We start from the raw sequence: 121,896 nt of genomic DNA, 5'->3' as shown, positions 1-121,896 counted from the left end.
ATACCTAAAGGGAAGGGGATGAATGTGCGCTTTGGACCCCACATATGACAGCTTCTGTTGAAATATCTCGTTTTTTTTAATGTTCCCGGAGAATTTAAAACAATAAAACTGTCACATCTTCAAGAAAATGGGGATAAATTGTAAACTGCCTCAGATGAAGTCACACAGAGTCTCTGATTACAAGATGAAACTGAGCATATGTGATTTTTCTTTCCCTAGATTGAAAAGGTGGGGGGACATCTGGGAGAGAGAGAGGGAGAGAGAGACACAGAGAGAGAGAGAGAGAGAGAGAGAGAGAGAGGAAGAGAGAGAGACTGAAATCTCCAGCTCCAGTACCTGTTACAGAGCTGGATGGCCGGGTGATCAGATTAGAGGCGTCAGGGTTCGTTAATCTGCGGGGGAGCGACAGACTGCCACTCACGCTTCTCCCGCACACCGCTCCCATTCATCGGCGGCGAAGGGGAAGCAGGAGCACATTTGGTGTTGACGCGCGTCGGGGAGTTTCCCCCCTTGTGTGTGTGTTTTTTTTCTTTCTTTTTTTTTTTTTTTTTTTTACAATGGATACCTGCAGGGTACGAGCCTGGGTGTTTCTGCTCCTGGCGTGGCAGGACTGGTCTTTGGCATCGCAGTTCCCGACACAGCTCATGTAAGTATAATAACCCCCTCTAATCCAATCTCGGCCACTAAATGTCCACGCGCCCCCCTTCGTTCAGAAACAATTAAGGTGTACAGTAGTAGTGTACGTGCGCGTCAAGGGGTGTGAGAGAGCGGGGCGGGCAGGTTGGTTCATTCATGCACCAGTGGTCATCTAGAGGAAGACGCGCTCGGGGGGGTAGACTGTATAGTTGAGCCTTTCCTCCGGCTGCTCGCCTCCGGGCGGTGATTAATGTTGCTTCCCATAATCATCAGTTTGTCGCCGGTGGATGTCTGCGTCCGCGGAGCGCCGTGACAGCTCCTTTATGAAGTTGTGGAGGAGTTACAGTGGCTTCGCCCCGGTCCTCTTCCTTTATGTGAGATGACAAAAAGTTGCACCTCGTCTGTGGCTCGTACGAGTTTGGGAGTTTAGTCACCCCCCTGTAATAACAGATAATGTGGCGAAGCAGCCCTGTTATTCTGCACGATGACAGCGATTACCATTTGCTGTGTGAGCATTTGCATTGCATGCACTCAAGAGCCACCCTGCAGCATTAAATGCCCAGCCAGTCATGTTGTGACTACATAAATGTGAAGTCGCAGATGTGAAACAGCATGTGTTCACAACAATAAACAAAACATGAACAGCATTAGAGGAGACTTATCTACTCATCCATCATCCCTCTGTGATCAATGACAGGTTATTAATAGGTTTAGACTATTTGTGGTTTGCACCTTATAAACATTGTGATCAGAGATTAATGCATTTATAATTTAGAAAAGGACGTCTCTCAAACAAGAGAGACCTGCCTGGAAGTTAGGTCACCTCACCAGAACATTAGTACCTGTCAGACATTTCAAGTTTTTTGTCGTTTATACTCAGAAAATATACAGCAGAAATATTACAAACGCCTCTCAGTGTAGTGTAAAACAATTCTTCAGTACAGTTACAGAGACGCTCTTGCTGGTTTTCATATTCAAAAGGTAAAGACACCAGTTTTTCTGTTTCTGCTACACTGGACCGCTGTAGCAGACAATCTACATTTTTTCCGGCTACCCTTCAGCGTACACACAATTAGTGACAGAGCAAATACCTGTACCTTTGCAGCCTTGAGGTGAAAGCAAAGAAAAACCACTCATCAGCTAACATCCCTTTGTGCTGAATCTATCGCAGCGGTTTTCAAACTTTTTTTGCCCAAGGCACACCAAAGGGCAAGGCAAAATCTCAAGTCACACCTGTCTCTATACCATGTATTATGTAATCACTCTGAAGCCTGAACGTTCATTTTTATCTGTTAAAGCCGAATAAGATTTGACAAACGCCGATATAACTCGTGAAATATGATTCAATAATTCATTTGGAGCTTTGTAAAATAACACAAAAGCAGCATCACACGCATTGAAAGCAGACAGGAGACAAAATTAAAAACGAGGTGAACTGCTCCGCGCAAGAGAGCGATCCATTTTTCCCCTTGTTATCCTCCTTCACACCGGCTGTCAATCACGGCCTTTGATGTGTCACACTCTAATAATTCCCACCATCTGACAGTTGTGTGAACGGTGAAATACTGGGGTTCCCTGGAAGGTTTTCAAAGGTGTTTTTATTGGATATAGAATTTGCCTCCGTGTTAGGAAATGACTGCGTACAAAGTAGTAAACTGAAATCTCACTCACTCTTATTGTATAGCTGTGTATCGCAATAATAACGTATGGCTGTAACAAAATCCCAGGGCACGCCCGTGCGCCTCTGCACACGATTTGGGAAGCACAGATCTGTTGGATTCTCAGTGTGAATCTGTGAATGAGTGAGAGATTAAGTGTACGAATAGTCATTCTCTTTATTTACAAAATCATCGTGCAGGAGAATACTTGACAAATATGCCTTTTACCCACATTGCTGGTTTGCAGTGTAGGTAATGAGGAATTCAGATCCCGATAGATCTTTAGGGCGTCCACCGTCTACTTCCCGGGTATACTTGCAGAGATCGCAGTCCTTAATGTCCTCTTACTTCTGTTTCCAAACTTCACATGACCTCATTGACTTGCAGATCCGTGCTACATGAACATACCTATAGAGCGAAGTATCCAACTACATGGCTATGACTGTTTGAACAAACGACTTTCCATGGCTCTTCCAGAAACATGGCGGACGAGCAGCTTGTGCAAAAAAAGAACCGTCTTTAATGCAATGTTGTGTTTCAATGGTGCAAATGGAAAAATTCATAGGTTATTCCAAGTCTTTTGACCAGATCGCCCATCTCTAGGACAGTGTCATATTTTCTTTAGGCTGTAGCATGAAGACCTCAAATGCTTCTTTTGGATTTGATTGCTAAAAAAGAAAAACGCTTGCAGGCCCCGGCGTTCAATCTAATTTCAGATTGCACCTGAAGCTGACTGACAGTCAGCCTTAGGTTTGCTATATTAATGGTCACCATTCAGTATCACCGTCTTCATATTTGCATGGCCTCTCTTCTTTTTAGGATGGTTTCTGAATTCAGTTTCCATTAGAAGTACAAGGGGTGGCGGAGGGCTCTGCTTTTGAATTCTCTCCCGGAAAAAAATGTGCAGCCTGGATCGCCAGAGAGTCCACTGTGTACATCTCTGTTGCAGCTCGAGCAGACAAATATACCTGATCTTACTAATGTGAAATAGCAAGCACTAAATATAAATGTTGTCTAGATTCATTGCCACATGTCTATCTGCATGAGTTGGACCCGCTATAGGGATATGAGAGTAATACATCTCATCATGGCTCTAATACGTCTGCAAAGAAAAGGTGTTTTTTAAGAGTGTGCAGGATGATGAGATGCAATTGATTGTTTGAACACAGACATAAACCAAATAAAATTCAATTAACTCCATTCATCAAGTGCTTTCTCCTGGGTAACACTAATCAAATGGGTAGAGAGAAAAATACTGATTATCTAAAGGCACTGTTGCAAACTGTAATCAGCTGCTTTCATGAGGGTTTTTTCTTCCTAAATAGCTCCGTTGTTCACGTAAATATCCTGTAGATGAAACATTTTGTACCACGTTGAAGAACAATTTTAAATAACAAGGAACTCGTGTGCCAATTCCCAGAGTGACGTCTTCGAATTGTCTTTTTTTTCCCTACAATAGTCCAAAACCCAAAGACTCTTGCTTAAAGCTTGAACCAGCAACTGTTTGCCACTTTTGCTTTAAAAATGACTCATCCGATGAGTCATCTATCCAAATAATTGGCAATTCCTTTTTATCGGTTCAATTAAATGATTGATCAACTAATCATTGCAGCTCTAGCTGGTAGCTGTTTTGATCAAGACTGAGGGTGCTGGGATGGTCAGTGCTTGATCCAAAAAAACCCTCAGCTTTATATAAAAGGACTTTTTGGTATCTGGGCCAGGCTGAAGAAGGCAGAATTGGCCACTTGGGTGTTAGTGTATAGGCTACAGAGCATGAGCGCAGCACCGCGGGTTGTTTTGGTCCACTACAGTTGGTGTTCCCATGCCTCATTCGGCTTTTGCTGTCTGGACTGGACCGCTTCTGTCTTTGCCTCTGTAATGATGTGTAATTAGACTGTAGTTTAACACAGTCGCCAACTGAGATACACACTACGGGCCAGCTCATTACTCTCTCTAGTTCCAAAGTGATGGTACCACAACATCTGTCTCTCTCTTTCTTGTATTGTCTCTCCGCCTCTCTTTCTGTTTTGCTCTCATTTGCTCTTCCTGTGTCTGAAAAAACAATGTAGGGCAGTGTCTGACCCAGTTGCCATTTGTATGTGCGTTTGTGTGTGTGTGTTTAATTATCCAGCGTTGTACCAGAGGCTGCAGTAATCAAAGCCTAGCAACCAGAGCAGAAACATTTTGCTACCTCAGCTCCACAACAATGACTCTATTACTGTTTAACCATCTCTGAATTGGCATGTTACTTCAGCCACTGGAAAGAGCTTACATTAAACTCTACTTGTGATGACAGTGTGATGGTGATAAGATTATAAGCATCGCTGGCATTACCTACTTTGTATCCGTATGGACAGAGCTAACTCCAGATACATTACTTACAATTGCAGGAGGAAACCCGACATCACATATCAACCATGATGGGTTGAGTGCAGGCTTCACCTAATGGCATTCAAGAAGCGCTGCCATTAAACTAGGTTGGGACCTCAAGGGATGGTTGGAAATGCATGATTTAAGGTTGAGGAATTAATGTGCGGAGATTTTCCAGGCCTATGGATAATACAACTGGCCGTTAAAAGCCAATTTAACAGAAGGATTTGACTGCAAATATTCATATAAAGCAACAGGCATACGACTTTAGGGACTGGTAGCATAACTTTGTGTTTTATGGCCCTTTACTGTGTATAATGAGCCGAGTGAGCACTTTGCAGTCACGACTTCTTTGTGTGCACATTGCAGTGTTTATACACACACACACACACACACACACACACACACACAAAGCAAATACGAAATCAAGGGGTTCAGTTTTGTGATAATTAGGCTGAGTTATTCTGCAGATGAGACGATTTTATGAAGCCTTCCAGAACGACAAAATATTCTAAATAGACTGAAAAAAAAAAAAAAAGTCCAAGTCATCCATATTGGACTCGCAGACGAACAAATACCCACATACTGCACCACAGCCTGGGTTGTGTCATCCATTTGTCAGCACCTGGGAGTTTTTCTTATATAGATTTACACTGGTAGCAGTAGATTGCACAGAAGTTAAACGCAGCAGAGACGGCCCTCTGCTTCTCTGAATGTCAAGGCGCTAGATGTACAAACACACACGCACACACACACACACACACGCAGACACACACTCACACATATAAACTCTAACTCACAATTGACTTGTCAGTGCTTCAGGCTTTGAGAGCTTAGGGGTCCAAGGTCCACTAAAATACCTCACAATCAGTTTGCCGTTAGTAGATTTGGGGACAAAGGAAGGGTGGAGGGTGGAAGGAGAGACGAGGATCAAGAGAAGAGAATTTAAGTGGAGGGAAGAGAGTGAAAATGAGGCGAGGAGAGGAGAGGAGAGGATCATAGAGAATTTGAGGCTTGTATGCTCACATAAAAGGTATCTGACTGGCTGTGTTGCATCAGATGCAAACATACAGTATCGGTATTTCCAGCAGAATAAGAGAAAGCAGTAAGGTAACACACAAAGCATTAGTGTAATATATCGTATACAATGACGAGATAAGAAAAGTATCGCAAAATAAATGCATGTGTAAGTACGGGCAGTATTAGAGCGTACAAAGAAGAAATGACACGAGGCCCAATTAGTCACAAGCCGAACATAACTGCAATTAAAATTTCACCACAAGGCCTTTTTAATAGCTATTCTGAAGCTTTTGATCATATCACATAATCTTTAAGTCAACATACATGAGAAGTCCTCAGAGGAAGTGGGGACTTGAACATCAGAAGTCCATGGCAACTGAGCACGATCCACCTGCTGACGAAGGTAGTGTGATATGTTCAAGAGCTCCAGAACTGCTACTGAATGGAGCTCGGCGGTGATGCTGTTTGATCAAAGGCTGTTTCAAGCTTTCAATCAATTGTGTAAACCTGTGTATCAGTCTTTTCTGTTTTCATTTAATAGTAATTGATTTGTATGCTGGTTTTATAGCAGCTATATAGTAAACAGTCGCCTCCATCAGGATTTCTGCCAATGTATGGGAAGACAAGTTGATTACCTGCTGGGACTCAGCATCAGGACATTATTTTAAATGGCATTTCGGATTTTTTTAGCTAAATTGTTTCATGCAAGTTGTGAACTCCTCATCATGAATGCCACAGCCTGCTGATTAAAGTGAAGGGGGTCAGCTCTGGAGTTAGCGACAACTTCAACGCAACCTCTCTTAGAGCAGATGGACCTTTAAAGTGGACTAGCTATGCTCATTTGAGTGACAAACTCTCTCCAACTCCCCCAAAAAAGGCCCTTAGCTGCCAGGCCTGAGAACTTTCACGGTTGAATCCCAGTGCCACCATATTAAAAGTGCATGCCAGTGATTTCGTATTACATTTCCATAAAGTGGGGGAGTTGTCCTGACTTTTAGTTGCTAGTTTGGGTCAGGCTCCAGAAACACTCAATCCAACACTTCTCATTATCCAACTCATTAGTCCCTCCCCATTTGGTTAACACCCACATCTTCCAAACTCCGTGCTTCAGTTTGAAACACATGGTGTCTATGTCCGAGCCATCACAGCTAGTCTAGGCTGATATTAAGTTTATCACTGGTCTGTCATTATTGCCGTATATGCTGCCAACAAGTAAATAACCGAAATACAGAAACATCAAAGATACATTTGAGTTAATTAATTTGTTTGCCAGAGATATATGACACGTTTGTTTTTAAAATTACAGTCAGTCCCTCTCAAAAAATGTATGTTATGTATTAATGTGAAGGTATGTTACATTTTTTTAAATAGTCATATAATAAATATTAGTGTCAGCCTCAGAAATATAGTATTGTCAGACAATTCTGCACTCTTGCTGGATTAACAGAATGAAAAACAGCCATCATGCTGCTTTTATGGCTGTGGATCACCTGTTTGCCAGCACCTGGTCATCCAGCAGCTCCACTGGTTCTTTTGCATCTGCCGCCAGCTGAAAGATGAGTAGCGAAACAACACCATTTGGTGGGTCCAAATCACTGTAACATACAGCAGTAGACATCTATGTTAGCTTTCATCCTCATAGTCATGAAGCTCTGCCAAGCCTCCGTCTGCAGTGTTGTCCACAACCCCTAAACCATCTGGCTTTGGGAATTAAGAGGTAGCAGTTGAATCATGGCTGACCCTGCTCTAATATCTCCACCTACCCTCTCTTTTCCTAAAAAAAGTCACACTGTGCTAGCCCCTCTGGTATTCCTGCTCTTGCAAAGCATATCATCTTCCTCCACAGCAGTACTTTCTCAGAATTTTCCTCGTCACTTTTGAGTTTTTGCTTCTCTGACGCATCTTTCCCACTTCTTTTTTGGCTTCTTGATCGTCTGTACCTTTCTTTCTTCCTCCCTCAGTTCTAGATGTTTTGCACATATACTGTAGCTTGCATCACACTGCTGTAATGACAGTCTTTTAGGAATATTTTCTGGGTGTTGCATATCGGTTTGCCTTTGTTTATTCCAGTTTAGTAGATGTGAGTATAATACGTCTCTTTGCCATTGGGGAGGATCGCAGCCGAGTCTGTGTGAGTGTGAATGCATGTCAATGAGAGCGTCTGTATCCCATGCCAATCTGTTATCATTCTCATGCAGTATTAATGGCTCTGTCTCAGTGTGCGTGTGTATGCGTGTGCACGTATGGCGGCATATATGGGGAATTAATGCACATGCACGCACCAGGTACCAGGTACGCCTCAAGACAAAGTCGGATATTTCAAGTCACCGTGTAACTTAATGCATAATGTCCTGGCTCTTTGTCATGCGTCTCTCGTCTGTCTCTATCCGTGGTGTTCAGGAGGCACACAGTGAAATACTACGTCAGTATATTATAATGCATGTAGGCTTATTGTGGCCTGACAAGATGATTGGAGGAGGATGAGAGGAAGGTATAATCCAGTGTGTGGCACCAGCAGGCTGGACCTGATGTCCCCGGAGACCCTTTGATACCCAGAGAATCACGTCGGTCCTGGACACCTCCCACCTCTCGCCTGTCCACTCACATCACCGTCACCGGTATTCACAACACCGGCTGACACTTATCTGATTGGTTGACTTGATGTTTGAACCCGCAGAAACTAATCGCATTGGTTGGCACCCGATGACACGTGTTTGATTGGACGACATTGTGTTGGTCCGCAGTGATTCCGCCGATGATTGGTTGACATTTTGCCTGAACCGTCGGAGTGATTCTCTTTCTGCTTTCTTTGTGTTTACGCTGTGTGTCAGGACGGTCTTGTTAGATGATAGGTGAAAGATAACTTCATTGACAGTTTAATTGCACTGTGAAATGCCTGTGATGTGTCTTCTAAAATGGCTGCGTCTGAGTTACAAGATTGGTTGTGTGCATTGCTTTTTTGTCCTGTAGGATTAAAGACTGGGTTGATCAAATGCAGAAAGAGCTCGTCACCCTGGCAGACACGGCCACAGCTGGAAAGGGGCTCACTCAGGTACAAGCAACCAAGCACCACACACACATAAACAAAGGAAGAAAAAGAAAGTCTAACTCTGCTACAGACCACCCATGTATAATTGTGTTAAAGAAATGGTTGTATGGATCTGAAACTATGTAGTTTTCATTTTTGGCAAAACTTCTTTAAAATTGAATAAAACAAATGCATTTCTGACATAATGTATGTGATCACTACTCTCTCTTTTCTAGATTTTTGAGAGAAACCGACACCTTTACACTGTGGAGCAAAACGACGCAGAGGAGCTGGTGGACAGAGCAGCCACAAAAATTGAACAGCTGCTGCTGAAGAGGTCTGCTGCCTTAGAGGTAAGACTCAGCCCACTTAGAGGAACGTAATGTTTGAAAGCTGTACAAGATGGTTATTAACCACAGAAAAGAACATTTCCATCCCTGTCTTGTTAAGACAATGCAGACTTGAATTTATATTTATATATATATATATATTCAATAACCAAAGTGTCTGTGGTGAACCATGTGTTAAATCCACTTTTTGGTTCAACTGTTGGCGATTGTATTTATCAGCATGTCTCAGTGTGTATTGAAGAGCATGAGTTTAAAGGGAAAAGACATATCAGTTATGATGTGGTGTCGTTTTTAATGTTTGTGACATTTAATGAGACATGTTTTAGAAATAAAACAAGTTAAGTAAGAGTTTTCCATGGAAAACTTTTTGAACCGAACAAGCCAAGAACATTGAGCTTGCATGTTAATTTTAATGGACCGGCTTTACGACTGCTAGACTCCTGGAGAGAGAAAGGACAGGGCGAACTAAGAAGAGAAGAGTTTTAAATGTTGAAACTTTCGACTGAAAAATGTGCCTATTGTTCTTCACAGTGTGACTTCAACAGAGTTGGATTGAACCCACAACACTGAGCCCGAGGGCTTTAGCTGCTAGAGTAGAGTAGTAGTGTCGGTGTGCCTGAAACCCAGTCAAAGCATTGAGTTTGAATGCATCTTTTAAATCTTATACCTCTATTTTTTATTTTGTCTTTTCATATTTTGCACTGAGTTCCTTTGGACTAATCATTGCTATATTTACATAAAAAATTAAGTGGAGTCAAGTACCTGTTAGACCTCTAATGATCTTTGAAGCACCTGTATTGACAAATTTGATAAAAATTAGCTAAATTATAATAAAGCTAAAACATATAATATATGTCAACAATCAGTTTTGATTATATATCAGCTGACTCACAAGTTATTGCCCAAAACATAAAGCATGACGTTGCCGGCACACCAACCATCTGTCTGTTTTTTAATGATTCATCTGACCGAGGTTTCACACCAACTCTCCAAGTGTGATTGCTGTGAGATTGGTTGAAATGAGCCTTCAAATGCAGAAAGTCACATTAAAAACATTTTAATGATCTTTTGGCAGCAAGACGCATGGACCTCCACCAAAACCAAAAGGCTTCCTCTGAGGAAACAAATGTTCGAAAATTAGTTGAAATCAGTCAACAACCTCCACAATCCTGGAGGCTTTCACACTGTCGAAATGCTCACTGATGATTCAGTGGCGAGGCTATAGGGATCTAACGGATCACTTAATTGTGTGACAGTAACAACAGGCTCCCAAACGAGTTGAAAGCGAGGACAGAGATCTTTCTTCTGCAGGATCCGATGTGATAATAAGTGCTTTGACCCTGGGGATGTTCTCTCTTTCTTCCCCTCTCTTCTTCTATTCCTTTTTTTTTTTTTTTAACCAGAAGTGGGTCAGAGAAGCTCATCTATATCAGGAGTTTGAACTGTTTTTATACATTCAGAGGGAGTTCACAGAACCCCCTTACTCTGCCTTTATAAGGCATCGCCATTGTTTTCTTATTAGTAATGGAGAGGGAGTATTTATGAACGTTCATAAACACATACCCTGCCAAGTGTCTGTCTTGTGTATGTTAAGTAAACATCCTGGTGTTTATCGTTTTTTTTCCGACCACTGGTGCCATAAGAAGCGTAAGCAGCAAGGAGAACATTGGCTTCAGTGTATTATCCAAATGATAAAAGAGAGAGATGGTTGCGGGGGTCGGGCGTGTTCGTCTGTATGTGTGTTCATGTCTTATGTGGGAGGGGGGGTCCAGCTACCTTGATGCTGACAGTCCATCCAACCTCCGGACATCGATCACTTCTCACTCTTTATTGCATCTTTTTGTCTCATCCTCTTCTACGAGTAACCTCAAGGCACACCGATATTGAGTTCCCTGTCCAGAGATGCATGGTTGGGGAGATAAATGGATGAATAGATGACGTGAAAGAGGGGCAAATGCATGAGCATGATTGAGTGATAGAAAAATGAGCAAGGAGGATAGGTGCAATGAAAAGTCAGAGAGCATTAACGATAGAGAGAGAGAGAGTACGACGGTGAGCTCAGCTTTTCGTTATTCGGGAGTCTTTCTTCTAAACTTCTAAAGAACACCACACAGCGGTGCCAATAAACACCAGCAAACTTAAATCAGAGCTTATACATACAGCGTCCCAGTAGAGTCTAAAGTTGTGCTTTGAGTGGATTTTTTGCTGACCAATCTCCTCAGGTAAATTCGGCTATAAAGTTTATCAGACAGTGTACAGGAGGAGAATCTTCATTGCAGCTGGGAGATCCTCTCTTGTTCGGTGCCTTTGATATAAGGACGGGAGTGACGCTCAATGTCAACATAATTGGAGATAGCCCAAGGCACTTGAGCCACTTCCACTTAGTTGTCAACTACTTTCGAACTTTCATCCTTCCCTTTCCTCTCCGTCTTTCGCTCTCTCTCTTTCGTCCTGGCTGTCTTTCCGTCTCTGATCTCTAACTCTGCATGATGGATGACCTTTGAAAGGCCACCGTTTACCCAGCCACAGGTGTGCGGAGCAAGCGTGTGTCTATGCGTGCTTCCATAAATAAGTGTGTGGCAGAGTGTAACATGCATTATTAATGAGTACTTGGCTGCGCACTGTTGGGAGAGATCACTTTATCAAAGGTTTTACAATGTATTCTGGGGTTTGATCTCAACAGGAAAGACACAATTAACACACATTGGTGCAGGAATGGGGGGTCCTGTGGGGGCTGCAGCCGCGCCTTCTGGCCAGAATGAAACACATTGGAAGTATTGCTTGAGCGTTTTAAGTAACCTTTGATAAAAATAGATGAAACAATTTCTATTTTTGATAAACAGGTCCAGTGTCTGGTTTTCTTAATTAAGTATCCTGACGTGACCTCCTAGCATATGTTTTTACTTTTAATTTTCTAAGTAGTGACAGTGGAGCAACATGTTATCTTTACAGACACATTCATGCAGAATTTATGCTGCTTTTATCCTGTAAATTATGTTTTTATTTTGTTTAGTGTTGGTGTCCTCTTGTATGTACAGAGCGGAACGTAGCCCACTGTCAACCTGTGGAGGTGAGGACATTTATATGAGCAATGCGTGCAGAGAAAGTGCTGACAGCTGTTGTTGGACGTTTACAATATTTTAATCATGATGCATTATTGATGTTGAATAATACGGCACACGGTCAACATTAAACAGCCCGCACCAGTTAAGCCATTAAGTTTAGGTTTAACAGTGGCAGCTGACTTTGTTGCAGGTTTAGATATTCTTAATCATACGCAGTAGGCGATTCGAGGCAGGATGAGGAGGGTGGGGGGGTCATGCCCCTTGTTAACCTGCTATCCCCCGTCCAAACGTTATACTGTAAATACTCATACTGTATTGTAGCCTGTAGAGTAGCGGCGTCATCTTCATGAATTGAAGTGACAAGTAGCAGTGTGTAGTCGCAGGACAGAGAGGATCGTAGAGACACACTGCTGCCTATAATATTTGCACCTGTGCTGCTGGAAATGCACGCCCTGACCAAACTAGAGGACATACTACTGATATAGTTTTTATGGCCATCCCCTGCTGTTAAAAACAAACAAATCAGGTACAACTTAGCTGTACCCCCCCCCTACTGAAAAGACTTGCATGCTTACACATTGGGCTCTATCTTATGCCTGGCAAATGTTCTTGCGCACCCTTGGGCGTGTTGGTCCTAAAATGAGGTTTGGTCAGGTGCATTGATGGCACATTGCTATCTTAAGGCAGCAGAAAGCCACTGCGCCGCAGACCAAGATAAAGCTGGTCTAAAGTCAATGTCATATTTTTCCTGCAAATTATTCAGATAGTAAAAAACTAAAAGCCGTAGCTATAGTTCTCCATAGAGAACAGAATTAAAATGTTATCTTCATGAAATAAATATTTTTAGACAAGATCTGAGGATTTGTCAGGTGGACGACTGTTTCACTCAAAACTATGATACCATATGAATCTGGACTCTGTGACCTTTTGTTATGTAGAAGAATACAGAACATAAGTTTACATGAAATACGAAACAATCCTGTCAGCAAGTCAGGAGTTTTAAATAATAAATTAAGTTTATCTGACGGGTGCTCTTAAAGAGAATGTGAGATGAATCCGGGATTGGTTTAATTTATGCACAAACCAAGCCAGTGACTAATGGATAGTCTAAATATCGCCCCTGTGTACCCTGCGCCTTACTTTGCGCTTTCGACCAAGCGCCACAGATCACTTAGATATGGCCCATAGTGGCAAGTGAGCTTGCTGACTAATTGATAAAGTTCTCAGGCTTAGAGCAGTTTTACATTCATAAAACATTTAATTTGATACATTACAAACATTTTCTCCTGAGCAAGGCTCAAACTGTTCAGGCTCACAGTTTTAACTTGCTTTAGTCCTTGTGCTGTATAATCACTTAACTGTTGCCTGTGGTAAGCTAAGGTTAAATAAGGCTTTAATGCGTAGGAGATGTTATTAATAAATAAAGTGGCCCAAAAATGGTATAATGGTTAGCTCTATTGCTCCACCCATCAGCTTGATTTACATATTCATACTACTTTACATTCCTGTTATGGAGTCCATTGACCCGAATGTCCTCTTTGGTTACATTTATATCCGTCAACTCAGAGCACTTACTGTGACTTTCCTGATGCCCTCATATTTCTTATTAGACAAATTAAGTTGCCATCGTTATTGACAGTGTTGTTTTTGAGTCGAAGCTCACTTCTACTGCTCAGAGAGAGAGAGAGAGAGAGAGAGAGAGAGAAAGAGACTGAAAACGCTTGTCAAATGTAGTTGACCACATAATGAAAGTGTGTGATGTGCTCGAGGCTAGATCCAATTACTTCAGTCCACCTCTCCTTCCCCCATCCACAGCCTGTTCTCTCTTTGTGTTGCTGTCTGTGTGCGCTGTAATTAAAAACGTATTTATTGATGGTGCAGAACTGGTAAGGCAAAAGGCTAACTGATAAAACACTGAAGAGAGACATCCTCGTACACTCGCACATAAAGGCCTTGTTCACAGTCCACCTCTCTCTCTCTCTCTCTCTCTAACAACCAGCAGCCATGTGTCTGCGGCGGTTGTTTGCTTTTGTTTGAGCAATCTGCATGAGGCGAGTGTGTGTGTATGTGCGTGCATGTGCGTGCGCAATTACTCTCTCTTTTCCTGGGGTGAAGGGCTCTATTCAGTGACTAATGAGCGAGCCTGCAACATTACTTAGTGTCGTACCTCGACCGGCACTTCTAAAAAACTCTCCACTGTCTGTGGGTACCTACAGTGTACGCATGTGTGTAGGTTAAAGTGTGTGTTTTCAAAAAGACACATCTCCCTTTACCGATGCTGGCATCTTGTCTGCATGCAAATTATGTTCATTATTGAAATGGAATGAAGGGCTTATGAACTAGGAACGTCTTACTAGATGCAATAATCTGTTATAAAAAATGGATGTGAGGTAATTACTATTATTTAATAATGCCAGACTTTACCAGTAGGTACTTGGGCAATTGTTTCTGTTTGATTTGTACACTATCAGCTTGCATTGTGGTTAGCTTGAATTCAGTCTGTTAAAGTCGCCTCGAATTACGATCCGTTTTCACAGTAGGATAGATAAACATCAGAATGTCCACTGAAACTCTCAAACCTGACCTGCAGCAGGATCCGCCCCCCTGCTTGTGATGAAATCGGTATATTCGAAACACTCCTAGTCACCAGAGAGAGATGTCATACTTCTGACCCCTTTCTAAAATTAATTTGAACTATTACTTTGAAATCCTGACAAGCATATCTACCCTCATTGTCCTCTCATGTATTTAAATGAAGCAGGGAGCATATTTTAACTGCGCACTGGTACATTTTTAAGGCCAAGCATGGCCCCATGCCTCGCTGGTCCAGTCTCAAGTCACCAAAAGCTTTCGCTGCAGTGTCGAGTTCAGTCACATCTTTAATATTATATACATTTAGATTCTACATTTACTGTATAAAAGGCTTTAGTCGCCACTGTAGGATAATTCACAAAAATGTCAAGGAAACAATATAGTTCCATTGTATGATGTACAATCTTTACAATTTATATCTCTATACTCACTATACATCTCTTGGGATTCTTGTATTAGATAGATAGATTAGACATATACAGTAATAAGTCTATTATTATGTACAGGCACCATTTTATTGGATAAGCTAAGATCATGAGCTAATATCATGATCGCTTTAAAATAGCTTGAATGTCTTGCAAAAACACTTGTCTGCAATATCTACATTGAAATCTCCCATTGCCAGATAGTCAATGTTGCTTTGTGCCGTGCTGTCTAGCCTCTGAACCCTGCTACCTGTATCTTGTCTCCTGCTTGCTGGGACTTGAAACCTGGACCCTGTACCTGCTCCATTCCTATTAACCCTAAACTGCCAGTTCCTTCTGTTCAGACTTTTTACCCATGCCAGTTAGCATGTACCTTGATTTTATCAATGAATCAGAAGCAATCCAATCTGCCAGATTTCCTCCATTTGGGTCTTATTCCTTGCTGCCTTGTGCTCACATGCCTGACTGAACAATCTGGCCAAAAATGGAAGCACAAGATTTAGTGGATGAACTAAATAAAGTGAGTCATGCCATTGAGTGCTTTCTAATATACTGCCAAAATGCCAGTATAGAACAGAAGGACGCTTCTTTGTCACTGGCAATATGGCTCTTTTCTTTCAAACCTTGGCTTGTTAAGTCGCTACCTGGGTCGGAAGAGTGTTTAACCATCAATCCAGTTTCCCCTGCATCCCTGCCAGCTAGTACCAAATATGATTCCCCGCCTGCAAGCCCCCAGGCCTGTTTCCCAGCTGGCTAGCCTTGAGATCATTAGCCTCCAGCCTGGATGCCCTGACCTGGCATTTGTGGATAAAGCCTCTGTCATTCTTTACATCCCGCAGCCACCCTTGTATCTCTCTTCATGATCCCACCGTTCATTCTCATAAACTAAGTTTTAATGAGAACTATGAACACTGTGATCAGAGTTTTGGCTTTCTCTCTTTGCACTGTCCTTTCCTTTCATGCATCCGCTCAAAAATGTATGTTTTTTCCTCTTCCCAGACTCCACTCTTTTCAGCCTTTCATATTGACCCTTCACATCACCCATATTTTTACTTTGAGCCATCCCTTTGAGTTTGGACTCATTAAGGTGAATTAACCAGCATATGAATGTGGACACATTGTTAGAAACAAGTAAGGGAAAGATACAACTGGATTTGGGTGTTAGAAATCTAACAGTTACAACTCCTGAGAGTATTGCTTTGTTGTTTGCCTGCATATCGTGAACACTATGACCCTTCGATTGACCGGTTTAGGAGCCACCCTGATGTCCGGAGGCAATCCTTCATTGTGGACTCCCCCTGAAAAATGCATGGTCCCCATGGCTCTCCTTTGATGTTTCTTTGCTGCCCAGCTTCTTGCCCTCTCAGCTCCTGGGCCTCACAAGAGCCAAGCGCTCCACGGCAAACCACCATCCAGATCTCCCTTAACTCAAGACGGCTGTCTCCACCGACGCACGGCCAGATCTCCTTGATCGCCAGTCTTCTAACTCCACTGATGCCAAGCCAGATCTCCTTGATAGCCAATCTGCTTCCTCTGCCGATGCCCAGCCAAATCTCCGGTCGGCTGTTACCACAGGCGCCTGAAAACTTACATAATGGCATATGGAAACTCTTCCATCTCAATAGAGTGGAATAATTATCAGACACATAAATAGCCATTCAGTGTTGCCTCTCAGAACCTCTCTCTATATTGTAACAAGACACAGCAATACTTTCTTCTCAAATCTTATTTATGTTTACATCTATATATTTGATGTTGCATTTATAAGGTTATAATCTTCAAGATTCAGCTCAATTAACCAGTTCCCCTCATTCAGAAGTGTGTGCTGTTTGGTGTGATAGTTGTGCATGTGTTAATTAGAGTCTCCGTGCCCCAGGTGCTGGTCCATATTTTTATTCATCTGTTGCCTGCTGTCACAATGTTATAATAATGAGCACACGATTTGACATTATGATTTTTTTCGGCATGTGTGTGTTTATGCGTGTGTGTGTGTGTGCCAACGTAACGCAGTAATGAACAGAGGCTATGATATGATCAGAGACATGCCAGTCTCTGGAGCAGATGTTACTCAACCTCCCATCTCTGCTCTGCACTGATCATATTAAGCAGACAAGAGGTGTCTGCATGTGTCTCTGTCTGTGTGCTTGCAATCGTGTGTGTGTGTGTGTGTGTGTGTGTGTGTGTGTGTTAGTCTATGTAAGGGTATGAGCTAGACAGAAAGAGAGATGGGAGCAGTGCAGATGGGGATTTCTAACTAGACTTATGGTAGGCCGGGGACAAGTGTCTAACACATTCATCGAGGAGAAATCCACACTGGTGGATCAAAACATGGCTGTGGTTATATTTTGATTCTTCATTTGGAGACAGACGAACTGTGAGAGTCAGCAGAGGCAGTTTTTCAGATCTTTTAATAATAAGTGTTGATTAAATGTGACAGGTAGTATTTTTCTCGAATCAATATCGTGAAACTTTGGTATAATTACAGTAATCGAGTTGTGACAAGATAATTAGCAGCCTCTCTTTTACAACAGTGGTCGTGTTTCTCACCCACAATTCACATAAACCTTGCTGCGTTCTGACACTGTTGCTTTTATGTTTCCATCAGGCCTTTCCACGTGTGTTTGATTTGAACTCATGGCACTTGTGTGGGGAATGATTTCTCCACTTCCATTTTATTTGTTTCACTTTTGTCTTGATGCCACGGTCTGAAAGGGAAGGAGTTATTCATTGCAACTAAGGGCTTGAATACAATTTATTAATAATTTACTAATTCTTTACAGGTCAGTTGAATACATTAGCTACCACAACTTTGGGAAGGCCAGGTTCAGACACTCAGGATATGGATACAACTGCATTTGTTAAAGGATAAGTACCGTTTTTTACAACCTGGACCTTATTTCTGGCAAAAGATATGGTCATTTACTCACCCAGATAACTTTGGTGTCATTCGGCGTCGTTCGGACGAAATTAGATCCAGTGTAGCGGCGATATATCCATATAATGGGAGAGACAGGGCAGCGACACACAGCCTCTATATAACACATTATCTGCCACGAAACTAGTTAATTTCATCAATATTTTGTTACGATATGCTAGCGCTATTAGCCTCTGAGTCCGGGCTCGTCCGTTATCAACATCCGGGGTCAAACTAGCAGCAGCAGCTACAGGTAAACAAGGCGCGCTGTCGCGGGTGCGCGCGCAGCTCAGAGACGACATCTTCCAGGTCAGAGGTAGTAGATCAGCCTACAGACCCCGGATGTTGACAATAGACGAGCCCGGACTCAGAGGCTAATAGCGCTAGCATATCGTAACAAAATATTGATGAAATTAACTAGTTTCGTGGCAGATAATGTGTTATATAGAGGCTGTGTGTCGATGCCCCGTTACTCCCATTATATGGATATATCGCCGCTACACTGGATCTAATTTCGTCCGAACGACGCCGAATGACACCAAAGTTATCTGGGTGAGTAAATGACCATATCTTTTGCCAGAAATAAGGTCCAGGTTGTAAAAAACGGTACTTATCCTTTAAGATTTTAACATTTGCTAAGAATTAACTAACGCTTATGGCTGCAGACAAGATAATTAAAACCATTCATTAAATAGGCTACAATCTATATTTAATCTACCAAGACAAATGTAAAAACAATATGAAATGGGTTGCCCATAGCAATGAACCTACAGAGAATGATCTCATGAATCAGCAGCTCCACTCAGCTTTATAGTAAGTTTCAGGTCATCGTTAAGCCAACCGGTCTTCAACTTTACTATTTGTGTTCACTCTGACAGCTTTCATAGTCTTTTCAGACACAGCAGCAGGGCACTGGGTACTGAACTTCCATACTTTCATGGCACAGACTAAACTGCCTCGATCTAGTATTGAAAATGTCTTGTCATTAGATACCAAACTGCAATACCGAAGGAGTTAATCTCTTCAGAGTCAGTGAGCCAATAAGCATGTGGCTTGCTTGTTGTGCCAAGATCTAATAGTGTTGGTGACTGGCTGTCTTTAGGCATGCAGGAAAAAGACTAGTTAATGCCCAGAGATGGGGCTCACCATGTGTGTGGTTACTGTGATCTTATGTTAAAACAGATTTCATAAAATTGGTGTTGAAAAAAAAGTATCATTTAAGGTACCAGTATCAAAGTCAAAACACTACCTGTACACTACCTGCTCAGCACCAAATGGTGGACAGATAAAGTTAGCAGGTGATTATAGTGAAGCATTCAGCAACCAAAGAGCCAGATGCTTCCCCGTAGAAGGTAGAGACCAAAAACAGAGCTAAAAGGGTGAGTAACAATCGCCATGTGACCAGAAACGTGTCTCCAAATGAATGATATTGTTGTCCTGTAACTGCTGGATAAGTACATACATCATGTTATTGACGTATCAACTCAAAAGTTGATGATATGTCAAAGTTGTATTCACATCTTGTTACACTGAAAAGTGGCCAAAAAAGATCTGTTATTGCAGGTTTAAAGATTCATTAACATTATAAATGCATTATTACCAATTAGCAAGGATGATACATGCAAGCCAACAGGATTTTTCACAACCTGGCAACGTCTTTTAATTGATCGACAAAGGATTAGTCAGTTACTTACTAAGAATTTGTAAATCCATCAGTTACAACTTATAAACCCTTTATATCGAATGCCTTTTAGTAACTTGTCCCTTTACCATTTAACCTTTCGAAGTAGAAGATCGTGACTGTTGCCTGTGTTGTGTTGCAATCCAGCAGATTCCCTGTGAAATCTGATCAGGTGACAAACATTATAAATTCTCTGCGGTCGACAGTGGAGATACACATCTTTGAGCTGCACGCATGAGAGCAAAAGATCCAAAGAGAGCGAATGAGACAAGGAGCAGCTGTAGATTTACTGTTCCCATCGGAGGGTTTGGCCTCTGAGAGGAGCCATGTGGAGCAGCACGGCTCTCCCCTGGGCTCTCACAGCTGCACACACCTCTGCTCTTTCCCTCTGTCTCATGCTCTCTTTTCTGCCTTTGCTCCGCTCCATCTCCATCTCCTTCGATCGTTGCGTTCCTCGCTATTCGGTCGCCTTCCTTCGCCACGCTACAGTCCGTATCTCTCCTCTCTCTCCTCTGTGTCCAGCTCCTGACCTTTTGCCACAGTTTTCTGTCCAACTGGAATTTGAAATAAACCCAATATCGTCTGACCTCTCGACTTGTCTCACTCTTATCATGCTCCCTCCTCTCTCCTGCTGCAAATCTGTTCCCACCACCTCCAAATCTTCTCTTTGCTTTTTTGTATTACCTCTCTCTTGCACTCCCTTCTGTCACCTCTTGCTCCGTTTTACCCTGTCTGTCCATCTCCCCTATTCATCTCTTCCTTTCACTCAAGCCTCTTCTTGTTTCTCGCTCATCTTTTTTTTTCAATCTCCCTCTCATTACACCTTACACACTCACACACATACACATTAACGCAATGTATTCATTAGACATTTACACAAGAGGTTGCATTTGTTTGTCCTTTTCCCAGGATCTAATGCATTTCTGGAAAAAGCCTCCATCATTCTTTATTGAAAAACCCCCACCCACCCTTGTATCCGTCTCTTTATCATGCCGCTGTTCATTCTCATGAGCTAAGTTTTAATGAGTACTGTGAACACTGTGATCATGCTGAGTCAGAGTGTTGTTACTTGTCTTTGCACTGTCCTTTCCGTTAATGCATCTGCTCATAATTATTGTCTTTCCCCATTACCCTTTCAGACTCCTCTCTTTTCTGCTTCTCACACTGACCCTTCACCCCCCCCCCCATTTTAACTTTCTCTCCATCCCTTTGAGCTGGGACTCATTATGGTGAGGAGGTAGCCGGCGTTCATGAATGTAGACACGTTGTCAAAAACGAATACGGGAAAGATAAGACTGGATGTGGGTGTTAATGATCTTTTAGACCGTTACTACTCTTGTGTGTATTGCTTTGTTGTCTGGGGGAGAAGGCAATGTGCTCTGAATGGCCCATTGATTTTGGGCGTGTGGAGCCTTTAGAAACGCACGCGCGCACTTGCACGCACACACACATAGACAGACGCACACACGCGCGCGCCCAGGGAGTCTGGGAGGCTCTGTGAGGTTTAGCAGAGCCTGTCTCATCTTCCCTGTCTATCCTTTAAGCTGTGCTCTGCTTTCTCACTAAATGCATGGTGGGCTGCTAGGCTGCCCTGGCAGAATGACAACTAAGACTGGTGAGAGCAGGGCAGAAATATCTCTCAGTGGGGCTAGCAGGTGAGATTCCACTGCCATCCAACACTCGGGCCAAACACTCCTGTGCTCTCTATGGCTGCAGTGTAATGATCTCATACATCAGCGTGCATGAACAGTGGAGAGTGCACGAAACGAGAAATAATATAGTATTTGCCCTATTTGGCTGCCGCATTATTGATAGGCACAACAGTTGTTGTGGTCATCATTAGGCCGTTTTTCTGCTCATAGGGGATTAAGATATAGCTAGCCTACATGCATCAGCAATGCTGCCTGCAGACAGTATCGGTCATTTTTTTCCCCCTCGTATTAGATTTTATGAATTGCTTCTCCTCTTCTCTCCCTTCTCTCACTGAAGCACTTCATTCCTTAAAACACTCCACTTCGCTACATTCATAGATCCAATTCCCAGCCTCCTCTCACCACGCATTCCTCTTCCCCCATTAGGGCTGCAGGGGAACGGTGGCTCTCCTCGGGTCTCCAGTGGTCACCTAGTGACAGAGTGAACTCATTATGGCGTGGAGGTGGGGTATCCATACTGCAATAAGTGAGAGGGAGACTAATGAGCAGTTTGGTCTACGGGGAGTGTGTTATGCACTCCCATGTAGCGCTAAATTTGTGTGTTTCAACAGAGTAACGCCGGCTTCTAATCAATTGTCAGAAACAGCAACTTGCAGCAGCCCCGTAATGAACTGTTATGCCAGTTTAGAGAGGTTAGCTGTCACTCAGAGAGCGGTCTCATCAAACCGGGGCTCTGTAGTGTTTGATTGTGGCATTGCTTTATTTGGGTAGCCTGATAACCCCAGTGCGTGTACGTGTTTGACAAAGAGAGATACGGCGGAAAAGGAGAGAAAAAAAGGGGAAGGGTAATTAGGTATCTTTCCTCACACCAACCCTCCGCACCCTCCCCCCACACCTCCCAGAGGGGAGAGGAGCCTCGTCAAAGCGCTGTCATGAATTTTTAACAACCCTGTCGTCTGCTCTCTTTGGAGGTGTGCGTGTGTTTGCATGTGCGTGTTCATATACAGGAAGTGTGTGAGGCAAAAGGGGTATATTGACGCTAAATACTGCAGCAGAATATTCTCCATTAATGTCACCCAAATTGCCAGAGTATGATGCATGATGCGACAAGTATTGAACAGCTGTTGCTTATTTGAATGTACCATAACACATACAACATCATACCACAGGAGAAATCCTGGACCAAAGGGGAGTTCTGCAATCCATATCCATATGTTCATGCACCGCCGTACTATCATACTATACATATGCATTTAAGCAAATTGAACATGTTTTTAGAGACGGTCTGGAATTATGCATAAGTGATAAACTCAGTTAGCTCAGCGGTGCGACATTAACATGATGTGATGTTCCAGTGACATTAGCTGACATTAACCTAATGATGAGACCTTCTGCACTTGGCCTTTTCAGCACTGATATGAACTGCGGCTCCCGCTTTCCCTCAGGTGGCACATTATTGCATGTCTTATATCTTTTCTTTTTTCCCCCCAGTGAAACACTTAAGGAACGAAATATGAAGTATCATGATTTTTTGTTTAGAACGCAGCAAACTTTTTTCTAAAAACCCTTCAATGCAAATCGATAATTTTTGTGCTGATACTTGTTTTTGCAGGGTTAGATTGGTGGTGCAAAAGGTACCAGTGGCACAGGGTTAGGGTTAGAGCTATGGACTGCATGCATCAGCGTTGAGCTTTTGATGGAAATGATTTATAAATTGGACCACATGATTCAGTTCTTGACGTAGTGACTGAGCTTGTTATTTTTATACATGGTGCACAATATGATCATGATCACTGTTTTGTGTTGGTGTGTGTGTATGTTCAGTTTATGGCTCAGATGGCGTGTATATTTAGCTGCTGACAGCCAGTGCAGAGGAGGTGGGGACAGGTCTGGAACAGAGCCCAGGACTGGAGGCCAAAGGGATGGGGCTGCTGATCAAGAATGGAACCATTGCCGACAGCAGACACATGGTCACCCGAATACACATTCAGACCCATACCAATAAAAGCACGGGATGACATATATTATCAACATCTCATCCAGCTATTGCTCATGCACAGATCCGACATGTCTGATGCTATATTTTTCAACAGATGGATATCAGAGAGCGATTCGGCTATAAATACACTCGACCATCAATTCTAATTGCATCAATTAATTTCAAATACCTCCTTGAGTAGAGTTTCTCTGAGGCTATGGTAACCTTCGCTGTTGTGAAGGAAGTTGGTGTGCCAGACAGGCAAGTTTATTTAAGGGCAGTCCTTTCCTCCATGGGGTTGTCATTAGCCAGTACAGTCAAAGAAAGGAAGGCCAGGGCCAGGCTGAGGTTTGATCTCCTGGGTGAACATACACACAGTCTTGTGGAATAATGTCAGTATCTGTTTGTTTATTCTACCTCCTGTCTGCCTTGGGATCGTACTGTTCTTTTTATTCTAACCTCCTACCTTTTCTACACAGCAGAAAACAATTTCAAATAAGCGAGATAATCATAATAGTTAAGTGATAATTAAGTGTCCGTTGTTAATGAAATAGTGTACAGCCATACAAGTGGACTGATGAGGCTGTAAGTGCAGTCTCATTAGTCAGTCAGTATGTAACAAATGTCAGCATGCTTAACTGGTAATAAGCACTAAACACAAATTACAAACAAACACTGGTGGGAATTTCTTTAATTGCAGGTATTTGGTCGTGAAGTATTGGACAAATTGAACATTTGACTTGATGATAGTGAGGATCACCAAAGTCTTTGGAATTCATCTTTTGAGAACTAAGGATTGCTTTGCTTTGATCTGTGGGCATCACTAGGGGAAAAGTCAGGGGATAACTAGTCATGGGATACAGTAAGTCTTTGGGATTCATCCTCTGGGGAAAATGAATGTCTGTACCATACTGTGTACCAATCCATATAGTTGATGTTGAGATATATTTCAATGGATAAGTTAAACCTTTGACCTGATGGTGACACTAGAAGAAAAATCAGGGTCCCCGAAGTCATTGAGTTTCATCCTCTGGGGACCGTGAATTTCTGTACTAAATTTGTCTCAGTCCATCTCGAGTGATTTCACTAGATTAGTGACAGCTGGTAACACTAGAGGAAAAGTGAGGGGATCACTAAAATCTTTGTGGTTCATCCACATGGGACCACGAATGTCTGTACCAGGTTGTGTCCCAATCCATACAGTAGATGTTGAGAGAAATCTCAATGGATATGTGAAACCTTTGACCGAATGATGGGGCTAGAACAAAAGCCAGAGGGTCAACAAAGTCACTCCGATTCATCCTCTTGGGACCATCAATTTTGTTGCCAAATTTCATTGCAATCCATCCAATAGTCTGTAAAACATTTCAGTCAAAAACCAAGATGGTCATCCTCATGGCGGTGCTAGTGGAATCACTTATGTCAATGCCAGAGACATCATCTGGGGAATATGAATGTCCATACAAAAGGGCAGATCAGCCCCACTGATCTGCCAGTGGTCAGTTGACATGATGGCTCAATCACACACATTTAAAGGTTGTAGAATCAAAACCCTGTTATCAAGTGATGAAAACCACTTGCAGCTGCACTGGCAGGTAGTTATGCCAGTTTCCAGCAAAAGAAAGCTCATATAAAGCAAAAATGCCTAACTGAAAAAAATGAGAGAAGTCTTTATAAATGCATGAATCAGTTTAATAAGTTCACATGTGAAATGTAGAATTCAGATCTCTGCCTGTGTCCCTGTTCTTTATGTGTCACAGGGACCTTGTTAGTGTTCTCAGCATGACCTCATTTCACTAAAAAAAGAAAGAATAAAGATGAAATCAAAGTGAAGGATTATCAAGAAGGCCTGTCAAGGCATTGAAAGCATTGGTTGCCATAGTGATAAATATGTGCTGTTTAGTTTGTGCTTGCACTTTTTGTTGCTCATAAGAAATGTTCTAGTCCAAAAAAATGAACTGCTGTTACAAATATCCTCGTTTCCTCTGTGGCTTAGCAGTGTGAGTGTGCATGTTAGTGCGATGTGTAGAGCAAAGGCAAGGTTAATTACATTTATATCCCCCCTCTAATTTAGTAGTATCCGACTTGATTGGCAGCCTCTCAGTTTGTAATCCATTTGCACTTGACTTTATTCAGTGATCTGCTATTTCTTACACCGACGACCCCCTTTTTTTCTCTTTTCTCTCACTCTCTCTCTCTCTCTCTCTCTCACACACACACACACACACAGACACACTACTCTCCAACCAATAGTACAACCTTTTCATTCTGGCAGTATGACACTCTGTCGTGTGGCCTTTAGTGGACACTGCTGTAAGACAGCGATAACCCTGTGGTTTGAGCTCTGCGAGTGAGATCACGATCATTTCTCCATCCCCGGGATGGTCTCCATCGTGCTTTTAAACCGTCCTCTCTTTTGCTGTGAATATCTATAATTAGACTGACGCTGTGAAAGAGGCATACCTTGTACAGTTTCCAATCTAAATCCCTGTCATATTTCACTCCCCAGAAACTGGCCACAGCTGCTGAGGACTTCCAGATGGCGTATCAGTGGAAAGACGAGTTTGAGGTAACAGAGCGACACAAAAATTCAGACGCTCTTACTTAGAGGAGAACCTGCATCAGCACAGATATTGTAAATCTGCACTTTATATGTGTTTATTATAATAAGGGTAAATGACTGGGAGATACACTGACACACAAACATTAATGCTCATGCACGTAGTCTGAGTTTACTGCCCATAAATTCATTTCATTGTTTGAATAGGTTTAATCTGTTTGTGCCTGTGTGTCGTTAGCAGTGATTACAGCTCCATTAGTAAATAGGTTTATTGCACATTATACACTATTATGACACATTATGCAGCTCATTTCAGATGACAGATACTCTGCTTTCTAAGAACCACAGTGGCAGACAATTATAACGCGGAGTAAAGTGGTGGTCAGGAAAAATATGTGCCACAGACACAGTTATATATGTGTGGAAGCGGTGAATTACAATATTGCTTTCTCAACGGTGTGGCGATGCTACCCCGGGGCATTGCACAGGCACACAGACACAGATGTAAAAAGAGGAACACACTGCACACTCAGCTTAACTCATACAGTATTCATTCGATTGGTAGCAAGGGCCAGTGTCTTCATTAGCATAAAACTAGAGAATTCACTAATGGAGTTGTCTGCCAACGAAATAAAGAAGTGTTTAGAAATGAAGTAAGCATTTCATGCCTGCATAAATGTTATGCTTCTTTGTGCAACACCCTAAAGCAGCGCCAAAATGATATTTGTGCTCCGTGTGACTTGTTTACAGGATGATGAAATCGCCTACTACAACGCGAAGGACAATGTGAGTGTGCTTTTATTCCCCGACCGCCTATTTGCTCTCCTTCCATTTAAGCCCCCACGCACACACGGGTCACACTCAGACACGGGCCGCTAATGTGCTTTTGCTACACAGCACCTTCTCTCTCTTGTCCTCCCGTTCACCTCCCCGTCTTCTTCGCCTCCTCTCCTCCATTTTCATTTTCCTATTCACCACGTTCATGTCTTTCCTGCACCCTGGTTTTTCTATTATTGCCTCAGCCTTTTACTGCAATCCCTCCCTATTTTGCCTCTTCTCCAGGCTTTTCTTCCAGAGTAGCTTCCTCTCCGTCATCCCTCCTCCCACCCTTTCTCAGGTGAAGAGGTTTCTGCCATGTTTCTCCTCTAATTGACAGATGAGATGTATGAGCTGGCTACACTGTTGCTTTATTAGGAAGCAACTGTTCACACACTCTCCCGCTCTCCCTCCCCCCCTCTTGCTTTTTTTCTCTCCCTCTCCACCTCACTACCTCGTTCCTTCTCTACCCTGCGTTTCCTCCATATCTCATCATGCTTTTTCTTCATATATCTTCCTGACCGTACTGCTCTCATTGATGTAAATTGGTGAATGCACGGTAGGAGTTATAAATCTCCACGAGGGGCACAGACAATCTGGCTGTCTCCTGCCACTCCTCCCAAGTGAAAATGATAAGGAGAAAAAAAGCAAGATATCATTAAGCATATCGTCGACAACGCTACGTTTCCTCAAATGAGCTGGGAGGGTGTGAAAATTGCAGCGATGACATTATCACACCAGACAGAAGTTGATGAGGATGTACAGTCAGACTGCGCTTTCAAATAAACCCACAAACTGTTTCATGCATGCAGTTGATGCTTCAGCAAAAAGAATAAAGAGGCTTTGTATGATGTTGTAAACCTCCGGTCAGCATTCTTGTCTGCATCTTGATTTTTTATTTTTTTTCCCCCTCAGCTGGATGCAAATGAGACGGAGGGAAGGAAATATAGGATTCGTCCAGACTTTAAAGAGGACCCGTCATTTAAACGTTTGACTGATCACAACCACACGGCTGTCCACATCCCCACGGACATCTATGATGGCTGTGAGTACATACCACACACACACCAACACACACAAGCAGACCCAAATGGTAACCATGGCTACAACTGACACACCAACCCATGGTGAAATGTTGTTTACAGATTGTGCCTCTAGCAAATTTGCCCATGGCTAAGTAATGGTTTAAAAAAGTGATACTGCAATACAGCATGATAAGATCTTCTCCTGTACTCTGTCTGTTAGGTAAGCCGTGTGTCCTTGGGATGTAAATGAACAGAGGATCCTCTAGCTAAAATTAATTCACGTGGGCTTTTGGCCTTTGTCAAAACATCAGGCAATCGTTCTTTTGTTCAATGTTATGAAAAGGTTGAATCAAAAAACTCCCTGAGTCCTGAGGCTTTGAATTAATAACTTTTAAGCTGAATCATAAGTAAAAAAAAAAGTTTGATTTATATCAATTCTAGCCACTGATCCAGCTTACTTTGTACTATTCATGACAGTATTTAGAAGGGAAAGACAGCTTGAGTTTTCCCAATACTAACAGTTAGCATAAGATATCTCCGTTGGGTAAATATTCTAGATACTAGCAAAGCAACACAGTACCTGAAATAATCATAGCAGAAACGTCAGATAGGTCGGACCACCGTGTTTTACTATGCATCTTTAAATGTTACAGCTACAGCAAATGAACAAGTTTGCCAATTTCCGCCAGAAAACAAACGTTTTCTACCGTTGTTGGCCTGACATCATGGTGATTCGGTCTACACTTATGCTATACTCACTACTTACGCTGCATTGTAAGAGTCAGAATTCCAGATCGGAAACACAGTGAACAATTTCCTTTTCATCAACTTTTACTTTAGTGCTTGTGTCCTGAAACGTACTGTAACATCTTTGTAGGTGCCATTTCCAGTCAGTTGATTTGTGCTTCATAGAAGTCTTTGCAAGAATGCAGTATGAGCCCACTCCTCCTGTCTCTTCTTACGTGTGTTAGTTTGTCAAGTCAGTAATTGTTGTTTCTTGTGAAGTTCTGAGATGTGACATACAAACAACCATTTGGTGTCCGTGTTGCGGCTGCACTGGGACACATTTAGATTGGATGTTGAGAATACCAACTTTTTACAACCAAGTATAGATCAATTAAGGGTAAACTAGAATCCGGGCCAGTATCTGTTTGATGGCTCTGTGAATGCTTCATGTTGCCAGTTGTGTCGTGAAACATGCATGTTTGTGCATCTGTTAAAGTGTATTTGCCCTGTTTGTCAAAAAAAAAAAAAGTACATTTCTGATCATTTCCTCATCAAGCGCTGACATTTACCTTGAGTGGTTCAGAATAATTTGATTCTCTAGAGTCCCTCTGACATTAGCACAGCTCTAGTTGAATGTCAATGACTTAAGGATCGTCTGTTGAATATCTTAACTATAGTCTGAATTATGTATTATAACAGTTTTTTTTCTTCTACTTTTTACATTTTAAGCTCTTGGGTGATGCTCTGATCATGGACATGGAATGAGTGCGCAGCAAAGCGGCCATTGCCTCGCTCAAAGTTACTTCACCAGGACACATGGTTCATGATGGGTCTGAACACGAGTCCAATTACAGGATAGTTTCTGAAACCAGCGGGCTGCACTGTTGCTGCTTGGCTCGTGCTTGCGGAATTTATATCCGTGGCTGTGTGAGACTGGGTATCCGTGTGTCTGTGTGTATGTTTTTAGATATTCACTAATTAACGTGCAGTGAGATGTGGTGCGTCAGCAGTGATTCGGAGGGAGAGCAGAATGGAGTGACTTCCTCAGCATGGCCCTCGGCCTGCTGGGGAACCGTCTGGCCGCAAGGTTACACACTTCACCTCTTCGCTGACCCCGAACACGGGGCCAGAGATGAGGCATGGGGATGGGCACACACTGTCGACTGGGTCTGTTATCCGTAAAAGTGCGAGGCAGGTTTATTAGCAAGCTTCTGAACTCATTGTGACTTTGTCATTTTTTCCTCGAGACACCTCTCTGGCCATAATCTGGGCTTGGTGCCATGACTCCTCACGCTCCGTTTCTGTCAAGGATGCTGTTTATTGGTAGCCTTTAATAAGTATGCATGGATACGCTGTGCTGCTGGGACCTATCCAGAACTGAAGTCTGATCAGAGTGAGATGAAAGAAAACTATAGGTGTGTTTGGAATATGCGAGGACCCAAAGCTGGTAGCACAAAAGCCCGTCGCTGCAAGTTTATTTTGAGGTTAAGACAGCGTTTGAGGATTTAGGTTCAATTAGTTTGGCTCAGATTAAAAGGGACTGTAGTGCTGATATAAAGGGGCTAGGAATGTATTATTTAAAGGGGGGTTCCTATGTGAACAGCAAGACATAGTGATGTTACTTTTGCAAAGATGTGATTCTTTTTCAATCGCTCTTTTCGGGGGGATGAAGGAAAGTGACTCATATTTGGTGAGAGCCTCTCTTTTTATTGTTTTGCCCAAATTTCACTGACTGTGAGTGAGAACAGTGAGAATATTAAGTGTTGCATGAATATTATTCAAGGCCAGGCAACTTTATTTACATAACACATTTCATCCAGGGAGAATTTGAAGTCGTAAATTCACTGACACAGCAGAGGCATCACCTTCCGGTAATGTTTATAATGCAGATCATTGACTTCAGGTATGGCGATATGAATAATGTAGAGCAGCTAAACTTGCTCCACACATGCGAAATGAAATGGGTTTTATTGAAGAGAACCCACTGACTATGGTGGCCCTGAAGGTCAAAACACGGCAGCATTTCAGAAAACACAATGACATTTCATACAATACAACAATAATACACAAAACTCAATGTCACTTCAGGAAACACAACATTTCAGAAATATTGTGAAATGTTACTGTGTTTCCTGAAACATTGTTGTGTTTTGACCTTCTGGGCCACCGCAAGTGACCCCGCCCCCTTAAAAAAACAAACATACACTGTAGCTACATATAAGACCAGGCTCCCTTTAAAGAGCCGTAAATCTCCTCACTGATGAGAAACATTTGTGTGTCATTGAGGTGTACGCTCATGCAGTGTGTGGGCACACACTGAGGAGTATGTATTTTGTATGCCTGGGGGGTTAAAAAAAGAGACAGAGGATTCATACGTTATTGAGGCTTCAACTCTCCAATTTGATCTCCACCCTATAAATGTTCCAGGAATAGCCTTTGCTCAGCTGGAGAAAATTGGATTTTCTGGGTAAAGTGGGAGGCAAGTTTATGAAATCACCTTCTATAGGTAGCGGCACATTACGTATGTGAGACAAGTGTAGAATAGGAGCGGCAGACGGCCACATGACAGAAAGATCGGAAAAGCTGCATCTGTTGGTCCGGTGAAGGACGGAGAGACGGCGGGAGAGACACAGACAGAAAAGAAAATGGTTGTATTCTGTGGTGTTGCTTCGGGATACAGAAGCTGAAAATGTATTTATGCAATATATATGTCACCTCGGGGCAGGACACAGTTAAACAAATGTATTTTTCCTCTTCCAAAAGAACACCAGCTGTAAGCTAATCCTCAGAGTGCCGAAAAGTGCATTTCACCGCATATTGTAGCCTGAGCTCTGTGTGTGTGACAAATAAAAAAGCTTGAACCTTCAACAAAAGAGTGGACAGGAAAGACAGTCGCACTCAGACAGAGAAAGAAGAAAGACAGAGGGGATTTTGTTACGTTTGGGCAGAGCCAGGTTTCTCTCTGTTTGCAGGTTTTGTGCTTCGCTAAGCTAACTGGTGCTGGCTCTGGTTATTGTTTAGACATACAAGCGGTGTTGGTCTTCTCATCTAACTGGAGACAAAAAGTAATTCCAGATGAGAAATGTGAGGAACTAACTAACTGACTAACTAATTTTGCTTTTTGGTATCTCGGAGGCAAATATTGTACCTTTTACTTAACTACGTTTGTCTGACAGCTTAAGTTAGTGCTCACTTTTCATATAACCATTTTTCTCTTCCTGTCCTGTGAAGATCATGTACCTCCAACTTTTGATGATTTGGAATTTTTTGTGATAAACTGAAGGATTAAGTGTTCATTTATGATTTCAGAGAACTCTCCTACATCTTAAGCCAAATAAACATTTTCATTTCTTGCATGTTACTCAATGCACAAGTCGACTTCATGAATCACTCAACCCACCTTAAATTTGACAACTTTGGCCCTGAAGGTCCACTGCTGAGGAAAAAAAGAAAAGTCTGATCTTATCTACCTGTGCAGGCTGCCCAAGTAAAGCACTGGGAGTATTTTCACAGTGTGGTATTGGTACTTTTATGTCAGTACAGGATCTGAATACCATTCTTTTGAAATTACTGTCACTTCTGGCTGAAACGTCACTGAGTTTTCTTCAGTGGAGCTGGCGTTCCTTATAAAAACAAGAAATACATGATGATTGTTTGGGTGTATTGGAGGGTGGACTCCTTATCCTTATTTAAAACTGTGAAAAACAACACACTCTTTAATGCTCTAAAAAAGCTAATCCATGTTGTATTTGTTCCTTAATTACAGTGTATTGCAACCCTGATATCCCCCCCGAGATGAAGTCATCACAGGGTGTAGATTCAGTGTGGCATCAAAGCCATGCCGAGTGCAGCCGGGGAATTCATTAGTGTCAGTGGCAATATGGGCGACTAGAGGAAACTGTATCCCTTATGAAGCAGCTTATTAAATATTATGACTAACTCAGGAGTGCTCAAAACTAATGGAAACATTAAAAAAACAACATATTACGACTGGGTTAGACGTTTTTGGGTTTGCTTGTTTATCACTGCATTTTCGGCTCGTTTTGCCTGCGCTCGTATATCTCTCTGTGTGTGTTTTTAACCATCAAGCTATCTTGCTGTCTAAATAGCAGTGAGTGGGCCTGTGAGTAGATAGCCGTCCACCTACTTGTCTGTCTTCATCACTCTTCACTAAAAAAAAAAAAAAAAATCACACATACAGTCAGTAATTTTCTCATTATCTAACGAGGGCCGTGTGCTGTTATTTTCTCTTCCTTTGCCTTTAAAGTTCTTCACTTAATGAGGGAAACACATTACTGTGCACACACACTGCATGCTCTCTCCCTCTCTCCCCCTCTCGCTCTCCCTCTCTCTATAATAAAAAACATGCACTCCTGGCAACCGAGGCTTCATTAACTCCCTTCTCCAGAGGCATGCATGCAAATGAACAGTGTTTGCTTTGCACATCAATGGACCGCGTCACACTCAATACGCGATACCAATATATCTCACACACATGCGCACATACGCGTATGGATGTAGAGTCACTTTAAAGCATATATACAGTACTGCAGTAGCATTAAAAAGGAAGGAAGGAAGGATGGAAGGGAGGGGGAAAAAGACGAGCAGCAGAGAGACAGAACAAAGATAGAGTTGGGGCAGCATGTGCTGTGTCTCCATCCATCATAGTGAGTGTTATGTGGCTCTGAGCTGTCTGGGTGCTGTGTCATTACATCCATAATGCCTGTTGCCTCCCACAACACACACTATCAATCACACCCATGCACACATACAAACGCATGCACGTGCACACGCGTGCATTGGGTGTCGCAGGTCAAATTAAACGCAGTTACTCGCCAGAAAACTGTTCCTCGGCATTTCTTACTAAACACTGTCATCCGGCCGGATGAAGTGGCCCAATATTTGCTCATGTGTCCCACTGGGTGAGTGGGCTGACACTGAGCGGGGCCTGTGTGTGTGAATCTTAATGAATGTGATATTCTGGTATGTCCACACGTCTGTGACAGTCTACAATGGCTTTCTTACCTGCGTGCTTTATCCTCCGATCATTATTGCAGAATACGCTCACAGACAAGCACACATTTACAGATGGACTATCAAGATCTGACTGAATACAAGATATGTCTGATTTGTTATCTTCTGACATGTACGTGTTTGTGTATGTGTGGATTTCCAGCCACGATCGTGCTGAATGAGCTGAACTGGACGGAGGCACTGGAGGAGGTGTTTAAAAAGAACAGAGAGGATGACCCGACCCTTCTCTGGCAGGTGTTTGGCAGCGCTACAGGCCTGGCTCGCTACTACCCAGGTAAAAAAAAAAATGAAATAAAAAAAACACTATTTGTCTTCGCCTGACATTTATCAAAGCGGAAAAAGCCCTTGTCCAGGCTTGTTTGTCATCTGTCCCTATCACACATCACACTGAAGCCTTGTGTGTTCCCTCTCTTATCAAAATCGAAGGCGCCCCTCATCAGCCGATTATAATTTAGTTGACCTAAGATACAGCATGTGGCTTTTAATCATAACGACAAACAGCCAGGGAGTGTGTTCACACCTTTGCTTCATTAACACATCGCTGAGCAAATAAATCAGCTCAATAAATAATCCCCATTGCTCGGCTTGCACTGATTTTTATATGTGGTGCCGTTGATGGTGTCATGCTATCTTAAAGTGCATTAGTCTGGCGTTGCTCTCCAGCGCAAGTGTTTTCTCTGCCAAGCTATTTCTATTCATGAGATTCCCTGTCATCATAGACTCTGTGTCGCTTTATGGGAAAAGTTTATGTCTAATATTCATGAATTTTCATTGGCCTTGAATCTACTCCTCTTTGTTCCTTTTTTTTACCTCTTAGCATGCATGATAGGCAGTCACACATTCTCATACTGGCTTGTTTTCACGTTGCCCCTCACTAATAGCATACAGATAGAAAGCAGCCGATGACTGTCAAAGCAAGTGAACCCAGTGCTACGTGCTGTGCATCTAGGATGAATATTTTACCTTATTTACTTGCCGTTTACCTTCTCGTGAAATATTTTTCGGTAAATTAAACATGTTATAATATATTTGGTGTCGGATTCCATCCCATAAGCTAGCTGTCATTGTGACACAAGTGACAGATATTTTTTATAGCCTCTGAAAAATGTGTCCTTTTTTATCTTCACAATATGACTGACAGTGGCCAGACACTGCAGGGCTGAATATGACACCGCATATTGCCAGATATTTGCAGATTAACACTTCAGTCAGACAGTCAGAGGTGTCAGGAAACAAACTAAAATAGGAACTATTGTCTAATTATCTTTGATAATGAAAAGAGAATGAACACATATTTGATCTTCTCCTAAAGCCTCTCCCTGGATGGATGCACGTAAGACCCCCAGTAAAATCGACCTGTACGACGTCCGCAGGAGGCCGTGGTAAGAAAACTGCAAGAAAAACATTTATTCAATGTTGGTCAGAATTCAAGCCACTTTTTTTTTTTTTTAATGCATTTAGGTGAGTTTTAGACTGTTTCCATTTATATCATTGTTTTGTTTGGTCATTTAAATGACTGAATCTTCTAGGTATAGTAACTTTATGAAGGCCTGGATCATCATTCAATAACATTGTCCCCAGCATTGTATAATCATTGTAAAATAGAGTTTAAAGGGGCTCTATGTAACAATTTATAGTAATTTACATGTGTTAATTGCTTTCTTATTGGCCATGTGTGAGCCTATTGCAATGTGGCGTGAAAAATGAGACCTTCCTCGCCTCCCTAAGTTGCCCAAACAAGCCGGTGAAGGATTTGCTTAAGTTGTTTAATGCCACTGGACTGGAATTTCTTGTGAAGGACTTGGGGAGGATTTCCAGGGACAGGGATGTCCAACGGAAGTGACTTAATGCACTTTCTGGCCTGCCTTGTCTCAGGGCCTTGCTCCGCTGACAGAGAGCAACAGTGGCTAACGTTAGTTTAGAAAAGGAGTCCGATAACATAAGCAAACGACCGGCTTCCTGCACGAAACAGGAGCTCCACGGAGCCCCTTTAAAGCTCCTGAAAAAGTTAGCGAGTAGACTTTGAGTTGAGGGGTTTTCATGATGGAGTGCATCATGATTAAAGTAAATAATCAGGTTAATGATTGGTCAGAGTGTGTGTGACTTAGATAAGCTTCTCTTTTATTAATTTGTGCCCAACTAGGTACATTCAAGGAGCTGCCTCACCCAAAGACATGCTAATCCTCGTGGATGCGTAAGTCATTTTCTAACCTCATTGATCCGTAACCTCCTCGCATCAGTCATGATTTCCCCTGATTATGATACATGCCCTCCTCCTGCCACGTAATGTAATGCATTTCCCAAAGCAGACACATTTCTAATTACATTGAGTAAAATCTCACAGGACGTGAACTGAGCTGACAGATTGCAGTGAGAAGCTCTCAGGTATTATGTTGTTGTTGTTGTCGTTGCTGCAGAAGCGGGAGCGTGTCGGGCTTGACTCTCAAACTGATCAGGACCTCCGTCAGCGAGATGCTGGAGACTCTGTCTGATGACGACTACGTCAATGTAGTTTATGTGAGTATTAAACCCTCCACTTGCTGAACGTCGGGCGGTCTGTTTGTGTGAGGCGACGGGGGGGGCACGATGCACGCTGAGCGAAGGGACAGAGTGACGGGCTGATTCAGAATGTGCGTATGAATGGGCTCGTTTGTTTACACGCCCATTCATGCGCCTCTAGATGCATTTGAATGGAGATACACACATAAATACAATGTACAGTGTACATGCGCACACACACACAAGAGAGAGACAGAGAGATGGATGACAGGTAATGAAATATGGATTTCTCTCAGGTCTGGCCACCCTGAAAAAGACCTTTAATGAAATACCCACTGCTCTATTTGGTGTACAGGATTAAAACTCTGCACTACATGCCCCCACCCCACCTCCTTACCCATGTGTGTGTACGTGTGCACATTCCCACCGATCCTAAAGGTATTACAGCTGCACCTCTGACTGGGGTGAACCCTGGGAAACACTCATTCATCACCCCCTCGATTTCTCAATCGCCCTTTCCCTCCATCATTGAGTCTCAGCATTCCCCCATACACCTTTGATTCATCTCTTTGTGTCACTGCATGATCTCCCTGCGCACTGTACGCCCCACTCCTCCTCTACACACAATACCGCAACTTTGCTCCTTTTTACCGGCCCCACTCTCTCTCCCTTCATTTCTACTTTTCCCGCCCACCAATCACTTCCATCGCTCTCCCCCTACACCGTTTCATTCTCTGACCATCTATTCCAGGCCTTCCACACTTGTGATTACACTCAGAAAAGAGCCAATCAGGAGACTGCGTGATGCGTAGATGGGTGCCTGTGGAGGTGTTTATTGAGATGGGTCTTTATAGAGATTGGAGCCGTCTTCGTTTTCCTTGCACAAAGACAGCCATTCAGAGTCTGTTTCCTCTCTCCGGGGACCCTTTGTCTTGGGCACAATGTATTCTGTTTCACGGTGGACTTGTGATTCTGCAAAGATGTGCAATTATCGGAATCTGTCGGGGAGCTGTGTGTGTGTGTGTGTGTGTGTGTGTGTGTGTGTGTGTGTGTGTGTGTGTGTGTGTGTGTGTGTGTGTGTGTGTGTCTTGGAAAGTGAGACAGAGTGAGAGCGATTAGTTCAAAAAGTTCAACTCAGTTTTGACTCAGAACTTCTTTTCGTCTGTTTAAATTGTTCTCCTCCTGTAGCGATGTGGGTGTAATGCATTAGTGGTTCAAGGACGGTGCAAGCTACTCAGGGCTAAAAGGATAATTCATTACATAAAATTTACATTTTACAGTATGTCATGTTTATATTGGTTGCAACAACATCATCCTTACTAAATCTTGGGATACAGAGACATTGTTGGTCTTTTCCTGGTCCTGTTTTCCTGCCTCAACACACCTGATTCAATTGAATGGGCTTGATGATGAGCTGATCATTTGAATCATGGTAATTTATTTCAGCAAAACAACATGATGGCAATCTGACAAGTGTTACGTGCAGTTTAACACAGACCATGCCAAAACTTAAAAGGTCCCATATTATACTGTTTTTCATCAATTTCACACAGCTGTTAGAGGTCCAACAACACTGTATTGGAAATGTATTGCCCCACACCCATCAGTGGTGCTGAACTTCAGCTGTCTAAAGTCGCTCTACTGAGAGCAGCTGTTTCTGTGCCTGCACCTTTAATGCTAATGAGCTCCGTCCAGCCACGAGCCCCTCTCAGGGAGAGGATGCCGCTGACGCTAGCATTAGCATGCGCTAATGTTTACGGTGGATGTATCACTATGGCTGCCGAGATGCTGTCGTTCAACCACACCAGTCTGACCCAGAATCGGACCCAGAAGGAGAGGCTCAGAAAAATACAGACTCTGCGGCTGCAGCAGGACTCCCCGACACAACCACCCGGCTCCCATCCCCCACTGACCTGCAACAGGTAACGTCTAAAAACAGCTAGCGAAAGCTGTGTCTCCAACAGTCTCCAAACTCTTGGACACTGTCCGCATAGTCTCGGTCTCCAGTCTGCACGTTTCCAGACTTTTCGCTGTGACAACCAAGCGCCCTCGTAATATTATTAACACTAAACTCGCTTCAAACGCCGTTGCATAGCGGACCGTTAGCCACTAGTTAGCCTATTTCTAGCTAGTTAGCCAACTTCAAGCTGACTTCACATTACTCGTAGGCAACTGTAAATACTATTAACACGCTGCGACACTTACCTGTGGCTCGGGTGCAGTTGCTGGGTCCCGTATGGTTGGGGCTGATCCTTTTACGAGTGTCAGTGTCGAGGCAAAGCCAGCTTTGTACTGACCCTCGTTACTGAAGCAGTCCGATGTGAAGTGGTTAGCACACACAAACAGACTTACACGAACCGTAGCCGGCGCGTTGTCGTTAAAAATGAAACGGCACCACCGTCTCTTCTGTTCTTCTGTAGCTGGGACAGAATAAAGGCACTTATGTTGCTTTTTACAACCAACAACAGAGCATTTTGCGTGTCTAGCTCTGAGCGACGACATTGCGAAACACTGCTATCTCACCGCTTGACACACCGACCTTCCCCTCGGGGATGAACGCCCCCCTCTTGGATGTCTCCGGGGAGAGGGGGGAGTGTTTTCGGCCGTTACGTCACGACAGGAGCTGAATCTGAACAGCCTGCAGGAGCCCCGTTTTACCAGTGGGTGGGCTGCAGAGACCATGCAGGACTGGTTTGCTTTCCTCACTCTGGGAGTTGGTAGGCTCAGGGCGGACCAGTTTATATATGTAGACACCAGAGAAAATGTGTTTTTCATAATATGGGACCTTTAACTCACCCCCAATAATTCATGTTTTTTTGTTGAGGGTTGTTGTATGGGCTTGTAGTAAAGATTGGAATGTAAATGATATAGTAAATATCAGGAAATGGTGAATTTACATACTTCACAGACTAGTTATGAGAGTCAATCATGTTGAATGAAGGCATCTAGATCATTTTACGCGCTGATGGTAATGAGCTTCCAAGTGCAGCCACTGTGGGAGTTTGCTGAAAGACCATTTTCTGACAATTTGCCTGGCAATCATAGATTATACAAACCTTCTGCCTTGAAGGTATATTAGAGCTAGTTAAACCAATGCAAATATTAGCGTAAAAAGGTCTAAGGTTAACGCATGAACATGATTACTTCAGAAAGCCTGTAGACCCACTGACAATGACGGTGTCCTTGGGTGAGTTGCGTGTATCTTTATGCGTGGTGGGCTTACCAAGGCTGGTCTGTTGTTGCCTCATGCACATAAAATAATGAAAACTAAGTCTATATGGGGCCCAAGAATGAATCGAAATGTGGGACACATTGTATCTCATGCAGACACAATAACATGTCAAGTACTCAAGAACCCGGCCTGATGTGTTTTTTCCTCTCTATGGCCCGTCAGGGCTCAGTGTTAGTCTTTTCCTGTACAGGACAACTGTGGGCGTGCACAACTATGGCAAGTACAGTAGGTCAAAGTTGATCCATAGAGGTCTGGTCTGTAACTTCTGATGGTTGTTTACAACAGACTGTTGTTTGAGCCGTAAGTGTCCTGTTCACTTTTCTCTTACAAGTATGGTCAACCTGGTTTGTTAGCAGCCTGTATGCGATCCCTCGTATTTCTTGCTCCATCTTGAATTTTCTTTGCCGTATTGCCCTTCCAGATCTTAACAGTGTAACTTGGTGTCCATTAATTGCCTTGACAAAACTAATTAGTCATTTCTCTGTCATCCTCTCTCTCTCTACCTTTTTTCTCTCTGACATTGACTCATTTACTCATACACATCCACACGCACACATGCACAGCGCCCTATGTCTGGCCCTAAGGGTGTTGTAACCTGACACTAAATCATTAATCTCTGATATTACCCATAAATCCCTCCTCATTAACAGTAGCCCAGGGACTAAGTTGGCATTTGGTCATGGAAGATGCTCGCACACTTCCTCGGCAGCCGCGGCAGGTCAGAGGAATGCTGATGGCTGTTCCTTTCCGCTCATTCTTCCCCTCTCTGTCCTCACCCTCCCCATTTCTTTTCTCGCTTGTGTTCTCGCCTCTCCTCTCCTCACCCTCCCACCTCACTGAGCCTCCGTCACTTTCATCCGGCCTGCTCAGCCGTGTGTTAGCCGGTGTCAGTGCTGTTAGCTAGCGTCAGTCCAGTGGGCAGGCCGGAGCACCAAACCAGAGCAGGAGAGTGTCCTGCGGGATTAGAGCTTGACGATTAGCCTTCTCTCTTGTGTCATCGCTAATCCATTCCCAAAGCCTGGACCATCACACACACACACACACATGCACACATACACTCACACAACAGAGCTGTTGTAATAGGATCACAGGGGAACAGTGGAATTTGTAGTAGATTGTATTCACATTTGTGTTCAAGGCCAGTAACACAATATTACAAAGAAGACTCTTACAATAGTTGTTTTTTTCCCACTTATATCACACTGGGCTTATCTACTTATATCTCTCTAATCAGAATATGATCGATGTGTCACATACACTTTGTGAGCTCATTATTTTCCGTATATCACGCGCCGTCTCACTTTTACCGCTTTTAAGTGCTGTATTCACACCCTCCCCCTCCTCTTTTTCCGTCCTCTTCCTGTCACTTTCCGCTCCTCACCCTCCCACATTCCCGTCTCACCTTCCTCACTTCTCCTTTTAATAGATTAGGTGATAAAAGATCTCCGACTGCTCTACGGGGGCAATTACGTGAACTCGTGTTTGTGTGTGTGAATGTGAGTTTGTGCGTGTTTATGTCCCGTCGCCTTGATCCGGTCCTTTTTGTCGAACCGCAGCTGTCGTCACTTCGCCTTTCAGTCCGGCAGAGATGTGTGTGTCTGTTATTGTCAATCTGAAGGGAACTTCAAGGCTATCAGGCTCATTGGAAATACACCCACACACATGCAGTCAGGTCTCTTTTTGCCTCCTTTCTTGTCGGTGTAGATCAGTGTTTCCAGCCTCCCTATTGGCCGTCTCACAGAGACACATTGATTAGTCGAGATCGATGAGGTGCAGTATTGTTTTAGAAGAGTTCTGCAACACAATAGCTGTGCTGGTTTACGACCCTGCTGTCCCATGTCCTTTATATATTAGATTGTATTATATGATTTACTCTGTCGTTTCTACTTATTGCCATTCGGAGCTCTTTGAATCTTTCCTTTCTGTTCACTCCTGGACAATCCGAAAGCTTCCGTTCATTTAACAGTGAAAATACGGACCATCTGTTAGACCTGGAGCACAGCACAGTGTAGAAGGAAGCAGGCTTTTTTGCTGTATGCTGGGCGGAGTGTGTGCATATGTGTGCTGAGGTGTGGAAATGAGGAGGTCTCACCTTTTAAAAAAAGATGGTGTTGCTGCCTAACCTTGTTCTTATATAGTAGAATCTTGTTTCCATGGGTACCAAATCGTTGAGCTCGTGGAGGATGTGAAGCAATTAGTGGGGCTTGATGAATGTGTCTGTTTACCGCTGCTTGATAACAGCCAAGGCCAGGTGGGAGTGTTTGTGTGCGTGTCTGTGCCGCATTCGTACCAATTGTTTCAGACTCACACATGTTGTATGAATAATTTGTGGGTCCTAACTCCTGGCGTCTGCTGCCTCCCAGTTTAACACCTTGGTGAAGAAGACGGCGTGCTTCGAACATCTGGTCCAAGCCAACGTGAGGAACAAGAAGCTGCTGAAGGATGCCGTACAGAACATCACAGCCAAAGGAATTACAAACTACACGAAAGGCTTTGAGTTTGCTTTCAAGCAGCTCTCTGCGGTAAGATAAAAGTTTTGTCTTTCAGGTAATGAAAAAGCATGTCATTTTTTTCTCTGTAACAGTGCAAAAGAGGCTCAGAGCAAGTTTTGAATGGATGTTACCTTTGATGCCTCCATATTTCCACCAGCAGCAGAGCTTTGTCTTTCACTGCCATCTGCTGGTCGAATGTGTTACATCGTCTCAATCGTCCAGACAGTGAAAGAAATATTAGACTGTTACAGATGAATGACTACACTGAAGCATCATCCTTCAGCGGGGTTATGGTGCAGTACCGCTTGACGTGATATATGTGATAAACTCTGAACTTTGACGTCCACGGAATTATATTGATACAGTAGATAAACACACGTGGCAGAATCAGAATTGATCAGAACATTGTTAGCAGTTCTTCGAAGCTGACTGAACTGACAAGGATGGTGCTAGATGCCGCAGGCTCATCCAAATCAAAAAGTCCTATTCCTCTGGAGATGAATGTGTCTGAGATGGAAATAAAAAGGAAAGTTCTAGAGGTCAGCAAAGATAATTGGGTTCATTATCCTGGGATCGTGCATATTTGCAGCAGAATATTGCTTTTTCCATTACCTGGGCGAAAAATTTAATTTCACATAAGATGATCCTGATGTTTTTTCTTTGACTAGACTAATGTGAGCAGAGCAAACTGCAACAAGATCATCATGCTGTTTACTGATGGAGGAGAGGAAAGAGCTCAGGCTATACTGGAGAAGTACAATGCTGACAAAAAGGTATGTTGGTCACACACACACACACACACACACACACACACAGTGTTTGCTTTTATCTATGTGGGTGTGCTCCCCTTGTAGTTTTTATTAGACTCAGCTTTTTGGAGCTCCCTTTGGGTTGCAACTTCCGTGTGCATGTCCTTACTACCCAAAAGTTTATGCAGATGAGGTTTTTTTTGCATAATGTGTGAAACAAAGACCTTTTCACATACACACACTCATACACAGATCAAGTGCACAAGCACAAGGTTGACGATGGGAGCAGATTGCACACACACTTCATCATGACGTTACAACCCGGCTCAGACGGGAGACCACACGAAGGCAAAGGTTTTAAATAGTATTTTGTTGAACCAAATCTAAATGGATGCACACACAAGCATAATAAAACCCTGCTGGCTGGGAGCACAGCAGACAGAGAGAGGAAGAGGGAGGTATCCAGCCCTCTTATATCAGGTACAGCAATCAGAGGAAGTGACTTCAGGTGGGGCTCGTTCTTCTGACACTCAAATCAGGAGCAGGTGAAAACAAACAAAAAAAAAATTCACTATCCAAAATGAACCTTCTGTTCAACACAATATTCAGAGTATATATAATAACATCACAGTAGAAACAAGACAAACATTGACTGACTTAAATTAATGTTGAATGAAATTATTGAAGTAAATCACTTATGCTACCAGAATTATAAGAACCTTTTCTAATTGTCAGAGGTCATGTGTTGATAATTGTTGTTAAATTGAATCTCATGCTGCAGGTGAGGATCTTCACTTTCTCAGTCGGTCAGCACAACTATGATAAAGGACCCATTCAGTGGATGGCCTGTTCCAACAAAGGTACAGCACAACTGTTATCATTTTGTTACAATCCTTGCATTACATGAAGTTGTACTTGCTCGATACTGGTAGTGATTTCAAATACATTTGACATTTTGTTTCAACCGACTCAGCGGGGTTTCGGGTGGTATGAAACATAAAGTACAAGAATGTTGAAAGAAGACAGGGCGGTGATGTGATAATGAACATCGTTTTAGAAGCAGTGGAGCTACCTCCAAGCCCCCTTTGTCTTCTTCCCCGCTGAAAGGTCCTTGGCCGGAAACATTAGCAGCTCAAACAGTGATGACTGCACTTTAATCTCCCTGAGGAAGAATGGGGATAAAATGTTTAAGTGGTTAATGATAGATGAATCAGTAGAGAATCCCCTTCACACATCCACAAGTAAAAAGTCTGGATATAGTGATACTGTAGGCTAAGCTACAGATGCTGTGTATGTCCTGCTGTTGTTATGTTATCATTGAGTGACTGCAGCATTGGGTTTTGGTTAAATTCATCCAGGTTACTTCTATGAGATTCCTTCCATCGGAGCCATCAGAATAAACACACAGGTTAGAGCATGATTTATTATTTTGCACAACATTTATTGAGAATCTGCCAGCACAGAAGCATTAACGTGGAAAATATGCTGTTTGTCCAATTTAGGAGTACCTGGATGTCCTGGGAAGACCAATGGTTCTGGCTGACAAGCAGGCCAAACAAGTCCAGTGGACCAACGTATACCTCGATGCTCTGGTACGGCAATTTGGTGTTGTTTATTTTACAAGTTAAATGTGAAATATGTAAGAATTGGCCACCTGTCGAATTTATACCCAAACCAAATAGGGGGCAGCGTATCACGAACCGCTAACTGCTGCTAACTGTAGCTTCCATTAGCAAGTTAGCTCAGTAAGCCATGCAGTAGCGATCCAGACTGGATTCTTACATAATTCACCTTTAAGTAACACAGCAAACTTGTTCCTGCCGTGTTACTATAACTTGATAAAATTACTGAGATGAATGGTGCTTTTCTCTTGACTCTCCATCAGGAACTGGGTCTGGTCATCACCGGGACGCTTCCTGTCTTCAATAAAACAAAGACCAAAGACGACAGGAACGGCGAGGTGCAGTACATAAAGGCTCGAACACACAATGATTGGAGTCAGCAGAAGCAGGACCTGATGAAAATACATTTCACCTTATCTTTTTCTTTCACTCTTTCCTCTCAGCACCAGAATCAGTTGATTCTCGGCGTAATGGGGATTGACGTGTCTCTGGATGACATCAAGAAGCTCACGCCACGCTTCACAGTGAGTTCAACACCCACATGTGATCACATAAACACAGACTAATACATTTCTCAAACCCAGGTTTTGTGACATGCCCAGCTGTAAAGACAGAGTTTTCCATCTGGTGCAATTAGTGAGTGATGTGATTCCATCAGATAAATAATGTCTATATGAAAATAATGCCTTTGTCATTAATTACAGCCCCTGTGGTGCATGTCATAAGTTTTTGGGGGACCACTGAGACCCGTTTTTGACACACTTTTTGACAGTCATTAACAGCTGTCTTGCCATTACACTGTGTTTACTGCCATCATGTGGTTTTCTAGACAAAAAATGAAATGTCCTTCTCCTCTGTCGATCTCCAGATCGGTCCAAACGGATACTACTTTGCCATCGATCCCAACGGATACGTCCTGCTGCATCCAAACCTCCAGCCCAAGGTACGACATCCGGCCCTATGCATCACCTCATGTGGCTCCTGTCTAGAAGCTTTATATTATAATCTGACTATTCCACATGGTTGCACAATAACTGCTTGCACTCCGTGAATAATATGCAGTCTAGCAGATGGCGGAGGCCCTTTTCAAACTTTTCCATGTGCCGTCACCTCATCAATCTTCATAAAGAGAAATCATTCCCCAGTTAGAGAAGGACTTGATATCATCAGCCCTCGGATGTCGGCTAGAAGGTCACTCATTACCATGCGAGATAAAATAGATATGTAGGCTTGGCAGTGAACTGGCATATATGTTTAAGAATGAAGGATAGGAAGAGGCACTGTGGCATACAGAAGAGAAAATGTGTTTAGTAGCACACCTCAGAATATAATTTCATTTGTTCCACCATGGGGATAAATCACGCTACTGCGGCTTGTATTTTCTTATATATGTTGTTTATTTTAAGATAAAAATCGATATGGTTCTTTTTAGGATAGCCTTTTATACTTAACACTTTTGATTTGATGACAATATCTTTTTCACAACAAGGCTTAAAGTTGAAGTTAGAACAAAACATCCACCAACTCCACCAAAGCCTCAAGTGGTAAAATGTCACTAATCATATGCTGCCCATCCCGATGAGCTAAAGGCCCAGAGCAGTCCTGCATTTCCTCAAATAAATTCAGCAGGATTCATAGCCGCCGGCAGGTATTATGCAAGATGCGAAAAAATTAGCTGTGACCCCACTAGAGGTTCCAACCCACTGCCTTCAGCCCCGAGGCAAACAGGCTCTGACAGGCAGTGACCGTTAGCTGCCCAGGACCGAGTTCTGTGTTTGGTGTCAAGATGTTCAGAGCGGCACCTCCCCTGGATCCTTTGGGACAAACACTTACATCCAATTCATCAAGCCACAGCTCTCCACAGTCTAACACATCTAGACAAACACTTATGGATCCAATTATTTTAATTTTCAGTTTAATAGGTTTTATTAGTGTGGTAATTCACATGTCAAAGCACGATAAATCAAGGGCTGGTGTATAACTGCGACTCAAGGCTACTGGAAGTTACATGAAAAGACTTGTTGCTCATATGCAAACTGTGGTGACTTCTGGTATGTAATGTGAGAAGATAATGATTACTGGGCATGTATAATATTTATTAATGTCTATATGTTTATGTCCTTCTTGTTTAACATTGTAAAGCAGTGGTTAGAGATGTTGCAAGGCTGCATATTCTTCCTCTCTCCCTGGACTAAAGGGGACTTCCCTCTTGTTTTTGCCATCTCTTAATCTTTTCACCCAGACTGGAACACTTAACTCTGGTCAACGTGTTTGTGCGTATGTATGTGTCAGTGTGTGTGTTTAGATATACTTTTCAATACGGTCGCTGTGTTTCAGCTGGAAGTGACACTTGTATATTGAAAGCCATGTTTTTCTTCAATGGTCTTTGACAACCCCACCACCACCACACACAAACACCCACAGGGCCTTTTTTGAAACACCAAAATGCATCTCTGTGCATCTCTTCACTGCTTTCCTAGAAAAGGATTCGTAACAGGAAGCTCAGGCTCAGTAATAAGTATGCCGTCACTTTTCACGAGGTGAGACAAAGAAGAAGTAATGTAGATTGCAGAAGTAGTTCCTAATGTGGAGTTTTCCGTATTGTAGTTGCATAAATATAATTTTCCACAGATGTAGTAGCAGTCACTGTCTTTGGACCTACAACCCTCCTGTATGAGTTCCCCCAAACTGAAGTGATAGTTTAATCTTACATTGCTTGTAGTGATCTAGTGGTCTGATCATGGCAATTTAAATCTAAATATGTGATGTTTATGTTTTATAATTGTGAACTTGCATTTGTGTGAGGATATTGATGATTCACCATTAAAAGTGCAATATGTAAGAATTTTTTTTAAAACATTCCAAAAGTCTACAAAGACGTAGAAACATTATGACATCGTCTGTGAATTGTGTCGCAAAGCATGTTTAACATGCTAATCAGCTAGCCCCAGCCCATCCCGATCCAAAGCTCCTGTGCTATCACAGTTCACACCAACACTTCCTTAGTGCTTCATGCTCCCAGTCTGGACTGCTAGCTGCGCGGCTAACTGAGCTGACGGCAGTTACAGTCGGCAGCAGTTAGTGGTGACTTTCCATGGTTGCCCTCCAGCTGTTTTTTTGAGTATGAATTCAACAGGTTTAATTCTTACATATTGCACCTTCAAGTATTTAAAATAGAAATATACAAAGGGTTGACTTTGTCCAAAGGGTTTGCCTAACTGAAAAACATACTTGTTTTGGGTTGTAGTTTTGTAGAGTAACTATTTTGTGCAAATCAACAAGTCTTTTGTGTCCGGAAAAGTTGTCCATAGTTCTGTAGATGTTGCTTTCACCAGCTTTTTCAATGCACATTTGACAACAGCACTTAAATTTTTTAAGTACAGCTAGCATATGGGGGTAACAGCGAAAATACAGGTATGTAAGAGGGTCGGCCTATTGTATTGTACTTCAGATTTCCTTTCAAAAGCATACAAAGCAATGTCAGCTGAGAGCAATCTTTGTGTTTCCACACACAAACAGACACACACACAAGCATAAAAGCAATGTCAGAATTATCTCAGTGTACTGAAGCATTCAAGACAGACAGCTTCGCTATTATTATTTTTCTCCCATCACTCTCTGTACTGTGTGTGTGTGTGTGTGTGTTTGAGGCTTAGAGGGCTGCCTGTCAATCACTCATTGTCTCATTGAATCAGCCGAATGGGAGATTGTGTGAATACTGATGGTGACCTTGGGCCCTTTAAACATCTCCCGTGGCTCACCTCTCTCCGTCTCAGCAGCGCGTCTTTCTCTATTTGATTATGTTTGTACATTTTCCATAGTCACCACACAAATCTCCCCTGTTGCGGTCGCGTTTTTATTTTGATCTCGCACCCCGGCTCACCTCGACAAATCTCAGCTGAGATACAGTATTCTCTCTCTCTCGTTTCCTTTCTTTTTAATCTTGTTGCTCCTCTTTTCCTCACTCCCCGTTTCTCATTTGATCTTTTTTTCACTCACGCCATCCAGAGTTCCCGTTTCCGTTCTGCTCATATTCTCTCCTGTCTTTCTTGTGTTGTTGTTTGATGTTTCATTCTGTATCACCCAGTGTTATGCCTCTTGATCTTTTATTCTTTCTTTTCTCATTTTCATGTTGAGATGCTTCATCTTAATCATCCTCCTTTGCTGCTCCGTTTCATTTCACTTACCATCAAATGTAAGGAACTCAACTCTGGCTCTTTAATTGATTGAGTATTTCATTAATTGAGTCTCTTGTCCGTGTGATTCAGCCTTTATCTACAAGTGGTGTATTTTTTGTTTGATTACTCATTCTCTTTGCATATTTATTAATTTCAATAGTCACTGCTCGCACATGTCAGCGTAAAAAAAACAAGAAACTATGTAGAGAACACTGTATCAAAACTAGCATGCCCTCACTGGATCACCCCACATTTTGAGTCACTGAGTGAACAAACGCTGTGGAGGACAGACTGGTATCAGATTGCATGTACTGCTGTTTTATAGAGAAGCACTAGATTACTACTACCATTTTATGCCACTATAAAGCCACTCAGACGTATAGGGTTTTTAAGAGAGGACATTAATAGGGTCCAGTGTCACTTTGTATCAAATCTGATTCAGCTGCGTCTCGTGTCACAGATATGTTGACAAAGCGCTGCCATATGGGACCCTCTATTTTTACGCCATGGATGTGATGAGATGCATGTGTTTAGAAAAGGGTTGGCATGGCTCCTGAATTGAATGCAAAAGAACAATAATTAAGTCCACTGTATGCTATTCAATTGCAGTAAGATGCAGAGGGCTTTTTCCCCTCTGTGGCTGATTGCCATGGTAAGAAACCATCTCTGAATAACAATTGTAAAATGGTCCGCTGCATTTTATAACGTTTTACTTTATCAGCTCAGCAGGCTTTAGATGGAGTGATATGAAAGCCGGTTATTACATAATAAACTTCCAGCCAAACGACTTAGCCTAAAGTAAAAGGGCCCTTCTTTGTTTTGTTCACATCGATCCTGTTACGTGTCATCCGGTTTGATTTTTGTGTCCAGTATTCTTATATTATGTGTCACAGTTCAGACTGAAATATCATCCTTTCCGCAGAATCCTAAATTCCAGGAACCTGTCACGCTAGACTTCCTGGATGCCGAGCTGGAGAATGACATCAAAGTGGAGGTAAAGTGTGCAGATACATGGAAATCCGCCTGTCCCACGCACAAAAGACACAGACACAAACACACTCAGATACACATTCAGCCAGGTATTCAGGTGCCAGATGTCTCGACTCGCCTCATAAAGCTATCATGATCAGTCCCCCGCAAGTGATTTACTCAGTGTTCCCAACTTGTTTAGCATGAGGTTATGAGACAGAATGTTTTCAAATCAGCTGAAACACAGTGAATCCGTCTGTTTCGTCCCTATAGATCAGGAGAATGATGATTGATGGAGAGACAGGCGAGCGTACCATTCACACCCTGGTGAAAACTCAGGATGAGGTAAGAGGAAATACTGGAAGCAGCCCCACATATTATTCTAGAGTATGTTGGGGAACTTATATTTGATAGTCTCCTATCACGCTTCTGATCTACAGCTGCATATTTCAGTAATGCTGCAGAGAGGTTCTCAGGCATAGACAAACAGGCTGAAATAATATTTTCACTGCAACATTTCATCCACCAGATGAAGGAAAAAGTGAGAGTAATATTAATATGCTGTTGTCACTAAAACTAAAACTAATTTGGCTAATTCCTGAACAAATGAACAAAGCAGTTACTTTGAATATTTATTATCCAACATTTGTCTTTCTCATTGCTTTGTTCCTTTTAGAGAATTCATTAAAAGATCTCTAAAAGAATGCAAACCTCTTACTTTTTCGCTTGCTTTTCGTGTTCCTACATGTGTAAGTTGTCAAGCTCCTGCTACAAGAAAACTTTGTTCCCTGCTGTTTGCAGTAATTAAGGTCATCATGCAGCGAGGATCGCTAATAATATCCATCTACTGATATGAAGCGAAGAGAAACATAGAGAGAGAACCCAGCGATGCTGACTTTGTGCCAGACTTCCCTTTTTATTGGCTTGATTTAATACAAATGTTTTTAAAGGGGCACTGTGCAGTTCTGGATACTCAGAATTGTGATATTTACAATATTAATGAGGTAATAATACAAACTCAGATATATTTATCTTTTCCATAACTGAATAAACAAGCTGTTCTCAGAGGAAAATAAGGTCCCCAGAATACAGTTTGAAGCAAGAAAGGTGGCAGGGTCCGCCAAATATAAACAAAAACAATATGTGTTGTCCTTTAAGGTCAGTTTGTTTACTCAGTCATGAAAACAAAGAGAGTTTGTTTTAGTTTGTTTAGACAAAAAAACAACAGTCAGTTAAGATCTCTCTCTTCTAAACTACACAGTGCACCTTTAACTGCAATTTTCAGGTATTTTTTCTTTACCCTTGAAAGTAAATACTGACACTAAACAATAAAAAAATAGGAGCTATTGCATTAACATTACATAGCAATTCCTAATGCCATTTCCTGTGTGTCGTCTTTGGCAGAGGTACATAGACAGAGGAATCAGGACCTACACGTTTGCACCGGTTAATGGAACAGATTACAGGTGAGCCTTCTCAGCAATTTTGTAATATTTCTCTATGGTTTATTAAGCTGCCTCTGTGTCACTTCCAACAGCTCACTAACAGCTGAGAGCACTCCAGTTGATGGAGGACACTACTTAAGCCAACAGGGGTCACTCTCCTGTTTCTTACACCAGGCTCTGCTTGATTAATGTGAAATACATTTAAGGGATATTTTCTGGATTTCACTGAAAATGCAGAAGGATGAAGGGAAACCTTGTTTGGTTGCGCATTCTGCTCTTTAGTGATATAAATCCCCCATAATCACATGCACGCTACATAAAAACACTGTATTCACAAGTAAAAACAAAATGTTCATCCGTCTGACTGTCTGTCTTTTTTTGCAGCCTGGCTCTTGCTCTGCCTAAATACAGTGAACACTTCATTCAAGCTAAGCTGGGGGACGACATGAAACAAGCTATGTGTGAGTATAGCGTCCACCCTCATGATAAACAGTGTGCAAACACATCAATCAGACCTGATTCTGCTGGTGCCTCACAGCCAACTCCCATGCATACTTTCTGCGGGTTGTACTCTGGAGTATCTCCACTTGTTTTGTATTACTTGTTCCTAGCTGGAGCCACAACCACTCCTTTGTATTTGCTGCTCAGATCAGCGGATCCCCACTGTGCTTTTCTTCTGTAGTGTAACCCACTGGTCAGTCGCCCTGCACTCCCACACACACTCCATCCACATGCTTTGCCTTCTCCCAGGCCCAGCCCGAGCGCTCGCTCTTTTGATCTTGTCTACATTTTGCTCCTCTCGTCTTCTTCACTCCCCTCTTCTGGCCCTCCCTCTGGCTGGGAAGAAGACTAAACCTCCTACACCTCCTCTCCCCGCTCATTATCGCCTCTCCTACCAAATGTTTTTTTTCTTCATCTGTACTCCACCCTTATGTTACAATTCCGTCTCTCTACCTCTTCGTCCTTCAGTTCATCTTCTTTTCCCTTCGTTTTCTCGTGAGGTAACACGCAACCCGAAGTCGACAGACTTTACTTTGTTTTCTCTGTCTGTCTCCCTGTTTTCCTCCGTCTCTCTATCTAATCTGTAAACCTGTCCTCACCTCGTTCACTTTATTCCTCCTAAATTTCCTCTCCCCCTCCCCCTCCTCCCTTTTTCTTCAGCTTATTTCTCCCTCGCTCTGTTTGTGCTCTCAAGGCTGTCTCGCTGTGTGACACACTCTGGCTGCTTCCCCTAACAGCTCAGAACACAGCTAATAATCACAAGGACAAAACTCGTTCGTATATGCACATCCTGTCACTCTTCATAGACTTCTTTGCATTTTGATTCTGATGCAACTTCTTCTCTCCTGTCTCCTTCTTCCACACTGGAATTTTACAGCTTCCTCTTGGGGCAAGTATATTCTGTGTCCTCTGTCTTCCTCTTGAAGTAGGATGCTCGTACAGTGCACAAGCATGTTTGTCCTTTATGTGTTGCATGATTATATATGGATGGATGTAATGGATGCGATGGATGGATGGATAGATGCATGGATGGATGGATAATAATGCTTACCCATGACTTCATAGATGCAAGAGTGGATATTTGCTTTGATCAGGGGATATAATTAGACGGAGAACACCGGATTCAGCACATAACCATCTGGCTTTCGCGGATTTTTCTTAACTTTGATGTGCCGCCACAAAGCATAAACGGCTAATGGTGCAGTTATTCCAACAGATGAGATTTTGACTGAGTGTTTCAGCCTCTGTATCACTCCCTCTCTGCCATAACGAGTCTGTCACCGCGCCATAAAGACTGTCAGAACGTTTACAGGCCTGTTAAAGAAAGTAACACACCATGCCTAGCTGCCGCAGACTGCTCCGATAGGGAGCTTGGGACTCTAAAGTTCTCCGTACAGCCGTATAGAGTTTCACAGTGGAGCCAGACCACCAATACCTCGATCCATCTTACCGCTCCCCTGCAGTAGGTGGTTCCTGCAGCCACTTGTCCTCCTAATGCATTCGAGTGTCCCCAGCCAAGGTTGTGATAGATGAACGCAGGTTTTATTCATCTATATGGCAAGAATGCTGCATGTGTTGAATAAATGATCTAACGCTGGCGTTGAGGAGAGGGCGACAAGCAAGAAAAAAAAGAGAAGGAATGTATGTGTGAAAAGCAATTGGACGTAGAGACACCCTGCCCAGTCTATAGAGACAGAGGGACAATGAATCTGCCCGTTATGTTTTATGTGAAGGACGTTGTTTCATCCCGCACCAGATTTCCATGACCCCGAGGAAACTCAGCGCTCGGTAATTTTTTTCGCAGACGGCACCACACGACTCAATATATTTTAAAGGCGATGTCCAAGATGTCTTCATTTTAAGAGAGCGGTGAATGATGGCCGTTGATGCCTGTCATGTCATTTATGAGATAAGAATTACCAGACAGAACTTAAAATGAAATCCAGAGCCAGGGGCAGGAAAAAGCACAGAGGAGTGGAAGGAATTTGTCTTTATTATTTCTGTGTGTTTACGTGTTGTTTCCCTTGCATGATCATGCTGTAGTGCCCCTGTGATCATTTCCTGTTCTGCATTTCTTAAAAAGTGCACTCAGTCTTTTTATTTTTATATTGAAAGTCTGTCCGTGAGATCTAATAAGCTTCACTGCGGTTGCACTGGAGTATTTTATTACCTACTGTGGGAAATATTTACAATTTTTCAAGGTATGACATCATTTGTCGGATGATGAATGAAGTTTTATCACCCTTTGTCCTCCCTACTTTCTCCTCTCCTCATCTCTCTCTCTCTCTGGGGTCACGACAGGTCAAGAAGGCAAGTATCTCTCCCTCAGTTATTCCCTCTCGCCCCCCCTTACTGTGCCTTCATTCACACTTTCCACCTTAATCCATCACCTCAGATCTGTCCAGTATTTTATGTGTCCGTACATATGTGCAGGTTTAATTCTGTGTCCGTGTATCACCCACTTCCTAAAATTGAATACGATCTTCCTCTTGTCAAGTGTTTCTTGGATTTGTGTAATCATCTCACGGCACAAATACCAGGGATTTTACATCATTTCATAAATAGAGATCACACTTAATCCGCTGTGTGGAATACCCACAGTCTTATGAGCTTAAACCAGGTGTTTTCTATGTTTTTCAAAAGCCATGGAAACCATACAGCTGGAGAGGTTCGATGAGTATGGTTACACCTACATCGCTCCGAGGTGAGTGATCCCGACGCTATTGTCCAACCGGCTGTCACAATACAGGAAACAAAACAAGTGCCTGAGATTGAAACTGATCAATACTGTTTCTTCAGGGAGTACTGCAAAGAGCTGAAGTTGTCACTCAACAACACCGAGTTTCTCCTCGACTTCAGCCAGTACATTGACAGAAACACTCCAGATGCATGTGAGTCATGCATCTTTGTTCACTGTTACTCCACTGGACACATTTGCACTGGTAGTGATGTCAGTTTGCTGCACTGTTTTGCATTCGTGTGAGTATTTTAATACCACAGTGACCCTCACAATGTCACCGAAATCAATAAATAGTGTTTTGCATTGCAGTGCTTACAGTGATGAGAGTGGAAGTTTGAGTGTATGTATACTTGCATGTTATGTCTTACTGTTATTAGTCATGGTGGCATTTCCCAGTCACGATGGTCAGCATCTGAAGGTCAGAGCACGACTTTGGTCAGCACGATCTAAGCAGAGTGATGTCAGCATGATCCACTGAGTTTCCTAGAAGCCTGATGCTGTCATGCTACACAGTGACTCACGATGCTTGATTTGTCATCACCTAATGGATCAGTCTTCCTAATATGGCTTACCACCATCATCCAGCTAATGGATCTAGGTATCCTTGATCCATTTTAGCCTGAGGTCAAGCCATACACTCAGGCATTAATGCCTTTCTTAATGCTGTTTGTGCAATATGTTGTGGCAATTCGTTTGTTGAGTGTTTAGGTTTGGACACAGGTGCGCTCATGTTATTTTAAGAAGCTCCACTACATTTATCTTTATACAATCTATTTAATCACAATCGTGGTCTCGAATCTAGATTGCAGTCTTGTTTCCTTAATCTTAAAAATGCTTGAAATAGCGTATGAATTTCTCCATTAAAACACAGTATTGTACTAGTTCGTATTTGGCACAAGCTCCTCATCCACCATGCTGCTAGTTATAACTCGCATCGCATTATTTACAGTACTAGTTCCAAACAAGCTGCTTGGCACAAATGATCTGGTAATATGAGGGGTTTACAGATCCTCCTGAACTACTCATAGACTCATAATGTCTAACATGTTTGATATTTATGATTTAAAACCTGGACGGTTACATCGGTACTGTCTGAACCGGACCAATGAGAGAGGCATCCTGAAGTAGATCGGACAAACGGTTCTCGAGATACAGTATGCGAATAACATACATACAGACAGACAGAGATTCCTTGTTTAACAGTTAGATGTCAAGCAGGGAAGAGCAATGTGAAGTGATTCGTCCGATCAGCATAGCCGTTTAGTTGCGGATCTGCTAGTCAGTAAGGTGTGGACACCTCGAGGTCCATCTTGATTATAAAACCGTCAGATAGCCCACCCCTACTTGGCATCATCTTTCTCCTAAAGCGTCAACAGCCAATCCTTCACAAAATATTTCCTGCTATCTGCCGGTCCATTGGTACTTAGAGGAGATCTACAAAAACATATCTTCCTGATGGATGATTTCCTGATTAGTGACCTCCACCTCATTTATCTGAAGAGAAGCTTTTGGCTGAACATACCTGCATTTTTTCAGCCAGAATTCCCCCATATACATTTAATCACCAGTCTTTCAGTCAGATGTACGTATAGAAGTATAACATCTTCTCCACCCAGATTTGTAAACCCTTCTAAATACTGTAACTGTGGTGTTTTAATGTCAAATGCATCTTGCCTGTAACCCGTAGGTAACGTGTCCCTGGTGAGTCGACTAATCCTGGATGCAGGTCTGACAGCTGAACTGGTCAAACTGTGGAGCGAGCAGACAGTGTGAGTGCTGAACCTTCCGCTCTCCTCTGTTTTAAGCGATGCTAAGATATATTTCTTCTTATATGGAAATCTGTGTTGCATGTGTACCCTGCTGCTTTCTACTTCCATAGCTGACACTCATTTCATAAACAATTTTCTTACTAACTGCGCCAGAGTTTTTTTCTTTTCTACTCTTGGCGAATCGATCACAACTAACTAGCAAAATGTGATGAAAGCAAAGCGCAAAATGCACATCACACCCAGCCACCCGGGGCTCTGCCAAGACATGCTGTTTTGAGAGGGAAATAAATTAATTACAGCAGTGCGTTTCCTTTCATGGTATATCCACTTGTCTGAAATAATCTGAACGCACACTTACACATACGCCGCAGGGTATCTGTTTAACATTAGGACATATAGAGACAAGTGACTGTGGGCAGAAAACGATTTGCGTCACATCTGCAGCTTGGTGTCACAGTTCACAAACGCTTCTTTTTTCTAATGTGTGCGATTGACTTTAATGTTTGATTGGTCGTTGTTTTTCCCATGTTCTCAGGGATGGGATAGTGGCCAGGTTTGTGGCAACAGATGGAGGAATCACAAGAATCTACCCAAGAAGGTACTCTCCCCTCCGTCTTCTCAGTTTTCTCTTCTTCTCAGCGTTTGCGCTTGGCGTCGTAAAATAGCACGGGAAGCCATGCCCAAATATCTGGCGGTGTAAACGTGTGAGATGAAAATGGATACAGACAGTAATACTCTTAGGTCGATCGCTTTTGGCTGCTTTACTCACCTGCTCCACTGGGTTATTTTCCTGAACATAGAGGATTAGACACTTTAGGCTGAACTCGCAGAGCTTGCCAGGCCAGAACGGGACACGGGTCAAATCCACAGATCCAGCAGCCAAGCGCAGCTCATTTTCCTCAATTTCCCTGCTGCTGCTGCTTTTGTCTGAACTACACTTGGGGGTTCCGCTTGGTCAGAATATCACATTCCAACTGAAGATGGATGCTCATTCCTCCTGACGATAAAACATGAAATACAATCAGTTATTGCTTTTACTGGATCATGCCCTTCACATATATCAACTTGACTGGGCGTGACTCTTATTCCGATGACTAATATTTGGCCGGAGATGCAAATATAAATTGTTTAAGTAGATCAAACACACTCGCTTGGTGTTTTATGCCTATAATGGTCCATATATAATGTTACGTGACTGCATTAATGTTTTTCAGCGCTGGGGAAGAGTGGACCGAGAATCCCGAGACGTACGAGTCCAGCTTCTACAAAAGGACCCTGGACAATGAAATTTATATTTTCACGGCTCCATCTTTCAACAGTAAGTTTTCTGACAGGTTCCCAATGTGTGTGTGTGTGCGCGAGTGTTTTTGCGTGACACTCTTCAGTGTGGCCTGGCACCGAGCCTATCCTGCTCTCTGCCGTTGGACGTCATCCCAACCCCACTGGCAAAGATCACACTCTCAGGCCTCTGATATCACTCTCTTTATCCTTCGCCTTTTTCCCGCTGTGTCTTTCAGCGATCATCCCCTCCCTCCCTCCCTCCCTCCTGCTCCGTATACTTCCTGTTATCTGCACTGATCTCTCTAGCAGACATCAGGACAGGCAAACGTCAGTGTAATGGAGCCGTACGTGCTTACAGCTACACTTGACTGGATTAACACATGTACTGGCTACACGGACTCCACTCCACGCACATAAATTACAAGCAGCTAAAAATGTATGGAATTTCCCACACTGGACAGCGATTGCTTACGTTTAACTGCGATTCACATTCTCTGCCATCTCCTTTTAAACATGATTTCGGTTAAATTGCCACGATTATTGGTTCCCTTGTGTATCCCTTTTCTCAATTGCAGCGGAGAGCAGGGAGCCTGTTTCTGAGTCAGGTATTCTGGTGAGCAAAGCAGTGGACCTCACAATTGACGAAGTCACACTCAAACCAGCAGGTCGGTCTTCCCCTAATACCAGATTGATTGCCTCTTGTGTTGCAGGAGAAATGAAAAGACTCAATAGCTATTCACAAAAGTTGTACCCCTGCCTGTTTTGTGGTTTGTTCCGCAGTGGTGGGAGTGAAACTCAATATCTCATTCTGGATGAACATTTTCATGAATGCTACACTGAAAGCGAATGTAAGTCGCGTAAATAATGCCTATTTTCTATCCTATACTCTAACTTTGACACCTTTATCTGTTGGTGTAAAGTACTAATTTCTTACGTGGCCCATTTTTTACCTTTTAGTGCAAAGATGAGATCTGCGGCTGTCTGAGGAATGACAAGGTACAGCACTGCGGTCTATTCAGTGTAATCTGAGAGCTGAGAAAACAAAATCAAAAATGCGTCTAGATTGTTATGGTGTGAGTTGTAGAGTTTGGGTGACATCGCTGGTGGAAATTTCGGCCTCCTCTGATTATAATGAATCGAACTTGTGGCGCTTTGAGTGCCACAAGCCAAGTGCCTTCTAGTTGCATTATATCAGAGAGAAGGCAGACATCTCTCTGTCTGATATTGCCAAATCTAGGCAACTCACAGCAAAACAATCCAGGGGTGAAGAGTTCCCTTACACATATCGTTTCTCATATTTTCTGAGATGTTTTTCTTCTTATCACGGCTTGATTAAAGCTCATTATGACAATACCTTTGCTTCCTGTGCATTTATGTATTTAAGCTTAATTAGCATCTCTTGTTACAGTCCTGACAGTTGTTGTATGATTTCTACAAATAATCATCATTTTGATTTATTGCATTTTTTAATCTGTTCTTCGTTTGACCCTGCAGCAAGTAGACTGTGTGATCCTGGACGACGGGGGATTTCTTCTCATGTCCAATCAAGACGAGTACATAAACCTGGTGAGTTACCACCAACCATTTATTCACCTTTACGTGACCATGAACGCCTCACCTATCTGCTGTCATTCTCTAAATGATCAGCAAGCGATCATAAACCATCACTCAATAAAACTTCTGTAGTCACATAGTCAGAAAAGTTCAAATCACAGACTCTGCCAGAGTTCATAATTCTTGCTTTTCTCTACCTTTTCGACATACCCTGCTCCCCTTTCGGTTGTCACAAGCATCCATCAGTGCCATATAAAGGTCAAATAAAGGGCTCACAACTCGGTTAAGTTATGAGAATGGCCTGTTAGCTCCGAGATGCTTAAAGCAGTACTTCCAAATCTCCAGTAAAGTGAAGCACTAGCCACTGGAGGAGGATCAAAGGGAAAGTTCTGAGGGGTTTTAGTCAGTCATGGAGGCTGTAGTGAAGTCAGTCCCCCGTGTACGCGAGAAGTCAGCTCTGCCGTGTTAACTCCACTCTTTCGGGCTGCTTTAGGCCCCTGTGTGTCAGTGGTAGGATATACAGTGGGTTCGGAAACATTTCACGTCAGTCACGACGGGACATCTGCTGTCTTTGATCCGTTCTACCATAACAACGTCTGGCATAGAGTTTACAGTCTTCAACGATTTGTGATATGAGTACTCTCATATGTCTTTTTTACTTCTTGTTATACATTTGGTGTCTGTTGGGAAAGTGTGACATTATCTTTCCCGGTTGTCCATCCGTACGTAGGTCCGTCCGTCTGTCCGTACGTCTGTCCCATTCTTGTGAACACGATTACTCAGGAACGCTTTGAGGGAATTTCTTCAAATTTGGCACAAGCATCCACTTGGATTGAAGGGTGAACTGATTAGATTTTGGTGTTCAACGGTCAAAGTCACTGTGACCTCACAAAACACATTTTTGGCCTTTGCGCAACAATTAATCTGATAAAAATGACAAAATATGACACACATGTCTGATAGGATAAAATGATGGAATGATGACATTTTATATCCAAAAGGTCAAAGGTCAGCTTCACTATTACATTATTATACTCTGCAAAAAATTTTGTGATTATTATTCAATGCCATAGCTCAGGAAAAGCAACTCGACTACTGCGCAGTGGCATACAAATGCAAGGCAGTAATTCTAGTTTTGGCTGTCTTTGTGCCGTTGTATGTAAGTTTTGTATTTTATCCACAGCTCTATGAACCGTGCCAGAGCCCTGAACCAGCGCTATGCCACTCCTCTTTACATACCATCTTTACATTCCAGCAGAACTGCAACGATTAATCGATTAGCTGTCAACTATTTTCATATTTGATTAATTGGTGGACAAAACAAGACATTTGCGGACGACGTCTTAGGCTTGGGAAACACTTATCAACGTATTTCAACGTTTTCTGACATTTTGTAGATAAAAAATGAATCGATTAATCGAGAAAATAATCAACAGATTAATCAACAATTTCGACAATTGTTAGTTGAGGCCCCTACATATCAGCTTATGAAACATTTTCATGCACTTTATATTCTCTGCCACTTAGAATAAGCGTATTCATCCCTATGAAGGCTGCCGCATAAAGATTAAACCAATCAGCCGATCAATAGGTTTTCAGTTCTGACTGTAACCATGTGCTTATTTAACCTTCATTCTATGTTAGACTGGCTTCACCTTGAAACATGTCTTTTGGTTATACCATAAGCCTGACTGACTGTAGACAGAAAGTGTGACTCCATTCCCTTAACATGGACTGCCACAAAACAGTTGAATAGGCTCATCCCAATTGACCATGCATGTAAGTTCAAATTTTCAGTGCGGTGATGTGCAACGGTGAATAGCTAAGCCTCTAAAGCCCTGTCAGAGGAAATAACACACAGCCGTATGGTTTGTTTGTACGAGCTGAGTCTTACACTGCTTTTTTTGTTTGTTTGTTTGTATTGCCCGTGTGTGTTTGTGCGTGAACTCGTCTAGATAGGTCAGTTCTTTGGCGAGGTGGATCCTGTGCTGATGATTAACCTGGTCAACACATCCCTGTACGCCTTCAACAAGACCTATGACTACCAGTCTGTGTGCGACCCAGAGAGAGACAGCAAGGCTGCAGCAGGACCGCGCTCCGTCTATGTGGTGAGATACTGACTCACGCAAGCTGTCAGACAGCAGTCACTCACTCGCAGATAATTATTGACATGTTTGTGCTTGTGCAGTTACTGAGCCCTACTACAGTGGTTCCCACAAAACAGCTGTGTACTTGACTCAGAAATCAACCATCATTCTTCAGAAGCGCTTTAAGAGTTTGCCTACATTAACTGAGGAAGCTTATCGCTAACTACAGTATGTAGTCGAAAACCCACGTGCACCGAACGACATCACGTGTGTGTGATTGACAGTAGACAAGATGAGTAGAGCGACTAGATAATCGATCTCAGATGCCGTTGTTTTGTTGTTGGCGGATGAAAAAAAAAAGCTAAAATGGGTTGCCTAACACATCTGGGCCATCATTAACATACATGGGGGGACCGTCCACATAAAATATATGTGTGGGAAACACTGCTACAATTACGATAAGATGACCGATAATTTTACATCTTTGTTGTTGTTGTTGTTGTTCTTCTTCTTCTTCTTCTTCTTCTTCTCTGTGTTTATTGGCTGACCTCAAACTAACCTCACAGGTGGATACAGCCACCTACTGCATTGGAGTGTGTGGATATGCTGTGCTTGTTAAGTCTATGAAAGCAATTTGGCTGAATAATATATTCTCTATTTATTGGCTATGAATTTTAACGATACAAATAAATGGCCTAGAATATACAATTCCATATATGGGAAAATGTATTAGTCCGATATGCAGTATTTTATGCATGCCTACTGTATTGTTTATGCTGGTAGGGACGTGACTTGAGAAAACGGGCATTGACACAAACCATTTTAACACTATACCAGTTTCTAATATTGTTATTGGATTTCCCATTTGTTTTTGATTTTCTAAATTCATAATAGTAAGTGCAAAATAGCCTAATGAAAGAAAAAAATGAATTGTTATATTTTTCCACCCCTATCTGCTTGATTTTGAAATTTATTTTCCTGTCCGTCTCCAGCCTACCATTGCAGACTTGCTCAGCATTGGCTGGTGGGCCTCCAGTGCTGCCTGGTGAGTGTTCAGGTTCTCTGTTTTGTTTCTTGCACTTTTTCTGTTTGTTTCTGTGTGCGTTTTGGAGTGGGAGTACATTTGTACTTTAGGGTAGGAGTTTGTTTGGGAGTGGGCTTGTGTATGTTGTTTGAGGGTCAGTGTAGGACAAGGGCAGTTACACAACATTATACTCCACCGCTATCTGTTTGACTGTCCAACTGCAATATAACCAGATTTTTAAAATAGAATGACTGATGTGTCCCTGGACATTTACATCAGCAGCGACTCGAGCCCTAAACAGATGTGTGGTTGTTATTACACACCGTTTGGCTGTTCAATGTAAATAAGTTAAAGATGGTCCGTTGACTCAGCCATGTGACTCATGTTTTTCTTTTCATTCCCTGCGTCTAGGTCGATACTCCAGCAGCTTTTCTTCGGCCTCATGTTTCCCAACCTTCTAGAGGCAGGTGAGAAACTGAAGCTGCGATTGTGTTAAAATGCAACCATAAGGCTTTTTTTTTTTATTATATGAGGTCGATTTTAATCCCATCACGTTCTCAGTAATCCTTCACTGTTTCTTTATTAAACCTGTCTCTGATTTCCAGCGGAGTCAGCAGATGATGACATACCAGATGCCATGTTTAAAGAAAGCTGCATTACAGAGCAAACTCAGTACTTCTTTGACATTGAGGAAAGATCCTACTCAGGGAACCTGGACTGTGGAAACTGTTCCAGGTATGTGAGTGTTTTCCTCCTATGGATGTATTTGTAAACAATATCCTATTGTGGTCCACTCGCTTTGTAAATGGGAAGTGTTATTTAAGATTTTCCACCTCTTACTGTATCTTCTTCCTGGACAGCCTTCTGTTTAATGGTCTGCAGGGATGGGTCCAGAACAGGGTTAGTTTCCTGGCCTATTTCTGTTTTCCAGCCTGATTTCAGGCAGCTGTGTTCTGATGAGTTCTGATCAGACACAGATTACCTTGATCTGTCAGTGACCGGAATTGCAGAGGAAGGCACAAAAGCTCTTTTATCTGTTTTTCTTCCTTCGCTCTCTGGCTTTACTTCAAACTCGCTAAAACACACAGTCACAGACCACTTTGCTCTAACCTCCTTCTTTTGTCAATTTGGGCTGTCGGAGGGGGTTAAATATGGCTGTAATTACTGGGTGTTATGAGTCCCACGTGTCTGGTGCTTTACTCCCCAATGTTAACGACTGTAGACACAGAAACTTTCATGACTACCATAAAAAGCTAGTCCCAAGAGGAAAGAAGAGGTATGACTGTGTACATATGTGGACTACTGCACACATACCTGCGTGTGTATGAATACACTGTATACTCTTTTTGCAAATGCCATCCATTGTGGATAATTTGTCTTTGGTGCTGCGTTATATCCCTGCACCACAGGTATACTGTACCGACTGTGTGTGTGTGTGTGTGGCCATGTGTGCTTTCTAGGATGTATCGTGCCGAAAAGCTGCCAAACACCAACCTAGTGTTCCTGATCACCGATGCCAAGGCAACGTGTTTGTCGTGTGACCCCAGACCGCTACGACAGGCCGAACAACCCTGTATCCTTTCACTCAACCCGTAAAAATCGAACGTAGAGTTACACTTCCTTTTTACTTTCTAGCCCTCCATCCATCACCCTTATGACAGCGGGGCTTTAAACGCTCAATACAAGGACACACACCTAAGGAGCTTGCAGTAGGTCCCTGCTGAATGTCCACGGGTGAACAGTAAACCAGATGCACAGCATATGAAAGTCTGTCTCACATTACCCCCAGATTAGATTTCTCTGTTTAAATTCATCCGGGCTGCATGATGCCATCAGGTTGAATTAAGGTTAAGAGGGTTAAGGTATGTTCATGTGTATATACAATACAAGTGTGTGTGTGTATAGATACACAGACAGCAATGAGTTACGGTCCACAGGTGGTCCAGATCTGGTAGCCAGAATCCAGGCCTATGTCATGGGCTTGTGTTCCTGCGACCCGATCTGGACCACCTCTTGACTGCAACTCCTTGCTTTATTTGGGCCGAGGTGAACTGCAAGTGGGCCGTATGGCTCGTCACTGGGCCGGACCAATTTTTGCTATATGGATATCTGTTTGACAGATGTGCCTTGAATGCAGCTTCCCGTTGCTATAACAGTACAGGTGTCATCATCAGAGGTCACCATGGGGTCATAATAAGGGCCTCCAGCTGCTAACAAGGACACCGCTCGACACAAACACCGACACACATATAATGCACACATGCTGCTCTACCACGCTACCTCTATACGCATACATACACACATATGGAACACCTTAATTATGAGGATTGATTTAAATGGGTTCATCAGAATACAGTGTTTATTTTATCAGGGACACAATGGCAAAACGCAGTCACCAGCTCCATAACACATGAAGTAGCGTGGACAGTGATTTCAGAGACTGCCTTTCTTAATTCTTCTATTTCCATCTCCTGGCAGTCGTAGACGTTAATAAAAGATCAGCAAATATCTGCGAGAAAATAAATCAGGGGATGTCTAGCCAAGGCTGATGAGTTGGAACTACATGAGGATTTTTATTGGCAGGGAAATTAAGAGTCAGCACATCATTTAACGGTTGTTTTTAAGTGCTAAATGAACGCCGCTGATGGTTATCCACATTTTCCTGAGAGTGTCTGTTCAGCTGAAGGTCCAGATCCATGCGAGCTGGCTCAGAATCCCAGATATCGCAAGGGGCCGGACGTGTGTTTTGACAACAATGAAAACGTAAGACACAGCCACACATGTGCAGAGAATATTGCTGGAAGCAGCTCTATTAGTCAGACTTCACAGTTGGCCTCCGTCTATTTCTGTCTGGTTTCCATCAGCATTCACACTGTTGGCTGCCTGCTCCTGCACTCTGATCCATACATCATTTATTCATTCGGTTCATTCTCTACTTATCGGTTTATTATTATCTTTATTTCATTAACTTTGCATGCAGTTATCACTCAATTGTTTTTATTTCCTCTTGCTTCCTGTCATCTCTCCACTCATCATCTGCCATTCTTGTCTTGTGGTTCTGCATCCCATCGGCTGCTGCTCTCGTCCGACAGGATGAGCCCTTGTGCCCAATCAGCAGAGGTTCTCCACTGAGCCCGACACCTCTCTTGTTGTTTCTGATGCTAAGTTCAGGGTCAGTGTCCTCACACAGCTCCATGCTGCTTCATTACTGAATTATTAACTTCTATGAGCTTTACTGTTCCTTGGACATCGCAGTGCGCTTGGCAAAGGACAAATCAGGCACTACTATGAACAGCCAATCCTGCCTTGTTTAATTTTTAATATCTGAGTCACTGCTCACCAATTTTACAACCAGTAAAGCTCCTTTCACGCACATTTACATGATTTGAAAGTAACACACTTAAGCAGTTGGGATTTATTTCTTTGTTGCATGTCTGTCTCTCTTCCACAACGCCATGACTTTCTTTGGCATCTTGTTCTTCTGTTTTGTTTCTGTTTTTACAGTTTTTTACCCCAACAGATGGAGACCAGACTGAACCTTGGAAGTTAAAAGTGTGAAATTATTTTGTTATAACAGCATCACAAAACTAAGTGCAAATACATCTGCGGCCACAGTATTTTTATTTAGCGTGACTGAATGCTTTGTCAACCAAATTTATTTCAGATCTGTGTTTGTAAATATATAAAACAAATTATTCGGATCTTAGGATTTAGGGCTTAAGGATTGCAATGCAATATTCAGCCCTGATTCAGACAGTATTAACCGTCCATACTAGAGATTCCCTTGAAAGGATCTGATGGAAGTTCATGTATTGTACCATTTGAGCTAAATCAGTAAAACAAAGGAGCGAGGGGGCATAAATCATGTGTGAGATCATTGCATCACCACCCAACTTTGAACAGTTTATACGACGTCTAAATATTTGGAGAAATTATTTCCCATATCTTTGTGAACTCAGTCTTTCATTGTGTTGTAAAGGCGTAGATCACACACATAACAGGCTACTAATTCATGTGCCTGCGTGTTTATATTGTGGCGAGGCTGTGGCCGAGGAAGTAGATGAACAGAGTAAAAGTAGGCCGCGTCCCTTTTCCTCTTTCCATCTGTCCCATTACTTTTGGCTCAGCTCCTCGTAGGAAGACAGTTTGTGTCCAGGCCAGTCCATTTTGTCACTGGTGTAAACAGAGGAAGCTCCACGTAGCTTTCCTGCCCTTTGAATACGGAGGACTCCCACCTCTTTCTCCTGAGACTTTGGCATGCACGGATATCCTGAATACTCCCATCAAGCACAAAAAAGCCACACAGTGTGTGGGCAGGTGCGTGTGCATAGACACACATAAAAAGCACAGCGAGGTTGGGAACACCTCTAGAACTGCAATGACTGTTCAGTATGGGAAATACGCTTGTTCGCTTTCTTGGCAAGCATTAGATGAGAAGACTGATACCACAGTCACTGTACGGTAGATATCTGTTTGCTTGAAGCTCCTGTTAGTAAGATAGTAACACTGATGCCTTGGGTTTCCCAACTCATCAGATACTGATACTCTGGGATTTTAGGTCAGGGCAGCCACTATTTGAAAGCATCAGTATTTAACAAGTTGGGAATGAGACTCAAAAATTAGAAGCTTAAAAGCGCAAAACTGGAAACAGTGAAACAGATCTGGACATAGACTCAATCCCATTTCTAATTTTTACTCCTACCTCTTGTTTTCCAGTGTCCCCTTGCCCCTGAAAAAGGGTTAGTGTGGACCGCAGCAACTTGGCTGCTGGACAATAATGTCACACTAGCTAGCAAGCTAGTTAGCTACCAAGACAGCGGCAGACGAGTAGCGATTGTTTCTATTATTATAAAGAAAAGGGCCGTAATTCATTGAAATGACAGCGAGTTCTCATAAACCTTGGTTTGAATGTGCCTCTGAAAAACCTCCTACCGCCCTCCCCCTTTATCCAAACAAAAATCGGGACACCCCACCCCTTGGCGTGAACATGAAAAACTGAGTTGTAGGGCTAAGTATTAGGGTCAAGGAGTTTAGTTTTCAATTGTTTTAAATTTATTCCTAAATACAGACGCTTTGTGTTAGAGTTTTGGGCCAAAAACCAACCAAAAGTGCTGCTATTTGACGGCCTGGGAATGAGACTCAATAACCAGCTATCTTTCTCCAGAAATTGATTTGATTAGCAGAAGTATGTTGAAAGTAGAGACTGTCTATTTAATTTGTTCACAACTGATTGGTCCAACAGGAAGATGATTCTGACTGCGGAGGAGGGACCTGCCTAAGCCCGTGTCTCTGGCCGATGCTCGGGCTCCAACTACTGCTGCTGTGGCTCCTCACATCTTTACAACACTCATGACCCCGACACACACAGACACGCGCACACACACATGCACACGTCATCGTCATCTCATCTCACAAGAGGCCAGAAGACACTTCAGTTATGCCATCCGGGATGTATGCAGAATATTTGCAACAAGACACTTTTATCAGCATCTCCATTTTCCAATGCCAAAGGGTGCTCATTCATTTCCTCCTCGTCATTCTCCAAAATAGAGACACATTTACTGTGCTCAGCTGCACTCATTACCACGATATACTCCTTAATACTGGTGCAAGAGTAAGAGCTAACCAAACCCTTTAATTCTGCCTAATTTGTTTCTCTGATTTATTTAGCGGAGGATGAAGAGTTGTCCCACTATGCCAACTAAATATCATTCAAAGACTGTATGTTCACTGACAGCGTTGATTTGTGTAGTCGTCGATATTGTTTGTTGCTTATTATATTATTGCGTATGAATCATTATGCTGTAATGAGCGTTTATTTTGGCAACCAGTGCAACTATGAAGAATATCCCTTTTGTTTTGCGTGTTTTTAAATGTACTGTACCTATCTATTTATCGACCATTTCTTTTGTACTCCGAATTCAACTAGCATTTCGTGACTAGCTAGGTGTTGTATTGTAGCAGCATGTGCTCAGTACAGAGCTAAAGACAACACCGATACTCTGACACCAAAGCTCCACACTACCGCGGCCCACAGACGCACACAAACCCTACTACAGAGAATCTGCAGGCTAGTTTATTTTAGGATTTCCTCCGATGTGGGTGTACATCAGTATTCAAGTTACAGCGTTAGATAGGTAGATAGACACCTTAGATACCTCGCTGAGAAGTAAGAGAACACCCAGTGTGAATTAAGCCTATTAGGATATTACAATTTCAAATACGTTTGTACTTGGTCTGACAGCTTTGGTTGTCTTCAATTTGATGCATCGAATTCCCAGTGCCTACTCAGTAGCTCAAACAGTCTGTTATCTGAATAAAACAACGCAGCAGAGTTGTATTTTCTTAACATGTATGCTCCTATGCTTGCTGCGGTATAGCACAGAGGGGCAGCCTGTGCAGTGACATGTTGCGAAATGGGTCAAATCTGCTGCAGTTACTCTAATTCATGTGGCCCAGACACCTGTAGGAACACCCAGTGGTTTTGATTGCGAGAGAGGAAGATCATTTCCCTCCACGCTCAAAAACAAACTGAAACCAGACTTGAGCTTGCGTTCCAACACCTCTCTTTATTAGTCCTGTTTCTGTTACCTTTCTGGATCTCCAGACTCAGGAGCCAAGATGACTTGTGAATGAGATCAGCATAATAAAATGACTGTTTTCTTTGTTTTCTCCTACTCGCCGCTCTCCTCCTTATGCTTGTTTCCTCTTTGTGTTGCTCTCTAAGTGCTGTGAAGCAGACGCTGAAGGCTCAGTGTCGAAACGCTGCAATGTCATGGGATGAGCTTGTTATGTGTTTGAACGCTGTCTATGCCCACGGTCAGCATCAGGGCCTGTTGGAGAGAACTTTGAGAATACGCTAGGGGTAATTTTGCATTGCCTTACTTTACCATAAATCATAAAGACCACACAAAAGTGATTTAGTTTTCCTTCTTTTCTTTTGTTTTTGCCATTTTAACGATTAAAGTTGAGTTCTCTCCACCTCGCCGTCATGGTGAACTGCTGGTGTTGAGTGTTCAGGTTATGCCTGTTTATCAAAAGTCGCGTGTTGACTTGTGTTTTAACCCGGGGGTCCCGTGTCTATGTGCAGGCATGTGCGTGTCCCTCCGATATCTGATTGTGCTTTAATACTGTACATGAATTACTCTTTTGTGGAACTTGACTAGCCTGAATAAATTTTGTATACATTTGTACACTAATACTATTTACTGTATAAAAGAGAAAATGGAAAGAAATGAAAAATGTTTATAATATGGTGTTGATTATTGTGCAAATATAATATATTCACAATAAAAGTGTTGTATTGTTATGACCCGAGGTGCTTTTTTTAAACTCCGTCACATCTGGCCATGTTGCTTTGGCTCCAGTGGGAGAAGACCAAACATGTCATCCTTCCTGCAAAAAGAGACAGCTGCTGGAAAAGGGAAGTGAACTCGCATCTGGGTTTCCCTGTGTTTGTGTTTGTGTACGAAGTAAGTGTGAGTGATCGCGACTTCGTCAAATAGTCCTGCACATTATAACATCAGGCGAATATCAAATCATTTAACGCTTTCTTTTGTGGTGGTGTGTGGTCATAAGTGTGCTATGTTGCACGTGTAACCAAACTCATAAGTGATGTCAGTGCACTGACTCACCCGAGGGTACAGTCCTACATAACTGCAGGAAGGAGAGACGGTTTTCCAGTGAAGGTCGGCAAAAACAAGATTTTCACGGGTTGTGAAGTTACACTGTTGTTAGGTATTTATAAACATAATTGGTCCATTCGTGGACTGAAAGTTGATTAGTAATTCAATTACAGATTTTTCGTGTTATTCTCCATTAAACATGTAAATTCACAACATATTTCTGTAATTTTATGGATTTTTCCTGTATTTCAAAAACAGGACAAATCATTAAATTAAAACTTATTGATAAAAATAATGTATTTTTTACAGTGTACCTGAACTTTGTGTATCGGACTGAAAAAAAAAAGTGACACCAGTGCATTACAAAAAATATATGTATATTTACTACTAACCCTTTATGGATGTTATGTTATGGACGTAATTGAAGTTAGCTACTTGTAAGAAGCTAACCTAAGATGAACGGTACCTTGTTCGGAAGTAGCAGGGTCCTGTTTCTAATGAATAAATAATGTGGTATCGGATCAGTGCATAGACTTTCCAGCCTAAGGTTGTATAATGTATATCCATCAGATGTATAAATAAGTCCAACATTTGTTTATCTCAAGCAATGAGGTTATTTTAAATGATTTATTTGATCATAAAAACACACTTGGCCAAACATGAGAGGCTATAGTCATACCCATATTAATGTACACAAGAAGTACCCACCCAGGAGAATACCTAATTGCTCCTTTAAAAACCCCATCAACTAGTTATTTCCTGTTTGCTGAGTTCTTCCTTTTTCATCCTAGAGTACAAACCAGTACACACACACATACACACATATGCATTTTCACATGAATACCAGAGTGAGAAGGACGACAGAAGCTCCTCCAAATGAAAAGCTCAACTGTATGTGTGATGACACAGCATGGCAGTGAGTTCTGACGGAGGTCCTCTCCCTGTGTTTCTAATTTTGTGACGCCTCTGGCAGCATTATTGACACAGGCAGCTCTGTAGAAGTAGAAAGCCAGATGCTGACATCAGAGTTGCAGCGTATTTGTACATTACTCGCGCTTTTCTTGATGGTATTTGTGTTTATCTGATGGTAATCTCAGAATCAATACGGCGATAGTTTTAAGTGGAGAGTATAAAGACGTTTGTTTTTCTTGGAGATGTGTCAGACTGGGAGGTCTTCGTATGTGTACTATAGAGTGATATCTAGGGGGGAGGTTGTAACGGGATACTCTTGTAAATGGGGACGAGGTCGTAGCCTTTAACATGCCTGGCTTAAGAAGTTACAGACGCTGAAAGAGCAGGGACAAGTTCTACATCTCTTTTCAATTTGTAATTTGGTCAAAAGACCACAAGAAGAAAATGAAAGCGCTCCACTTAAAATGAAAGTTGCATTAAACAATGACAATTCAGTTGTTTTTTTGTTTTGGCTTTCATACAATATGTGTTTAATTTGTTTCGTTCTGAGCATCAGTCATTTTACACAAGACAACTTACCGTCTTCATTGCTGACATATGGAGCTACAGTTTGCTGAGCTAATCACAGTTTAACTGAGTCAGTTCAGCGCATGCAACAGCTTCCTTTTTTCTTTCTCAGTTCTATTATAACTTTTATATGACCTTTTTTTGATAGTTGACAGTCAATAGTGACAGGAGGCATGGCTGGAGAGCAAGAGGGAATGAAATCCAATAAAAGTTGCGGGCCAGAATCAAACCGTGGGATTGCGTTTATGGCATGTGTCTCAGACCTCTGGCCAAACACAAAACAAGTCCATATTTTTGCAGTGTTATTTAAACCATTTGTTTGGGGAAGAAAATGAAGTCAACCATAAAAATCATTACCTAATCTGTCAGCAAAACATTCTTTATTTATTCAATTTTTTCTGCTTCAATTTTGGCTCGTACTTTTACTATAGCAGATGTGAGCACGTGTGCACAATTAGAATTCAAAGGGTGATAATAATGGAAAGTTTTGGTTCATCCGTCAAAATGAGTGGTTCTGATTGGAAAAGTCCATTCTGACTCAATCAAGATGTTGATGCAATTGTTCTGGTGTTGTTGTGATGTCAAACAGCACAAAGACTTACACAATAGCAACTTTTAATGTGAGTGATGGCACGTTGTTGTTTTTTGAAACTTCATTACCAAATACCACTTCCGAAACACAGTTTTGGTGTTTTTTCTGCTTTTATTTTTTTTTGCCTGCTAATGCAAAACATATTCCTGCGGAACACCGATAATGGGTTGGGTTTCCCAAAAATGAACATTTCACCCAATCCAAAGGCTTAAAATCTGGAACTGTAATGACTCATTGGTGGCTGAGTTGAAGCCTGAGCATGGCTTTTTGGGTTTGTTCCACTAATTGCAGGATGTGACACATGAGATTGATGCTGCATCAACAACATGACCCGTGACTGGATCGGCAAGGATCCGCATGTCGTTAGTAAATCCCTCTAAAGTTCATTAACACTGTTTTGATAGTAACATAGCATCCATTTACGTAGGTTTTTACCAGTAAATGCTATTTTCGGAACTCAGTGACACTTTGATTGTACCATTAGCGCTAAATTTAGTCCCAGCGTCGTCAGCAGCCTCTGGGTCATCACCCAAAGGCCAATCAACCCAAGTCTGAATAAACTTCCCTCAATCTGGTAAATATAATGTGGTTTACATTAGCTAGAAGATTTTTAATTGGCACCATTTGTTGTTTTTGTGTTTTTCATTATTATGAAAGAAAGAGTGCACTTCCTGGAAGCAGCAGCAGAGAGGTCACTGTTTTTCCATCACCATAAAACACAGCAGGGCAGGTTCATCGGGTCACTAAGGTTCTGACATCCTGTAAAGAAGTTACACCAATCCCTTACTGTGCATGAAAGTCTAGCATAGTGTTGTTAGTGACTGCTGCCTGATTGAGTGCATAGGCAAGTCTACTGTGTGTTTTCCTGTATGAGACACACTCTTTCAGCCCAGACTTGGATCAAACAGTATTTCTAGATAAATCCTTGTGTTTTTTTTCCAACCTTTTTGGACCTCCTAATGTGTTTTGGTTGCAGCAAAAGGAAAATACAGAGAGCGTCAAATAAGTTCTTAATCACAGAAAAGAATCCCAAATAGGCTTCAGATATTTTCCTGTGATTGTTACAACTTTTTGGCACCTGTTCTTACAAACCCCCGCCCAAACCTGGCAACAACGTGAGCCAAAGAAAACCTTAAAATATATTTGCAAAAAAATGGAGAGGAGAAAGATGGCGTTAGACAAACTGCGGGTTGGAAAGAACACCAAACACAGACTTGGCGTGGACAATCAGGAAATGCCGTTGGCTTTTTTCAAACCCATAAACATAACCACACACTTGTCTGTTCTCACTACCTTGGTTTTTCTCTCTCCTCTCTTTCTAAGATTGTAAGCCTGCTGTGCGTGCGCCCGAGTGTGTGCTCAGTGTGATTGGCAGGCGTTACGCTGGAAAACTTTGTCCAGGTGAACCGTCTCAACGGGACACATTCCATTCCAGCCCAGATTGGGGATTGATTTGTGGATTTTCTCTGTGTTTAGAGTGGGGCCTAACATACATTAACTGGTAACATGAGGTGTTAGATTTGTGGGGGGCACGAGCACTCAGCAAGGTTAAAGAATATATGTCATTCTCTACGTGAGATCAGGTATTTTGTTAAGTCTCTTTCATAATACATATTTGTGAATATGACATTTAAACCTTAAGGTGTTTTACAGATTCCCTGTGAGTTTTTTTTTGACTACGATTAATGCTATGGAGTAATGTTCCTAGAAGTGGGTCCACCTTCTGTTTGAATCATGCACACACGTAAAAATACACATAGTTGGCGGCGTAATGCACAATCCTGCTGGCAGTTTTAAGCTTTTCCGCTGACTGACAGTCGGTCGCAATAAGGCGCAAATAAACATAGATTTGCTAGGAGAAGATGAAGAACACCGCATCCTAGCAACCTGTCACATACCACAGATAATATTAGTGCATCAAATGATGTAAGTCCCATTAAATACATTATAAACCTATAGTCCGCAATGACCATTAAACATAGCACCCTTCTCTAATGATAAAAATATCTACATTACATATGTGCCAGGCACATACTTTATGATGTAGAGACATTCATGACCCCCAGAGGATGAATCCCAATGACTTTAGTGATCTCCTGACATTTCCCCTAGCACCACCAGCTGGCCAAATTTTTAACTAATCTATTGAAATGTGAATGGATTGGGACAAAATATGGAACATACATTCATGATCCCCAGAGGATGATTATTAAACAATTTGGTACATGTTAGCATACTTAACATGGTGACATTTGTTAAATAGCACTAAACACAAAAATGCAATGGGCTCTGATGGGAATATCATTAAAGTGTTGGACCAGTGTGATTGTGGTGATTATGTTTGTGATAATAGTTATAGATCTTTTAAAAAAAACATGATATTCATCCTCTGGCAGCCACGAATGCCTCTATCAGATCATTTCCCCAACCATTATATCAGATGCTGAGCTATTTCACTAGATTTGTGATAACTTTGACCCGCTGTTGACACTAGAGGAAGAGTGAGAAAAAGTCACTAAAGTCATTGAGATTCATCTTCATTAAGCATGTCTTATAAAAGTAGTACCCAGGCCCAAAACAAACAAAATATGCTCGCAATACTGACAAATGGAAACAAGATGGATTAACAGAGAGCAAGGGAGTAAAGAAGGTCACCTGATTGTGGTTGTACACACTTCTGGTGAGTGTTGTCCCACTGGAAACTTTGTTTTGCATGGGGGTGGAGTAGTAAAACTTTAACAGCTGGCTCCTGAGGACACCACGGAGTGATGTTTATGTGTTTCTTTGTGTTTTCATGCTTCAAGTTACCTGCGTGCGTGTCTGGCAAATCACTCAGGTGGGTTCTGAACACCCAGGCTGCATGCTGTACCACTTGGCCTACACCATGTTCACCATCAACATGTTAATTACACGTATGAGGTCTGACACAGACGCATGTGGGATGAAATGTACCTGCTGCCCCAGAGCAGCTTTTTTTCCCCCCCTCTGCTCTTTAATTGTACCGACTAGCCTCCCTCCCCTGTGTGTCTCCAGTTCTGCGTGAGTCATGCGGGGGTAAATTAGCAGTAAGCATCAGACAAGACAAGCTGACCGTTAGCAGATGTGTAAGAAATGAGGAAACACAGGTTTAGGCGCTATTTTAAGACCTGCTCTCCCCTTTCCCCTTGTCCTCGGGCAGTGTTTTGCTTCCTTCCTTGGTTTTATTTTATGAGCATTGTGAGCATATTGGACGTCTACATTGTGTTTTACTCCAAGTGTTTCACTTGAAGCCAAATTCTAGATATGATGAAATCAAATGGTAAAAGATCCCCTTCACACATGGGTTCTCTGAGGTGTGTCCTACAGGGAAAAACAAGTCTGGAACATGTGTCTTCTTCTTTGAACATCCCAGAATTTATGAATATGCAGATAGTTTTCAAATTACAAGTTTAACAGCTTGACACAAGATGTCTTCCTGAAAGACATCTTGTCGGTGGATGCTTGAAGTTTCGACATCACTGCGTGCTGATTATTGGATCAGGATTGGCTTCCAAACTATTTGTGATGGCACGAATCGTGTTTATAGGCTCACCTCTTAATATCAGATTTGCACTGAGCACAATGAAACTTCCCACTTTCAGGAAAATAATGTGAAGAGAGCTTTTTAAGTGTCAAACTCTGCACATATACATCATTCCACACGGTGAAGCTTAAACACTCAACAGTATAAGAAGAAGAAAAACACACTTTTGACTAGAGGGGGACTTAAATTATTGTGTATGGGTGGTGACAAATTTTGTTTTAAATCGTATTAAATTTCACTTTCTCTAATTAATAAGTGCCAAAGGGAAGTATTGATACTACTATAGACCACCGTGTCCAGGAGGGCTGTTTCAAAAATAAACACTTGTATCCCTTATAAGCAAGACAATAGTACGAAATGGTCCTTCCTTTACAATACATTATATAAATATATAATAAATATAGGTTGTGCATGTAAACATGACGTATTCGTGTGTGTTTTCCAGTTTGTTTCGGTTTGGTGCACTTCTGAGTGACTGACATCTAGTGTCAAAGGGCCGGCACAATAGAATGCGTGTGGGATGTTGATGTGTTTGTGCGACACACTTCATGTGTACCATGCTAGAGGATGTGTCATTTAAACAGTTATGGTTTGCGTGGATATACAAACTCACAAGGCCATTTTGTTGATGAATTGTTCCAAGGCTCAGTCGCAAACGTTCACGTCAACACCCATAAACACAGGCAGGGGGCACAGACAAAAGGCTGAATAAGGACTGTGAACTGACTGTTGAATTGAAGCGGTCGGTGTGTTCTGAGACTCGACGTCTTTCAACATGAGAAATATCTTATTTGTCAGTTTGAAAAGCTGAATGCAATTTTAGAAAGTGTCTTGTAAGTTTTAGTCGGAAAACCTGAAAAAAAAAAAAAATAGTGAAAGAAGTCGTGCAATTCCGAGACACATCTGCAGACACGACAACTCAGATTTGGAATGATTCAGCACATCAAAGATGAGTCATCGGTGAAACCTTGCTCTCCACTTTCTGTGATCGATGGTGTAAGTTTCAGTATGTCACTGACAATGAGGGGAGCAGTTGTTTGCTGTTAGAGAGTGAATTATCTGAAAGCAAAATCAATGCCATATTGAGTGGTTTCTGTTATGGTCCTCTGATCCTCTTTAAAGCTATTTCTAGGGATGTGTCAGTGAGTCAGTCTGCTAATGTACATGATAATGAAGATATGTTAAAACTCCAGCTTTGCATTAACGTCAGCTGCCCACTCTTCGGCTTTTGTCTTTTTTTAATTCACTGTCACAATCTGAAAAATCAAATGGGGGTGCGATGAAACAGAAAAAAAAGTCTGGTTTAGCACGCGTTTTATCCGAGCAGCCATATTTCAAACTGTTTGTGTGGACAGATTGTGTGTTCGCGCAGTTTATTTGTGTTGCCAGTAACTGTCAGCAGATCTCAATTACGAGCCTACATCACAGGCACTGACAACAGGAAGTGTGTGTTTGTTTAAAAGGAGGATCTCTTGACACAGTATCTGTGTTTACAGCATCCAGGGCCACCGCTGTCATCACTAACTCCAACACACACACACACACACACAACCCTCATACGTCTTCCTTTACTCATTAGGGTGAAATACCTAAGCCACCTCTTCTCCTCGCTCCCATATTTCCTCAATCCTTCCCCCTTATCTCTCCCCGCCTCAATCGAACTACGTCTCTTATTCCTGTCATCCGTTCTTTCAATTTTCCATTCCACTCCATCTTTCGTACATAAGGTCACATGGCTGAAGTCTGGAAAGGAGGCTGGAACGATCAGAGGTCGCAATGAGTTCCAACTAATTTGCTGCAGATGAAAACTCGCCCGTATGGACACATACATACGCTCACACACACGCACGGAGGATTAATAGCACACGATGCACACAAAACTTCCAAACAAATCTTGCAGGAAGTCTATTAATACGCCACACACTCCACAAATATGCACTCAGACAGAGCAGGCTCGGGGACACTGCTCTGTATTGTACCTTCCTGCTACAGTCGTTCCATTTTTTTCTCACATCGCTCTTCATCTAGCATCAACCTCTTCATTCTCCATATCATCTCCATCTCCCACTGAACTTCCTCCCTCCATTAACCAGCTGCCCGAAGATATGAAGTTTCTGGCAATAACCAGCCGCAGATGTGAGGAGTCTTGAATGGTGACGGCACTCCTATGTGCTAGCAGTGGGCTACTGGGTCTCTCTAATTTCCATCTCCTAGCAGAAGCCGTGGCTCTCTCGCAGACGCAGTGAAAAACACCCACTGGATTCTTGCGAGGAGAGTCAGTAATGAGATTGCGGTGATGAGGGCTTTTTTTTTGCTGCGAGAGCTCGAACTGGTGAAGGTTATCCAGTCATCTGCTGCTCGTTATGTGCGAGCATGCCTGTTTGCGAGTGGAACGACGGGGGAGAAAAAGTGTTTAAATGCATGTTTGTCTGTGCATGTGGTCGTTTTGAATGTGTTTGTACTGTAAGGGAAGGTTGGAGAGAAAGGAAGATAAAGAGAAAACGAGGAGACTGGTGCTCCGCTCCAGTGAAAGTATCTGACTCATGGCTGATTGTTTATTATTGCGAATGACTCTGTGGTCCTCTCAGGAAGCCGCAGGAGCATTAGTCATTGAACCAGAGAGGAGATAGAGATGGAGTCTGTCTCCTCCTGCATATTTATCCATCTATTCCTCTGTTTTGTTTGGTGCACATGGCGTTAGTTTAAAGGAAATACCAGGGGATCCCCACAATAAAGCAACTCTCAATCTAAACTAGTGCGATTTCTATTTACTGACTGTCACTGGACTACAGGAGCCCGTCAGAAATGTTTAGAGTAAATGCGAAAGGCCGGCTAAGTGTCCCGTCTCCTATCTCGTGCTGTCATCGCTGGAAGTAGAGATGACACTCAGGAGATGGATTGGGGTGTCTTGTCCTCATCCACCCCCCAACAGTAACTTCGCTTCTTATCTGACACAGGGGGGAAGGAGGAAAGTAGCACAAACAACCACACACACTCCCCTCACCCTCCCATTCCCTAGTTTACATCCCCGCTCAGTGTCCCATCGCTGACAAGTGCCTGCCGATATCTCTTTCATTCAGCACACATTTAATGCTGAATCTTAGCTCTCCAGCTCAGCCACTGTAAGACCTCTGATACATTCGGAGGAGACTTTATAACTTGTCTATGTAAAGCATGCTATTTAATAGGATCTCTATATGTTTTGAATGGTATAGATGGAAAAAACAATGGTGGGGGACACTAGTGGACTGGTCAAAAAACGCTGCGAACGTTCCCTCTTGGATGTTCCTATATAAAACATGATAAAGTGTCCTTTAGGATGCCCCTCCAGTGGAGAAAGCTTGACAAGGTGCCCATTGTGGTGCCCTTCCAGTGGAGACGTGGTGGGGTACCCTTTAGGGTGCCCTGCCAGTGGAGAAAACATGGAACAGTTCATTGTAGGGTGCCTTTTCAGTGCCGTTTTTTCGCGCTTTGGCCCCACAGCATACAGCTGGTGCCCTTTTAATTTGCTTCGCCCCGGCCCCTCAAGCATCCTGAGTCCGCCACTGGTGGTGGAATAAAGTTAGACAAAGAAAGAGAAAAATCTGTTATTCAATGTTTTCTTATGCTTTATAGTCTGAGTTGTTGGGTCGGAACATACAGTTATAGCCTTATGACAGATACATACAGTTACATACAGATCATGTGCTGATAAGGATATTAAAATGTTTTCGCCACACGCACGCACGCACACACACACGCACAGACTCTTTAGCAATATCGCATGTGACTTTGAGGCCAATAAAAAAGCGCTTAATTGAAAAATGGACGGGGGCGCAGATGGATAGAGAGACACTCCGAGAGGAGCGAGAGAGGGAGAGAGCGATAAAGTCATACACACGCACGGAGAGGGAGGGAGGGAGGTAACGAGGGAGGCGAGGAAGTACTTAGAGAGGAGACGCATCATCTGTGCAGTGGTGGAAGCAACATCTCCCGGTTGCAGTCCGACAGACAGCGCAGCAGGCAGCATTCTGAACACATTTGGGTCTGAAGCTGTTGTTCTGTGACGCGGCGATGTGGATTTACAAGATCATTCTCGGACTCTTCATCATCTCTTGTTCCGGTAAGTTTGGGCGAGAATCAGTCACAAACTGCTCGGCTCGCGCCCTGATGGGCTGGAGATGGTGCTGAACGGGTTGGTTTTGCGCACCGTGGCTGTCAAACACGAGTTAGTACAAGCTTTATCAGAACTTTTTGGGGGTATTTTCTGCTGTGGTCTATCTTTGTAATATCACGTCAATCCCTACACAGCATGAGTCTTTACAGTGTATGTGAGGATGTTTGAATTCTCCTCTAAAAATTGAGATTTTTCGCGTGTAATTTCTAAGTAGACAGTGTGCTCTAAGTGTCCTGACAACATTTCACAAGTTTGCCAGTCCTTGAAGAAATAAGCAGCTTGTGGGCTGAAATGGAAACGATGCTTTTGCCAGTACTGATGATCCAGCAGAGGCTTTTTTTCCCTCTCAACTCTTGCTGTAGTGCGCATACAGTACCACCGCATAGGGACGCATTAAGACATACATTATCTGACTGGATCGCCTGATAAATCCTCTCCATGATAAAGTGAGTAGGTGCAACCCGCAAAATGACCCGTGTTCAAATCAAATTAGCGGCTCATTCATCCTGTAGTCCCCTAACAGAGTGCGATTTTGCGCCTCATTGCGCGTAGGCACTCAGGCAGAGGGAAAAAAAACTGCCGAGCCGGTGAACTCAAGTTGCGGATCGGACAAACATGATGCCTCTGGTCCTGTGCGATCCTCAGGTTGTTCACTGCACCCCCCCCCCCCAAAAAAAAACACTCAAACACTGACTGTGCAACACCAGCGCTGGGTTCAGCTGTCGTCCTGATCTGTTTATTCCAAGAGTGAACAGCTCTGTGGGCACATTTCCAACAGAAACAAAAGAACAGTTGTTTTCTGTGTTGATAAAAAAAAAAAAAAAGGAAAAAAGCTCTTGAATCGACTGAATTGCATATAGGCAGAGGGGTGAAACAGGTGGGTGGACGGGAAACAAGTAGGTGGCGTGAGTTTTCTGTCTAAATGTAAATGTCTAACTGGCTCTTTGATTTTATAGAGAACCTGCAATCATCTGAGACACAGCACACCCTGAGTCCCCTCAAAGTGTGTGTGTGTGTGTGTGTGTGTGTGTGTGTGTGGCAGTGATAAATGACTGTGCATCCTATTAGGTGCTGTAGATTAATAACAGTTAAAGCAGACTAATTCACACATTGTTATGCAGTTGCCCACTGTTCTCAGTCTAGCGGACTCATTAGCAGAATATCACATTGCCTCCCCACGGAGGAGGGTTTGCTTGTGTGTTTGTGTGCATATTTCATAATAATAATAATAATAATAATCTAACTTGTGTAGCACCTTGTGAACAAAAATAAGTCCATCATTCCTTATGTTAAGAGAAAACAGTACAGATAAAGGCGAACCTAACAAACTATAAAGTAGACTGTCCACCTATTTCTAACTCGTGCCAGCCAAACTTGTGTAAAGGTCCCTGAGTGTTCATCACCATGTTATGTAATTATGTATCAGAGGGCAGAAGAAATGCGCTCCAGGACTACCAGAAGACTGATGGTACACGCCTGGTTGTGACACCTCCTGATTCCTCCTACCTGACCAAAAGCAGGAAGCTGAGCATGGCCAAGTGTGCTAAAGCCTGCAGCCGCAACAGGAGGCTCCCCTTCACCTGCAGGTATGTCTCTACTCACAGCATTCCCCCTTCAGGTGCAGGTGAGGTAGCTCTCCCACACTGTTAATTGCTGTAAATACAGAGAGAGTTAAGTAGTGGCTCCGCAAGGTCTTTAATTAACTTTTCAGAGGTATAATGATCTCTCGTCCGTCTGGTTAAGCAGGCCTCCTGACTGCATTGCACGCTCATGCAACAGGATTGTTAATTATCCTGGGTCACTTTTATGTGTCAAGAAGTTGTATAAAACTGACCACTATTTACTTCGCTCTTCCTCCTTTCCTTTCCTCCTTATTCTCCAGAGCGTTCCTCTATGATCATAAAAACAGGAAATGCCAGTGGCTGTCGTTCGACAGGAACTCACCAGGAGCTCAGAGCGAGCAGGACTTCAACTACCAACTCTATCAGAAGAAAGGTGCCCTCTGCTGTTCCACTTCCCCTCCCCTTCTGTCCCCCTCCTGTCAACATATATTTCCATCAGAGAAAGAAAAAAAGAGAAAAACTCTGCATTGGTCACTTCAAATCACAGACATGCTCTAGTTAGTTTAAAATGTGCGGCAGGGTTTTATAGCTCTGTAATTGGCCATTTTCAGAGTGATTCGTGCTTCGCAATCCCTCGGGAGAAAGTCAAGGAAGGGCAAGGACCATTGTCTTGTTTATTGTGTCGCAGCACATTATGGTTCATTTTCTGTCATTAAGCAGTGTTTGTGTAAACGATGGGAAACCCCCACCCCACTTGACTGCGACGGGCCACAACAGTGAACATGCGAGCTGTGTAGCCTATTTGACTGGGTCCAAATGTTTTGCAGAAGATTAGAAAAACAGACTCGGCTTTTGGCATTGTTGTGGCCTTGTTAAGCCCCGCATTATAGCCGAACATCTCCCTCTGTCTGTTTTCTTCATCATCCATACTGGCTCCGTGTACACAGGCGGTCAGGTTGTTGGCTCATCCACATCCTCGCTCTGTTTTACTCTCATTCGGTCCCTTTTCTCTCCGTCTCTCTTTCAGACTATGTTAGGGAGTGCATTGTGGGTACAGGTCAGAGCTACAGGGGGCGGAGGTCGCTGACAGTGAGCGGGATCCTGTGCCAGGCTTGGGCCTCTCCCATCCCTCATGAACACAAGTAAGCATACGATGTACTTTTTTTAACCACAATGTCAAAGTCGTTCCAAAGATGCGTCTTACTATTAGCCTGTTTGTGCTGCAATTAGCTGGTAGCTAGGGGCTAGTCTGAACGTGTGTGTATGAGTATATGAGTATGATATATTAGGGGTTGATTAGGCCCCTGGGAGCAGTCATTCATCAGAACTGACCTCATTGTAACGCTTTACAGAGTCACAGATCATTTCCTGCTGTGCCCCTACTGTTTATCTAGGTGCTAGGTGTGTGTGTGTATGTGCGTGTGTGTGCACGCACGTGTGTGTGTTTTACTGGGATTAGGATCATATCTAATATGCAGCCTAAGCTGCAGGTACATCCCCCAGCTAAATTCCTAGTTGAAGCTCATTTTCCAAAATGCTGGCATACTTTCTGATACAGTGCAGCTCCCAAAAGAAAAATGAGCCAATTAAGTGGAGTTTAGAGAAAAGATGCAAGTGAAGCAATGCCTTCTCAAAGATTATGGAAGGTAAATTGGTGCTGATCTTCAGTAATTGCCTGGTAAGTAACAAGATAACAACATTAATCCTTTGCAAACATGTCTAACAAAGGATTTAGTCTCATAGTCAGGCTACAAAAACAAGCAGCAATACCACAGTGTAGAAATACTCTGTTACAAGTTAAAGTCCGGCATAATTTCATTTGCTTTTTTGTGTTGCTTAATATATAATGATAATATATCATATCATATTGGCTGATAATAGTTTGTAATAATAATTTGAATCTGTAAAGTAACTGGTAACTCAATTTATCAAATAAATGTAGTGAAGGGGAAGGGGACAGTACTATTTTGAGTAGAGTACTTGAGTGAATGTACTTAGTTACTTTACAGCACTGCAGTCTACTATAGATGTAGTTAATCTTAAAGGTATTATGCTTTTATGTTTTTTTCCCTTTCCCACTGCTCCTTAAACGCCTCTTCAGTAGTCCCGCCCTTAATTCCGTGACTTTTTGACATCACACCACGTCATCACGTCACACATTCGCATAATTTATGCCTAGCGACTAGTTTGGCATGTAAGAATTGATTTAGCACAGCGGCTCTGTTGTTGTAAGCGGTGCTGGTTCAGGCATGTGTGAGCTGACCAATCAGAGGAGACTGGGTATTTGGGAGGGGAGGGGGGGCCTTAAAGAGACAGGAGCTAAAACAGCATTTCAGACAGTGATGGAATACAGTGCTGCAGCACCGGACAGTATGAGAAAACTGATGTGTTTTTGAGCACTAAAGCATGTAAACCTATTTCACAGTGCAACCTATATAGTAGTAACCCAAAATAAAATTATGATCCTGAAAATGAGCATAATATGTCTCCTTTAGGTGAAAACGTCATGGAACAAGACAGCATGACAAAAGACTCCACTTATTACTAGATCACATGAAATGAAATCCAGTTAAAGTTATTCAGAGGTTTTCTTCAACATATATTAACAGTGAATTATCTTTTACCATCATCTTCATTAGAACGAAAAGACTCTGACCACGCAGTGCAATATTTTGTGTCAAGGGAGGACAATGTTGGAAAAACACTGAGGAGACCTGAGGAGAACATACCAGTGAATTAAGGATAACATTTTATCTTGTTTCACATATTAATAAACGTCAGGGAACATTACCCATGACACTTCATCTAAGACCTTTTCTTATCTTTGAACGTTATTCTACATCCTTGGCTCTCACTCCCCTCCACTCAGCGGTATTAAATGACTTTGAAAGGCTTTGTAGTGAGCAGACGAATCAAAGAGGGCAGTGTACGTTTGTACCCCCTGTGAACCTGCTTTATCAGACTGCTATTAACGTCTCTGTAGATCAGGTAATTAAACCCAGGCGCTTTGTATGTTTTATCAGTCGACTTACAGGCATGGGAAACTCTGACTGACTCCGACACACACACACACACACACACACACACACACACACAAGAACAAATTGCGTTTTTATCAGTGAAAGGTTTCTCCTCTTTTTTGATTGCACAGCAAAGGCCTTCTCATGTCTGTCGCTGTCATTACCCACTCCAGTCAAACAAACTTTATCTTTTCATCATCATGTGGAAAAACACCGCTTGACTCAAAGAACACGCCAGGTCCGTCATCGTAACCGATGACCGCAGCCATGTGCTCGCCTGATGTAGAAGATATGAGTCATTTGTCAGTGTGTTTACACTACGTTCAGAACCAGCCTCATGGAAAACTAACATTGCTTCTACATGTTTTCTCTCATTAATAACATCATGTCATCGACGGTTCGACCCTTGAGCGTTTGCCATCAGTTACTTTTTGCGCTTGTTAGTTTTCACTGGTCATGTTGAGCGGCAGGTTTCAGCCGTCAGAACTAAGCAGCAGGAATAGAGGATTTGTAATTCTGCCAGAGATAAAAGGACACAAGAGAAACTGTGGCCTTGGCTTTTCAAAAAGAGTTTGCTCTGCATGCTAGCTGAAACATTTGCCAACGGGTCTTTGTACCTGTGTCTCTTTGTGTAACTGCGGCTCTGCTTCTGACAGATTCATGTCAAAGAGGTTCAGGAAGATGGACCTCAGAGAAAACTACTGTCGCAACCCGGACAACTCCACCGTTGGCCCGTGGTGCTTCACCACTGACCCCCGGCCGCACCTCAGACACCAGGAGTGCGGCATACCACAGTGTTCGCAAGGTAGGCCACACGCACGCCCACACAAAGTATTCTTCTGAGCAGGCATTCATCTTAAAATAATGCCCATTTCACATTGCAAATTGCTTCACCATTTGAGGCTTGATGGTCTGAAATGAGCTGCAGAAAATTAGGCAATCACACAGCGCCTTGGACTAAGCAACGCTGGCTCTAAGTGTGCTCTGCTCTACATCTGTGTGCATATATGTGTGTGTGTGGGGCACTGAGGCCAGCTGCAGCTGTTTCCAGGTGTGTGGTTCAGTTTATGCTGTCCTCTCTCATTCCATCAGGTTCAGCTTTTTTACATGGTTTGAACCTAAAGAGGCTGGTGCTGGAATGTTAGAGGATATTAATCCCCTGTCGTCTCCTTAAAATACATTTTTAAGATATTCTGTCCAACCGTGTGGCAGAAGTAGGAGGAAACTGTTGCGTTTGAGTACACAATTTGATATTATCTGGTTGTGATGACAGAAAAATACTTTCCCACCAGTGTTTCAGCCTGTATGTTATATCACACGATATTACTGTCAGACACCAGAGTAGGCACCGACCTACTCCTGGAGAAGGGGATGATAATGACCTCTGTTATCTAATCCCCGGGGATTCATGCTGTCAGAGGGCTTGTTCCCTCTGCATGTATGACACCAGCTCACAGTAATGAGGAACCAGGCTGTGGGTTGATAAGACAGGATGGGAATCCTTCTTGCTCTCCAGCTCACATATGGTGTCCCACCGGGTTATCACAAGTTGTACAGCCGAGATAATGAGTTTTTATTTTTGATGGAAAGCCTGCGTTCATTCAGAAGAAAATCACTGGAAGGGTCTCTCCAAAAAATTAGCTGCTCGTAATAGGAAACATTCACACACACACACACACACACACATGCACGTTCAGCCAGTGGAATTAAATGTGCTCCGACATGACAGCAGTGGACTCATAAACATCTGTTTTTAATCTGCATGCTGTCTTTTGTTTACGCTTGACAGTGTGTGCTACTCTCCATGCAACAAATGGTGCCTCTTCTACGTCAAAGAGGGCCTCGCCTTCATTAGTGTGACACATAATGTGCGCTTCCATTTATTAAGTGTGTTTATACATAATGTCTGAACTTAAAGCAGACCTAACAAGTATTTATGAAAGGTTTTATTGCAAAATGTTGCGTAACCACTTAGGGGAATAAAATTACGACCTGAAATGTATTAAAGTGGATGATCCAAGTTTATTGCCTTGTCAGCCCGTAACTATACTACTGAAAGTATAATGATTTAGTTTCATTCTGCACTCGTGAGGATTTGGTTGGAGGTCCTTTTTTTTTTTTTTTGCTCCGAGAAATAAGCCACTGAAACAGCGAAAAGAGGATACTGAATTTTTGATAGATTCATTCCATGTTTCTCTAAGCTCTTGCTCGGTGTGTGTGTGTGTGTGTCTGTGTGTGCATGTGTGCGTTGCTGCTGCACAGTTGAGTGTATGAACTGTAATGGGGAAGATTATAGAGGACCAATGGACCACACAGAAAGTGGGAAGGAATGCCAGCGCTGGGACCTGGATGGACCACACAAACACCTGTATCACCCGAAGAGGTAACGCACACACACACACACACTCATACACGCACATCATTCTGCATCACTCAGCATCTAAATTGAGCATGCTGAATCACACTTAAGCCCACACACGGATGCATAATTTAATAGCGATAGTTTTTGCAGTAATAAGTTTGTGAAGTAATTTCTTATGACTAACTCTGGAGATGAAGTGATTTGGAGTCCACCAGTGCGCCTTTCCCTTAAGGAATGCTATCAGAATCCAGTGTGTAATTGTGCGCTTTTAGCAGCACTGCGCTGGGAAAACTCCTCAGTTTGACTTAATTGGCCCAAATTCCTTTAAGCTCTCAGTAGATTACGAAGCAGACTGAGATAAGCGTATACCTATGGTAAAGAGCCAGTATATTTTGGTCCGCATTAGTATTCCTCGCATGGTCTTTCTGTGTGCGCGCGTGCGTGTTTGCTGTGTGCGCGTGCGTCCGCGTCAGGAGAGCGCTCCAGATACTCGGACGGCAGGTGGTCTGGATTAGTGGGGACTCGTTAACACATCCTTAATCATCTCAGTGTTTGTGTAAACGAGGTCCCAGACTGCTCATAGCACTAATGTAATGAGAGGGGGTCCCACAGCCTGATACTGCGCGCCTGGAAGCTGGAGGCCTGGAGGGATGTGGGACTTTGGGATGACTTACTGTCGAACACCTGTAGTGGCGCAGCCTATTATCTCCCTCGCTCCCCTGAGCTCTGAGTAGATTCGCAGATGGAGTCCTCGCACCGTTCCAGTTATTAATGCCTCTGTTGCGTGCGATGGTGGATTGTCTCTCCACTTCTGTTGTGTTCTCCCAAAGATTCAGAAGGAAAATGAAAACATGATTCTACCTCCGGGCTTTGAGACTGATGTGACAATTAGTGTTTTCTGCCGCTATTACTTACCTCAGAGTTAGAGTGTTGTGCTATGGGTCCTTAAAGAGTATATGTACTGTTGTCTATACACTAAGGTTGTTACACTGCATGCTTTGTGTTAGGTACCCTGACAAAGGCCTGGATGATAACTACTGTAGGAACCCAGACGGACGCCACAGACCCTGGTGCTTTACAACGGACCCAAACACACCCTGGGAGTACTGCGACATCAAAGTTTGTGGTAAGCTTGTGTGCATGTTTGTTTGTGTTGTGGTTGAATGCATTAGCAATTCTCATTGGGTGTGTTTGTATTCGGCACAGGCCCGTGAAGTGTGACTGACTTCACTAGAATTTATAACTTCCCGTTCCTTTAATTTTACCACTCCTCTCCTTTTCATTGGCTGATAGTAAAGAGTACACACACACAAACTCACACACACACACACACCCTTCTTAGGCTTGGCTCTCTGTTATGTCTTCTCTAATAGCCAGAATGTTTATTTTTTCCCCCTTGCGCCGCTGGCCTGCTGTTTATTGTTCTATGCCAGCTCTTATGTGTGGCGGTCAAACTGCTCAGGGATCAGTTACTGCTCTGCATTAACCTCCCGTTACACACACAGACACAACACGAGGGTCACACACACACTACAAGCAGATCGCTTTCATCACACCTCGCACACTCAGCGTAAGCAGTGTGATTGATGTGTAAGAGCGAGGTGCACATGTCACGTCTGGCTTTGTGTTTCGCGTGTCTTTGCACTTAAAGCAGCAGATACACTACGCTCGAAGTACGACCTATAATCAGCGACGAGTCAGTGATTCAGCCACTGTGGTCCTCGAGAACATAAAACAGAGAGAGCTCTGGTGTTATTGTTGGGCTCGGCCTCTCTCTCCTGAGTCTGTGACTGGCCTGTTTGCCTGCTAAAATCATCAGCAGCCCTGGCACCATGTTTACTAGATGGCACTCCTCCATGTGGACCCAGTGATTCACTGTTCTCCCCCCCTCTGCTCTTTCCCCTCTAAAAATTGCCCCCTCGCTCTCTCTCTCGCTCTCTCTGTCTCTCAGTCTCTCTCTGGGTCTCTGATATGGGAGTTTGTTGGGAACAGACCAAGTTTACGACCCAGTTAGTCTTAATCAAAACAAGGCAGAGAGGAGAGAGCAAGAGACGGAGAGACAAAGTGTTCTTTTGTCGAAGGCCTGCTCTTTTGTTTACTGTCACAACTAGTGCACGTCTATTTTTAGACATATTGTATGGGCAGAAAATGTCTGTGTTAGAGTCTTGAAGATCTGCAGCTTTGCACATTGCCGGGTACACTCATGCACAATGTTCAGGCTAATGAACTTGTGTGACTTGTGTGTAATGAGCAGCCATTCTAGAGAGAAACAGAGCAGATGGGATTTCCTGCCTTGTTTTTTTTTCCAGTTATGGGCCATATCTGCCTCATTATACTGTAGGTCTTCATAACCCACAGAGTGAGCTATTCTGCGGAGAGCAGGTGGCTAAAACATCGAGACTGTGAGCCATTCATCACGTCAAAGACACTCACGCTGAACATTTCCTCAGTGCCAAATCATTGTCTAAAGGAATGTATTAGCAACTTTCATGAGACCTGAGAGTGTGGAGCGACTGATGTCTCAGTTTGTTCCCGTCCGAACCATTTGGTGCCGACAGTTGGGCGATAAAATCCAGTGGACCTCTACATCACGTGTGTGAGGGGGAGAAATAATAAAAGAATGTTATGCATGGTGGCACATCACCAAGCGTATGGTGTGCCATGCATGCCCGAGTGTTATTATGTAATCTACAGTCGGGTTCATCAAGGTCTCGGCGCGGTGCCACAGTTCATGTGAAGTTCGCCGCACTCTCACAAAGTTCACCTAACTCCAACTCTCCCTGCAGTTCAGTCTTTGTTTCCCACATCTCTCCATCCACCATTGCAACCACACTTGGCTTTAAGCAGCGACTCTGTCATTTTCGTGCAGAATAGCAGCATAAATCAGCAAACCAGACTAGTTTTGATAAATATCCTTATTTATTTTGGTACAAGCACATGTGAGAATTTGGGGATCGCCAATTGTGACACCACTGGGATGATAGGCTACCTGTGTGTCTGTGTGTTTTCCTGCATTTACCCATCATTCAATATTTGTGTATTTTGAAGGAAATAAGAGAAGAAGAATTAAGTTATAAAGAATTAAAATACATTTTTTCCTCTAACCATAGTGCTGTTTATCCATCTAGCTTTGGTGCCGAGTTTTGCAGATATCTGCCGAATTCTCTAGAAAAACAAACTTCACCCCTCAACTGTATCCCCTCGCAGAAGGAACAAGACAGAAAATAGTGCAGGATGTAAACATTAATGGCGTCCTTCTCGACTGAGCTGTAAGGTTAGCTAGCGTAGTTGATAGGGTGTGATGATACGGTTGGAGGGTGCAGTTAAGTAGAAATAAGACAGAAAATAGGTCCTACGTGGAGCTGCACACAACAAGGTCTGTGTATTATTTTGAGTAATTGGGGCAGGTTTTCTGGGAAGAGACCTTGCTGTTTTTCAAATGTATTATCTTGGCATTTTGAGTGCCATCATGTTCCATTATGTTTGAGAGAAAGCAGACATCTTAGCGGCCAGTATCCCCAAATCTCAGCAAATCACTGCAAAACAATCGAGATGGACAAAAAGCACTACAGGTAAAAGTACAAAACATGTATTTTTGGTTACGGGCTGAACTCTCCCTTGAAATGCTTTCTCAGTTGGTGTAAGCAAACATTGTCTTTTGAATGTTCCTTTCCATTTATAGCATATGCTTTCATCTGATATTTCATCAGTGTTTTCATTGTGTACTAGTGCCTTAAAGGCCATTGAGCGATGTTTTTCAGAAAAGAGTAGCATGGCTAGCAAATGTGGAAATATAAAAGCTTGCTTTTTAGGATGTTGAAACACCATTCATGTTTGGTCTGTAGCACCACAAGATCTCGACTCTTAAGTGCTATGTTGTTTTTTTGTCTTTTATTGCCCTATAAAACATGCATAAGGTCTGGTTGTTGGAAAAGGCTGAAGAACTATGTTAAGACCTTACTGTGGTTATTCACTCGCATTATGTAAGAAAACATAAAGACGTTTGTTACCTTGACCAATGTCAGCCACCGCTTAATATATTTTTTACTCTTTTCCAGAAACACCTCCTAAAAGCAATGTGGTGGAAACAACCGAGTGCTACCAGGGCAGAGGAGAGGGTTATAGAGGGACAGTAGATTTGGTGCCCACTGGACTCACCTGCCAACGCTGGGACTCTCAGTATCCCCATAACCACACATTCATACCTCAAGCCTACCCCTGCAAGTGAGTCAGACTCTCACATAAGACACGCATCCACCCGCACACCCACCTGCATGCACTTATAGCAGATTACTGGATGACTTTCTCTGTGTTTTCCAGAGACCTGAGAGAAAACTACTGTCGGAATCCAGATGGCCAAGATTTCCCCTGGTGCTTCACGACGGACCCAAGAGTCCGCGTGATGTTCTGCACCAACATCCCTCAATGCGGCGCCCAAAACAAGCCCAGCGGTAAGACTCAACGGCTTTATTTGACACATTCAAAACAGCAAAGAGAAAAGCTGATTTTCTCTACATCTGAAGCAGAGTAATATTCTGCATTTTCATATTCTGTGGACCGTGGAGTTCACACGAGACCCTGTAACCACACACATTGGCTTGTAACCACTTTGTCTCCGTCCCTGCGGAGAGCTGAAGCCATATAGGGCTGTGGGAAGGACTGACCACCGCGCCTCACATAAACGAACTCTGACAGCAGCTCAGGATCGTCAGGTCTCACTGGACAGTGAAAGATGGAGTGGACGGATTAGTTCTGGATGGGATTCTTTCTGGGGTAGCGAGAGATTTCGAAGCAAAAGATGTAGATCTATGGCTGAGTACACAAATGCAAATTTCCCAAGGGATCTCAGGGATATGTCTTGTGAGATTATATGGCCCTGCCATCGGGATTATAAACCCTCTCTGAGGTTGCGTTGTGGTCTACCCTTGAGGACTGAATACATTCCCACATAGAAATGAGATGCGGGGTGACAGACAGCTTCAAAACCTCATTTATGACCAGGGTTTTTCTATGACGACTTTCTTTGTGTTCCCAGCTCTGCATATTCTAGATCCAATGTCAACCACAATAGCTCAGAAAGTTATTTTTATCCTTTTGCCTATGAATTGAGTATTCCTCAGTCTTATTAGTCTGTAGTGCAACAATGCTGTATGTCAAAATATTCACAAAATCTATTGTGGTGGCGATGCAGGTTTGTAGAGGCTCAGTGATGTTGAGACTGTCTATTGTGCATGTTTTTGTTCAAAGCTGCTTGTTCGCAAAGACATGAAGTAAGTGTCTGGAACGCCTGTCTCATTTTATTCTACTCTTTGTGTCCAAATACAGACTGCTACGAAGGCTTCGGAGAGAATTACCAAGGAGAGCAGTCGAGGACTAGATCAAACCTGCCCTGTGCTCCCTGGAGAGACCACAGCAACAGGTCGGCCCACTGGATCCCTGCTACTTTCTAACCTAATAACTTTCCCAAACTCTGCTATGATGTACAAAACAGACCCGCGCCATCAATAAACTGCAGACTGAGTGCCCCTGCCTAACATAGAGATCAAGATGTCACACAGTTCTAGTAACCCATCAGAGCGCTGAAAGAGTTTGGTTGGTTTGGAAAGCACAATTGGATCAAAGTAAACCGCTGATGATGAGCGGAAAATATGCAGATTTCGTGGGTTTCAGCACGAGAAACGAACGTGTCTTTGTGATACAAGCTTGTGCACGACAGCCTCAGAGTGCAGGCGAATGAGCCTGTGTTTTTCGAGAACCATGTGTGCGAACCTGAGACGCGCTGGTTAGTACGGGGAGGCGCCCTGTTATTGACCTCTAGTTAAGTCTCATTGTTGTTAACGGATCAAGTCAAGCCTCTTGTTTCTCAAAGGAGAAAACGGCTCCTGCGGGTGCCGTGACTAGCCTCTCCAATGTCTCTTAATGGCTGGAGAAGTGTTTCCCTGAAGATGACCTAACTCAGCAGGAATGGCTCCCAGTGATAACTTGGCTGGGGGATATACACTTCACTCCTCACCTCTGACCCTAAGCCCCTCCTTTGCACGAACACTTCAAAGCCAATCAGCTCCACCGCTTGGCTCTTGCCCAGGGGTCAGAAGTCAGGGTTAGGGAGTCACAGCGAGAGCTAGCTGCTAGAAATACAACATTCACAACACAGATTTGGTACCCAGCATCCCTCTGTGTCTCCCTTTTTCCTCACCCTACTCCTTATTGGTCATTGAATTCAGTGTGGGAAAGAACTCCCTGGTTTTAAAATTCTCATGAGAACGCCGTCATGTGTGGGATATGTCTGCATGAGCATGTATTAAATATGTGAGAGTAGGTGGATGCGTATTGTCTCAGTGAGTAATTCCTTCGCAGATCACCTTCTTATCTCGGTCCGGGGAGACGGAGCCTACACAGCTGTGTAGTCCCACTGTCCAGATCCTATCTGGCTAAATTCGTTCAGCTTTGACTAATAGTTATAAATCACACGCAAATCCTTTAGTCTCATCAACAGGCGAATTATCTGCTAAAAGGGAGGAGAAAAAACCCTTCAATTGTTTGGAAAATTGTCTGAAGTTATTGAATCTTTTGTGTTTGTGTGTTTGTCCAGTGGCGAGAGGGGCGTGCTGACGGCCGGCTTGGAGGGAGGCTACTGCAGAAACCCTGATAAAGACAAACATGGCCCCTGGTGTTACACCAACAACTCTGCCATTCCCTGGGACTACTGCCACGTAAAACCATGTGAGTGAATGGAAACGTGTCCACGCAATACCTTCACAGACGCACACAACCACACACAGTGAGGGGAAAACAATCTGTGAGACTGTGAAATTGAAAGTTTGTTGTACTTCCTGATCCAAGATGGAACTCGTGTGTAGAAATGTTTGCGCTCCGTCTGGTGGTCTGTCTCGCTTACGCACACACGCGCGCGCACACACGAATACACACTTTATTCGCAGTGTGTAGATCTGTCTACACCCGCAGGTCAGTGTGTGTCAGAGGAGATTCACAACTCATCCGGAAGACAAGGGAGGGCTCCTTCCTTCTAACTATTCCCACATGGACCGAGGGCCAGAGGCATCGTGACTGCCTGTGTGTGTGTGTGTGTGTGTGTGTGTGTGTGTGTGTGTGTGTGTGTGCGTGTGTGTGTGTGTTTGCCTGTGTCTTCGATCATGTCTCTGTGTTGGTGTCGTTAAATCAAAACTACACAGATATCCACAGTTCTTCTGGCCAATAAAAAACTTTTTTTGTTTTTTTACAGAATATTATTATCAGCTGTTGATGACCACAACAGCGACTTTGCAAGTTTAAGCCCATTTGCTACACAATGCTTACACATTACAACACATCTCATAATTTAACAAACATTGCTGCTGTCTGGAAACTTTATTATGATTGCCTGTTAGGCATCTTCGCAAAGCCTCATTAATTTTGTGAGGTAATGCCGCGCAGTCACGTAAAGCGCAATGGGGACAACAAATTAAACTTGATGTTCACAATATCGTAAAAGGGTTATGAGAGTGAGCTAATTGATTTTCCTACTGTACAGAAATGAATGGAAACCAGCTGCTGACTTGAAGCTATAAAAATCTAAATCATATTATGCTAATTTTCAGGTTCATACTTTTATTTGGGGGTCCTAGTAGAATAGTTTTACATATTTTAATTTTCAAAAAACAAATTATTATTATTTTTCTCACATGCTGCATTGCTGCAGCACCCCTTTTCACACCGTGTCTTGAACGCTCCTTTTTAGCGACGGAGTGAGACATCTCGAACTGTTCAATCTTTCATGAGAGTTGCACATGCGCATTGCTTAACGGGCAGGATGTAGCCAATCAGAGGCAGAGTAGGGCGGGTCATGCCGAGCAAGGTAGTGTGACGTTACATAGTGACGCACATAAGTTACGGAAGTAAAGGCTCGACTCCAAACCAGGTGTTTCAGGCAGTGCAGCAGTAACTCCTCTTTGGTGTGAACTTTTGGGCTTTTTCACTTTGCTGACCTTTTACATGCTCAAAAATGCTTCATTACACAAAAAAAGGAAAGGCAAAAACTCAAAAAGCATAATATGACCTCTTTAACGCTTGTTTCGTTCAATTAAGCACCTCCAGATGTTTGGTTTGTTGCACAGAACCATCTGGAGAGGCGCCACTACAAACAGAAAAAGAGAGATTTTTTGACAAAATCTTGGCCGGAAATTCGACAAACCATCTGTCTATCACCGTGTATCAAGAGCTAATTTCAACCAATCAGATCAATAGTAGGAAAGACCGTCCACCAGCAGAGCCAGCTGATAAATCCATCTCTACTCTCCAGTCTGTTGTCTCCAACCACTGTGTGTTCAGCCACAAGCGCATTAGCTTGAAGCCTGACAAGATGGATTTGCGCGATCACGTGATCTCGCAAATCCAGCTGCCTCGTGAAGTGAGGTGGCCGAGGCTGTATGAAAATTACCCCCCTGTGTGAGGTCGCCTCTTATCTTGTAGCACTTAATACTCCCTGATCCCGTTTGTCTCCTCTCCTCCGTGCAGGTGATGCTTCACAGAACTCCATTCCACTGGGTGAGTGTCTCCGTCAGCTTTGTCTGTCCGATTCTGAGTGCGGCTCAGCTGCTGATCTGTATTTGATAGCCTCCAAGGCAAGTAGTGGTGTTGGCAGAGTGAGTCCTGATTGAGTCCCTTTTATGTCCAGCTATTATGGTGCATGATGCAGGATATTATTTTGCCATGGTGACATCTGTTTCTGTGTATGTGTGTGTGTGTATATCGGAGTGTGTGTTGGTCTGTCGGTGTGACTCATTCTTCTGCACATATAAGCACAAGAAGAGATGACGAAGCCCTTAATCTCTTGACATATAGAGTCAGAATTACACTCATGTGATATATGAACTTATTCAACAATTACTTTAATTACTGGCCTCGTTACATTAACTGTTCATGGTTTTTAAATGATGATATTATGTCGGATCATTAGCAGCTCAAGTGCCTCTTGTGTTGTTACTGTGTAAACAATATGTCACCACTAATCACAATATTACATGCACTTTTACGTCATAAAACAAATGTTTATTACATGACGTGAGATGTATTGTGTGTGTGTGTGTGTGTTTCCACGTTCCAGGTGAGCTGTCATCCGTTGGATGTTTCGTCCATAAGAGAACCAGGATAGTGGGAGGAGGTCCGGTGGGCATATCAGACGGCAGCTGGATGGTCAGCATACAGAAAGGGTACGGCGGTGCTTTTAATATTCTACACATTTTCCACTACCACTGAAGAAGAACAATAGGACATCTCGCCAGACCGGCCTTGAATTCATAAAATCTTCAGTGGAAGTGTTCAGATGCTGCGCCACTATGCTCACACACACATTCTCACAAAACATTTGAAAAACTGTGAGACTTTTTCAGTTTTGAATCATTACTGTAGCAGCATGGACGCTATACATTCATAATCTGCTGTGTCATAAATTAAATAGACTAAGGAGAGTTGTGCAAAGCTCACATTTACATCAGATACAGTTAGTTTGGATCAGGCGTTCTCATAGTTTGCACGATTGAGTGCCAACTGAGGGAGCCAGCATAGGATTAAAGGCCACAAAGGAAAACCTGTAAACTTGCTGCAGGAATTGTGATTGGTCTCATGGCGTTTAACATTAGATTCCCCAACTGCATAATTCACCTGTTTGCAGATCAGGCCAGATCACTGTCCCCCCGAAGGTCCAACGAAGCAAGAGTTGATCCTTTTCTCCTGGACCCTCCTCATCAACCATAGAGCGTTTTTTACTTTCACATTAAACTGCCGAAATAACCCACCGAACTAGCGTTGATGATGGAGCATAAACCCTGCGACACAATGGTGCCTCTATAGTTGCCAGCATCCAGTAGCTTTCTACAAGATATAATCCCTAACGTGACAGACGGTTGTTAGCGGGGCACCTCTCGACACAGCGGTAGAATAATTATGTATTAAATGTAAGCTTTTGGAAGTTATGCTACATTTGGGAGCTGCTCTAAATGTTTCTGAAGGTTGACATTGGCCCTTCGGCAAAATGTATAAAAATCTTACGCCTTGTCAAAACAATGCAATAAAACAGAATTCTGAAATCCAGTTATCTTACGTTTAGCATGGCTGTCGACTCTGATACTGACATATACTGCTGTATACGCTCAGTCCTGCACCACTACCTCTGCAAAGTTAGAGATGTGATTGTGTGATTGCTTTTGTGAGTCTGGACCAACACTGTATTGTATCATAGTACTGCTGCATTTCCCTCTGCTCAAATTTGAGCAATGTACAGTTTTTAACAATGACAGCACGAGTTCACATACTGTGTTTTACATATTTTAATGTCTTAGATTTGTCCTAAATGTGCCATTTATGTTTCGTGCTCTCTTCAGGTCCATGCACTGGTGTGGGGGTTCACTAATAAGAGAGGAGTGGGTACTCACCGACAGACAGTGCTTCTCTTCATGGTACAGTAACGTCACTGCTCAATGCCCTTAATGCCATTTCGCTTGAACCTTGAACTCTTCCTTTATTCACAGTGCATTAGATGTAAGAGTTACTTCAGTTCATATGTATTTCTGTATCCACGGAGAAGTACCTAACCGACTCTCTTCAGTTTAGTTGCTACTGTCTGTCCTGATCAGCCGGAGCTCGCATGCGTCCACATCCTGATAAATGTGGAATATTTTATTAAGTAGTAAAACTGTCTCGTGCCTCTCCAGTGTTCCGGACCTCAGCGAGTATCGGGTGTGGCTTGGAGTCTCTGATATCCGAGAGGGCGCTCCCGACTGGTCCAAGAGACAGGAAGTCAGCATAGCTCATGTGATATGTGGTCCTGAGGGCTCCAGTTTAGCCCTCATAAGGCTGTCTAAGTGAGTGCCTGGAAAAACAATCTCAAAGATATACTGATGTATGTTTGTGCATATGTGTGATGTTGATCACGCTTTGTACTCTCCAGGCCCGCGCTTCCTGCAGACAATGTCCATACGATTCAGCTACCTGTGGCTGGGTGCTCCATCCCAGAAGGACGACTATGTAAAATGTATGGATGGGGAGAGACCAAAGGTATTGATATTCTGTATTCTACTTTCACTACAGCTGTTGTATCCAGATCTACTCTCCAGGTCTCCCCAGGTTTGCAATATATCACATGTATTTCTCCTGCAACAGGCCTGGAGTTTCTTTTTTCCAAGATGATAAAAGGTGGAGGTGCAAAAGTATTTTATAACACAGTCCTCTCTTAAATAATTGGTTGCTGTATAGCTTAGGCCATATGTTTCTCAACTCTGGGTCAGTAATGCTTGTTGGGGGGCTTGATATACAGATGGGATCACGGAAGATTTATATTTTTAATAAGTTAAACATTTCCATGATTGCCATGACATTCCTCCTTGCTCCTTATAATAGAAATGTGCCGAATATGATACTGCTCTATATTATATTTATGCAACATTACTAAACTAGAATGGCACTCATAACTCCGCCAAGGCCCAACAGTCCCCTCCTGATCTAATATCAAACTAGATATCCCTGTATGACTCTAAATTTGAAACCAATCATATATATACACATAACCGTACCTGCAGCAAAAGTCAACCGGGTCTATTCTGGGCCAAGACCCATCCTCCATCTAAGCTTCGTGGAAATCTGTTCTGTAGATGTTGTGTAATCCTGCTGACAAAACCACCAACCAACAAACAATCAGACAGCTCAACAGTTCAACAATACAATAGTGGCATTTGCGTTACATGCGCGAAACCAGAACAGATGCAATGAAGTGCAATCTGGATCTCTTTCAGGCACCGGCCACGATGATGTCCTAAAGGGGGTCGACCTGCCCATCGTCAGCAACGAGAGGTGTAGAGAGATGCACAGAGGGAACCTCCACATCACCAACACCAAGATCTGTGCAGGAGGCAAGAGGAATGAGGGAGTGTGTGAGGTAAACTGCTACTCGTTAACATTATTTTTTCCGCGTGAGGTGTTTTCAGCGACCAGAATGAAAACTCCACACTCGAGTTTGGATCATATGTTGGTAGGCAAGAACAGGCCTTTAAAACCTTTGGCTAAAGTAATTGTTCTCAGTGTGAGTTTATGCGAGTATTTGCGCCTCGGTTCAACGCAGCGCTTTCAAAGCCCAGCTTGATCCAAAGATCCAAATCTCAAACAAATGTTCTCTGAATCCGTGGGCTTAGTATCCAGTCCGTCGTAAATAGAGCAGCTGGAGACTGTTGCACAAAATTTCATCAGCGTTCAAAGCTTCGGTTTTGTGGTTTCTAGCTTTGGAAGAGAGCTGTCTATGTTCACGAAACAGCTGGTGCTGTGACAACGTATCTTGCTTTCTTTTAACGGCGTCATGAATGCAAACAGTGTTGATCGCCATTTCTCAGCCAGTGACGGTGAAAAATGTGCCATCTCTTTCTTCTCCTGCAGAGGGATTACGGCGGCCCTCTCGTGTGTCAGGACGGTGACATCAAGGTTATTGTGGGAGTGAGTGTCCATGGCAGAGGCTGCGCTCGGGCCAACCAGCCTGGCATCTTCATCAACGTGCCCTTCTATACACAGTGGATCTACAAGGTCTTCAAATATTACCCCAACCCTGAAATCGTCTAAAGACTCAGTAGAGAATAAAACAGAATCCGGGGACTAAATCAAACCCACAGCCTCTACTTCTGTAAAATCCAACAGTGCACTCAGGACACCTGGTATCTATGTCGTTCATACCTACATAGCCCCACAGATCAATAAGAATCTGATCTGAGGATGCACGTTTAACAGATGAATGGATGGGGGAAACACTGTGAACACTACATAATCAGACGTTGTACTGATACGTTATGAAGAGTCAAAAATTGATACTGTTCAAATCTTAGACATAGGAAATGAACTGCCGAAGCAGCTACTAGCAAAAGAAGGGACCCAGTAACAAAGAAGGATGTCTCGGGAGCAGAGCGGGCAAACAAACATTTGGTCTTAATCCATTTTTCATGGTTTTATTTTGGCAGCAAATCCACCAGAGTGGTATGTGTGCATGTGAATAATCTTGATTCCTGGCATTACTTGAATGTTTTTGAACACCAAAGTGCAGTGGTTCAGCAGCCCCCTCGGTAGAGTACATCAATGGGCCACTTAGAGAACTATCCAGTGGGAGGGCGATGTTAAGGGCACTCTTACCAAGCATCTCCAGGGGCTTAAATAAAGTGGTCCTTACTGTACATAGTATTTTAATGAGTGTATTTGTGACACTCTGAAGGTGATTTGGGTCTTATAGATCTATGACAAGAGGAATGAATGTCGTGGAAGGCAGATAAATGATGTACAGTGTGTTATTTACATTTCAGCTTTCTGTCTCATAATGATGTCAGCTGTACGGAAACACTCAAATAAACTCAATTTTTAGTATTTTAATGTTATAACGAAGCCACTGACTGTATATATGATCTTTGCATTCTGTGTTAATAAAAGGAATGTGTGTCTGGTCAGCCCATTTAGGATTTGACGAAAGCAGAAAATGTAACATTCATGTGTATACACAAACTCATGCTACACAAAATCTAATATTTCCTTAAAAGTGCAATATGTAAGAATTGGACCAACAAACAGGGGGCAGCATATCACCAGGCTAACTGTAGCTGCTGTTAGCTTAGTTAAGCACCGTGGGAGTTTGTGTTTACGCCGCTAGCACGGGGCGCTTTGGATTGGGACAGGCTGGGGCTAACTGGCTAGCATGCTAACTTCAGTAGATATCTCTGCAGCACAACACAAAGACGTCATAACTTCAAACCTGCCATTTCCTCACACTCTGCTGATAATCTTAGTCATTTTATTAATGGTTTCAACTAAAAATCGTACATATTGCACCTTTAAACCTGTGTGTTAATTCATCATGCGTGTCTGTGTATGTGTGTGTGTGTTTGCAATGTTTTTTTCTTTCTGCAGCAGTGTCAGTATGCAAAACAATAACTGCAGAGGGAGAGTATGTGCGTCTCTGCGTGTGTGTGTGTGTGTGTGTGTGTGTGCTGAATGAATTATCCTCTCCCCACACTCAGACCTTGGCAGACCTCCAATTCTAATCCACTCTCGACGTTAGCGTCACAAAGTCTGTCACTTCAAACTTTGTCACGGGAAAGAAGAGATGGCCTTTGTGACTGCGTTGTCTGTGATGGATGCTACAGTGAGATGACTGAATGGCCCTGGAAACAAATTAACACATCTCCTCTTTTAAGCGGTGTAAGTGATCGAGCCGACTTTATATTATGTCGGTAAGCGTGTGAGAAAATGTTTGCGGATGTGCGTGCATTCAAAGATGCTACAAGCTGCTATACTCCACAGGTTGTACAGTACTGTCTCATTTTCTCTGTATGATGTGCATTCAGTATAAATGTCATGTCATCTTATCCAATATGCTAACTGTTAAACCCAATTTCAGCAATTATTTGAAATGTTTTATGCCGTCTGTCACTATATTAAATGTTTTTTTTAATCTATGAATTGCATTTCTACTTCAGGTTTTAAATCTGACATTCTTTGAAGGCCCCTCTGAGTGCTCTGAATGCTAATGTGTTAAGTCCCAGCCATCCCTCCTGCTCCTGCTGTATAATGAAGTCAAGGCTGTTGTGCTTCCCCACCAGGAGATGGCACCACAGTAGCACAGAGTCTGTAAAAAGATGCCTCTGTAATCTTACTAATCTCTTTTCTCCCCCCTCTCTCGCGCACACACACGCGTGCATATGCCCACAATCGAGTCACACTCTCATCCATTAACATGCACACACACATGCACATGCATACACACACCAGCCTTGTCGCTGTTCTTGATCAAACGCTACAACAGAGTGGCAGAATTCTGCTATTCAGAGTTTGAAAGATAGAGAGTGGAGGATAGATTCGAGGGACACGAGGGTGATGAAGAGGAGTGAGTGAAGGTGAAAGCAGCGACTGAGAGCTGCAGATTACTGTAATTGTGAATCCATTGATGCAGTATTAGGGGGGAACTTATGGAGCAAGCAGAAAATACACGGGGATCGACATTTTCTGTTGCCATGCACACTGTGTACGCTGTGCACTGATGCTGACACAACACACGCATATACAGTACACACACACACACACACACACACACGAACAGAGCACTCTGTGATAACAGCCACTGTAGAAGCATCAAAGGGAGATGAAGTGTAAGAAGTTTGCTTTCATCTGCAGCTCAGATGGATGGACGGCAAGACTGAAACTGTGGACATTAACAAAAAGACGCACACAGAAGGACAACTGCAAAACACAAACACACGCTGACACGTTCTCTCGCTCACACACACACTTGCCCACAGACTGAGTGGCCGACTTGACCCTCGCTCAGTGCAGCGTGAGATCTACAGCATACATGAGGCTAATGATCCATAGAACATGGCTTATGTCAGGGCTGCTCATGCCGGCGTGAAAGCATTTGTGTGTGTGTGTGTGTGTGTGTGAGAGAGTGTTGGAAAAAGAAAAGACTGACAAATGCTCGTGAACCAAAAGGCAGCGTGTCTTTCAGTGTGTAGCCTTCTTTAGCTGAGTGGCTTGAATATGTTAAAAGTCATGCATGTGAATGACTCATATGGTAAATAGCAGGACGTGTTATCTCGGTCCCTTTAGATGCATCATCCTTTATTCAAGAGGGTCCCGAAAGTAAAGCCTGAAGCAATACAGTTCAATCAATTTCCAAACAACAATTAATTCCTTTTTTATCAAAGCAGTTAACAGCACATTGAATGAATGTAATTAGGAGAGATGAAATTAAGTACACGTACATATACAGAAATTAAGATGACATTAGTAAAAAAATGGATTTGCAGCAGTGAGAATTAAAGGGAGACAGGTACAGATACTCTCTATGGCATCACAGCTATAAATTTCCAGTACGCAGAAAAGATTCTCATTTTGTATCCCTCATTTAAACCTGTACATTTTTACCATTTGTCACACAGAAGAGACAAATACAGCTTGCTCCCCAGGACTCGCATATTGTGCCGTTCGCGTTGGGCTGCACGAACACATTCAGACTGAGTCGGTGGATAAATGGATAAATGTGGCATTTCCTGATAAATTCCGAGCTAAAATCTCCGGCTGGCCGACTGGCTGGCCATTGAAATTCAAACAAAGTAGCAGGGCACTCTCACATGCTGCCACAGTCGGCTGATGATTGCATGCAGAGATCTAAGTGCGACCGGTGGCGTCTCGGTCTCTCCGTATGTGTGTGTTACTCGTCGTGTGTGAGTGAGTAAAAGAGAGAAAGACTTAGAGACTGATTATTCCAGGGAAGGGCTTTTATAAGCCACAGGACTCCCATTACAGATCATTGAGTTTCAGACTTAGTTAAGAATATCTTTCATAATCTAATTGAGTTGTCTCGTAATGTCATTTAACCTCTTTTAAGGCACTTTCTCCCCTCTCTGTGGAGTCTTCAATTTTAGGACTCTGTCTGTGTGTGTGTGTGTGTGTGTGTGTGTGTGTGTGTGTGCATATTTCCAAGCGGCACGTGTAAGATTACTACAGCCAGGAGAAGGAAGTGCATGTGGGATAATAGTCAAGCTTTTAAAATGATCCTTCCCGTATCAGTAATCCATCCTGTAACTCGACACACCTCTCGACCCTCACACTCAGTTTACCATCAAGATGATTCTCACCTTTCAAAGAACAGTACTTGAGTTGAAAGCCACTAGACAGTTGAACGCAACAAAAAAAGGTAGAAATATCTTTTCATAGATCTCAAAAAGGAAGAATTTTCTTTTTGCACCAACAATAACATCAGCTACATTACATTTAATTGCAGCCTTTCCTCTGGGACTAATGTGAACTGTATTTTCTCCCTGCTTAAAATGTGTTTGCAAACCATAGAGCCCGTTATTAAGATTTCTACCAGCTCACGACACAAGATTTTATTGAGCTTGCTAGAATTAACTCGAGAGGTAGAGAGCAATCTGTGCAGCATACAAATATATAAACTGCAATGCTCATGAAATTAATTGTCCAAACCAAACCGAGGGTTCGCTAAACTTCTGGACTGCTCGAGACTGACTGACTGACGTCTCATTGTAAAAAACGCTCACGTGTGAGATGAGGCGTGGAGCAAGCAAACTCCAGAAATAAAATGCCCAGAACATAGTCATTAATCAGTTATGCTGAAATGAACTCCTTTAGGTTGTTTTCTTCGGCTTTTTCCTTTGGCGTGATGCATGATATCGTTAATACAGGCCTCTGTATTATTTTTCAATTCTGACGTGGATCATCAGCGACCTCCGTGACCAGGGTATCTGTTATATAACAGTAAAGGGGGTCACTCGTGGTGAAGAACCCAAAGGAGTTCTCACCTGACTGTGCAGTTTTCCCCTCAGCTGTACGGAGCATTTCAGTGTGATTCAGCTCAGTGTTTTTGTTCACTCTCATCACTCTCATTAACTTTGGTTTCTCAGATGCAGCGGCAGGCTGTTTTCAGTAAAAAAAAAAAAAAAAGCTCCAGTCTAATCCTACCTGTCGGGCACCAAAGGGATAGAAGAAAAGAAACGGTGGCACGTTCAGTAGCTTAAGAGTCAGATATTACCTTCAGGAATGTGTGGAGGCCAAAACAGAGTCACGTGTTGAATGAATAATCAACCCCAAATAAATGATGGCAACGTACGTTCCTGCACACCTGGAATATGTAGAAACTTTGCATTTCCTTGAGTTCAATTGTCAGTTTTATCTTGTGACACGTTGCTTTTGATCTGGTTAGCTTCATGCACAGATATCACTTTGTAAGGGTTAGAAAAAGATCATGGTTTGGCTTAAAATATCTGCTTTGGTCGCCACGAACACGGCTGAAGATGTCCCAAGTTCCTGTCAAGAATCCCAAGGTCGCCTGTCAGCGGTTTCTCACTTTCAAATGTTGAAACGCAGCTACAGCTTTCTCACCTGTACCTCCACCACCGTCCCCTCACCTACTGACATGACAGTCAAATCATAAACAGTGTCAATATGGCACATGGCCCGTGACACGTGCAAATTTGAATGCATCGGTGCTCTGCAAAAACTTGAACTGCCAACATTTTATCCTGCCGACTGGGCTGTGAATATCAGAGCTGACGACACTGTTGACAAAATCTATTTTTTGCCTCGTACAACGGTGCAGAAACTGCTTGATAAGGTGACTCAGGGAAGAACTGGAAAGGACAAGAAAGAATCAATTACATCTTCTGAGTCGAACGATGAGTCATAATTTGTTTATCGCAATCAAGACGTGTAGTCACAAACATTTAGCTTCCATCTTATTTGTGGGTGCACATGTTTTTTCAAGGCTGCAGCAGCTTGCTTTCTAACCATACAGATGGACTGAATCAACTTCTTATTTATGTTCGTTTGGAAATCCAACTTTTGATATTTACCAAAACTCACAGCTACCCTCAGTGATGGCTTGCCTCCGTGTGGCTCTGATGTTGAGAAACCTGTATCCAAAAAGTCTCTGCTTTGTATTTCTGGAATTAGAAAAATCTGGCAGAGAGAAGTTTGAGTAAAGGGCTCTATCTTTGCTCAGCAACTGCTTTGCAAACACCCTGGAGAAAAGCAGTTAATCCCCAACTGTTCAAATGAAGCTGCTCATGGGCCAATAAATTGTCATTACTAGGCAGAAACCAGGTGTGGATACATATAAAATCCTAGGCTTTATTTTTCACAACACACCTGGTTAAATAACGGTTTAGATTTCTAATTCTGAGAACTGGAAGTGTAATGCTCTGTCTGGGGCAGTATATTATACAGATGCGCACTGAATTTTGGGTGTCAGCCTCAGATAATTTAGTCTCACAAAACCTTGCCTGCGGTTCAATCTGCACCTTTTTTCATGACATCTCAAGGTCTGGATCAATGAATGTGGTAAATCAGTCGCCGTGGCAGTGGCTGTGTTGATATTAATCATTAGTTATTCAATCAGGGCCCCAGGAGGCAGCGCGACAGACTGAAAGACAGACAGGCGGGCATGCAGACACACAGCAGGGTGAATCATCAGAGGAGGGAAAGAGCTGGGGGACATTAAACAGCATAGTCTGGGAGATCGCTTAGTCTCAAAGTGACAACCAACTTCCAAGTTTATGCCCAGAAGAATTTTTTCAGATCCGAAATGACTTTCCATATGGAAAACTGTTGGGGAAAGACATGCAAACAAAAATACACAGTATACAGTTGACAGGTACGATACACTTTAAACTTGTGTGCCACAACATTTTTGCGTTTGATTTCAGCTGGGATATATCTCATACGCCTGCACCATCTGTCACGCAATGTAACTTTTGATACGAGGATTTGCTAAATCATGTATTCTGCATAATCCTATCCATTATGCTGTAGCATGTATTTTTAAAAGGAAGTGATCAGCTATTCTGCCAATCTTTTGTCTGTCAATCTGTCTGACAGCCTTTCTGCCTCTTTCCCTTTCACCTTGCCACTATCTGTCTGAGTCTTTCTATCAGAGACGCTGGGATGTTTTATCTGGGTAAAGTACACCACAGTGCAGTAATATCTCCCGAGACAGCCAGGGAGCTGATAGGTATCACTCTACAAACAGGCTGTTCCTCCCAGGACTCTACACAGAGATAATGTGCTGCTTTCTCTTCCTCCTATTTTCCTTTCTGTCTGTCTCTGTCTGTGACTCTGTATCAGGCCGTCTTTCCTTTTTTTCCTTTCTGTCTGTCTACGTCTCTCTCCGCCTCTCCCTCTGTGTATCTCTCTCTCCGTCTCCCTCTTTCTATCTATCTCTCTCCGTCAGGATGATCTCCTGGGGATAGAGGTGTGTTACCTCTCCCAGTTGGAGATCCTGCAGATATTAGCCCTCTGTGTTCTCTCTAACCCAGGCTGGAATTAGAAACACCACCCCCTGTGTGAGGGCTGTGTTCAGGTAAAGTGGAATTGCGCCGGTGAGGGTATAGGTGTGTTTGCGTGCGTTTGCGTCGGGTGCCAGCTGTCCTACAGTGTGTGTGTGTGTCTAGTGCGTCACCCTGCTTTCTCCGGCCCAGGTTCCCAGCTGTGTTCGGCATATGGTAACCATGGGATACAGGCTACAGATAAGGCTATGTATGCCACCAACTACCCTTTTGACGTCATAGACCTCCTCTCCTCTCCTGTCCTCTCCTCTCCTGCCCTTGCACATAAACCATTGCTTTTTCTTCGAAACCTACATATATTGACAAAAATGTATCTGCTCTAATAACCATATTTTCATATTTCATGTTTCATATTTCATATTTCTGGACCTGAGTGTTAAGCACCCTGATAAGTTGATGCAAAGTCTAAAGCCATTCAAGCAACTCCATGAGGCTACAGGCACAGGGGTGCAATGGTTAAGCTAGATGCTAATATCAGCATGCTAATATGCTTGAATTGACAATGCCCGAGGAGGTATCATATTGAGCATGTTCACTATCTTAGTTTAGCATGCTAAGATTCACTAATGAGCACTAGCTCAGGCTGATGGGAATATTTTGCAGGCATTTGGTCATGAACCAAAGAATTTTTGGCCCGACCGTGGTGGAGGGTCAGCGTTATTCACAGTCTTCGATTATGCAGAAAACAATAAATATGTATTTAATGAATCAAATCTAATTTGAAGCTGAGTTATATATGTGTGTAAATGTGTGCGTGCTTACATATTTCTGTGTACGTGTTTCGCGCAGGACACGTTTAGAGCCCGACACGCTAATCGTTCCTTTTAGATAAGGTCAAAGAGTGCTGGCCCAGCACTGCCCTTTGAATTGGCTCAAGGCAACACACTTAAAGTAATTTGTGTTCTGCTCATTTATCGAGCGGTGGCACAGAAACCACCTCCTCTTCTTCCCTTCCATCCCCTCTCTCTCTCTCCCTGTAGCTCTGACTGAACCCTTGAACTTGAGTAGTGGAGGGGAAGGTTCCCTGTGACGATCGTGTCTCCTCCATACCGTTACGTACAGTGTAAGTGCTACTCCTCTAGCAGGGACCAACTGCACTAGCATGAGGCTTTGGAATAAACTGACAAGAGAAAGACGAGAACAGCAGTGAAGGTTCTAGTGGTCACATGGCTTCATCTCCAAGTCTAGCAAGACGAGACATGCTTTGCCAAAAATGGCCCTGGCGTTATTCTGCAGGCAACGGAGACGCCAGTCTGCTTTTTTTCGGTGTTATGTGATCATTTGGCTGTTCCAGCAGCTATTTGTCAGACGATTGGGATGTATCGTGCAGTAATATGCGCATGAATGACCAAAAAGAAATGTGATATTTCCTGCTCTTGGACTGTTTTCTTGGCAGTAGTGATCCTGTGACAACTTTTGCCTACTACCACGTCATAAAATGAACAGCCTGGACATAAAGTACAAACCAGAGTTGCTCCTGTCCAGTCGCAATCACCTACAGGGGTCCCTCATTGAAAACCTGCCCAGGGAGATAACAATCATCATGGCGACAGAGCGAGAGAGAAAGAGGCCAGAGAGGAGGTAGGGGGCTAAGAAGGAGAGGAAACAGGCCTCCACTACCATCTATGATCCTGTGCAATGCAAAATCACTAAGGACTAAGATGGATGAACTCAGACTGCTGTAGAAAGCCTGGTTTGAATACGGTGAATCCTCTGTAATGCTCTTCACTGAGACATGGTTAAGACCAGAAATCCCCAATCCAATGGTAGAAATCAAAGGTTTTACCTACATCCGCGCAGACAGAACTGAAAGCCCTGCGTGTATGTCAATGACAATTGGTGTTGGCAGTGTACAGTTGGGGAGACAGTCTGCAATGATGACACTGAACTTTTAGGTCTTAGACTGAGGCCATTCTACCTGCCTCGGGAGTTTGGAAATCTTCTGATACTATAGTTTATGTTTCCCCCAACAGATGTCATCCAGAGCTGCTCTGGCAGACTGTGTATAAGAATAGTGGCAACCTACAACAGTGGTAAGTAACTGTTGTAGGTTGAATATTGCACTTCCTGGTTTGAAACAATATTTACATTTGATACCAGGAAAAACTAAATATTAGACAAGTGTTATAGACATTTTAAGACTTAACTCCAGGGTTGTCTCAGAGCGCCAAGGAGTCTCAAGGAGTCTCACAGCCTGAGGAAAGAAGCTGCTCTGTAGTCTGGTGGTATGGCAGCAGATACTTTTGTACTTTTGTATCTATACTTTTGCCAGCAGGGTGAACAGACTGTAGCTCTATCCAGTCTGAGCCTATGACTATCAGTACTGAAGCGACCCAGGGGTGTGTAAGCTCTGTGCTGTTCACTCTCTACACAAGTGAATGCAGCAGCAACTCTCAAAACCAATATAATGTTACATTTCTTCCAGGCTTATGCTATCTTACTCTGTAAGTTAACCAACCAGAGCTTTGTGTTAACTTACAGTGATGACAGCTGTATACAGTTGTGTGATGATCATCATCACAACCTCAACACAAAATACAGAGATGATTCTGTTTGACCCATGATCATACCATAATGCAGGGGGACTCCAAGCGGTTGTGTAGAAGGTCCATGTGTACTCCAGGATGCAGAACGTTTCAAACCTTTGGTGGGAACTGGGAATGAAGCTTATATTCTTTCCTGCAGTGGTGGAGAACCTTCTGCGTTATGGTGTCTTTGCATTGCATGTTTTTGGTAACCTGACAAAGGCCCGACATATACAGACAGCCGTTGAAATCATAGGCGTCAACGAGCATCCATATCCTCAGGCTGTTTTTCAACAAACCACAATCACGACAGGCCCAAAAAAAATCAGACCCAGCTCGTGTTCTCCACCCTGAGTATCAGCTCTCCCCCTCAGGCAGACAGTACAGGGTTCCCCTAAGCAGGCCTCACCTTTTCCATTAAGGCCTTAACAACACCTTTGCTGAAATACTGCATGTGTATGCTGTGGCTGTCCTCGTTGTTGATCACTGTTTTATATTGTTCGCTCGTGGGTTTTTGTTGTTGTTTTTTTTTACTATTGTTTTGCTGTGATTTTATGCTGCACGCTCTGTGGCGTCCAAGGGAAATTCCCAGCTGGACAATAAAGTCTGTCGTATCTTAGCTATGGATCCAACTGCTCGAAGCCATTATGTACCTTGTCTATCCCAGTGGCCTCAGCAAAAATGAGCAGAATGATTTTAGCTGTTAATATGATAATCAATTATACATGTGTCAGAACTAATGGCCTCAGCCAACACAAAAGGACATCAATGTTGAACTGAAAGACCGAAGGAATTATTAGAGGAAGCATTATTTCCCTAGGATACTAGAGAGGATTAAACTCCAGGGCTTGTGGGAGACTGGAATTGTTTTTCCTCTCCCTGGGGTTATCTCAGGTAACAACTATTCAAGTATTATTAAAGAGCTAAAAATGGCCCATACAGTTATAGCAACCTGAATTCAGGTGCCAAGGGGTATTTGCCTGTGTGTGGGGGTGGTGTGTACGTGCCTGTGTGTGTGTGTGTGCGTGCGCATATGCCATGATTGTGCATGTGCCTTGGTATGCATATGTGAGAATGCCCTTGGAGACTCGTGTGTGTGTGTGTGTGTGTGTGTGTGCCGCTGTGTGTGCTGACAGAGGCAGTTGGTAGCCGGGATATGTGTCTAAGAAGAAATCAGGGTGAGAAGACCTCCTTAAATGTGCACAGCTCTGCAGAAAGCAACTTTGGCATTTGTGCTGGAGCGCAGCAAATAAGCACGCGATAAGTAGGTCTATTTTGTCACTGCAAACACTGCATATATTCCACTGTGTTGAGCAGTATTTCTGAACGATATTTTGTTTGTTGTGCATTCGGGAATGCGCAATGTGCTCCAAATATGGTTTGTGTCTGTCACAACACATGTTGTCAAATCACGTCTTTTATCGTTCCCCTCTGCAGTTTGTTTGGTTTTTTTTCGCAAGTCTGACTAATTTCATTACTGTGGCATATTTTTAAAGAGAGGTTTCAACAGACGAGACACTCACTCACACGTAGACCACATGCACTAAGTGACAGTACTCCACTACGGGGCATTTATATCCAGAATGCCTCCCTTCATGTGGATTGACCTCTTTCTCTCCCTCTATGCTCTACTCCCTCTTTCCCTCTTTTATCAGCTCCCACTTTCATCCAGCCATTCAGTCTGTTATTATGGCATTGACTGTGCTCTCTTAAATGTAAACAAGATTTAATGTCTTTTTATGTATGTTCATGTGCGGTGGGTACTGAGAGTACTCTGGACAGGGGGGAAATCGGGTCAATCACCAATACTGCTCATTATCCTGCACTATAATGGCAGACATCCACATGGATGACATTTATTGCTACTCCGATGATAGTTAGTGAGCACGGCAGCTGTGTCTTTGTGACTGTTGAAGCTTGCATGATCTATTAAGTGTCTCTCCATGTCGATGGCTGCGTCCTTGTAGACATACAGTAAATACAGCTGTACAATAAGTGCGTGTGTGAGCATGTCCCCCTGCATGTTTTCAGTAAGTTTATGCCTTCCTGAATGCGTGCATATGTATGCACTTGTAAGTATGTGTTCCCCTTCAGGCCAGATTCTCTGCAATCTCGTCCTTACTGATCTGATGCGGGTTGAGTGCTGGTGACCTTGTGGAGTCTCACTGGTGCCTGATGCCAAACGTGCTGCTGGCTTGACTCAGATCTCGGCCACGTTCACACTGCTGGCTGCTAACTTACCAGATCTGCTTCATGTCTTCCATCCAGTGCATCAGCATATGTCGCCTGCCAGTGATTCTCCCACCACTGGCTGCAAAAGCTTTGCATCTTGTTAAAAATATCTCCTTTTTTTTTTTTTTACTGGTTTTAAAGATTTCACTCATTTTTATCACATAACTATCGGCTAGATATATTATGTACTTCATTCTGTCGCACCTCAGTCTGTGAGTCGCTTCGCTGGCAGGCAGTAGACATGTGCCCCACTGAGTGGTGACTGTGTGTGTCTAAAGTTGATGTGAGCATTACTAGACAGCTCCGCAGCTACCTGTTTTCTTGTCCCTCTTCTCTCGTCTGTTCCCTGGTGAGAGCCACGAAGGTTCACCTGAAGTTCGCTGCACTCTGTGAAATCTTGTCTGTTGGCGTTTGTGTTGCGATTAGCCTGCCAGGCTGCTGAAAGCCGCGGGCCCTTGAGTACTTGACTGCATTCCAAATTAGCCTCCTCTGTGTTACTTTCTACGCGCCGTCCCTCCACTTCCTCTTCTAATGTTAGTTCTGGTTCCATTTTTTTTTTCATGATGTGTTTGTTTCCAAGACGGTGTTTTTTTTTCGCCCCCAGTGAGACTGTCAGTTCAGTTCATACCAGTGATGGATTGGACAAATGCCCAGTTATTTATCCCTCTTAGGGAATGGGTGGGGAGAACAGAAGAGAGAGAACAAAACATTGCTTAGACCTGCTCATTCTCATGCAGATCAGATCTGTGGAGATGTTATCTCTGAAAAGGAAATAAACAGCTGCATCTTTATTTACTTGGGGCATCATTTATTCCGCATCATTCAGGGTGGTTAGTTTTGAGTGCCGGTGCTATTTTATATGTATTAGGTGGAAAACGTCTGTAAATTCTGGTATCATGACATTTGTAATTGCATAATTTGGAACACTATCTCCTAACATTTGTGTTTCCAGTCTAATCTTAAGTGAGTACTGTGAGGCAGTACCTCTGAGACCAAAAAGGATATTTACTGTAACCAACAGGCCAACCAGTACCCCCTGTTTTTCAGCAATATGAATGTATCCCTTAACGGGGCCAAATGCAAGGCATGCGCTGCTTTAGCACCTTTCCACAGTTGGGCTAGCCACAGGCGGATAGGAAAGTGCTTATGTAATAGGCCACTGTGTAGACATATCACACCCATAGGAGACCTAGAAATACTACCATCTGGCAGATGAGCAATCCCAAGAAATGGAGCAGTCGCCTACTCCACCAGTCATACGGATAACCAGAGAGGTGGAGACGTTTTTGTGCATTATATCATATAATTATGTAATCTTTTTGACTGTATTATACTGTAAGAACTTCTGCACCATACTGTAAGATTGTTTATGTTGTTTAAAAACAACAAGGTGCATTTTTGAAAAAGTGTAAAAACACGAGGTATCACCAGACTCTTCACCTGGACATATGAAAAGTGAATCTCTGTTTTTGACAGAGGCCGGCCATGTTTTCTGTCACTGAAACAAATGAACAGCTCCTCTGAGCATCTCTAGGAGGCTGACTGCTCCACATAGCATGTTCTACATTGCTTATCTGTCGTTTTAAGGTCAAGTGCGGATATACAGAGATGTGATCTCATAAAATCCAATTTTAGAAGAGAGATTTTACAAACATCACAGGAACCTTATCACAGCCTCTCAGAGCACTGTAGATTTAAAATAAATTGCCCAGTACAGCCATGCCAAACATCACTTTATCCTTTAAACTGTACACAAGAGATAAAGCTAAAATGTTTACTGTAAAAGATTTGATCGGCTTCATTTGCACGTCATGTTCTGACTCACACCTGTAATGGATAGATTAGATAGAATAGATTTGATGTGGATCTGAAGGCAGCTGTGCCTTCTGCTTGTCCACTGAGTCACTTTTTCACAAGGATTTCTTTATCTGTAAATGTGAATGTGTGTCTGTGTATGTATGTCTCCCGCCTTTATAGTCTATTGATTCATCATGCTGTTGTTGGAGTACTCACATTGGCCCACTTCTCTCCTTTAACTAGTCTGCACCCCGTTGACCATTTGCCTCAGATCTTTCATGTCGCGGCGGTCTCTGCCTCTGCCGGTGCAGTGTCCTTACAAGTTATAATGCAATTTGTTACACAATTCCTGTTATAAAAAAAATAAAATACTTCACTCTAATGTGTCTGACCTTCAAAAACAAGAAAACTGAGAGGGAGACAGTTATGCAGGAGATAAAATGATAGAGAAAGAGAAAAGGCCGACATCAATTTGGCACTCTTTAAAGCTAAGTTAAATATAAATATATAGAGAGCTGTGCTATTCTTACAAAATAAAACACAGCAGCCTCCTCATCCATCTGGATCTGTCGATCCAGTGGCTTACCCTGTTGAACCTAGTCAACTTTTGGCAGACCACGATGCTGCATCAGCCAGCAAGGCATCGCACTGGCCAATCAGATATGACCTGGCACACATTACTGGTAGATCACTGTGTAACAATAAAACACTATTTCTTCTATTTACCTCGCCATTATCTTGACAGAAGATTTCCACTGCTATAACTTTCCAGAGTGGTAAAATCTTGTCTCGCAGGATTATTAACTCGCAGTGTCTCGGCGTTCTCAAAGTGGACTTTCTGGATCAAATTTCATGTGTCCCTTTTAGCTGAAGCAAAACACCCCCAACAGTTCAACCTCTTGTCGAGTTGTTTTTGGTCTTAACACACACACACACACACTTACAGGCAAAAAGTTCAGAAAAGCATCACATCTTACCTTTGAGTCCAGAGCTGTTCAAATGGAAGGCTTACTTAAAGGGTAACTCCACCCATTTTTCACATTAAAGTGTGTTTACAGGTCTTAGGGAGTTTTGCTCCAGCAATATCACTCAGTGGCTAAGTTGCATTGTGGGTAATGTTGGAGCCAGGTTTGAAAAGCAGTCCACTGGGTTAGCATTGCACTCCTATGACACTGTGAGACTCCTTAAGTTTTAAAATGAATGATCAAAATCCTGCATTGATTCAGAACCAGAGATATCTCCATTTTTATTCCATGCGTTCTTCTTACTTTTCAAAACGTGGTGCCTACATTACCCAGAATGCTACTTAGCCACTGAGTAGTATCACAGGGGGCTTTAATGTGTAAATTGATGGACTTAGCCTTTAAAGTGTGATTTGAAATACAAGACCAAAATGTTTGATGCAACAGTTTGAGTGAATTAGGGGAGAAAAGGCATCAACACACACTCACACACACACACACACACACACACACACACACACACACACGAACACACACACACACACACACACTGTCATCTGTGTCAGCCCTTTGGGCAGTGTGATTGGGATGGATGCTGGGGTTGGCTGCAGCAGTTGCCTAGTAACAGTGTGGTTGATCCGGGGCACGTGTGTGCGCCGGCGGGGCGTGGTCGGAGCACGCTGGGGGTCAGGTCATTGAGATAATGAGTGTGCTCAATAGTCTTTACTGCATCGGTCAGTTCTTGTCAATTACCTCTTATCTGGGCTTCAGCGCTGCGTAGAGGAACGTTTCTATTGAATCACAGAGATGTGATTGAAATTTCTGGGAAATGAAATTGAATTTTCGACGTTTTGCCTGCATCAACCAAGAGAATGAAATCTTTCTTACGGAACATCAAAAACATCCCTGTCTTCACATTTAATAATATCTATTCATCCTTTAATACACTGTATTGATTTATCCTCTTAGCAAAGTGGTGACATTGACTCAAAACTAAGAGAAACTGATGTTGATGCTTTTTATTTTCAATCAGCCTGCACAAAAGTCAATGCAACTTGTTTGTTCCTTAATGTTATCAAATATTCTAGCCTTAGGGTCCATGATTATCCATAGTCAATAAACACCCATTCCAATAAAACTATTCTAATTTATTCTGTAAAATTAAACATGCACAAGCAAACTGAATGAACATGAGCTTGAAATCTAATAAAATATTTAGCCATGGCAACTTTGATGATCCAAAAACGCCAAAGCAACAGTGTATCTAAAAAAGCATACCAGATCAACAACAGGTAATCAATCGGGCCATCACTTCAATCAGCGGCTGTATTTTCCTGGCTTGCTTAAAATAAAAGGTCAGTGTCATTCAAAATCCTTTGAGGAAACGACGTGACTTGCATGCCAGTGATTTATCGTGTTGGTTCAAATTCTCAGCTATTGTACCACAGGCGTGCTCAGTCATGTATTTGTTTATGTCCTACTTGTGCTCGCCTGAGAACTGACGCTGAAGCTGAGAGGTGTTTTTCAAAGCAGGATTATAAAACCAGATAACTGCAAAAACAATTATGCCGCTGATAGTGCTGTATATCCTCGTGCTCCTGATTTGCATCTGTAACACAAAGTGTGAATATTAGCTTTAGGAGTACGATTCAGTCATGCATATTGATGGATGATAATAATAATCTTTCTAATTCTGCTTTGTGAAATACCCCCTTGGGGATGCTTTTTGTTTTTTTGATAAGTGTGGTTTCTCTGGATAGGCTCAATGTTTTGTTTTTGTACGCTGCTTTAGCTTTGATAGCTTTGTGCTTTTATGAGTCTCCTTGAAAATGCAATGCAAAAATAAGTACTGTTTCTGTCAGAACAAAAGCGGTTTTGTTCTATTTTCACATGCTTCACTCTTCAACAGACTCTACACAAGGCTTGATCTTGTACATACTTGTACTGTCCAGCTGATCAGGATAAGCCTGACAAGTGCTACCCCTGTAAAAGTGGAGCCGTGACCTCAATTCCTAACTCGCTCATTTCCAGCAACTCCAACATAATGGACAACTGGCCCTGAAATGTCAGGATTGGAGGGATCTGGTGGATGCCCTGTGCTCCCTGAATGGATCCTTTGGTGCCTTCATCTTGGACACTATTCAATGGTGCCAGAGGCTGGAGCTGGATTCAACACAGCTGTGGCATCTTTTCCTCTCAGTAAAGCCCTCCAGCTCCTCCCTGGATACTCGTACAATGAAATCATATGGCAGCAATGAAGAGCAGAGGGTGGCAAAGGATCCTGTATTTGGCTGTGTCTCCCTCTATGGCTTTCAATCAGCATCTTGCTGAAAAAAGTCAGCCCCAGCAGCTCATCCTGATGGTGATGAGGGTGGCAAGGATGGTGACCATGACAACTGGGAGGACCTGGAGAGCTCACCTCCCAACCAGCCAAGCACAAAACACGATTAGTTGTCGGATGGCCTGCCCCTGTGGTGGAGCCCCTTCAACATCCGCAACAAAGCAATGCCTCCTCCAGCTCATAAGTAATACATCCTGTCGAAAAAAAGAGTTGGTTTCCTGTTCTCTTACCTGCCCGCTTTCGTTGTCGTCTGACTAGGAGAGCTGGGCTGTCACGACTCAACTGTTTGACACATTGTTTGACTCATCAATGTCAGAAGGCAGCGCTCGAGAAGAACTAGTCAGCCAGCTGCTGTGAGAATGTGTTTTTGTGTGGATACCACGGTTGACTTATGGCTCATTAAAGCTATGACAGCTATGCTGCATTAAAAAAACTGTGTTTCAAAATAAAAGCACTTAAAGTTAAACCTTGACCGCCTAACAGGCTGGCCACACAGGATGCTTATGTAGTTTGTGGCGGCTGCGCTCACTCGCGTGTTTGTGTTTTTCCACCTAAGCACTTGTTTTTTGACTATATTATATGCATAAAGTTAGTTTAAATATGAAGAACTATATTGAGTTATCGCCCCTTTAACTCTCATACAGGGGTATTCTCAAGTCACAAAATGGCATTTTTCTGCCAGGCACCTCAATATTCCCTGTATTAAGGGTTCATTCTCAGTGGTTTTGTTATCTAATTTCAACTTTGACCATGTAAGACTATATAATGCGGACCCAAATTGAGGAAACCGACTGGCTGAACAAAAAAATAAATTGTGAACCGATGAATAACACATGCAGGGATTTGTGTTTTGCCTGTAGAGCCCCCCACAAAAGAGATCCAGTCTTATTTTTCTTTAAGATGGTTCAAGCATCCTCTAAATGGCTTGCATTATCATAATCGTTCAGATTTGTTCTCACCTTTGTTTGTTTGTGAAAAGCGAAGACACGCGACACGTTTTCTGTGATCAAACCGATTATTCTTTAAAACGAGTAACAGCGACAAAGTGTCTTCAGATATTACTAAAGTTAAGGCTGTCGGCACCAATGATTTAAACTGATGCGTGCAGCCAGTGTTTTTCTAAAGTTGGCTCTGAGATGCTGAAGCGGGATCAGAGTGAGTACTTTAGGCTTGTCTGTCTGTGTTTGGAAACCTGCTCTGGCTGAATCTATACGTCCTTCACTCTGCCTCTTGTGTGTTTATCCTAAAAGTGTCCCACTCGAATGCCTATTGACTTGACACCACCGTCTACAGCCTTTAGTGTTTGTGTATGAGAGCATGTGTTTGTGTGTGTAGGTGTGTGTGTGTGTCATTGGCAGAGGTCATGTCAGAGAGGTGATCTCTATCTACTCGGTGCGTCTGCCTGATCATGTCCACTATCTCCGTTTTCCGTGTCACAATTCAAGATAGCGCCTGTCTGAGCGCAGGAAGACAATGCGGCTCGGGCATTTATAGATCAGAGAACAGAAGGCGCGTAAGATTTATCAAGACTTATACATTTCCATAATCTAATGTTTAACCTTGTTACGTTTGACATGACAAAACTGGGGCCTATGGGCAGGAGAAAACATTTGCGAGTTAACGGTTCAGACAGTACATCACAGCGGCGCGGCTGCTCCGAGATTGAAGAGCTGTCCCGACAACACACGCACACACAACCCGCAATCTCTTTTTGGAGGTGTGCCTGCGCCTGTGTCTCTGTGGCAGGAGGTCTTTGTTAGCGGTAATGAAGAGTTATGAGTGTGTGAGTGACAGTAATGACTAGCCTACAAACATGGATGTGCTATTAGGCCACGATCAAGTATAATATGAACACAAACGCAGCCATCAGCCCCTTGTTGCTACAGTGTTATGATAGTAATCATATTACTACTATATTAAAGAGACAGCAAGCGGCCCTGTCTTCATCTAGCGACCGCTCACTGGATCTTAATGACCAATGTGTGAGGATGAATGCTCATTATTATTCATAGGAGGAGAGGTCAGCTGGGGCCACAAAACACTACTGATAGATAAAATAGATAGTGAGAGTGGGTGGAGGGACTCAGAGAAGAGAGAGAGAGAATGTTTTGAATGAGACAGAGGAGCTAAATTGCAGCTCCACCTTAGAGTCTGGTGAGTCATATATCTAGACAAATACAGCAGAAGACAAATGAACAGGGGAGTAAGACAGAGCGAGTAAAAGGGAGAGAGAGGGGATGGTGGGAGGGCGGGGGTGGTTTTGTGGAGGAAGGTACCCTATGGACTTTGGAGAAACACGGGTACAGGTTTGTCTCGCAGGCAGCTTACTGTAGCGGTGCTCTTTTTACACATCCACATGGGGGAAGAGGAATAAGCAGAAAATAACAATCTAACAAAAGCACTTTTTGTGTGTATTTTTAGATCAATACAAACTATCACTTTTCTGTTTTGTACATATTTGGATCTGGGATTTTCAGACTGCAAAACTATAATAATTAATGCAAGAAGAAATGCATTTCCTTCCTCTTTGATAAATAGGGATAATACACTCGTTCACCTCTGGCACAGACAAAAGGATCAGGCACAAAGCTTGGTCAAGACTGTTCAAACTGTTTCCCTATGTCATATATATTAATTTTGCATTAAAATGTCTAAAATAAAAAGACCTTTGTTATGCAATTTGTTGAGCTGTGTACTTACATTATACAGCAGTGTTTAAACCCAGAGAAATCCACAAGTTTACTCGAGGCAACCGTGCGTTTCATTAGATTGTCATCGAGATAGGGAGGTCAGCAAACGAGACTATAATTAAGGAGAATAAAACTTTCAAACGTTCTCTCATCTTTCAACATTTGTGCCTGAGTCGCATCAGAGATTCTCATCAGGAGCGGCGGCTGTTTAATGGTGTATACATCAACAACGAAGTGAGTTTGACGGCAGGATCATTTGTGTTTATTTGCGTTACTCATGCAGTGTTTATCTGCCACAAACGACTGTACACTAGCCGTGAGCTAACGTTAGCCAGCACACATTGGTATACGTTAAAGTTGCTCTAGCCTAGCAGCTGGATTTATTGAGCGGGAGGCACACAAAATCAAATCTTAGTATTCAGTAAATAAAATAAAATCAACAGGACAAATTAGTCGACTGTTTCATGTTCATTCATTTCAGATCATCCTCTCAGAGCTACCTCAACAATAACAACACTTGTAGTGACAAGACAGGTGTTACTATTGTCTCTTGCTCTACACGCTGTTTCCTTATTTCTCTATAAAGTTCACACAAAGGTAGCTGAGAGCATTTCCTGGTTTGATGGCACTTATAAAAAACGCATGTGTCAGTGTCACTGCGTGCACTTGGCAGCTTTGCTGTCATTATTGTGAATGATGCTTACTGTCTTTGAAATGTACTCGGCACTCAGTATTGGCATATTTTTCTTTTTTAAAGCGAGTTCAGATTTTCTACAACTGTTCCTGCAATAACCAGCAGACACTACAATATCAAATTGCCTGACACATGACTCAATAGAGGCTGTAATAATAGCTGATGCTCTTCAACATCAACCCGATAATCTTGGACAAATTGTTTAAATGCCATCTCTCAGCAAACACTGCGGGGTTCCTAAACTCCGGTCCCTGTTCGCATTGTTTTTGTCTTTCTCAAGATCCTGCTCAAAGTTTAAAGGTTTTTTTTTTTTTTACACAGCGGCACAGATGGATGCAGCACAGCTCATAGCGGCTGAGATATTTTTTATAGACTTGTGCTGAAATATTACCTTGATAGTTTTATCCTGTGAGATAAACTTGACATCCAGTTTAATGTGGAGGCGAGAAGAGCAGCAGACAGCAAAATGTCCTGGTGAAACCTGGTGCATCTGTGAGTGTGTGTGTGTGACAGAAGAGTGTGTGTGGGAGAGAGGACGAGACAGATACCATGCTACTATAACTTAGGAAGGTTTGACCACTTGGTTGGACAAATAGCAATTTATGCCTCGGCGAGATATATAAGTGATATATGGGTGAGAGTTACTTTGTGCTCTCCCATCTCTCTCTGTCTCCCTCTCTTTTCCTCTCTCCCTCTCTCCCTCTCCCTCTCTTTCCTAGTGATCGTGACTGTACTGACAAAAGCTCTCATCTGGGGAAGTTGGTTGCTCTCCATGTGCAGACACCCTGGTTGCCGGGGAAACCAGTCTAAAGTTGTGAGCAAGAGGCGGCGCAGGCCTCTGCAGTGCAGCAGAAAAACAGCAGCACAAGCCTGTAGTTGGAGTGACGGCATACACAGCAACACTCATCACGATACACACAGTCGCACAGTCCTCCGAACTCTGCGTCAGTGTCTCTCCGCTCTCTCCCTCTCTCTCTCTCTCGCTCCCCGTCTCACCTGAAGAAATAAAACACACACACGCTCAACAGCTCTCGTTGGTGTGTAGGAGGATTGCGCTCTGGCTGGAGATGTTGTGCCGGTTAACGTCAACAAGCCACTTGGAAATCGGGAGTGAGAAGAACTCCTCGAGTAAACACTTGATGTTCGCTGTCAGCGTGTCGCCGGAGCAGAAAAACGTGGCATTACAGAGGAGCTAAGCCAAACAAATACACGGGAGAGAGATAAACGTGTTTATCCAAGGGAAAATCGAGCAGCACACAAGAGCAATTATGAGTTGCTTGCTTTGCCAAAGGGCACCTCGATGGTAGCTGCTCCCCGACCCTATTTTTCTCACACTTTCCGCGGTTTCAAATCAGCGACACTCGCGTAACCACCTGCCTAATGTCCCAGTTACAAATCGCCAGCTGTCTGCTCTCATGTAACACATCGTTTTCAAAAAGATGCGTCATGACATGTGTCTGTTTGCTGAAGCGATGTTAAGAGGCCGAGAGTGTATATTCTCTGCTCATCATCCTGAATATCCAAATCACGGCATTGTCACTCGGTGGATTTCCATCAACTAGTTTTTGTACACATTTTCAATTTGTCATAAAAAAAAAGATCCTGAAATATCACAAAATGGAAGAGCGTGCTCTGCTGAAAACACAGACAAATATTGGCAGATGAAAACATCAGATGTGTGTGGAGCGATTAGCAGACTGTAGCGCTCATTTAATTACATCACCTTGTTGCGCCCTCTTCTTGTGTCTTCTTATATATTCTGGTTTTCCCTCTTGTGTCCTCTGGCTGCTCTGCCTGAACCCTCACTGATTTACAGAGTTTCCTGATGAACACATGGCTTTACTTGTTGCTAAAGTAATCGGCTAACTGGTAACTGGTAACTGTGCCAGGCTTCAAGTGAAGACAGCCAGAGCCGTTGAACGTTTTATCGGCCCTGCAAAGGAACATTTACATTATCGGATATCGTGCATCCCTAATGTGTAGATGTATGTCTGGAGCTAATATTTAGTATGTCTGATCGTTACACTGCCCACCTCACAAAGCTCAGCGCAGTGGATACACAGAAGTTACAGGTGGATGCTGGGATGGAGGAGGGATTTATGATTTTAAGTGTTATGTATTATGACTGCAGTAGGTAGAAGCAGTGTATACAAACAGAGCACTGAGGCAGCAGCAGAGGCAGGCAGGCAGATTAAAGAAGTGAGCGGTGGATGTGTGCTTTAACCGACTGCCTTTTTTTGACAGTTATTGTTTGTCACCTGTGAGTGCAGCAGCGCAATACAAGCCGCCTGCCTGTGCTGGCCTCACAGGCTTCGGTAAATGTATTGTTGTCCGACTGGGCAAACTGAAAACACACATACACTTAACAGTCCCTGTTAAAGTTGTCGTATCTCCTCACAGATGGCAGTAATCGCTTCAGCGTATTTATTCCCGTGCTATAAACAGACTGATGTGTGAAAAGTGATCACGTGAGTGTGTAACTCCAAAATTCAGTCGGATGAGCCATGAGATCTCGAGCAGTCAAGAAGAATCTAAATGTCCTACTTAGCATTTCTCAGGTTTCCAGGTTAATTTTAGCTACTTGGAGGGAAATGTGCTCCAACCAACTGATGCAAAGACTCTATCTGTGGAGAGACGTACTATTAAAGAGAAATCTGCATGCCGTATACCCGCTGTGGCTCAAACGTAAAAATCACAGGATCACATTACACGCAATGATTCATCCCATCTCAATTTTCAACTTGTCCG

General features: G+C 42.9%; 2 protein-coding genes across 4 annotated transcripts; both read left to right on the top strand.

The window, feature by feature from the left end:
- Positions 1 to 332: 332 nt before the first annotated feature.
- Positions 333 to 68,984, top strand: LOC311263975 (voltage-dependent calcium channel subunit alpha-2/delta-1). 3 transcript variants are annotated; one of them, XM_084364439.1, is made up of 39 exons: positions 333 to 646; positions 8,655 to 8,736; positions 8,949 to 9,065; positions 25,879 to 25,938; positions 26,680 to 26,715; positions 27,661 to 27,790; positions 33,673 to 33,804; positions 34,843 to 34,912; positions 35,674 to 35,724; positions 35,948 to 36,047; positions 41,625 to 41,783; positions 42,422 to 42,526; positions 43,284 to 43,362; positions 43,861 to 43,910; positions 44,005 to 44,094; positions 44,388 to 44,462; positions 44,568 to 44,648; positions 44,993 to 45,067; positions 49,225 to 49,296; positions 49,545 to 49,616; positions 50,676 to 50,737; positions 51,101 to 51,177; positions 53,861 to 53,921; positions 54,017 to 54,108; positions 55,645 to 55,726; positions 56,262 to 56,324; positions 56,941 to 57,044; positions 57,583 to 57,672; positions 57,788 to 57,855; positions 57,965 to 58,003; positions 58,502 to 58,573; positions 60,517 to 60,669; positions 61,641 to 61,693; positions 62,084 to 62,139; positions 62,278 to 62,407; positions 63,133 to 63,245; positions 64,353 to 64,435; positions 64,765 to 64,844; positions 66,915 to 68,984. In XM_084364439.1, the coding sequence occupies exons 1-39, from the start codon at positions 558 to 560 to the stop codon at positions 66,949 to 66,951; spliced, it is 3,240 nt and encodes a 1,079-aa protein (XP_084220565.1). In that variant the 5' UTR covers positions 333 to 557; the 3' UTR covers positions 66,952 to 68,984. The 3 variants fall into 3 exon arrangements, with proteins under 3 accessions (XP_084220565.1, XP_084220566.1, XP_084220567.1); XM_084364440.1 differs by lacking the exon at positions 64,765 to 64,844; XM_084364441.1 differs by lacking the exons at positions 333 to 646; positions 8,655 to 8,736; positions 8,949 to 9,065 and adding an exon at positions 25,351 to 25,369.
- A 9,912-nt stretch (positions 68,985 to 78,896) lies between these two features.
- hgfb (hepatocyte growth factor b) lies at positions 78,897 to 100,465 on the top strand. The gene is made up of 18 exons (XM_084363774.1): positions 78,897 to 79,032; positions 80,513 to 80,672; positions 80,969 to 81,081; positions 81,676 to 81,790; positions 84,325 to 84,473; positions 85,931 to 86,051; positions 87,038 to 87,156; positions 90,089 to 90,254; positions 90,351 to 90,481; positions 91,356 to 91,449; positions 92,623 to 92,753; positions 94,545 to 94,574; positions 95,134 to 95,239; positions 96,410 to 96,484; positions 96,740 to 96,889; positions 96,976 to 97,082; positions 97,817 to 97,959; positions 98,451 to 100,465. Exons 1-18 carry the CDS (start codon positions 78,984 to 78,986, stop codon positions 98,628 to 98,630), a joined length of 2,139 nt encoding a protein of 712 aa, XP_084219900.1. The 5' UTR covers positions 78,897 to 78,983; the 3' UTR covers positions 98,631 to 100,465.
- Positions 100,466 to 121,896: the final 21,431 nt, after the last annotated feature.

The sequence above is a fragment of the Pagrus pagrus genome (genome assembly GCF_965226575.1).
Source record: "Pagrus pagrus genome assembly, chromosome: 10".
NCBI lineage: Eukaryota > Metazoa > Chordata > Actinopteri > Spariformes > Sparidae > Pagrus > Pagrus pagrus.
The sequence above is the reverse complement of the archived record's forward strand: the minus strand, read 5'-3'. Positions and strand labels throughout refer to the sequence as shown.

What these genes read in the sequence shown, in the direction of transcription:
- LOC311263975 (XM_084364439.1), top strand. Translation starts at nt 558, where the DNA reads ATGGATACCTGCAGGGTACGAGCCTGGGTGTTTCTGCTCCTGGCGTGG. An exon ending in CTGGAAAGGGGCTCACTCAG is followed by an intron (nt 8,737 to 8,948) that starts GTACAAGCAACC and finishes TCTCTTTTCTAG; the next exon opens with ATTTTTGAGAGAAACCGACA. An exon ending in CCTGGCTCGCTACTACCCAG is followed by an intron (nt 33,805 to 34,842) that starts GTAAAAAAAAAA and finishes CTTCTCCTAAAG; the next exon opens with CCTCTCCCTGGATGGATGCA.
- hgfb (XM_084363774.1), top strand. Translation starts at nt 78,984, where the DNA reads ATGTGGATTTACAAGATCATTCTCGGACTCTTCATCATCTCTTGTTCC. An exon ending in CTTCATCATCTCTTGTTCCG is followed by an intron (nt 79,033 to 80,512) that starts GTAAGTTTGGGC and finishes ATTATGTATCAG; the next exon opens with AGGGCAGAAGAAATGCGCTC. An exon ending in CCTCAAGCCTACCCCTGCAA is followed by an intron (nt 90,255 to 90,350) that starts GTGAGTCAGACT and finishes TGTGTTTTCCAG; the next exon opens with AGACCTGAGAGAAAACTACT.